At 37.7% G+C, this 144179-nt stretch overlaps 2 protein-coding genes across 2 annotated transcripts; both read left to right on the top strand.

The window, feature by feature from the left end:
* Positions 1–33807: 33807 nt before the first annotated feature.
* LOC121489426 (protein zyg-11 homolog B-like) lies at positions 33808–42318 on the top strand. Its single transcript, XM_041752463.1, has 2 exons — positions 33808–34782; positions 42172–42318. The coding sequence occupies exons 1-2, from the start codon at positions 33808–33810 to the stop codon at positions 42316–42318; spliced, it is 1122 nt and encodes a 373-aa protein (XP_041608397.1).
* A 6367-nt stretch (positions 42319–48685) lies between these two features.
* Positions 48686–100329, top strand: LOC121489427 (fatty acid-binding protein 5-like). The gene is made up of 3 exons (XM_041752464.1): positions 48686–48697; positions 96504–96731; positions 99941–100329. The coding sequence occupies exons 1-3, from the start codon at positions 48686–48688 to the stop codon at positions 100295–100297; spliced, it is 597 nt and encodes a 198-aa protein (XP_041608398.1). The 3' UTR covers positions 100298–100329.
* The last annotated feature ends 43850 nt before the right edge of the window (positions 100330–144179 follow it).

Consider the following 144179-nt stretch of genomic DNA (forward strand, 5'->3'; position numbering starts at 1 on the left):
TTTCAAAAAGCCAATGTTTGATTGTTTTTCCTTTAATCTTCTATTTTTATTTCATTAATTTATGCGCTAATCTTTAATTTTCTTACTAATTAACTTATCAGTTAAATTACTACTAATTTTCTACTTTCTACTAATTAATTTAATTAGTTAAATTACTACTAATCCTACTCCTAATTTTCTGCTAACTTTAGGTTTAATTTATTCTTATTTTTCCAGGTCTTAAGGTATTATGTTAGATTATTCCTTTCATATTTCTTCTCTTTTATAATATGGCTTCTATCTCTTAATCACACTTACTCATTCGAGGTTTAATTATATTCAGAATCTCTATGGGATTTTTCCTTATAATTTGTACCTCCCTCATCTCCTTTTCTATCTAGTCTCCTTTCCTACTCCCTGTTTGTTTTTGTCAAGAATATTTTTTCCTGTGTGGCTTGTTTCCTTGTGTTTTGTCTGCTGTTTGACTGTAAACTGATATTTATTTAATCTTTCCTGTACTATTTTGAAAACCCAGATGCTTTACTTCAGAGAGAATTTTTTTATACAGTGAAAATTCAACCATAATTTATTTAACATAACCATCCTTCCATATAAAATGAAAACTTCTAATATCTTGTAATTATAAGCAATATAACAAAGAATACTAAATGTATATTTGTGCAAAGTGAAAATATTTTAGTATAATAAATACTTTTAGGAATAGAATTACTGAATCAAAGGACATGCCTTTAAAATTTTAATTTTGATAGTGTCAGAATGCCCTCCAGGAAACGGATATCAGCATTTAAACTCCTACCAACTGGGTATACAATTGCCCATTTTATTAAGCCTTATATCAACACACAATATTATTTATTCTTGTTAATTTCAGTCAGTATAATGGGTGATAAATGTACCTCATGATTTATTTTTTTTTTCTGACTAAAAGAAGTTGGCCATATTTTTAAATTTCTTTTGGCTATTTGTGCTCCTGTGAATGTCTCATTTTTCTTTTTCTTAATAAATTTATTTTTTATTGGTGTTCAATTTGTCAACATACAGAATAACACCCAGTGCTCATCCCGTCAAGTGCCCAGCTCAGTGCCTGCCACCCAGTCACCCCCACCCCCAGCCCACCTCCCCTTCCACCACCCCTAGTTCATTTCCCAGAGTTAGGAGTCTTTCATGTTCTGTCTCCCTTTCTGATATTTCCCACTTATTTTTTCTCCTTTCCCCTTTATTCCCTGTCACTATTTTTTATATTCCCCAAATGAATGAGACCATATAATGTTTGTCCTTCTCTGATTATTTCACTCAGCAATTGCACTGCTGGGGATTTACCCCTAAAGATACAGATGCAATGAAACGCCGGGACACCTGCACCCCGATGTTTCAAGCAGCAATGTCCACAATAGCCAAACTGTGGAAGGAGCCTTGGTGCCCATCGAAAGATGAATGGATAAAGAAGTTGTGGTCTATGTATACAATGTCTCATTTTTCTATAACAAAGCTTGAAGATGCTTGTTTTGTTCATTTTATATAGCATTTTGTAGTTCTTGTCAAATTACTTGCTAACATTTAGAAATGGAAATATTTAACATTTTTAAATTTATATTTCTAACTTCTTCTAGTATTTGAAGGCTCTTTAACCTTGGGCCCTGTTAGCTGGCAATAAATAGCTAAAACAGAAGAAAGACTTTTTACTCTAGTGGTGCAGGCGCTGTCCTGGATCCCATGTCCCTCTTCCAGAGATACTTTTTGTTTTAATTGTTATGGCATTTGAGCAAAACAAAGTTGGGAATATTTTAGTGCTGCTCAATAGTTCTAGCCTAATGTGGAAATCTTAGATTCTCATCTGTCACTTTGTGACAGGCTGAATAAATGAATTAAAGCAGGTAAACCATTTATGGAAGCTCTTTGCATACTTAAGGAGTCCGTGAATAGTATTGTCATCATTATCATTATTATCATTAACATTACAGGTCCTCAACCTCTGTGTCAGGCTGTCAGCACCACCAAAAAGGAACAAAGACTCATAGGAGGAACTCTGCTGAGACTTCTTATATTATTTTTTTTTCAGTTCATAATAAATTATCACACACTTAGTGGATAATTACATCTATTTATTAGCTCAGGATTCTATAAATCAGACATCTGGCATAGCATGATTGGGTTATGTGCTCAGGATGAAATCAAGGAGTTGGCCAATTACATGTTTATCTGGAGTGTTCTTTTGGGCACCTCTTCCAAGCTGATGATACCTGGTGTTGACAAAATTCAATTTCTTTTTGTTGTGATAATGAAGTCCTATTTTCTTGTTGACTGTCATCTAGGGACATCTCTTAGCTCGTATATGCTGTTCAAAAGTTCTTGTTCCTTATCCTCCTCCACATCAAAGCCAGAGACAAAGAGCTTCTCTCATTTTCAATCCCTCTCACTTCTGTAATATTTTGACTAATATCTGTAATCATTTATAAATCTCTGTACTTTTAAAGTGCTCATATGATTCACTTAAGCCCATTCTATAATCATCCCAGTTTAAGGGCAACTGATAGTAATCTTAACCATGTCTAAAAACTCCCTTTCCCATGTAAAGTATCATCATGTGAGTTAACATCAGACACCAAGATTATGGGGCCCATCATAGAATTCTACATTTCTCTTAACAGGCCTAAGGAAATGGTACTCCTAGAACAACTTTAAAATCACATCAGTTGGGATACCTGGGTGGCTCAGAGGTTAGGTGTCTGCCTTTGGCTCAGGGTGTGATCCCAGAGTTTCAGGATCGAGTCCCACATCGGGCTCCCTGCACAGAGCCTGCTTCTCCCTCTGCCTTTATCTCTGCCTTCTCTCTGTGTCTCTCATGAATAAATAAATAAAATCTTTAAAAAAATCACATCATTTAATAAAACTATGAAAATAAACCCACATTGTCCTACACAATACCTCATTTCTAGCTTTCTCTGTACATTTTGTAACCAAGCTCCAGTGTAAGCCCACTGATTTCCTGGAATACAGAGGGTCTTAATCTCTTTAAGAGGATGGTCTTAGCAGTGCCTAAGGTCACCTATCCAACAGGATCAGCAATTAAATAGCAACATAAGAGCTATATAAATAGGATTCTAAAGACTTTTGGTAAGGTTGAATTAATTCTAAGTGAGGCTCCTGGGCCAGGTAATTCATTCATAAATAATGGAAAATGGATCCACTGATGTTCTGGTACTTATTTATTTATTCCCTTCACAACAGCTATGAATCTAGAAATGTTTCAAAGCTTTCATACCTGTGTCAAAGCCAAAACTGTGTTTTCTGATGGCTTGAATTCAAATTTGCTTATTTCATCTCTTTTTTTCCCCTACATTGCCAAGGGATTGGTCTGGCACTGAGTCAGCTACGTAGCTATCTCTTAGCACAAAGGCCAGGTGAATTTGAGGTCACCAAACTCCACACCAGTCATGCCACTGCTGTATCCTCTGTCATCTGCACGTTTAGACTGGATGGTTCAGGCACCTGTCATTTCTTCAAAACTTTTAAGCAAAGCTGCAGGGTGTTAATACTCACCTACTACAGGCACTAAAGGCACAACAAGAAGGCTACTGGAAGAATCCCTTTAATTTAACAGTGGGGCATTTATTTCTACCTCTGATCAGGTTGACAATCAAGCTGCACACATCTGGGGGAAGAATCCCATTTGTAAGTGACACTGCCATTTGAAATAAAAAATCCACTGCATGGGCATGAAGTGGTTATCATGAGGTTTGACAACTGGTATTTCACATACACTGGTCAGAGTAATGAGGGATCTTCAGATTTTACTGGGTCTGAGACAGACTTCTTTGTTGCTGAATCATTATGAAGCCCACAGAGTCCTTAAGAGGTAGCTAAAACATTCAGAATGATGGAAGGGCACAGGGACTTGCTGGAATACTTGAGTATTCCAGGAACAATAACTAACAAACTGATGTGGAAGAACCAGCCATGCCAGTGCATACTTACTTTAGAGAGGAGAAACAAGAAAGTTAATTGGGCCTATTCTTTCCATATGTTTTTTGCCTTTTGCTTATTTCACTCCTCACTTCCAAACCTGGATAGACATCTCCTTCTTTGTGTCACCTTGAAGAATGCTATTTTTCACTACAATTACATTTTTCTGTAATATTTATGATTCTTTTCTGTAAGCATTTATGGTATATTAATTAATACTCAGCTATAAGCTGTCCAGAAAAAAAATGCAATCATTGTTGCAGGATTTAGTAACAGTGAAGCCTGCCTCAGGCACAGTAAAATCTGAAGATCTATTTCATTACTTCTGACCAGTGTGTGTAAAATACCAGAAGAGGAAGTGCTGTAGACAAGAGAAAAATGCTGGGAATAGAAACTAGAGGCCACACAAGAAAGCACTGAAATTCATAATGTTACAGAAAGCATTAAGGGTCATTGCAAGCAAATGCTGCTAAATTCTGGCTCCTACTTACTACGGATGTCTCACCTCCTCCTGTACCCAAGGCCCTCCGTGGCCTTATGTAACTTACAGAGGTATCCCTAAGACCCAAAGCCCATTCTCTAACACCCTACTGTTCTTCCTCCAGGCTGATTTCCCTAGTAACAGATTGAAGATCTCAACGCCAGATGAATTCTCCTCTTGCTGGTCATTGTTCTGCTGGGCTGAACAGATGTGGTTTGGGCACATGGGCAAAATGTCATGCAGCAGAACAAGGACCCTTAAAACATGTCATGTATGCGATACTATCGTGTGTGACTTTAAATTCAGAGAACTGTTCTATCTTGATGTTTCATAGAGGAATGTGAAAAGCTTGTAAATGGTAACCACAAAGCAGTTAAACCATGATCCTGGTGCAAACATGAATAATAAGCTTCTCTAGTTCTTATCATATATTCTTTTGATAGCTCAGAATGAGAGTTTTGAATATTTAACGGGCGATATATAGCTTTGAAATTTGGGCAGGTGGTGTGTGTGTGTGTGTGTGTGTGTGTGTGTGTGTGTGTGTGTGTTAAGTCTTACTCCACTCTCAGGTGTCCATTTTCTATAGAATGGTGGTGCATTTCATGAGAATCTAATAGTACTTTGTTGATTTTTTTTCAATTAGTGTGGGTGAGACCTGTACATATTTCAAACAACACAGAATATTTTATATTGCTAAAATTAGCTGTGTATTTAGTTCAGTATTTGAAATATAGCAAAAGAAATAGTGGCTCACTGAATTGTCCTTTGAGTGACTCAGAGGTGTGGTCAGAGAAGAGCTATCTCCACATTCCAATCCTTCCGTGATATGAGCTGCATCTGAGGGATAGATGACATGGTAAAAGGGAGTTAGACCACCTCTTTTCCAGTGTGGGCAGAAATGCCCTGATTCAGTGAAATGTTCCTAACTATAAGTTGGTGTTCTTGTCTGCACAAGCTGCTGTAACATAATACCTTAAACTGGGTGGTTTAAAAAACAGAAATTTATTTTTTCATAGTTCTGGAGGCTGGGAAGTCCAAGATCATAGTGCTGGACAATTTGGTTCCCGGTAAGGACTCTCTTCTTTGCTCGCAGACCAGTCTTTTCACATGGCAAATAGAGAAAACGGGCTCTCTGCTGTCTGTTCTATTAGGGCATTAATCCAATTCAAGGATCCTACCTTTATGACCTCATTTAAATCTAATTATCTCCCAAAGATCCCATCTCCAAATACAATCACATTGTGGTTTAGGGCTTCAACATATAAATTTGAGGGGAATGCAATTCAGTTTGTAGCAGTTAGTGTAGATCCATGATGTGCAATCCCATTATATTATTGTAAAATTCCCATTGTATTTGCTAAAGCTGCCCTATGGCCTGAATATGTGCTCTCCCAGATTCATATGTTGAAATCTTAATCTCTAACAATGATAGTATTAGTAGGCAGAATCTTTGGAGCTGCTTAGGTCATGAAAGTGAAGCCCTCATGAATGGGATTAGTGCTTTATGAAAGAGGCTCTAGAGATATCCTTAGCCTTACTATGTACATTGGGGGTACATAGTAAGAAGGCACTATGAACTAGAGAGGTGGCTTTCAATAGAAAGGTGACCATGCTAGCATCTTGATATTGTATTTTCCAACCTCAAGAACTGTGAGCAATACATTTCTGTTGTTTATAAGGTATCCAGTCTGTGGTGTTTATTAAAGCAATCCAAGCAAAGTAAGATAAACTACCATAAGAAAATACCATAAAATGGATGGTTCAAACCACAAAAATGTATCATCTCACAGTTTTGAAACCTGGAAAGTATTAAGGCATTGGCAAGAATGGCTGCTTCTCAGAGTTATGAGGGAAGAATATATAGGAATCTCACTTGTAAATGGAGCTCATTTTCATTTGAATACCAGTTATGACATAATTATTCAAATATTTATGCCTGAAAAATATAGTCTGAGTACACATCCATAGCACTAAGATTTGATGATATGATCTTATATGCTTCAAAGAAGCCTGATTCAAATAGGTTTGGCAAATTTTGATGAGTGCACACTCCATAATCCCTGTAAGGGAGAGAAGGCAGGGATCTCTGCTAGGTTCACTGATGTGTCTCCTATATGCATAGATTCTATATGGCAGATATCAGAAAACACTTAGTTAAAATGATTGTCCTTAGAAAGTCCTTAGAACTTGAGAAAATGCTAGACTTCACATATGCGTGATGTGCCTGCACACAAACACAAACATAGGCATTCGTATGCGGCACACACTTGTAGAGTTATTAAATTAAAATTCTCTCAAAGTAGCTCTTACCAGGGCACAGAGGCATCTCAGTCAATTAAGTGTCCAATTCTTGATCTCAGCTCAGGTCTTAATATCAGGATCATGGATTCAAGCCCTAAATTGTGGCTTGAAAAAATATAAAGTAATTTTTAATTTTTAAAAATTAAAATAATAATAAAAAATAATAAAGTAGATCCTACTATGTTTTGTCTGGACCAGGTGTTTTCCAAAGTGGTTCTTTTATAGTTCTTTCTAATAAACTCAGGAAACTCTCTGAATTCAGTACATTTATTTATTACCAACTTTTAAGAGTCGCTAATGCATTCATTATTTCCGATAGAGGAGATGAATGTGTGTAGCATCCGAAATGCACCTGTGACAGACACACTCTGTCCTCCTTCCATTTCATGCTAATCCCTCATTTTTGCCCTGATCTCTTCCTGCAGAGGTATCTTTTATACCATTAAGTAAAGGAAAGAAACATTCTGGGAGCTTTAATCTTTCAGAGTTCTGTCTCTGCATACCTGTGTTGGAAGACTACAGTTCCCTGGATGTCCTCAAGCTCAAGTTGGGCCATTTTCTCCCTTGTGGAGGCACCTCCTCAATAGATTTTTTACCTCTGGAAATCAACTCAGGAGGGCTAGAAGAGCCCACAAAATTCAATCAGCAAAAGCCCAGCTCTGCAAGACTTTTTTTTTTTTTCTTTTAATCACCTTATCCCATTTAGGAGATCCCAGCCATCTCCTAAGGCTTCAGGAATGAAATCTAATCTTTTTTAAAGAAATAGTGAAAAGAATTATAAGGGAAAGGAGAGGGGCTGAGTGGGAAACATTAGAGAGAAAGACAAACCATGAAAGACTCCTAACTCTGGGAAATGAACAAAGGGTTGTAGAAGGGGAGGTGGGTGGCAGGATGGGGTGATGGGCACTGAGGAGGGCACTTGATGGGATGAGCACTGGGTGTTATACTATATGTTGGCAAATTGAATTTAAATTTAAAAAATTTTTAAATTTAAAAAATAAAAATAAAAAATTCTATTTTGAAAAGTTAAGATGGTAAATCCCATGAAAATAGAAAAATATAGAATGTTTACATTTCTTGCTGTTAGGTAAGGAAGGACATAATTTTGTTATTTGAGATTCCTACATTTTGCCCAGGGGGAACATTATTATGCTGAGATAAACTGGTGTAAAACAGTGAAAAATAAAATGAGAGTGAATAATAATCCACTGCATCCATGATTCTTCAAAATATGAAAATAGAGAAGTTATTAATATGCCCAAGAGTAGAACATAGCCATTTAATCATATCAGTAACCTTTGAAATCTCACAAAATCTCTCAAACTACTTTAAGTTCATGATGGCAACAATTTTATTCTTGTTTTTCCCCTGGAATGTTAACCGATATTCTCATTTCCCTCATCCTCCACAGCCCCTGATAACTGCCATTCTATTCACTACTTCTATGAGTTCTACTTTTTTTAAAGATATTACCTCTAAGTGACATCATACAACATTTATCTTTCTTTGTCTAGTTTATTTCACTTAAGATAACGCCCTCTAGATCATCCCTGTTGTCGCAAATGGCAAGATTTACTTCTTTCCCTCTGTGAATAATATTCCAGTGTGAGTGTGTGTGTGTGTGTGTGTGTGTGTGTGTGCGTGAAATATACTTATCCATTTATCCATTGATGGACATTTAGGGTATTTCCATATCGGTTATAAATAATGCTACCATAGACATGGGCATGGAGATATCTCTTTAAGATCCTGATTTTATTTCTTTTGAAAACTTGCTCCAAAGTGGGATTACTGGATCATATGGTAGTTTTATTTTTCGGTTTTTCAGGAACTTCCATACTGTTTGCCATAGTGACTACACCAACTTACATTCTCAACAATAGTGCACAAGTATTCTTTTTTTCTGCACGCACTCATCAACACTTATTGTCTCTTGTTTTATTGATGATACCCATTCTTTTTTTTTTTGCCTACCTTCCAATTTTATTTGTTTTATTTTAATTCCAGTGTAGTTAATATACAGTGTTATATTCAGATTCACTTGTACAATATACTGATTCAACAATTCCATATATTACTCAGTGATCATCAAGATATGTGTACTCTTTAACTCCCTTCACCTATTTCACCCATATACCCCATCCACCTCCCCTCTGGTAACCCTCTGTTTGTTCTCTGTAGTTGAGAGTTTGTTTATCTTTTGGCTTGTCTCTCTTTTTATTTTCTTTGTTGATTTGTTTTGTTACTTAAATCCTACACATGAGTGAAATCATAGGGTATTTGTCTTTCTCTGATTGACTTATTCTACCTATCATTATACTGCTGATATTGTCCCATGTTGTTGCCAATAGCAAGATTTCATTCTTTATGGCTGAATAATATTGCACTGTGTGTGTGTGTGTGTGTGTGTGTACACACAGGTATATTATATATTATAGTATATCTTTTTTATCTATCCACTATATGGACACTATAATTTAGCTATTGTAAATAATGCTACAGTAATCATCGAGTTGTATATATCCCTTCAAACTAATGTTTTTGTATTTTGGGGATAAATACCCAGTAGTGCCATTACTGTATCATAGAATAGTTCTATTTTTAACTTTTAAAGAAACCTCCACACTGTCTTCCACAGAGGCTGCATCAGTTTGCATTCTCACCAAAAGTGCATGGGAGTTCCTTTTTCTTGACATTCTCATCAGCCTCTGCTGTTTCTTGAGATTTTTATTTTAGCCATTCTGATAGGTATGAGGTGATATCTCACTGTGGTAGTGATTTGCATTGCCTTGATGATGAGTGATATTGAGCATCCTCTGATATGTCTGTTGGCCATCTGTATATCTTCTTTGGAGAAATGTCTATTCATGTCTTCTGCCCATTTTAAAAACTGGATTTTTTTTTTTTTGGTGTTGAGTTGTATAAGTTCTTTATATACTTCGATATGAACACTTTATCAGGCATGTCTTTGGAAATATCTTCTCCCATTCAGGAGACTGTCCCTTAATTTTGTTGGTTCTTTTGTTGCTGTGCAGAAGCTTTTTATTTTTATGGAGTCCCAATATCCCAATAGTTCATTTTTACTTTAGTTTCCTTTGCCTTGAGAGACATATCTAGAAAGATGTTTGTTATGGCCAATGTCAGACAAATTACTGCTTCTGCTCTTTTCTAGGATTTTTATGGTTTCACGTCTCACATTTAGGTCCTAAATCCATTTTGAGTTTATTTTTGTGTATGATGTAAAAAGTGCATGTAGCTGAACAAGTTTTTCAACACCATTTGTTGAAGAGACTTTTTCTCATTGCATATTATTGCTTCCTTTGTCAAAGATTAATTGACCATATAATAATGGATTTGTTTCTAGTATTTTTATTCTGTTCTGTTGATGTATTCATTTTTGTGCCAGTACCATACTGGTTTTGTTGTTGTTTATTGTATTTTTAAAATTTTATTTTAAATAGGCTCCATGCCCAACATAGGCCTTGAATTTATAACCCCGAGATTAAGTCATGTGCTCTACTGATCACCCAGCCAGGTGCCCCAGTACCACACTGCTTTGATTACTACAGCTCTATAATATCATTTTAAATCTGTAATTGTGACATGTCCAATTTTGTTTTTCTTTCTCAAGATTGCTCTGGCTATTTGGGGACTTTTATGGTTGATACAAATTTCAGGATCGTTTGTTCTAGTTATGTGAAAAATGCTATTGGTATTTTGATAGGAACTACCTTAAATCTGTAGATTTCAGGAGAGAAGTTAAGATGGTAGAGGAGTAGGGTGACCCTAAGTTTGCCTTATCCCTTGAACACAGCTAGATAAATATCAAATCATTCGGGACACCCAATAAATAAGTCTAAGGACTGAGAGAACAGAACTGCAAGTCTACAAGTAGAATCGTGGAAGGTACAAGCTGTGGAGGGTAATTTAGGGGAGATTAGAACTGTTGGGTGTTGTAGAGGGGAGGGATCCCTGCTAACAAACTACCACAAAGTAGCAGAGCACAAAATCTGAACTTTTATTTTTTAAATTTTTTATTGGTGTTCAGTTTGCCAAAATATAGCATAACACACAGTGCTCATCCCATGAAGTGCCCTCCTCAGTACCCGTCACCCTGTCACACCAAGCCCCCGCCCACCTCCCTTTCCACCACCTCTCTGTTCATTTCCAGAGTTAGGTGTCTCTCATGTTCTGTCACCCTCACTGATATTTCCCACTCATTTTCTCTCCTTTCCCCTTTATTCCCTTTCACTAATTTTCATATTTCCCAAAAGAATGAAACCATATACTGTTTGTCCTTCTCCGATTGACTTATTTCACTCAGAATAATACCCTCCAGTTCCATCCAAGTTGAAGCAAATGGTGGGTATTTGTCGTTTTTTAACGGCTGAGTAATATTCTATTGTATACATAGACCACATCTTTATCCGTTCATCTTTTGATGGACACCGAGGCTCCTTCGACAGTTTGGCTATTGTGGACATTGCTGCTTTAAATATTGCAGTGCAGGTGTCCTGCCATTTCACTGCATCTATATCTTTGGGGTAAATTCCCAGCAGTGCAATTGCTGGGTCATAGTAGCTCTATTTTTAACTCTTTGAGGAAGCTCAACACAGTTTTCCAGTGGCTGTACCAGTTCACATTCCCACCAACAGTGCAAGAGGGTTCCCCTTTCTCCACATCCTCTCCAACATTTATGTTTCCAGCCTTATTTATTTTTACCATTCTCACTGGTATGAGGTGATATCTCCTTGTGGTATTGATTTGTATTTCCTTAATGGCATGGGATGCGGAGCATTTTCTCATGTGCTTGTTGGCAATGTCTGTCTTACTCTGTGAAATTTCTATTCATGTCTTTAGCCCATTTAATGATTGGATTGTTTGTTTCTTTGCTGTTGAGTTTAATAAGTTCTTATAGATCTTGGATACTAGCCCTTTATCTGATATGTCATTTGCAAATATCTTCTCCCATTCTGTAGGTTGTCTTTGAGTTTTGTTGACTGTTTCTTTTGCTGTGCAGAAGCTTTTTATCTTGATGAAGCCCCAATAATTCATTTTTGCTTTTGTTTCATTGCCTTCATAGATGTAACTTTCAAGAAGTTGCTGTGGCCAAGTTCAAAAAGGGTGTTGCCTGTGTTCTCCTCTAGGATTTTGATGGAATCTTGTCTCACATTTAGATTTCATCCGTTTTGAGTCTATCTTTGTGTATGGTGTAAGAAAATGGTCCAGTTTCATTCTTCTTCATGTAGATGTCCAACTTTCCCAGTACCATTTATTGAAGAGACTATTTTTTCCAGTGGATATTATTTCCTGCTTTATTGAATATTAGATGACCATACAGCTGAGGGCCCATTTCTGGGTTCTCTATTCTATTCCATTGATCTATGTGTCTATTTTTGTGCCAGTACCACACTGTCTTGAACCACAGCTTTGTAGTACAACCTGAAATCTATCTGTGATATGATGCCCCCTGCCCTGGTTTTCTTTTTTAATATTCCCCTGGCTATTTGGGGTCTTTTCTGATTCCACACAAATCTTAAGATGATTTGTTCCAACTCTCTGAAGAAAGTCCATGGTATTTTGATAGGGATTGCATTAAATATGTCAATTGCCCTGGGTAACATTGACATTTTCATGATATTAATTCTTCTAACCCATGAGCATGGAATGTTTTTCCATCTTTTAGTGTCTTCCTCAATTTCCTTCAGAAGTGTTCTATAGTTCTTAGGGGATAGATCCTTTTTACCTCTTTGGTTAGGTTTATTCCTAGGTATCTTATGCTTTTGGGTGCAATTGTAAATGCATGTACTCCTTAATTTCTCTTTCTTCAGTCTCATTGTTAGTGTATAGAAATGCCACTGATTTTAGTGCATTGATTTTGTATCCTGCCACACTGCCGAATTGCTGTATGAGTTCTAGAAATCTTGGGGTGGAGTCTTCTGGATTTTCTAAGTACAGTATCATGTCATCTGTGAAGAGGGAGAGCTTGACTTCCATGCTGATTAGAATGCCTTTTATTTCTTTTCGTTTCCTGATTGCTGAGGCTAGGACTTCTAGTACTATGTTGAATAGCAGTGGTGAGAGTGGACATCCCTATCATGTCCCTGATCTTAGGGGAAAAAGTCCCAGTGTTTCCCCATTGAGAATGATATCTGCTGTGGGCTTTTCAAAGATAGCTTTTAAGACACTGAGGAATGTTCCCCCTATCCCTACATCTGAAGAGTTTTAATCAGGAATGGATGCTGTAATTTGTAAAATACTTTCTCTGTATCTATTGACAGGATCATATGGTTCTTATTTTTTCTCTTGCTTATATGATCTATCATTGTGATTATGTGATGTGATCTATCATTGATTGCTTTACGAGTGCTGAAACAGCCTTGCATCCCAGGGATAAATCTCACTTGGTCATGGTGAATAATCTTCTTAATGTACTGTTGGATACTATTGGCTAGTATCTTGTTGAGAATTTTTGCAACCATGTTCATCAGGGATATTGGTCTATAATTCTCCTTTTTGGTGGGGTCTTTGTCTGGTTTTGGAATTAAGGTGATGCTGGCCTCATAGAATGAGTTTGGAAGTACTCCATCCCTTTCTGTCTTTCCAAACAGCTTTAGTAGAATAGGTATGGTTTCTTCTTTAAACGTTTGCTAGAATTCCCCTGGGAAGCCATCTGGCCCTGGACTTTTGTGTCTTGGGAGGTTTTTGATGACTGCTTCAATTTCCTCCCTGATTATCGATCGGCCTGTTCAGGTTTTCTATTTCTTCTTGTTCCAGTTTTGCTACTTTGTGGTTTTCCAGAAATGCACCCATTTCTTCTTGATTGCCTATTTTATTGGTGTATAGCTGCTCATAATATGTTTTTAAAATCGTCTATATTTCCTTAGTATTGGTGGTGATCTCTCCTTTTTCATTTGTGATTTTATTAATTAAGAGTTTTCTCTTTTGTTTTTAATAAGGCTGGCTAATGGTTTATATATCTTATTAATTCTTTCAAAGAACCAACTCCTGGTTTTGTTGATCTGTTCTACAGTTCTTCTGGTCTCTATTACATTGAGTTCTGCTTGAAGCTTTATTAACTCTCTTCTTCTGCCTGGTGTATGTTTTATTTGCTGTTCTTTCTCCAGTTCCTTTAGGTGCAAGGTTAGATTGTGTATTTGAGTTTTTTCTAGTTTTTTGAGGGATGCTTGTATTGCGATGTATTTTCCTTTCAGGACTGCTTTTGCTGTATCCCAAAGATTTTGAATGATTGTATCTTCGTTCTCATTAGTTTCCATCAATCTTTTTAATTCTTCTCTAATTTCCTGTTTGACCTTTTCATCTTTTAGTAGGATGCTCTTTAACCTCCATGTGTGTTTAGGTTTCTTCCAAATTTCTTCTTGTTGAGTTCAAGTTTCAAAGCATTATGGTCTGAAAATATGCAGGGGACAATCCCAATCTTTTGATATCAGTTGAGACCTGATTTATGACCCAGTATGTGGTCTATTCTGGAGAAAGTTCCATGTGCACCTGAGAAGAATGTGTATTCAGTTGCGTTTGGTTGTAAATTTCTGTAAATATCTGTGAAATCCATCTGGTCCAGTGTATCATTTAAAGCTCTTGCTTCTCTGGAGATTTTGTGCTTAGAAGATCTGTTATTTGCAGAAAGAGCCGTGTTAAAGTCTCCCAGTATTCTATGTATGTCTTAACTTTGGTTATTAATTGATTGATATACCTGGCAGCTCCCACATTAGCGGCATAAATATTCATGATTGTTAGGTCCTCTTGTTGGATAAATCCTTTAAGTGTTTTATAGTGTCCCTCTTAATCTCTTACTACAGTCTTTGGGATAAACTTTAGTGTATCTGATATGAGGATTGCTACCCATGCTTTCTTTGGAGGACCATTTGAATGGTAAATGGTTCTCCAACCTTTCATTTTCAGGCTGTTGGTGTCCTAAAGTCTAAAATGAGTCTCTTGTAGACAGCATATAGATGGGTCTTGTTTTTTTATCCACTCTTATACCCTGTGTCTTTTCTTGGGATCATTTAGCCTATTTACATTCAGAGTTACTATTGAAAGATATCAATTTAGTTTCATCGTAATACCTATTCAGTCCCTGTTTTGTGTATTATTTCTCTGGCATCCTCTTTCTTTTACAGAGTCCCCCTTAATATTTGTTGCAGAACTGGGTTGGTGGTCACATATCTTTAGTTTCTGCCTATCCTGGAAGCTCTTTATCTCTCTTTCTATTCTGAATGAGAGCCTTGCTGGATAGAGTATTCTTGGCTGCAGGTTCTTCGCAATAGGTCCCTGGATATATCCTGCCAGCCCTTTCTGGCCTGCCAGGTCTCTGTGGAGAGGTCTGCTGTGAATCTAATATTTCTCCCCATGTAAGTTAGGGGTCTCTTGTCTCTTGCTGCTTTAAGGATTTTCTCTTTATCTTTGGAATTTGCAAGTTTCATGATCAGATGTCAGGGTATTGTATGGTTTTTATTGATAATGGGTGGGGCAATCTATCTCCTGGATCTGAATGCCTGTTTCTCTCCCCAAATTAGGGAAGTTCTCAGCTATGATTTGTTCAAATATACTTTCTCCTCCTCTGTCCCTTTTAGCGCCCTCTGGAACCCCAATTAAACTGGGATTTTTCCTTCTGAGGCTGTGATTTATTTCCCTTAACCTTTCCTCACGGTCTTTTAATTGTTTTTCTCCTTTTTTTCTCAGCTTACTTCCTTGGTATCTACTTGTCTTCTGTGTCACTCACTCTTTCTTCTACCTTGTTAACCCTTGTCGTTAGGACCTCCAGTTTGTATTGTATCTCATTTAATTGATTTTTAATTTGGCCTGATTAGATCTAAATTCTGCAGTCATGAAGTCTCTTGAATCCTGTATGCTTTTTTCTAGAGCCACCAGAAGCTTTATAATTGTGTTTCTGAATTGGCTTTCTGACATTGAATTGTAATCCAAATTCTGTAACTCTGTGGGAGAGAGTACTGTTTCTGATTCTTTTGTGGTGAGTTCTTTCTAGTCATTTTGCTCAGTGCAAAGTGGCTAAAAACAAGTTGTACTGTAAAAAGCAAGGAAAGAAAAGAGACAAAACAAACAAACAACAAGGGGTATCCTCTGGTTCTATATACTGTAAATCCCTCGACTTCCCCTGGAACTTTCCAGTGCTGCTTGGTCAATAACTTGTTTTTCCCCTGTCCTTCTAGCTGTTCTACTGGGGGAGGGGACTGCTGTGCTGATTCTCAGGTGTGTTCACCTGGGGGAGCTGCCCCGCCCTCTGCCAGGTGCATGGCTCAGTGTCAGCTGTTTATCCTGTGAGGTCTGTGTTCCTTGGTGGCCCTGCTCTGTCCCAGGCACAGGGTTACATCAGGAGGAACAACCCCACTGGCAGCAGCCATGTCCTCAGCCTTGGAGTCAGCACCTGCAGTAACTACTGCAGCTCCCAGTCTGCAGGGGCCTGGATGCTCTGCGGGCAGGGGGCGCTCATCTGCACAGCTCGGGGCCCCACGCGACAGGAGTGCCCTTGCTGTCCTGGCCCTCCCCGCCTCTACCTGTCCTGATGGGAGCACAGGGCCTGGGATCCCGGGCATGGGCCGCTGGAATCGCACTCCCGGGGCCACGTAGTCCCCTTTGCCGGGGAGTTGGCTTCTCCCGAGGCCGGACGGGCGTGCACTAGGCGGCGTCTGCGGTGCACTCTCCCCGGGGCACACCTCCTCTGTTAGTGACTCCAGGAGCGTGGAGGCTCCACTGCCCCTCCTGGGATCCTGCCCGACTTCCCTGCCAGTGCCTTTCCCTCCAGGAAGAATCTGACGCAGATTTTTAAGAGTTTCTGCTTCTCTGGGACTGGACTTTCCTGTCCTGGAGGTTTTCGCCACCCACCTTAGCCCGGCTCCTCGCGGGGACCTCTCCCCCACTTGATATTTATTTATTTATTTATTTATTTATTTATTTATTTATTTATTTACTTATCTATCTCCCTACATTGTTAGAAGCACAAACTCTTCTGTCTGTAGCATTCCAGCTGTTCTCTCTTTAAATCTCAGGCTGAATTCATAGATTTTCAGGATGATTTGAAAGTTATCTTGGTAAGTTTATGGGGACAGGTTACTGGGGACCCTACTCTTCCACCATCTTGCCCCGCCCCCCAATATCTGAACTTTTAGAAGTCTACCACTGTCGAGGTTATGCCTGGCTTATCAGTGCTCTTATTGGGAAGAAGGGTGGAGTCCAGGAGGGGACAGCGTGATCTGGGGATTCCCTGGGTTGTCCAGAGGAAAGAGTTCCCCTACTTGGAGTGCATTTGGGAGTGGTGGCAAGGCCTCTTAATGGACATAACATTGGGTGCTGTCAACTTGTTGCACTGTTCCCAAGCATAGGAGTGGGAACACCAGCTGAGGGCAGCAAGTCTTGATGCTGGTTTTCTGCTCTACTTTTCCATAAACTCTGAAACACTGCACAGTCATGGGAGTGGCCACCAAACTGCTAAAGCACAGCGAAACCATCCCCCAGAGGATTAACTCTGGGAAACACTGGGTGATTCCCTAAAATCTGGAATTTAGAAACACAACTGTAAGCCTGAGATAAAACACAGGAGTACTCTGCTAGGTGGCAAGCAAACAGACAAACAGCTGTCTGTCTTCACACAGACAGGGTGAAGAAAGCTGGGGACACAAAAGGGGTGATTGTTGGCTCTTCTGTGAGGGCTTTCTAAAGAGTGGCAAGTATGAACTCTCCACTCTGAGGGGAGGATAAAAGGGCCACACCATTTTGTCCCCTGCCCATCAGCACTGACTGACTCAGTGAGCTGCACAGGGCCACCAAGTGAAGGCAAGAACCACTTGCAGCAAGCCCAGCACCCCTATGCCCTGCAGGTACATCTCTATGAGGACAAGTCAGCCTGAGAATCAGCACAAGAGTCCTTTCCCTCAGAAGACAAGCACAAATCCCTCACATGTACCAAATCTACTGATCTTAGAATGCTGCATAGCTTCAGCTCTTATTTTTAGTTTTAATTTCTAAGTTATTTGTATTACATATTTTTTTATTATTTGTATTTAGCTTCTTTTAACAAGCAGACCAAACCACACATAGTATCTACCTTTTTATTCTTTCTTCTTTTCCTAGACTAAATGATAAGATGGAGGAATTCACCCTAAAGGAAAAAACAGCAAGTAGAGGTAATGGCCAGGGATTTTATCAATACAGATATAAGTAAGATGTCTGAAGTAGAATCTAAAACAAAAATTATAAGGATACTAGCTGGGCTTGAAAAAAGCTTTGAGGACACTATAGAATACCATACTATAGACATAAAGGAACTAAAATCTGGTCAGAGTGAAATTAAAAATGCTATGAACAAGATGCAAACCCAAATGGATGACATAATGATGAGGATGTATGAAACAGAGGAACAAATCAATGATATAGAAGATAAAATTATGGAAAATAATGAAGCTGAAAAACAGAGGGAAAGAAAGGTATTAGATCATGCAGGTAGATTTGGGGAACTTAGCAACTTCTTAAAATGTAACAACATTCATACATTAGGAGTCCAACATGAAAAGAGAGAAAAAGAGGTAGAAGGTACATTTGAGCAAATTATAGCTGAAATCTTCCCTAATATGGGGAAGGACACAAACAGACATTGAAATCCACGAAGCATAGAGAATTCCCATTAAATTCATCAAAAGCCAGCCATCACCAGGACAAATTCACAAAATACAAAGACAAAGAAGGAATCCTGAAAGCAGCAAGGGAAAAAAGTCCATAAGATACAAGAGAAGACAGTTCAGGTTCACAGGAGATCTGCCCACTGAAAAGTTGCAGGCCAGAATAAAGTGGCAGTATATATCTAACCTGCTGCATGGGGAAAATATACTGCCAAGAATATTTTATCCTGCAAAGTTGTCATTCAGAATAGGAGATATAAAGAGTGTTATAGACAAACAAAAACTAAAGGAGTTTGTGACCACTAAACCAGCCCTGCAAGGAGTATTAAAGGAAACTCTTTGAGTGGGAGAGTTAAAAAAAACAAAGCAACAGAGTAGAAAGGAGTAGAGCACATCACCAGAAATACCCAACTTTATAGGCTGGCACAACACAATGGCAGTAAATTCATATATTTCAATAATTACTCTGAATGTAAATGGACTAAATAATCAAAGGTATAGAGTATCAGTATGAATAAAAAAAAACAAAAAACAAGAGTCCTCTGCATGCTGCCTGCTAGAGACTTATCTTAGATCCAAAGACCCCTGCAGATTGAAAGTGAGAGGATGGAGAGCCATTTGTCATGCTAATGGATGTCAAAAGAAGGCAGAGGTTGCCATACTTACATCAAACTAGATTTTATTTTATTTTATTAAAGATTTTATTTATTTATTCATGAGAGATACACAGAGAGAGGCAGAGGCAGGCAGAGGGAGAAGCAGCCTCCCCACAGGGAGCCTGATATTGGACTCGATCCCAGGACCCCAGGATTATCCTTTGAGCTGAAAGCAGAGACTTAACCACTGATCCACCCAGACATCCCAGACAAACTAGATTTTAAACCAAAGACTGTAAAAAAAAGATGAAGAAGGAGATTGTATAATAATTAAAAAGTCTATCTAAAAAGATTTAACCAGGGGATCCCTGGGTGGCGCGGCGGTTTAGCACCTGCCTTTGGCCCAGGGCACGATCCTGGAGACCCGAGATCGAATCCCACGTCGGGCTCCCGGTGCATGGAGCCTGCTTCTCCCTCTGCCTGTGTCTCTGCCTCTCTCTCTCTCTCTGTGACTATCATAAATTTAAAAATAAATTTTAAAAAAAGAATAAAAAGATCTAACCATTGTAAATATTTATGCCCCCAATGTAGATGACCCAAATATATAATCAGTTAGTAAGAAAATTTTAAAAAATTATTGATAATAATACAATAATAGTAGAGGACTTTAACACCCCACTTACATCAATAGATCATATAAGCAGAAAATCAGCAAGGAAACAATGGCTTTGAATGGCACACTGAACCAGATGGATTTAACAGATATATTCAGAACACTTCATCCAGTGCAGCAGAATACACTTTCTTTTTGAGTACACGTGGAACACTCTCCAGAAGATATCACATACCAAGTCACAAATCAATTCTCAACAAGGACAAAAATATTGAGATCCTCCCATGCATATTTTCAGATCATGCTATGAATCTTGAAGCCAATCAGAAGAAAAAAATTGAAAGACCACAAATACATGAAGGTTAAAGAACATCCTACTAAAGAATGAATAATTTAACAGGAAATTAAAGATGAAATTAAAAAGTACAGGAAGCAAATGAAAATGAAAATACAACAGTCCAAAATCTTTTGGATGCAACAAAGGCCATCCTAAGAGGGAAGTATATTGTAATACAAGCCTACCTCACAAAGCTAGAAAACTCTTAAAAATACAACCTAACCTTAAACTTAAAGGAGCTAGATGAAGAACAGCAAATGAAGCCTAAAGGCATCAGAAGAAGATAAATAATAAAGATTAGAGCAGAAATAAATGATATAGAGAAAAACAAAAAAAAGAACAAATTAATTAAACAAAGTTCTTTGAAAAAAATCAATAAAATTGATAAACTCCTACCTAGATTTTATCAAAAAAAAAGAGAAAGGACCCAAATAAAATCAAGAATGAAAGAAAATAGATCACAACCAACATTGCAGAAATATAAATAGTCTTAAGAAAATATTATTAAAAATTATATTTCAACAAACTGGGCAATCTGGAAGAAATGGATGAGTTTCTAGAAACATACAAACTACCAAAACTGAAACAGCAAGAAGTAAAAAATTTTAACAGACTCATAACCAGCAAAGAAATAGAATCAGTAACCAAAAATCCCAACAAACTAAAGTCCAGGACTAAAGGACTTCCCAGGGGAATTTTATCAGACATTAAAGTAGAATTAATATCTATTCCTCTCAAATTATTCCAGTAAATAGAAATGGAAGGAAAACTACCAAATTGATCCTAAGAGGTCAGCATTATCTTGATCCCAACACTGGAAAATGACCCTACTAAAAAAATAGAATTATAGTCCAATATCCCTGATAATAAAATACTAGCAAATCAAATCCAACAGTACATTAAAAGAATTATTCACCACAATCAAGTGGAATTTATTCTTTGGCTACAGAAGTGGTTCAATATTTGCAAAGCAATCAACATAATACATCACCTTAATAAGAGGAAGGATATGAACCATATGATCCTCTTAATAGATACAGAAAAAGCATTTGACAAAAGGCACCATCCTTTCTTGTAAAAACTCTAAAAAGTAGGGATAAGGGAACATACCACAACATCATAAAGGCCATATACAAAAGACCCACTGCTGATATCATCTTCAGTGGGGGGAAAGTAAGAGCTTTTACACTAAGGTCAGGAACAAGACAGAGATGTTCATCTCACCATTACAATTTAACATAGTACTTGAAGTCTTAGCCTCAGCAACCAGACAACAAAAAGAATAAAGAGCATCCAAATCAGCAAGGAAGAAGTCAAACTTTCACTATTTGCAGACAACATGATACTTATGCAGAAAACCCTAAAGAATCCACCAGAAAATTGCTAGAACTATTACATAAATTTTTTTTTAATTTTTTTTTATTTATTTATGATAGTCACAGAGAGAGAGAGAGAGAGAGGCAGAGACACAGGCAGAGGGAGAAGCAGGCTCCATGCACCGGGAGCCCGACGTGGGATTCGATCCCGGGTCTCCAGGATCGCGCCCTGGGCCAAAGGCAGGCGCCAAACCGCTGCGCCACCCAGGGATCCCGAACTATTACATAAATTCAGCAGAGTCACAGGATATAAAATCAACGTACAGAAATCTTTTTTTTAACATACAGAAATCTATTGCATTTCTATATACTAGCAGCAGAAAGTATATGCTACTACATATAGCAGAAAAAGAAATCAAGGAATTGGCCCCATTTACAATTGCACCAAAACCATTAAGATACCAAGGAATAAATTTAACCAAAGAGGTAAAAGATTTGTACTCTGGAAACTACAGAACCTATATGAAGGAAATTGAAGAAGACACAAAGAAATGGAAAAGCATCCCATGTTTCTGGGTTGGAAGCATTGTTAAAATACCTATACTATCTAAAGCATTCTGCACATGTAATGCAATCCTTATCAAAATACCACATTTTTTTTTTGCAGAACTAGAACAAACAATCCTAAAATTTACATGGAACCAGAAAAGACCCTGAATAGCCAAAGCAATCCTAAAAAAGAAGAGCAAAGCTGGAAGCATCCCAATTCTGGACTTCAAACTATATTTATAAAACTGTTGTAATTAAGACAGTTTGGTACTGGCATGCAAGAAGACACATAAATCAATGGAACAGAATAGTAAACTCAGAAATGACCCATGAGTATATGGTAAACTAATCTTTATTTTTTAAGATTTATTTACTTATTTCATAGAGAAAGAGCACAAACAGGAGGTGTAGAGGGAGAAGTTGAAGGAATCTCAAGCAGACTTCATGCTGAACATGGAGCCCAACTCAGGGCTTGGTATCAGTTACCCTTAGGTCATGACCTGAGCTGAAACCAAGAATTGGATGCTTAACCAACTGCATTTCCCACATGCCCCATGGTCAACTAATGTTTCTTGAAACAGAAAAGAATATCCAACTGAACACACAGTCTCTTCAACAAATGGTGTTGGGAAAACTGAACAGCAACATGCAAAGGAATGAAACTGGACCACTTTCTTACATCACACACAAAAATGAATTAAAAATGGATGAAAGACCTAAATGTAGGACATGAATCCATCAAAATCCTAGAGGAAAACACAGGCAGAAACCTCCTTAACCTTGGCCAGAGCAACTTCTTACTAGACTTGTCTCCAGAGACAAGGGAAACAAAAGCAAAAATGAACTATTGAGACTTCGTCAAGATCAAAACCTTCTGCATAGTGAAGGGAACAGTCAATAAAACTAAAATGCAGAGTATGGAATGGGATAAAATATTTTCAAAGTACATATTTGATAAAGGGTTAGTATCCAAAACCTTTAAAGAAGTTATCAAACAAGCAAAATCCAAATAATCCAATTAAGAAATGGGCAGAAGACATGAATAGACACTTTTTCAAAGAAGATATCAGATGACTAACAGACACATGAATACATGCTCAACATCATTCATCACCAGGGGAATACAAATCAAAACCATAATGATACCACCTCACACCTGTCAGAATGGCTAAAATTATCAATACCAGAAACAACAGGTGTTGGTGATATTGAAGAGAAAAGGGAAATCTCTTGCACTGTTGGTGTGAATGGAAACTGGGGCAGCCAGTATGGAGTTTCCTCAAAAAATAGTATGGAGTTTCCTCAAAAAAGTACGGAGTTTCCTCAAAAAAAGTTAAAAATAGAATTATCCTGTAATCCAGCAATTGCACTACTAGGTATTTACCCAAAGGATACAAAAATACTGATGTGAATGGGTATGTGCACCTCAATGTTGATAGCAGCATTATCAACAATAGCCAAACTACAGAGAGAGCCCAAATGTCCACTTACTGATTAAAGGATAAAGTAAATATGATATATAAATATACAATCAAATATTTCTCAGCCATTAAAAAGAATGAAATCTTGCCATTTGCAACAATGTGGATAGGGTTTCAGTGATTATGCTAAGTAAAATAAGTGAGTCAGAGAAAGACAAATACCATATGATTTCACTCATATGTGGAATTTAGGAATCAAAGCAGATGAATGTGTGTGAAGGGGGAAAAGGGAAGGAGAGGGTATGCAAACCATAAGAGATTCTTAATAGAGAACAAACTGAGGTTTGATGGAGGGAGTTGGGTGGAGAATGGACAAGATGAGTGATGGGTATTAAAGAAGGTACTGATGTGGGACTCGATCCTGAGTCTCCAGGATCATGCCCTAGGCCAAAGGCAGGCGCCAAACCACTGAGACACCCAGGGATCCTTATCCAGTGCATTTTTTATTTCACTTATTGTTTTCTTCACCTGTGATTGGTTCCTTTTTATCTCTTTTTTAAGGGTCTCATTAATGTCTTCCACTCTTTTCTAAGTCTAGTGAGTACCTTTATGATCATTACTTTAAATTTTCTATCTGGCATATTACTTATCTCCATTTTGCTTAGGTCTCTTTCTATAATTTTGTCCTCTTCTTTCAACTTGAGACATATCCCCGTGTATCTTCATTTTGTCTAACTCTTTTTTGTTGTGTCTTTGTATTAAGAAAGTCAGCTATGTCTCCTCTATTGAAAGTACTGGGTGTTTGTGTGGGGGAAGTAGTGGGTGAGGCATGCACTTTCACAAGATGGCACTGGTCCTTTGCCAGAGGTCACATACTTTGCCACCAAGACTAGGCCAGCCAGGGTGAAAACAGAAAGCACATGTGGGTGGAGCACACATTGTTCACAAGTTTTGTTTTCTGGTCCTCTTCCACTGTGCTATATGAGCACAGCACAGAGTGCCCAAAAGTTACTCACACTGGTTCTCTTCCACAGGATATGTGTGATGCCCTGGGATGCCTAGGTGGCTCAGCAGTTGAGCATATGCCTTTGACTCAGGGCATGATCCTGGAGTCCTGGGATTGGGTCCCACATCGGGTTCCCTGCATGGAGCCTACCTATCCCTCTGCCTATGTTTCTGCCTCTGTCTGTGTCTCTCATGAATAGATAAATAAAGTCTTTTTTAAAAAAGGATATGTGATGCCCTGGTCTTGGCAGTGGGGTGGCAGTGGGCAGGGGGTATAGTACCCAGAAATTTTCCATGGGATATACCACCACTGCCAAAACCAGAGCCCTGCTAAATATGTGGGTTGGGAGACACAGTGTTAACAAGGTTTGTGCTGTGCTGGTCATGGGACCCACAACATGAAGATGAGGCAGGTCAGGCTGCAGGGAGTGAGGAGCAGTTTTAAGCAAGTTATGTATTGAATATTTGCATTGGGCTGATGCCCACAGGTCACCAGCATCTTTATGCTAAGGAACAAGGAAGAGAAATAACACCTGCCAGCTCAGGTGTTTCTAGAGGAGTTTCCCAGTATAGGTCTCTTTGGGACCACTCTATAATTAGTAAATAACTTTCCCTCCCTTATGCCTCAGGTGTTTTTCAAACTGCTGCTGGTATGCTATATCTCCATAGGCTATTTTTCCATATTTTTTTCTTTTCTTTTCTTTTCTTCTTTTCTTCTTTCTTCTCTTCTCTTCCCTTCCCTTTCCTTCCCTTTTTTCTTTCTTCCTTCTTTCCTTTCTTCTTCTTTTTGTTGTTGTTGTTGTTGTTGTTTCTTTAAAGGTGAGGATTCCGTTTTTATTCTGTCAGTCTTCAAGTAATTTTCTGGGTTATTTATGTTGATAAGAGTGTTATCCAGTTGCATCCATGAGATGAGATGAGTTTAAGATCTTCCTATTCTGCCATCTTTCCCAGAAGTCCAATAATATCCATCCTAACAGGCATGACATGACATTTCCTTGTGGTTTTGACTTACATTTCCCTAATAATTAGTGATATTGAGAACCTTCTCATGTGCCTGTTGGCTGTTTGGATGTCTTCTTTTGAGAAACACTGATCTTATTCTTAAGTCTTTCCCCACTCTGCTTGTCCTGCATCTCCATTGCTTCTACTCTTCCTTTTCTTACATTATTCCCTCTGTTTCATGAATATGCCTGTGTACTTCTCCCTGTGTTCTTGTCATAAAGTTCAGGTGTTCTGCAGTCTATTCAAAGTCTATATTGAAAGTGATAGGTACACATGAGATGACTGCCATGCTTACAGGTCATGCAGAAGTTACGGGATAAACTCCTGCACAAGGTCAGCTTGGGGATGTTTATGCAGCTCCAGTGTGTCCATCTTTAGATAAGCTTTGCCCCTAAGCTTTCTTTATGCTCCTAATATTTTCATAAGAATAAAACAGCACTTCCTTGAGCATTTTGAAAACATTAAACATATGTGACATGGACATAAACATCTGTCCTTGGATCTCCACAAAAATGAGAGAAAAGCTATTGTGCATCATAACAGCATGCCTTATCTAGATATTTGCAAGGCTTCCTGAGAATTTTCGTAGTAGGCATCTAAATATAAAAAAATTGAGTAATCTATTCCTAATAACTTTGCTTCAGAAATGAAAAACCTTTGAAAAAGTAATTGATCACACTGGTGACATTGGTATTAATGTTTCTCAAACAGAGGGAATGACACGGTCTAAAGGCTCAAGGTGCAACATGGCTCAATAATGCTGCCACCATGCAGACACCTAGTGCTGCTGATGTAATCCTTGTGTCTTTCACACTGGGAGAACACAAAAATGTGAAATCCACACATCAGATTCTGTTGTTTAGCTGCCTGGAGTATTTAGACTGTAAGGGAAAAGTGGCTATTGTATTACGATCTATATTGCATTCCTCCATTCAGGTGTTTCAGTCCTTAGCAAATCATTCTGATTTACATTGGAAAAGTGCTCATTTTTTATTCTTACAAAGTAGCTTTCATATCATCATATACATATGTTGACAAGGTTAAAAATTGCAAACAGTAACACTTGCAGGAAACAATAATGAGTATATTCAATTCTATCCTAAATCTTGTATAAACTGTAAACCTGGAATGTTACATGGTCATTATTAATCTTTTCTTTCTCCCTTCAGGTAGTTAGCTCTAAGTGCATTCTCTCTGAAATCAATAAACAGTCATCATTCCCTTTACTACAGCATATAACAGTAGTTCAGTATACATTTTCCATTATCATTTTAATAATGCTGTTACTGAGGCCTGAAACTGCCTAAAAAGAATTTGCTTCACTGGAGCCTTTCTCTTTTAGTGGAACTTTAAATTTTTAAGGGCCTTTAAAGAAAAATTGCTAATATTTCTGGTTATCACCATTATCTGCACAGGCAAAAGGTGGAACAATAAGCAAACTAAAAAAATAAATCAGTGTAAACAGCTACAGAACATTCTTTATTTTCATACCTCTCTTAATCTTCCACCATTTGTGTATGTGTGTGTATGTGGTGAGTGTGTGTATGGGTGTATAGGTGTATACATGTAAGTGCATCTGTGATGTATTATGAGTGGTCATATGGCATATGTGTGGTATGTATATGTATGCATGTCATGTGTGATTGTGTGTGTATGTATGTAGGGTAGGGATGAATGTGTGCACATGGTATATAGGTGTGTGTGTGTGTGAATTAAACCTGAAGATGCTGCATCTCCTAATTCCAGACCATTAAACAGAGCTTCCAGACTCCAGAGCTGCGGGGCTTTCTAATGGGATATTACTGGGTACAGTCTGGCAAAGGAGGCAGAAGCAAGTCAGTGGAAATGTGTTTTTCCTTTTCTTGTGAACATTCAGGAAACTAGGCCCAAAACTCCATTCCATTGTCCTCTTCCTCTTGATACCACACTGAATCTCAGTCTCCATCTATATCAGTTTCAGGGAAACAGAATTGTAGGGTATAAATGAATTTATTATAGGAATTGGTTTATGTAACTATAAAGACTACAAAATCTCATGATCCACCATCTGCAAGATGAAGAACCAGGAAAGTTGGTGGTGAAATTCAGTCTGTCTGAAGTTCTAAGAATCAGGGGAGCTCATGATGCAGACCCCAATCTGAGGACAAAAGAAGATTTAAAAAAATACATCCCAGCTCAACAGACAAAAAAAAAAAAGTGGGGGAACAGATTTACCCTTCCTCTGCTTTTTGTTATATTCATACCCTCAACTGATTGAATGATGCCTGCCCATTTTGGGGAGGGCCATCTGCTTTAAGATTCCACCTTTTCTGATATTTCCACTCATATCAAAAAGGGAGACAGAACATGAAAGACTCCTAACTCTGGGAAATGAACTAGGGGTGGTGGAAGGGGAGGAGGGCAGGGATTGGGGGTGACTGGGTGATGGGCACTGAGGTGGGCACTTGACAGGATGAGCACTGGGTGTTATTCTATATGTTGGCAAATTGAACACCAATAAAAAATAAACTTATATTAAAAAAATTAAGATTCCACCTTTTCGGGCAGCCCTGGTGGCTCAGCGATTTAGCGCTGCCTTCAGACCAGGGCCTTATCCTGGAGGCCCGGGATCAAGTCCCACGTTGGACTCCCTGCATGGAGCCTGCTTCTCCCTCTGCCTATGTCTCTCTCTCTCTCTCTCTCTCTCTCTCCCCCCCCCCCTCTCTCTCTCTCTGTCTCTCATGAATAAATAAATAAAATCTTAAAAAAAAAGATTCCACCTTTTCAAATCCTAATCTGACCTGAAAACACCCTCATAGATGCACCCAGAGATAATGTTTAGGCAGTTATCTCTTTAAACATCTATCTATTCCCTTAACCTAATCAAGTCCACACATAACATTAACCATCATAAGTCCATCCCTTGTGAATACAGCACCCATACACATCTACATAAACCATACTTAATCTCTAAATAAAGACAATACAAATCATAATTCCACCTAACATGGTACAGCTAACCTACCCACAACCAAAAACACACTAAATCCTTCCCCATAAGAGGTAGTTCCTACTCTTCTTGATATCCTGGAACTTAAATACTATAATATAAAGTTAATAATACCTAAATACTATGGTATAAAGTCAATACATCTTATGTTACCTAAGGGAATAAAAGAAGGAAGAAGAAAGATATTTGCTACTATATACATATATTTATAACAAAATAAAGACGATTACTCATGACAATTAATGCCCTCTTTTGTGTAACTGGTCATGTGTTTAAAGCTGGTATTTATATGTGTCTTCTACTATGTACTCCATATTGCCTTTGTCTTCATCAACACTTCAGTTGGTCATGATTCTTTGCTTAACAAGATGGCCAGTCCTTCATTCCCAGAGTCTGGGAATGCTAGCAATGCTTGAATTGAGTTATAGTTTTTTATTTACCTTAATCACAGGGCATGGTCATACTAAGAGATACCCTGAGCAATCGCTTGTATTCCAGATATACTCTTCCTTAACTCCACTGTGGAGTGGTATCATGTAATTTCCCCTTTGTATTCAGGATCAATTGCCCCAGCCAACAAAGTGCCTTCCTTTCCTATTGATTCAGAAGCATGAGGGATCCAAAGTGAACAGGTGGAAGTCTTCTCTTCCAGCTCAATGGGATCACTATTGTGTATCATGGTAGAAACATTCCTTCTTTTGTTTTTTTGTTTTGTTTTGTTTTTTTGTTTTTTTTTTATTTATGATAGTCACAGAGAGAGAAAGAGGCAGAGACACAGGCGGAGGGAGAAGCAGGCTCCACGCACTGGGAGCCCGATATGGGACTCGATCCCGAGGCTCCAGGATCGCGCCCCGGGCCAAAGGCAGGCGCCAAACCGCTGCGCCACCCAGGGATCCCCATTCCTTCTTTTGAAACGAAGACTTCTAGTCAGGGGAATAGGAAACATTTTGCTAGTGGGTTGCTAGATAATGAGTGGTGCCACTCTCATTTTTATCCTTTGATTCCTGAAATTGTAAATTCTGGCTATCAGAGAAATAGCACCACTTTCTGGATGCTGATTCAGAGCATATACAAGGTATGTATGTGTCTTAGCCCCACAAAGTTTTGCCATCACTGCTGCTGCTCCTGAGTCTTCAAGAGGCCATTCCACCATTATATGAAGTAAGCTGCTTTAGGATGAAGACTGTAGTAAGACTGGTGAATTCCATGAGCATGGATGCATTGTCAGACATCTTTTGCTGGCACATGCTGGACACTAACCAGTGCACTCTGCCTGAGGCATGACTATGTAGTATCTTCAGGACAAGCAAATGCAGATCACAGCGAGCCCATGGAAGGTGATTTATAGGGAAAATGTCTCTCTTATTCTTGAAATGCAACTAAATGACTCAGCACAATGCTCTATCCTAGTGAATCACGTTGACCAATTATGCTGTTATCTTCATTACTGCTTGGGGCAAAATACCACAGGACCATTTAATAATAGTACTTTTTGACTGGTGACATCTATTTGTCTAGCCAATTCTCACCCTGATTTAAACAGTGAAATGTTTAATTTAATGTAGCCTTGATTACCGGGAACACAATCCTCTTTCCATGAAATTGTATCCCCATGCTTATTCATATGTTCATCAAGTCTTCAGAGGTGTTCCATAGCTGTGTCATGATTTGAGAAAATGTAAGCTTTATTTTATTATCTGGCTGAGAACCAATCAATTCCTTGTGGTTCCTTTGGATTAGAGACTGGGTGGCAATTAAATGTGCCTCTCAGGGGAGTCTCTTAACTGAACAGGACTCCCTTTCTCCATATGCTTCTGACAAAAAATAAGCAAAATCTAAGCTTATTTTCCAAAGTTATTTTTTATGTGAGCTAAATGGATGCAAATTGATGCTTATAGCCTATATTAGAGGTTGCAGTGATTAGAGTCTAGGCTGTCCAGTCTTTTAGAGGATCTCTTGGTTTCTGTGGTATCCAGGCATACAAGTGTAGTTCTCCAAGGAGGATGCTATGAGTATCACATCCCCAGGCACATTTTTTCTCTGACTTCCCTGTCTCTAGCATATTTCTGCCCTCACCCTTCTGGTTCCAGTGTTCCATACCCATTATCTTCATGCTTTCATAGCTCGATTCTAACATCCTCTCTTAAAAATTTTTTCTTCCATCTCTACATTCACAGAGCATACATCCCTCCCCGGTACATATTCATGAGTATGAAGAGCTTGCTGTTGTTTGCCCTCTGTCTCAACAATTTTTAGATAAAATATATGATAGCTATTGAAATATGTTGGTGTAAAAATATGAGAGGATTATTATCTCTCTGTTCTCATGGTGAGACATGGAGTCTCAGAGTCCGTTCCCACATGGTGGTGGTTTGTTCTTTTGCCTCAGTCTTGCATCCTCATCATCTGTAATGAGTCCCTGAAACTTCACAATGAGTATATGCATTCTATGGGCCATGGGCAGCCCGTTTGCTTCATCTGGACGCAGGTGACAATGCATGAGTTTTCCAAAAAGAAGGAAAACACCTTCTCCCCCAAAAAGGGAAAACCCCTTTCAAGTATGTCATCATCCAAAACATGTCACCCTCCACAAAAAGAAACTGGAAAACAAATTACAGGTAGCATAATGAAATTCAACAATCAGAGTGATGCTTTGAACATGTATCTTTGGATAGTCCTTTGCAATTACATGGATGCAAACTATAAATTCCTCAGACTGATATTCATTGTCCAATATTCAGAGTTTTTCTTTCTCGTTTCTTGCTATCAAGTATAATTTTTCATTATAATCAAAGAGTGAAACTTGCATGTTTTCTGAATTTATCTCTTACTGGTTGTTTCTATTTTGGGGGAAGTGAGGGAAAGGTGAAAAGCAAAGAATCATGGCTAACCGAATCATGGAAACCCTAAAAATCTGAGGGTCCATTTATAGAATTAGATTAGTCACTGCTCTTGTAATTGTTCAGTCCATACTTCTGGAGTTGGAGATGTATCCGGGAAGATTTGAGTTTAGTAACAAAGCATTGATCTTTGGATAAATTTAGGTACTATAATAATATAAACAGAAAAAAATTCAAATCTATTACCGCTGTTAATATTTCTGCCCAGCATTTCCTCAAATAGAATATTTTGTGTATTTTTAGTTTCTGGTTTTTTATATCATTTTAGGCAAATAGACAAAAAAAAACAACACAATGCCTCTCTAGAGGCAGACTTTTCTGTGAAAAGTTGTTTGAGGCAACAATTCAAACAATGTCTAAGTTAAAGTAAAAGTCATTCTTTCCTTATGACAATCTCTGCTTGGCACTGAGCCATGGTTAGCTCATCATGTGCTTGTCCCATACATTTATTTGTTCATGCAAACATATACAATAATATAATATGTATAATAATATGTACATAAATATTCACAAGTATGCAATATCTTTTTTTAAAGATAAACTTATACTCAACATATCTTTCTGAATCTTGTGTGTTTTAAGGTGCTATGGGCACACTTCCAATCAGTGCATATTGTACTATGTCCTTCTTTTTAATGGCTGCAGTGTAATCAAGAATATGGATGGAACACAGTTCTTCCACTTTCCAAGTTGCTGAAAATCATCATGGCAATAAACTTTTGTGTGTGCTTATTTTGTTTGAATTTTATTACTATTGTTATTTGTTTTCTGGGACTGAATTTCTATCAAATAAATTCACAAGTTAAAATTTAAGAGCACCAGGCTCTTTCAAAGCCCCAAGGAGGGATGCTAGGAAAATCTGCAAAAACAAGATATTCAAGCCATGCTATGTGATCATGCCTGCCCCTTTCCACATTGCCTCCCAAGCACTTTAGAGTGAGCAATGGGAATAGTGGTGGCCACAGTTAGGATGCAGCAGAAGAGGTTGATTGGAGTCAGAGGTGTCTGCACTTCACATCTGTGCATACATCTTGAGACATGTTCCTGAGTACATGCACCACTCCTGAACTTCTCTCTGGGGTTCCCAGGGGCTGCCTGCACTTCAGAAACTTTTCAGAAACATGAGGTGAAAAGGTTAGAGTAATAGCTGACCAATCCTTTGTTGCTCACGGAAATCTAGGTGTTTACAATATCACTCAGCAAACTTCCCTCTCCTCCCCTCCTCAATCTCAGGGAGTGGGCTCACTTTTGAAATCACCAAATCCACAGGCCCCTTCTCATAACTAGAACTTGAGATTTGTAGCATCCTTTTTATATCATTCACATGCAGCCTGCCATCTGTTAGTGAAAATAGGGCCAGGTTCCACTGATGCACTGATGCCTCCAGTTATTGGAGGTATAAGCATTCTATATTTTCATGTTACTCCAAAGATTTTTTTAAATAACCACTTTAATGAGTTATATTTCATGTGTCAAGGAATTCACCAGTTTAAAGGATACATTTCATCAGTGTTTGGTATGTTCATAGGGGATGTCTGAGTAGCTCAGTGACTGAGTGTCTACCTTCAGCTCAGGGCATGATCCCAGTTCTGAGGATCAAGTCTCACATCAGGCTCACTGTAAGGAGTCTGCTTCTCCCTCTGCCTATGTCTCTGCCTCTATGTGTCTTTCATAAATAAAATAAATAAAATCTTAAAAAGAAAAAAGAATTACACAACAACTATCACTGCCTAACTTAAAATGTTTTCATTGTCCCGAGTGAACCCTGTATCCATTAGGCAGGCACTCCCTATTCTCCTCCCCACCAGCCCAGGCAACCACTAATGTATTTCTGTCTCTCTAGATTCACTCACTGTGGACATTTCATATAAGTAGAATCATACAATATGTGGTTTTGTTTTTACATTAATCAGTTTGTATACATTGTATTGTTTTCATTATTGGGCTATTACGACTATTGCTGTTATGAACATTAGTGTACAGGTTTTGGTGTGAACATATTTTTTCCTTTCTCTTGGGTATATACCAGATACTGGTATGTATGGTTGACATTTTCAGGAATTGCTAAACTGTTTTCCATAGAAGTTGTAGCATTTTACAGTCTTACCAACAGTGTTTGAGAATTCCAACTTTTCCACATCCTTTCAAACACTTGCTCTTTTCTCCTTTTTTTTTAATTTGTCCTCACTCTAGTGAATGTGAAGCACTATCTTGTTTTAGTTTTGATTTTCATTTCCCTAATGACAATGATCTTGAGCATCTTTTCATGTCTTATTGATTATATATATATGTATATATATACACACACACATATATATAAATGTTCCTTAATATTTTATTCAATACTATTGCTCATTTTTTTTTGAAAGATGGTGTTTACACATTCTCTCATTTAATCCTCACGTGGGCCTGATGAGGTAGGTCCTGTTGCTTTGTTTTACAGACGGGAAAGCCAGACCGGGAGAAGCGTTGTGACTGGGTCATGCTGTAGTTACAGCAATCAACCTGGCTGGCTAGGTGCAGGATTCAAAGCCGAGTCTGGAGAATCCACTCTCCGGATGGGGACAGGACTATCTTGATGAGCCCCGAGTGGAAATTCAGGCAGAGGGGAAGGCAGCCACTGAACATATGCAGTGTCCCATAATTATTGCTCCATAAATTCGAGTCTCTACAAAGACCCATGAAGCCCCAGAAGACAGCCTTGGGCCCTTTTGTGTCTGGAGAAGCCAATGAAACTCAAATTGCAGAAGCATTGAAGCGGTACAGTGAACGGGCATTCTTCGTCTGGGAAGCTCTATTTCACCTTTTTAGCCTGACTCATGTGATGGAAAAAACAAAGCCAGAAATTTTAAAGCTTGTGGTTACTGGGATGAGAAACCACCCTATGAATTTGCCAGTACAACTTGCTGCAAGTGCCTGTGTGTTTAACTTAACTAAGCAGGATCTTGCTGCAGGAATGCCTGTCCGACTCCTGGCTGATGTGACCCATTTGCTGCTCAAAGCCATGGAACATTTTCCCAATCACCAGCAGTTGCAGAAGAATTGCCTCCTTTCACTTTGCAGTGACCGGATCCTTCAAGATGTTCCATTCAACAGGTTTGAAGCAGCCAAGCTTGTCATGCAGTGGCTCTGCAACCATGAAGATCAAAACATGCAAAGGATGGCAGTTGCTATCATTTCCATCTTGGCTGCCAAGCTTTCTACAGAACAAACTGCACAGCTTGGTGCTGAGCTCTTCATTGTCAGGCAACTTCTTCAAATAGTGAAGCAAAAAACCAATCAAAATTCAGTGGACACCACTTTGAAGTTTACTTTGAGTGCACTTTGGAACCTCACAGATGAATCTCCAACCACTTGCAGACATTTTATTGAAAACCAAGGGTTAGAACTCTTCATGCGGGTTCTAGAGTCTTTCCCAACTGAGTCATCCATTCAACAGAAAGTCCTAGGACTTTTGAATAATATAGCTGAAGTACAAGAATTGCATTCTGAATTAATGTGGAAAGATTTTATAGACCACATCAGTAGCCTCCTACATAGTGTTGAAGTGGAAGTTAGTTACTTCGCAGCTGGAATTATTGCCCATTTAATATCTAGAGGGGAACAAGCTTGGACATTGAGCCGTAGCCAGAGGAATTCTCTTCTGGATGATCTGGTAGGGTCATTTGGTATTTTCTAGAAGCAAAAGAAAAAAATAAAAAGAGAGATTGGAGATTAGATTTAACTTTTTATTGTTGAGATGTAAAGTTCTCATATATTCTGTATACAAGTCCTTCATCAGATGTATGATTTGCAAATATTTTCTCCCTTTCTGTGTCAACATGCTTTTAAATTTTTATTATTTCTAAAAATCTTATAGGATATTAAAATTGTACAACAAAGCTAATAATTTCAAATATATGAATGGGTAACTCTTTGTGAGTAGCTGCATTTTTGCAAGTAGTGAGTGGGTGAAACACTGGAAGACTTTGGAAGCCACATAAACACACACCCCCAAACACAGAGCACATGGATGCCTGACAGGCTGCACTAAGACAAGGATGATCAGATGTGATCCCATTCTCTTGGTGGGTGGATTGCCAATCTCATGGCCACACTAGGCCCTGCACACCTCAACTGGGCCCATTTTTCTTCCATTTTGTGAGATTAAGGATTGATGACACTTTTCTGAGAATTACAAAGGAAAATAAGGTATAATTAAATTTAATCTGGTGTATTCATCTTTTTTAAAGCTATGAAACTTGGGACACCTGGGTGGCTCTGTGGTTGAGTGTCTGTCTTTGGCTCAGGGGAAGATCCCGGAGTCCTGAGATTGAGTTCTGCATCCGGCTCCCTGCATGGAGCTTGCTTCTCCCTCTGCCTGTGTCTCTGCCTCTCTCTCTGTGTGTCTCTCATGAATAAATAAAATCTTTTAAATTTTTTTTAAATAAAGCTATGAAATCCTTAAAAGTAATACAAAAAATAAGCATAATCCCAAGAGTCTATTAACTTCCCACAGTCTAACTGCTGTCTCCCAATGGAAACACAATTTGAAAATCTTTATCTTTTACCAACTGGGGTCCCTGAAGTGCAAACATCCATCCCATGGACAAATTTCATTTGTTTAAAAAACAAAAACAACAACAAAGCAAAACAAACAAAAAACAGTAAGTTGTCAACATTTATTTTTTTAAAGATTTATTTATTTATTCATGAGAGACACACACAGAAGAGAGAGAGAGAGAGAGAGAGAGAGAGGCAGAGACACAGGCAGAGGGAGAAGCAGGCTCCATGCAGGGAGCCCATCATGGTACTCAATCCCGGATCCTGGGATCATGCCCTGTGCAGAAGGCAGGTGCTCAACTGCTGAGCCACCCAGGCATCCCAGTTGTCAACATTTAGAAACCAGGAGGTTTTATACAAAATTATATACTTCTGCTTTTTTTGAAAGACCAAAATATTTCTTGACTCTAGGCAGATTCAGCAAGTGGGCACTTCTCTGGATAGGTCTGTGTACTGCAGGTCTCTATCACCCCAACCCCCTCAACCCAGTTCACCCCATGGCCTCTCTTATTTATCTTCCCTGCTCCTGAAGGAGCATATTCACCTCTAGATGGAGCTTTCCAACTTTTCAAACTAAGCCCTCCTGTAAAATATAATTTCCATTACAGAATCAAGACATATATGCATATATGTACATACTAAAAATAACACAAAATAATATTTCTGAGGACAATGTATTATGCCCTCTGATATGTTCTTTTCTATTCCACTATATTTCATTTAAAAAATTGGATAGGATCCAATAAATTAATTCAAAAATCCAGGGTTTCAAAAACACTATCCTAGACCACCCCATCCTATTTAAAGAGATAAAGCCTCAGGGGATTGACTTGTCTATTATCTAGAGACCAGGTAAACAATGTGTTTAGACCAATCAATAACCTACAAGCTTCAATTCAAGGGCCCTTATTTAATCATAAATACCCACTGAATGTTGGACAACTTTCAGTTGAAAAATCTCTGAATGAAGAATTTTAAGGAAGAATCTGACATGATTTTTAAACAGTGAACAAAAAATTTTGTGACCTGAGAGTAGACCCTACAATACCCAGTAGACTCTACATACCTAGTAAATCCTACAATATCCAGTAGACTCTATAATATCCAATAGCCCCTACAGTACCCAGTAGACCATACAACATTCAGCAGCCCCTACACCACCCAGCAGTTCCAAAACTATCCAATACAACCCTTACAATATCTATTAACCTCCCTCCTTGCCCTCCTACCCTGATAGTAATAAATTTGTCATTGATGACTGAAGCTGCCCCCAATCTTTGGAGCCTTTTTGCGATATTGCATTGAGAAAATAACATTTTTCCTAACATCAGGAAAATTATTATTATACTTGGCTACATTAACAACCATAAACCATAAATTGATCACAGTTACCAAAGTAGAATATATTTATTCTTGCATAGAAACAAAAATAAATTTAAAAACAGCTTCTTATTGCATCTTTTAAATCAATGATGTCCTCTTTTGTCTCTAAACATTTCTCAAAATAGGTCAAATGCAACAGATAAGGAAGCTACCACTTAACTCTCATCATTCAAAACAAATACCACTTTTCTTTAGACAAAAAGCTGTCTAGAGTGTTATTTTTCTCTAAGGCTATTGCCTCTTGACCCAGTATATCCTAAGATGGAAAACACAAGAAGAGGGAACCAGAAGGCCATATGGGAGAGGATCCTCCAAAATTAAACATGTTGACAGCTGGCATAGCTACTACTTACTGAGCCTCCCTCACCCTCCCTTCTTTAGCCACCTAGGACTGGGAATCCATAGTGGAAAGCCTACTGGACAGCCCAACCTAAAGAGCAAAGAACTTTTCAATGCAGCATTTTGAGTGAGGGATGTAATTTTATTTTATATTTGGCACCACAGTAAGAACTACAATTGACATTAATTCAGTAATGATCATGGCTTGAAACACTGCTAAGCACTTTATATAATCTCTTAGTCAGTTTGGTCTGCTATTAAAAAATTCTGTAAAATGGGCAGCTTAAACAACCAACATGTATTTCTCACTGTTCTGGAGGCTGGAAGTCCAAGAACAAAGTGTTGTCTAATTCAGTGTCTACCGAACGCCTTCTTCCTGGTCTACAGATTTCCCTGCTGTGTTTTTATGTGGCAAAAGGAGAGATCATTGTTCTTGTGTCTCTTCTTATAAGAACACTAATCCCATCGCAAGATCTCTAACTTCATGAGTTTCCCGAGGTTCCACCTCCAGATCCCAACACATTGGAAGTTAGAGCTTCAATATATAAATTTGGTGGGATGGAAGGGACACAAATTTACACTCCATAATAGTAATAATGTGCAGTCCTCAGTGCCACTACACTATTTGGGGCTAGGATTCCCATCTACTTTCTTTATATTTCACAAATTAGGAGCCTAAGACCTGGGAAGTAGCTCACTTAATGGGATGCGTAGTCATGGAGCATCCACATGGCAAAGTCTGAATCCAGGCTGTAGGGTTGCTGGTACTGCTGTTTTTACATACTCATATATTTTAATTTTGATAAATCTTTTTGGCTTCCAATGTCTATTTTATTGTCTCAATATAGGCTTTGGTTTGCAAAATGTGTGAACATTTTCCCAGTCTTGTTTGCTCACTCTTTCTTTCTTTTTTTCCTTCTTTCCTTCTTCTTTTTCTTTTTTCTTTCTTTCTTTCTTTCTTTCTTTCTTTCTTTCTTTCTTTCTTTCTTTAAGGAAAAGAGTGCAATAAAACTCCATGTACTAGTTACCCAACATCAACATTTTGCTCTTTTGTCTTAGGGTGACTCCTCTCATATTTGTTAAAGAATACTTAGGTGCCCCTAAATGTTAATCCAGTGTCATTATCACACAAAGATAATAGTGATTCCTCAATATCATAGAACACTCAATCCATGGACAATTTCTCCAGATTATTTTTTTTACAGTCATTTCAACTCAGTATCAATCAAAGCCTACCAATGACATTAGGTTGATATTTCCCTCAAGTCTCATTAATCAATACAAAACTCCCTCTATTTATTTGGACAGAAACTAGGGCATCTTATCTATCTTGTTTGTCATCCTAGATTTGGCTGATTGTATTTTCATGATGTCATGTATTCCACACATTTTTTTGAAAACTGGTAGTTAGCTGTAGAACCTTAGTGAGCTTTAGATTCAATTCTCTTGACAGGAATCCTGTATAATTTTGGTTACATCATGGCAGAAGGGACATAATGTCTGCTTGTCCTTCTTTGGTGGTATTAAGACAGACTCTCAGATCCATCAGAAACTACAGAGGGGTATATTTTAATTACACCTTTTTTTTCTTGCATTTGTTAGTTGTGGTTTTTCTTATCATTACAATTACACCATTTTTTCTTGCATTTGTTAGGTGTAAAAAAAGAACTTTCCCTAATCAGCATTTATTTAGCTCAAAATCAGTCATTAGAAGGTCACCTAGGAAAAATGCATATTGCCCTTTATTTATCAATTTTCAGTATAATTTGTTGGCTCCCAGCACCTTCTTGTCCTTTCTCTTATTTGGAGTGAGGTCTGGTGTCTTTATCAACTTATAGTCCTTTTTGTTTTCTTTTTCATTTTAAACGTTTTCATTCCAGAAGAGAGGTAGATAAACTATAGCTGGTAGACCTAATATAGCTTTCTGCACATTTGCCAAGCAAAATCCTATTAGACCATAGCCTTACTGATTGATTTGCCAGCCATTTATGGCTGCTTTTGTGCTACAGTTACAAACTGAGTACTTGTGACAAAACCCTATGTTCTTCAAAACTGATCATATTTATTGTCTAGCCCTTGACAGTAAAAGGTTCTTGACTCCTGCTTTAGAGAAGAATCTCTTCATCACTGTTTATGGTCCATTTTTATTGTTGACTATTTATTCATAGACTTTACTATTGGATTGTTGGTCTTATTTTTTCTCATTTTTATATGTAATATTTATTAGTATAATTAGTCCTTTTATTCTGATATATTAACCATATTTTTCTCAATTTGTCATTTGTTGCTTTTTTCTTTCCTTTAAGGGTACTTTTCACTACACTGATTGTTATATCATTTTTTTTACATATAAAATTTTAAAAAATGATATAAAATTTTTTACAATTTTATAAATATGTTTTATTAATGCTTTTAGATTTTGAGTCATTGGTAGAAAAGTTTCTTAAAATCTAAAGTCATAAAGGAATTCATTCTAATTTCTATTCGAGTACATGCATGTTTTTTTTTTCCATAGTTAGATCTATGAACCTTTTGGAATTTATCCTGGTGAATATACAATTCAAATTTATACACAGAGTGTATCCAACTTATGTTTTTCTCATATGGCTTCCACAGATCATAAACTCCTACTTCCTACTATTAATATAAGATGCTGCCTTCATCATATACTAATTCTGAGAGAATCTCACTTATCTTGTTCCCTTGGTCTGTTATGTACCGATGCAAAATTGTGTCTAGTGTAGTCTTTATAATATAGACTCATTGCATTTCTCCTGGTGATTCTCATTTAGTTATTCTTTTAAATAAAACTGGTAAATAATCAACTTGTCTGGAAATGGGAAAAAAAGAAGCTAATGATTTTAATTGAGACCATTTCAAATGTACATATTTAACTTGGGTAAAATCAACACTTTTATGTTGTTGAATCCCCTTATGCAAGAATATGACATGTCTCTCTCATTTATTTGGTTTACTTTTGGCTCAGTAATAACTTATTGGCTGCTTCCTATACAATTTGCACATTTTTGTGGTAACTGGTTATTTTATGAGAGTTTACAAAAAATCATTTGTGTTGGTTTATCCATTGATTCTTCTGTGTCCTGTAGGTGCAAAATCATATTTTTCTTTCTAATTTGTGTGCCTCTTATTATTTTATTTATTTTTCTAGAAATATTTTGGCTAATGTATCCAATGTAATGACAAATAATAGGGAAGATAAAGGATATTTACTTGTTTTAAAAGAAAAAAGAGAAAAAAAATTAAAAAAAAAATAAATAAATAAAAATAATAAATAAAAATAAAAGAAAAAAGAGGGACAGCTGGGTGGCTCAGCAGTTGAACATTTGCCTTCAGCCCAGAGCGTGATCCTGGAGTCCCGGGATTGAGTCCCGCATAGGGCTCCCTGCATGGAGCCTGCTTCGCCCTCTGCTTACGTCTCTGCCTCTCTCTCTGTGTGTGTGTGTCTTTCATGAATAAATAAATAAAATCTTAAAAAAAGGAAAAGAAAAAAAGAAAGTTTCTAGTACTTTACTTTTAGGTTATTGGCTTCTTGTTAATGAAACAACAAAGCCAAAAGTTAACAGAAATACCCTGTAAAGATTAAAATCTTTGTCTTTTTTGTCTTACTTAGCTTTTTCTTAACATTGTTTTCTAGCTTCAAAAATTAGAAAATACCTTGTTTGGGGCCCTGTTTGGTTCAGTCAGTTAAGCATCTGATTCTTGACTTTGGCTCAGGTCATGATCTCAGTGTAGTGGGATGGAGCTCGGTATTGGGCTCCATGCTCAGCACAGAGTCTGCTTGAGATTCTCTCTCTCCCTTCATTCTGCACACTCGATCTCTCTTTCTAAAATAAATAAATAAATCTTTTCTTAAAAATAAAGAAAAAATTTTAACAGGATACAAATAGAGGGCCTGAAGAGAGTCTTTTCCATCACGGAAGCCAGAACTGAGCCTGGAGAGAGGGCATATCCTTTATGGTCATGACTCCTAATGCAAGTAAAATCACTTCAGTAAAATCACTACAACATGAGGCCAGCTGGACAGTTTGATGGAAAAGATTAGGAATTAACTTTGTTGATATGAAAACTTTATTTTCATAACCACAAGATACATTTCTCTTTAAAAAATTCCCACCAAGCTCAGCGGTTTAGTGCCGCCTTCAGCCCAGGGCCTGATCCTGGAGACCCGGGATCGAGTCCCACGTTGGACTCCCTGCATGGAGCCTGCTTCTCCCTCTGCCTGTGTCTCTGCCTCTGTGTGTGTGTGTGTGTCTCTCATGAATAAATAAATAAAATCTTTAAAAAAAATTGCCACCAAGTAATATTAGTTAATATCATATATACACACAAATCACACACATATACACACATGTACACATATGCAGAACTGACATTCAAGTAGAAGGAACCTGGTCAAAATAATATTAGAATAACTAATAAATAAAATTAAGAATAAAACTATAAAATTATTATAATTAAATTTTTGAAATATTTATCTGAACATATTTTAAGGAAAGTTTACTTAAACATCAATACAAAGATAAATATAGAAATGATTAATGAATTTATTAATACAAAATTGGTGAAGTTCAGTATATCAGACATACAACAAAAATACTAAGAGAGAGGAAACAATGGGAGGCCTTCCCTAAGTGTTTCAAAATTACCCCCAAACAAGAGTTTCTATGCCTTGCCCAGGACTTTGGAAGGGCTTCTGCAAGTAAGGGCCCCATAACCCTTAGAACATTGCTTAACACATAATTACAGTTATATATAACAGCAATATGATAACGATGGTGGTGATGATGGTGATGGTGGTGGTGGTGGTGGCAGTATTGGGGAAGTTGATGATCACTGTGATGATGATGATAATCATGACTATGGTTGTGATGATATTGATGATGATGTATACAAAGAGGAGGCATAGAAGAGAATTCAGCAGCTAAGTAAGATAACTAAATTTTCCTCCCACTTAAACTTTTCTCTGAAATCCCAACTACCATTATTTCAAGTTATTGCATGCATCTTCAGAAGACTAAGGTTAATTTAAATGTAAATGTGTTTTACTGAAAATGTTATATATAAAATTACCAACACATCAGTATTGATTTATTTGTGGAAGGGAGGATACAATGGGAGGCCTTCTGCATTAGAAATAAGAATGGAATTTTGTAAAAGGAGAAGTCAGGTAGAAGGGAGTTGAGAGAATGCTCTGGATTTATTCTGCAGCTTCTTCAAAGATGAGCAGTGTAGCACTGGGGAAGTTATTTAACATTACAATGCTCAAATCAGTCCAGAACAGGATTAACATTAAATGGAAAATAAAAGTAGAAGTCCTATTGAGCCTATTGGTGTGCAATAAATAGAAGCCATCATTTGTTGCTGTTATTATTGTTTTTAGAATTATGGCATAGGGAGATCAACTTTGGAGTGGTGGAATATGAATCTCAGTGACCACTTTCCCACAAAAGCAGTGAAAATACTGGCACAGCAACCAAAACCAGCCATTTTAGAGCACCATAAATTAATCAAAACCACAGGAAAAAAATGGAAAATTGTCTATTAAAGAGAAACTTCTGAATCTCAGAAAGACAACAGAGTCTGTACATATCACTATTCCCTTTCTCTCTGCCTCTCTGCCAGATCATTGGCATGGTAGTTGTAAAAGATGTGCAGACTCACAATGAATGGAGAACATAGACCTCTTTGGATACTCTGTTGAGAACTTTATCCCAAGAGTACTGTCAATATTTTGTCAAAACTAACAGTACTTGAAAATTTTCATTCCCTAAGTGCTGTGGCCACTTGATTTGACTCAGAGCTCTGCTCATCTAAAAAAAATAAATTTAAGAAGTAGTATCACCAGGGCATTATAGAAAAAAAATGGAAATATTCTGACAATGTTATATCTGCCTAAGTGTAATATCAGTTAGTACAAACAAAAGACCAAGCCAAAAAAGAAAAAAAAAATAATTAAAGCAAGACCTAGATACAGGGAACTTTGAAAACCTCCAGCAAATTCCTAGGGATCTATGTGCAGGGTTGTGTGCATGCCCAGAAAAGACCTAGGAAAAAATGTCTCAGTCACTCACCTCTTGCTTTGAGAAATTGTGAAAGAAGAAAATTAAAGCTAAGGCTGTCTAAAGTTTGAAGTCATGCCTTCACACACAGATTTCCTTGGCAAAGGTAGAAAGAAAAACAGGCAAGGCATTTAAGGAAACATTCTGGCTGATTATTGGTGGGCCACGAAATTATAACAAACCAAAGGTGAACCCTAGGAGACCATGCTTGAAAACAAAAATAAGAACATAAAATCAACAACAACATAAAGCTAGCAGAGAACTCAGGGACTACATACTGTGGGGAATACAGATTTACTAACTAGTCTGGAAGAGTCACTAATGAAATAAACAATAAGAAGAAAAATAAGAACAAAATCCAAAACCCAGGAACAACCATAACCCCTGGTTATTATTATGTAATATAATATTAATATATTAATATGATATATTGTTATCAGAGAAAGGGTTGTGATATTAGATTTTTTACAATAAATTATCTAAAATGTTTGGCTTCAATGAAAAATTACAAAACCTCCAAATAAACAGGAAATCACTGTGCCTCTCATGAATAAATAAAATAAAATCTTTAAAAAAAGAAACAGGAAATCACATCACATACACAGGAATAAAAACTGTAAATAGAATAATACTTGAAGAATCACAAATGTCAGATATACTAAGCAGACTTTAAGTCAGGTATTCTACATGCATTCAAAGAACTAAAATAAATCATGTCCAAGGAATTAGAGGCAAGGAAAGTCTGACAACTAGGTGTTCTTGAATAGAGAATATCTGTAAAAATAAATTATTAAAAATAAATCAATTCCAATTCTGGAGTTGAGGAGTACAATGACTGAAATAAAAGATTCGCTAGCCAGCTACAAACAACAGATTTGGGGAGTCAGAAGAAAATATCAGCAGACTTGAAGGTAGGCCAGTAAAGATTATTTTAAGAGGAACAAAATGAAGACTGAATGGATAAAAATGTGTAGAAACCCATACACCAGTGATACATCATGAAAATTACCAATATACATTTAATGAAAGTCTCCGAGGATAAAAGCAGAGAAATAAGGCCAAAATTATTTGAAAAAGTAACAACCAAAAGAAGCTCAGCAAACTCCAATGAACTCCAAGAAATCCATACCTATCCACAGCAGAGTCAACTTGACAATTTCTCATCAGAAGACAGGTAACAGTTTCAAAATGTTGAAGGAAAAAAGACTGTCAACCAGTAATTCTATAACTTGCAAAATTCTTCTTCAAAAATGCAGGAGAATCGGAAGATAAGCCATAGAATGGCAGAAAATATCTGTAAAACATATACCTGATAAAAGACTTGACCCAAAATATACAGATGATTCTTAAGACTCAACAATATGAAAACAAATAACCCAGTAAATAAATAAGAAAAAAAAATCTGGATACCTCACCAAGAAAGACATATATAGCCAATAAACCCAGGCAAAGATGTTCAATATCTTCAGTAATTAAGGAAATGCAAATTAAATAGCAATGTACTACTTCACAACCCCTATATGACTATTATAAAGACAGATATTAGCAAATGCTGGAGATGATATGGAGAAATTGGCAACCTCATACATTACTGGTAGTGTTTTAAGGTATAGCCTTGAAAAACAGTCTAACAGTTCCTCAAAAATTTTAAATAGAGAGTAAACTCATGCCTTAACAATGTCACTCCTATTTATATACCCAAGCAAACTGAAAACTTAAGTCAGCACAAAATCTCATACACAAGTGTTCATAAATGTTGAGCAAGTGAGTGGGTAATACCATTATTTGCTTAGGTAGAAAAAAGGAGGAGAAACAAGTTTGGCTTAAGGAAAGTGAAATCTGCTTTGCAACAAGATGTGAATCTTTTCAAAAGCTTTTTTAAGGATCTGGGAGTCATATCTTTCAAATGTAATCAAGAAAGATAATATCCCAATCTCCTACTTTCTGTAGGAAGATAATACCCTAATTCAATGGGGGCCTCCTCCAAGTTGCAAAACTACTTGTCATAAAAATATGTGAAGTCTTTGCTTATTTAAAAAGAAAACACTAATGTTCCATAACAGCATTATTCGTAAGAACATAGAAGTGGCTCAAACAAACTACCTATCAATTGACAAATGGATAAGTAAAATATGGTATATTCATGTAGTGGGATGTTACTTGAAATGAATAAGAACAAAATACCAACAGGGACTACCATACAAGTGAACCTTGAATACAATATACTAAGTGAAGGACATCAGTTCAAAAGATAACATGTGTGATTCCATTTATATGAAATGTCCAGAACAGGCAAATCTATAGACAGAAATTTCTGTCTTGACATATTAATGGATGCCAAGAACTGGATGAGATAGGTGATGTGTTGCAATGTGTCTAAGGAAGGGGAACGGAGAGTGACAGCTAGTGGGTCTGGGGTTTCATTTTGGAATGATGAAAATATTCTAAAATTGGGATAATAGTGGTACCACTCTAAAAATATACTGAAAACTACTGAACTGCATATGTTTTATGTATGCAAATTGCACCTCAACAAAGCTATTTAATAAAACAAGTTAAAAAGAAAGAATTATGGTGTAAAGTACTTTTTCTGATTATGATAGTCTAATAGGAAAATAAAACAGGACAGTGGCTTATGACCAAGTAAAATGTTTGGTTACTTCATAAAAATGTCTGGGGCTGAGTCTTAGTGCCTTAATATCAATATTAATATCTCAGCAATGGTGACAATAAGTTCACAGAACAATACACAATCAGAAAGCATGGGACATATCTGTGTTCTATTTTAGCCTTTGAATGAGGGAGCCAATTTAGCACTGATGGGAAGAAAGGGAAAATACCAAGAAAGCATAATGTCTTTAAGAGTTTTGCAAACTGATCTCTGCAATGTCTAATTAGAAATTTCCAACCATTTTATTTTATTTTTTTAATTCTTTTTTTATTTATGATAGTCACAGAGAGAGAGAGAGAGAGAGAGAGAGAGGCAGAGACACAGGCAGAGGAAGAAGCAGGCTCCATGCACCGGGAGCCTGATGTGGGATTCGATCCCGGGTCTCCAGGATCGCACCCTGGGCCAAAGGCAGGCGCCAAACCGCTGCGCCACCCAGGGATCCCCCATTTTATTAACATGTTTGTAGAAGTATGCACTTTTAATATTCAGGAGGTTAGTGAATACATTTCCTCCTACCAGTTATGCAATCAGTGTCTATATGAATCCATGAAGGTCTAATAATACCAATGCTGTCGTGTGTTGGGTGACAACATGGGATCCAGGCATGCCCCAGAGAGCAGACCTGACCATAGAGCTTGGAGACAGTACAGTACTCCAGAAAGGAAGTGTTGTTCCAGAAGTGGGGATCCAGGAGTTGAGAAGCAATCATTAGGACAATTGGGGAGAGACTGGGGTCCTAGTAACAGCACCTGTCCATGACACCTGTCTCTGGGTAGGTTGCCACACTAGGCTTATGGCAGCAGAAACACACTAGCATCTTGCTTCCTAGAGTAATGAATAAGAATAAGCACTGGTCTCTAATAATGGTCAAAGCTCACTGATCAGAACTAGAGATATCAGAGCAGGACTGAAAGTCAGTAGACTTCTGGAATCCTGGAGTGATTGCCTTATTAAATTTGTCTTTCCTAAGATCTGAATGGACTAAATTCTGGGGAAGGGTGAATGTGTGATAGATGTAGGCTGGGTAGTTAGATTTCAGAGTCTGGGAACTAGTGACACTCTGACCAGCATCTCTACTCTTTGAAAGTTTACCACAGCCTATGGTGACTGAAAGTGGCTCTCCAAGGCTAAAGAAATCAAGACAGTAGCACCCTTATATGCTGTGCCCACACAAATAATGACCAGGCTTATGACTGTGAACATTTTGCTGATGAAGATCTATAGCAGGAACTCTTTGGGTTGAGAGGCCTTTACTAATTAACCTTTGAGTTTTAGTGTTTTTGAGGAAATTTTTGAGAATAAATACAGCCTAAAATTTTAACCTCTGTTCATGATCAGAATTATAATTTTGACTTTTAAAATTTTTTATTTTATTAACTTATTTTATTTTATAATTTTTTGTTCTATAAACCTATATTTTCAAGTGTTTGTTATTTGCTCTGTATTTTCAGATGGCTATCCTAAAGAAGAAATGATTTACAGATGGAGAAAAAATTCAGTTGAGGCAGCTGATCAGAAATCATGGCGGCTTTATCAGTTTGACTTTATGGGCCTCAGAAACACAACAGAAATCATAACAACATCTGCAGGTAGGATTTAATTTAAGGAAGCATGACTTGTAAAAAAATCTGACTTTTTTCCTCTGATGCCTGAGGCATAATCATGCCTTTAATGTAGAATTCCATTACATGTGTGTTTTAACTAATGATATTAGGGCAAGCATATACATCAGTGATGTTTGAGGCAAAACAACGGATTCAATACTGAAGTTTTTTTAATGTTTTAATTGGGATGAAAAAAGGATCATGAGAAATGTCTTATATTTTTAAATAAAGACTGTTTTCATCAAGTCAATAAACTTAAATAGAATTCCCACAAGTGACCATATTTCTATAAACTGCTTTTTACTAATGACTAATGATAAGAGTTCTACAACTTTCCACATACATAATAAGAATAAAATATTGTTAAGACTCTGTGCATAAAAGAAGCTGGTGTGAAATGTCCTTTGAGTTTTAATTTCCAGCTTCTTTCTTTGCTCTAAACTTTATTTTGAGCTCTGTATTTCTTCTCCAATTTATTGAACATAATAATTATCCACCAATTTGATTTTACTAAGTGGTCATTATATACGTAGTATGAAGTATATGATTAGATGAAAGAGATGTTTCATCTATTAGTGTATTTGAATGCTTTGGGGATTTTGTTCTATTTCATAGGGTTTTTTTTCTTTGTTTTTGAGTGTTTAGTTATTCCTATGATCCACTATTTTGCAACTAATTTTCTTTTGCCAGAGTGTGGGGGTAAAGATGGATTTAGAGCTAGCTTTCCTACTGATCAGATTGTTAATATGAAGAGTTTACTGACTCTTAACACTCCATAACAATTTGTTTCACTTACGACTAAGATGTAAACTTTGATAATCAGTGGTAAATATCTTTAAAAGATAGTCTGAATTCTTTATAGAGTTGTAAAATATAGAACATTTACATGTTAAGAAAAGTCTGATTCACAGAGAAAAGCAAAACTTCCCTATAGACGTCATGGCGGTAAAGGTGAGAAATGCCATCCGTGTTTAAATATTAAGCAATAATAAGGTTAAAAGAATAGAAGATCATAATTTATTTAAATAATTTGTGGAGGCAGTAAAAAGGGAAGTGTTTTGGAGAAACTTTTTCCCAATTATGAGTCACCTACATTAAGAATGTGGTTTTGCTCCCTGAAAGGTTAAAATGCACTAGCAGACCTTTAGGTATAGGCATTGTATACATATGCCACATCTTTATCCATTCATCTTTCAATGGACACTGAGGCTCCTTCCACAGCCATTAGAAACAATGAATACCCATAATTTGCTTCAACGTGGATACAACTGGAGGGTATTATGCTGAGCAAAGTAAGTCAGTCAGAGAAGGACAAACATTATATGATCTCATTCAACCTAACCAAAGAGGTAAAGTATCTATCCCCTAAAAACTATAGAACACTTCTGAAAGAAATTGAGGAAGACACAAAGAGATGGAAAAATATTCCATGCTCATGGATTGGCAGAATTAATATTGTGAAAATGTCAATGTTACCCAGGGCAATTTACACGTTTAATGCAATCCCTATCAAAATACCATGGACTTTCTTCAGAGAGTTAGAACAAATTATTTTAAGATTTGTGTGGAATCAGAAAAGACCCCGAATAGCCAGGGAAATTTTTTAAAAGAAAACCATAGCTGGGGGCATCACAATGCCAGATTTCAGGTTGTACTACAAAGTTGTGGTCATCAAAACAGTCTGGTACTGGCACAAAAACAGACACATAGATCAATGGAACAGAATAGAGAACCCAGAAGTGGACCCTCAACTTCAATAAATGGTGCTGGGAAAATTGGGCATCCACATGCAGAAGAATGAACCTAGACCACTCTCTTGCACCATACACAAAGAAAAACTCAAAATGGATGAAAGATCTAAATGTGAGACAAGATTCCATCAAAACCCTAGAGGAGAACACAGACAACACCCTTTTTGAACTCGGCCACAGTAACTTCTTGTAAAATGACTCTTTTGCACACTCCCTCAGCTCCCTTTCCCCTTTTCCTTGCACACAGCCAACCATAATGAAATACAGGTTTCTACCCACTCAACACCACAACCATGCATCATCACAGGGTAAAAATAATAATAAATTAAAGCACACTATTTCCATCACTGCTGTCTTTTGAAGTTGTTGCCATGAATTTCAAGAGAGTCTTCAGGTTATCATGCTGTAGTATGTGCTAGTCCAGTGTTTCTCAATCTTTTATTCATTATCATCTCTCCTACGGAGTCTTAGGTATTTTTTAATCACCTCCCTTAGAAATGCTTGTATATATTTTCATATATTATGGCCTTTTGGAGGGCTACACATAGCAATATCAAAGATTTGTCACTTCTCTTCCAAAAAAGAGTTTTCACTCCCATAGGAATAAATATCACTTCCATTAAAATGCAAACTCTGTTTATTCTTTAACTTTCCTAGGTGGCAGGTTCCTATTTTGTTCTTGGCCCCAATCTCTGACAGCAACACCTTTACTTTCCACTGGTGATCTTGCTCCTCACTGTTCCTAGAATCTTGAGGAAATCTGAAAGCATCCAATCTTTGCCCACCGACTGCAATTACTCCCTCATTGTATTGCAGATGTGCTCCCATTCTTACCCACATGTACACCAGATCCTGTTCCTTCCCCTACACAAGAGATTGCTCCAACACATCTCTTTCTCACACTTATGCCATTTTTTTTTACTCTACTGGATCATTACTACCATCTACTTAAAAATAGGCTTTTATTTCACTATTTTTTTAAAATTGTTTCAGTTAGGTCTTCAGTATGCAGCAAGTGACATACACAAACTGGCTAATTAGAAGTTAATGAAGGGAAGAAACTATTTACAATCTTTCTGGCAGGGTTTATGACATATTGCAATAAGGCATTGTGATAGGCAGAATAATGGCTCCCAAAGATGTCCATTTTTTTAAATCCCTAGAATCTCTGTGTACATCATGTTACATGATAAAGGACGATTAAGGTAGCAGATGGAATTAAGGTTGGTAGTCAGCTGACTTTCAGATGTAGAGGTTATCTTGAATTATCTAGGTGGGTTCAGTGTGGAAGAGGGAGGCAGAAGAAAAGAGAAAGAAATGTGACTGTGGAAGAAACTCACAGAGAGGTGCAACTTTGTTGGAATTGAAGATGGAGGAAAGGGCCACCAGCCAAGACAAGTGGGTGGTTGCAGAAGCAGGAAAGAGCAAAGAAATGAATTCTAGAACCTCTAGAAGATAATATGGCCCTCTTGACATCTTAATTTTAGCCAAGCAAGATATGTGTCAGACTTCTAACCTAAAGAACTAAACATAACAAATTTTTGTTGTTTCAAGCCACTAAGTGTGTGATCCTTTGTTAAAACAGCAATAGGAAATTAATATAGACATGTTGCAGTAATCTCAAGCTAGTGGTATTGGGAAGCTTTTGCCACTTAGCTAAAGAGGCAAGAAGTGGGAGTGGTTACTGGAATCTGGAGAATTAGTTGCAGTGAGAGGGCTGCATGACAGCTGGAATCACTTTCAGCAGAGAATCCAGCCAACCTGCAGCACAGGGGCAGGAAAGGAGCTTTAGGATATTTGCCTTAACCTCTTTCACCTCACAATATCTGTTCTTTCTCCCCAGGGGCCTGAAGCCGAGGCTCAGGGAACTTGTATGGTGTGGTCCAGGCAGAAGCTTCCTGGGCATAAAGTAGGTAGAAAAGGGTAGAAAGTAGGTATGGAGGGGCAACAGAAGGTGCCCAACACAATGTTATTCCAATCCTCCTTCTGTTCTTCCCCAAGCTACTGCCCCATTTGTGCTCTTTGCAGAAAACTCTCCTAAACAGTCATCCAGTCTCACTGACCCAGTACCTTCATGCCATTCTCTTGATCCCATCCCAGCCAGGCTTTCCTTTTTACTCCTCCACCAGTGCTGCCCTCAGTAAGGTCACCAAGGACCTCTACAGTGCTAAACCTTCTCCTTTTACCATGGCTTCTCTTCCCTTGGCTTCTAGGCTTCTCTTGGTTGTCCTCCTCCTGATGTCTCTTCTTCTGTGTTTTTGTGTTGGACCTCCATCTTCTCCACCTTCTTTTCATCTGGGAGTGCCCCAGGACTCTGTTTTCTATCTATGCTCACTTGTCTGTGAATCTCATCCAGGCTTCTACAGTATTAACTCCAAAATTTACATCTCCAGCTCCAAATCAAACATCTTATAAACCCCAGCCTCCTGGACCCAAGTGCTTGTTCAAGACCTCCTCTGTGTCCCAAACTAATGCTCATGGGCAATTCCACCTGGAGTCTTTCCCTTCCAGATGATGGCCCTTCCATCTCTTCATTTTCTCAGGCCCAAACTTCAGGAACATCAACTACTCCCTTTTTTTATTTTATTTTTTTATTTTTTATTTTTTTGTTTTTTTTTCTCCACCCTTTTTTTACACATCAAATCCAAAATAACACCAAATGCTTTTGACTATATCTTCAAAATATTCTCAATAAGATGGCTTCTACCAATTTCATTGCTACTATCCTAAGTCACCATTATCCCTTTCCTCAGTTATAGCATTAGCCCCTTATTTACTCGTTTGATTCTAGACTTGCTTACCTATTGTCCACCACAAAGAGATGTTTCATTAGGGTTTCTGCATGACTGACGTCCTGTGTTCTGTAAATCTGTGCTCAAAAATCACCTTCTCATTGAATCCCATCCTCTGGGCAATCTCTGCCTTCACTAATTGATAAAATCTGTCATACAATTCATGTATTTATTATGTTTATCTTCTTTTGTTGTGTTACATAAAGGGGTTATTGTCTATATTGCTAACTATCGTGTGAGACATGGTAGACTGTGCTTGGTTCCTAGTGATGCCCTACTAAATAAATTAGAAAGGACAATATTTGAGTTAAGAGATCAGTCAGGAGGAATATGTGAGTCTAGACAAGAAATCATGAGCATTGACTCAGAAAGGGGCAATAAGAAGGAAAAAGGAGTATTATATTTAAACGACTTTCTGTCAGTCAAATGAGCAAGTCTAGTAAGTGATGTATATATGGAATAAGACAAATACATTAAAAACAAAGGGAAATGAAGTAATGCACATTGGAGCAATATGTGATCACATTGCTAAAACAAGATTGTGCAGGTGTTGGGGGGAATTTTGAGATTGGCTTAGATATTCTGAAGGAAAATTCTCATTAAGTTTCTTCAATGGCAGATGTGACTCCAGATTTAGTATGCTTATCTACTAGATAATGAGAGCTGAACAAGTTGATGTCCATGTTTTGTAGTAGAGTCATGCTGGAAGAGTGCCTATAACTAGTCACAACCAGAGGGTGATACCCATAAGAACAGATCTAGCTTTTGGAATAATGCCTGTTTGAGATTGGATCTCTCCCTGATTGTCCCAGCCTGTGAAGTTAGTTGCCTGAAAGTAATACACTGTTGGAGTTTATGTGCACTTTCAGGGAGATTCCTGGCATCTTACCTTGTGCAATTTCAATTCTGGCATCTAGCTGTAAGGCTGTAAGTGAAACATTTTTCCTAAAGATCTGTAACGCAGTTTAGTGATTGGGCAGTTTCAAATATAGCACAATGAGCTGGATGACCTTAACTATAATAATTGGCAGCTAGTTTATAATATGCCAATTATTATTTTAAATGTTTTACATAAACTAATCATTTGGACTTCATAATGCCCACACATTATTATTGTTAAGGAACTCAAAGCTCATCAAAATAAAGTAATGTGCCTACAGCAAGTTATTCGTGGAACTGGAGTGCTTCAAAGCCCATTCAAACTACCCTTGCCATAGAACCCAAGACAAGACTTATGGGCATGGGATGATTATGTTGCTAAGGGGTGTTAAATATAGGCAAAATAATTTTTCTGTTAAAATATCATGACAGAAAACTCTAAAATATTTGGGAAGTGCTGGAAATGCTCATAATCAGTTGATTTCTTTTTGAATATCTTTTATACAAACTTTCCTATGCCCTTAAAAGTATTTTCAACTACTATTCTTAGATTTAATTATCTATTAACTTGTTTAGTTGCAAAAGGGTTCCTGGAAAAGCTAAATGTGCTGGACACTTCTTGATCTTAAGGGGTCTTCAGGCTAGCCAGAAATACAAGGATTTAGAATTTAGTGAGAGAGGTGTCAATATAAATGAGTCCCACCAACTGCTGCAGGAGCACAGAAGTGAAGGAGAGCTTATTGATGGCGCTTCACATGTGGCTAAGTGTCTCAGCATGTCCTCACCATTTTCTATGGGTCATCAGTATACTACAAGCTACCAACATCAGTGTTAGCAAAAGTGTTTCCTAACCACAGCAATAAATTAGGAAACACTGCATACTGCATTATTTTCCTGAAGATTCCAATATGTTTAAATACAAGGAAGAACTGTGTTAAATAAACCAGTCTATATTTAATACTGCACTTTTCAGATTCATTATACCAGAAAATACTTTTTTTTCATGGAATATCAACAATTTCCTGGGCAGCATTATCACTTTGAGCATTTCATTTGCATATAATAATGTTGGTTTTTGTATTTAGAAGACTAGTTGAGTACTAAATGTCATCATTGAGGGGAAAATGAAAAAAAAAAGCCCCACAAAATCAGCATACTAGTCAATAATTGAGTTTTTTCCTTAGACAAATATGGAATATTTACACGTGCTATTCATAAGTACTCTGAAAAAAGAAAAGAAGAAATGCATTCTGCCATGGAGAATTTTGCAGATTTATTTCTCATTTAAATTTTTATCATGGAGAATACTAATTTTCCTTCAAGTGACATTATTTTTACCAATACTATGGTCGATAAGAAAATTAGACTAAACCTGAATTCACATTTTTAAATTTTTATAAACATAATCAGTCTTTTGTATAATTACACCTATAACAAAAACATTCTTTAAATGTAAAATATACTCCAATTCATATGTTTACTAATTGATAATCTTTACTTGCACTGTTAGCCAATGATGGGCATTAACCACAGCATCAATACAAGTCTCACAGATTGTTGTTGATTATTGGCCGAATCCAGATTATGTGAACCAGGAAATCAATTCATTAGTAAAATGAATGTAAACAAAATAAAGTAAAAAATACAAATTGTTCTTTTAGATATTTATTTGGCAATCACATTCCTGTGTTGTAATGTCTCCAAGTATGAAAACAAAGGCAAAAACAAACAAACAAATCAGTTCCTATAGGAGTTTACCAAATGATCAAAAATATTAGGTTTTTATATGCTTAAGAGTATGTTGATAATTCAAGTGGGTTCATGTTATGCAGTGTCCACTCACACCATTCTTCACTTCACATCATCTTTCTAGGATTCCCAAAATGGTCTTACAAATATCATTGCTGTTTTGGGAGATCTAACCTGAGACCCTACTTCCTACTGAGGGAATTCCCAGGTAGCATATTCCTCTTTGTGTAGAGACTCAGGATTAATGGGTTTCTTATCCAACGTAATGGATATGAAAAAGAAGTACTATGAGCTCCTTAAAGTCCTAAAGCATGACAAATGTCCAGGTGTGCCTTGTTGGTCAGCTTCTTCATAATCTTTTTTGTATATATCTTACAAACACTCATTCTTCATTTCTCTAAAGCTCAATTTGCAAAAAGAAAACTTAAACCTCTGGTTGCAGTTGAGGTTTCTAAGAAAGTGTAACAGGGATAAATGGGAAGGAGCATTTCTCATATATAACTGCAGAATCTCTGTGGATTCAAGATAACATGAGATGAGAGTGTGAAACTGGAGCCCCAAAGATGAGAAAGCATGCAGTACCTGCACACAACAGTGTGCTGTTCTGTATGTGTCTTTCTGGCCATATCCAGCATAAACTTAGATGTCAACAATTAAGAAAATATAATGAATATTCAGGAAACACAGTTATGTGGCTGTGTCTGGCATTTGACAACATGAAGAGTCATCCACAGTGCTGTGATGGCATTTTAGAGGATCTCTGTTAGATAAATGTCTTTTTATAGACAAATGTCATTTCTTGTTTACAATTTCTTAACTCAAAATGATGATGACAATAATATAAAATTACATGTATTTTTTTCCAAGAAGATTAAAGCACTGGAGCATTATCTAACTGGTTCCCAGAATCACATTGAAGTTTGAAGAAGATAGATAATATCATTCCATGTTTTTAAACATGTATAAATAATTCTATGGAACTTATCTATGAAATGGAAACACATCGCAAAACCTCACAGTCATAAGGCCAGGTGTCCAGTCGCTGTGTGTTGCCAACACCCCAAGTACTTTGAGGTGGACAGTCTTCATTATTGACTCACATCAAGGAACATATAAAAGTACAATCTTCACTAACCCCAACATCCTTTGGGTGTGACCTCGGAGAGACACTTTTATCTGACTGGTCCTAAGATACCAAGAATATAAAAATTATTATTTATATTATTCTGAGAATTTGATTTAAAATAATAAATATGTTTTTTTTTCTAAATTTTGCAAACACCATTTAGAAGCGTGAGTGACTGTATTTCTTTCCTGAGGCTGTTGTAAGAGTAGCATGGAATGGTTGTTTCACAGCTCTGGAGGTGGTAAGTCCAAATTCAAGATGTCACCAGGGTTGGTTCCTTCTGAGGACCATATAGGAGAATCTGTTCTAGGCCCCCCTGTCTTGGCTGGTAGATGATATTGTCTCTGTGTCTTCATGTCATCTTCTCTCTGTGCATGTCTGCCTGTATGTTAAAATTTCCTCTTTTGTATAAGAATACCAGTCATATTGGATTAGGGGTCCACCTTACTCTAGTCTGATCTCATCCTAATTATATCTAAAATGGCTCTATTTCCAAATAAGGTCACATTCTGAGGTACTGTGTGTTAGGACTACGATAGCTTTTGAGGAACACAATTCAACCCATAACAGTAACCTAGAAAGTATCACCTATCATGGGAATAAGGGTTTCAATCAAATTTGGAAATGGGACTTTCTCTTTGTCCCAGACACATTCTTTTTTTTTTTATTGGATTTCAATTTGCCAACATATAGCATAACACCCAGTGCTCATCCCATCAAGTGCCCCCCTCAGTGCCCATCACCCAGTCACCCCCACCCCCTACCCACCTCCCTTTCCACCACCCCTTGTTCATTTCCCAGAGTTAGGAGTCTCTAATGTTCTGTCTCCCTCTCTGATATTTCCCACTTATTTTCTCTCTTTTCCTCTTTATTCCCTTTCACTATTTTTTATATTCCCCAAAAGAATGAGACCATATAATGTTTGTCCTTCTCCGATTGACTTATTTCACTCAGCATAATTCCCTACAGTTCCATCCATGTCGAAGCAAATGGGGGGTATTTGTCGTTTCTAATAGCCAGACACATTCTTTATACTTAGATCAGTGTCCCCTTCTAAGTGGACTATTTGCATTGACTGTGAAGAAAGGCCATGGGCCAACAATGCTAGCATGTACTTGTGTGACCTGCTAATGGGCAGCCTTTGCATCACCTTGTAGATGATAAGAAATTGAGATTCCTAGGTCTCACATCACCCCTTTTAGATAAGAATTTTTGGGGGAGGATGCAAGAACTCTCCATTTCATACTCCTCCAAACACTCTCATGATATTGAAGGTTGGCATGCACTGGGTAGACCAGACAAGATTAGAGCTGGTGGATAAAAATTACAGTGACATCAAAGCCAGTGAGGAATAATTTCCTACTATGATTTCTGACTGACTCAAGCGTGTGCTGTATTTCTTATGTTACTAATGTTTTTGAACATTCTTTATATGAACATTCTTTTTATGCCTTCTTTAATTATTCCCCCATGGTTAGTTGCAGCAAATCTTCTCCTTTGTATTAGCCAAATGCCACATTGCAAAACGAAAATCAGAAACTTTATAAACTTTATATATATGTCTAAATACATAGGAACTATATTAAATTATAATAGGAACTATATCTACAGACATACTTATTAGGTATTGCTGATTTGGTTCCCGAGCACCACAATAAAGCAAGTATCATAACAAGGGATTCAAATAATTTTTTTTGGTTTCTCAGTGCATATAAAAGTTATGTCTATACTATTTTAGAGTCTATTAAGTGTGCAGTAGCATTGTGTCTAAAAAATAATGTGCATGTCTTAATTTTAAAAATACATTATTGCCAAAAATACTGTCATCTGAGTTTTCAGCAAAGCATAATCTTTTGCTGGTGGAAGGTCCTACCTTGATGTTGATAGCTGCTGACTGATCAGGGTGGTAGTTGCTGAAGGTTGGGGCAGCTGTGGCAACTTCTTAAAACAAGAAAACAATGAAGTTTGCCACATAATTGACTCTTCCTTTCACAAACAATTTCTCTGCAGCATGCAATGCTATTTGATAGCATTTTACCCACAGTAGAATTTCTCTGACAATTGAAATCAATCCTCTGAAAACCTTGCCACTATTTTATCAACTAAGTGTATATAATATCCTATATCTTTTTTTTTTTTTTTGTCATTTCAACAATCTTCACACCATCTTTACCAGGAGTAGATTCTATCTTAAGAAAACCACTTTTTGGTTGGGGCACCTTGGTGGCACAGTCAGTTAAAATATCTGCCTTCAGTTCAGGTCATGATCCCGGGGTCCTGGGATCAAGCCTTACATTGGACTCCCTGCTCAGCAGGAAGCCTGCTTCTACCTTTGCCATTTTCCCCACTTGTGGTCTCTGGTGCTCTCTATTTCTCTGTCAAATATATAAATAAAATATAAAAAAAGAAAGAAGAAAGAAAGAAAGAAAGAAGAAAGAAAGAAAGAAAGAAAGAAAGAAAGAAAGAAAGAAAGAAAGAAAGAAAGAAAAACTACTTCTCCCTGGCTCATCCACAAAAAGAAGCTCCTTATCCATTAAAGTTTTATCAGGAGATTGAAGCAATTCATTCACATCTTTGGCCCCACTTCTAATTCTAGTTCTCTGCCATTTTCACCACATCTGCAGTTACTTCCTCCACTGAAGTCCTGAACCTCCAACGTCATCCAGGAGGGTTGGAATCAACTTCTTCCAAACCCCTGTTCATTTTGATTTTTTTACCTCTTTCTATGAATCACTCGTGGTTTTTCTTTTATTACTTATTTATTTATTTATTTATTTATTTATTTATTTATTTATTTATTCATGAGAGACAGAGAGAGGCAGAGACTCAGGCAGAGGGAGAAGCAGGCTCCATGCAGGGATCCTGATGTGGGTCTCGATGCTGGGACTCCCAGATCATGCCCTGAGCCAAAGACAGATACTCAACTGCTGAGCCATCCAGGCATCCCAAGATTTATTTATTCATGAGAGAGACACAGAAAGAGGCAGAGACATAGGCAGAGGGTAAAAGCAGGCTTCTTGGGGATCCCTGGGTGGCGCAGCGGTTTAGCGCCTGTTTTTGGCCCAGGGCATGATCCTGGAGACCCGGGATCGAATCCCACGTCGGGCTCCCGGTGCATGGAGCCTGCTTCTCCCTCTGCCTGTGTCTCTGCCTCTCTCTCTCTCTCTCTCTCTCTCTCTCTCTCTGTGTGTGTGTGACTATCATAAATAAATAAAAATTCAAAAAAATATATTTAAAAAAAAAAAAAAAGCAGGCTTCTTGCAAGAAGCCCAATGTGGGACTTGATTCCAGATCCCGGGATCACATCCTGAGCCAAAGGCTCAATCACTCAATCACTGAGCCACCCAGGTGTCCCGAATCACTCATATTCTTCTTAATGGCATCTAGAATGGTGATTCCTTTTCAGAAGGTTTTCAATTGACTTTGCCCAGAACCATTAGAGAAATAATTATCTATGGTACTTATAGCCTTAGGAAATTTATTTCTTAAGTAATAAGACTTGAGAGTTGAAATGACTCCTTGAGTCATGGGCTGCACAGCAGATGTAATGTTAGTAAGCATAAAAACAATATTAATTTCATACATCTCTATCAGAGCTCTTGAATGACCAGGTACATTGTAATGAGCAGTATTTCTTGAAAAAAAATCTTTCATGAGCAGTAAATCTCAACAGTGGGCTTAAAATATTCATTAATCATGTTGTAAATAGATGTGCTATCACCCAGGCTTTGCTATTCCATTTATAAGAGCACAGGTAGAGTAAATTTAGCACAATTATTTTTCTGTAAAGTATTTATTTGTTTATTTATTTATTTATTTATTTATTTATTTATTTATTTATGTAAGACAGTAGGGCAAGGGGGAGAGGGAGAGAGAGAATCTCAAGCAGACTCCCTGCTAAGTGTGGAGCCCAACACAGGGTTTGATCTCATGACCCCAAGATCATGACCTGAGCTGAAATCAAGAGTCTCATGCTTAAGAAACTGAGCCACCCAGGCACCTTGATTTAATATAATTCTTAAGTGCCCTAGGATTTTTAAAATAGTAAATGAATGTTGGTTTCAACTTAAAGTCACCAGCTGCATTAGGCTCTAGCAAGAGTGTCAGCCTGTCCTTTGAAGCTTTGAAGCCAGGCATTTACTTCTCCTCTCTAGCTGTGAAAGTCATAGAGTGTATCATAGTTTAACCACCTTCATTATCTTAGCTAGATCTTCTGGATAACTTGCTGCAACTTCTGCATCAGCACTTGCTGTTTCATTTTACACTTTTACATTATGGAGGTGGCTTCTTTCTCTTAAACCTCATGAACCAAAGGCTGCTAGCTTCAGACTTTTCTTCTGCAGTTTCTTTGCCTCTCTCAGCCCTCATAACATTGAAGAGTTTTTCTCTGCAATAAGTTTTGGCTTAAGGGAATGTTGTAGCTATTTTGATCTTCTATGCAGACCACTAAAACTTTCTTCATATAAGCAATAAAGCTGTTTCACTTTCTTATCACTTGTCTGTTCACTAGAGTAGCAACTTTTAATTTCCTTAAAAACTTTTCCTTTGCATTCATAACTTGAATAACTGGCACAAGAGGCTTAGCATTTGACCTATCTCAGCTTTGACATGCCTTCCTTGCTAAGCTTAATCATTTCTAGCTTTTGATTTCAAGTGAGAGATTTATGATTCTTCTTTTCACATTAAATGTTAGAGGTCATTGTAGGGTTATTAACTGGCCTAATTTCAATATTGTTGTGTCTCAGGGAATAGGGAGACTTGAGGATAGGTAAAGAGATGGGGAAACAGTTGGTGATGCACTCAGAACACACATGATATTTTTCAATTAAATTTGTTGTCTTATAAGGGTGCTGTTCATGGCACCTCAAAACAATTACAATAGACATATCAAAGATCACTTGATCACAGATCACATTAATAAAAATAACAATTAAAAATTTGAAATACTGGGAGAATTACCAAACGGTGACACAGAGACACAAAATGAGAAAATTCTGTGGGAAAAATGGTGCCACTATACTTGCTGGATGCCACAAACCTTTAATTTCTAAGAAATGCAATATCTACGAATGCAATAAAGCAAAGCTCAATAAAAGAAGGTATGCCACTGCTATTCAACATAGTACTAGAAGTCCTAGCCTCAGCAATCAGACAACAAAAAGAAATAAAAGGCATTCAAATTGGCAAAGAAGAAGTCAAACTCTCCCTCTTTGCAGATGACATGATACTCTACATAGAAAACCCAAAAGACTCCACCCCAAGATTGCTAGAACTCATACAGCAATTTGGTAGCATGGCAGGATACAAAATCAATGCCCAGAAGTCAGTGGCATTTCTATACACTAACAAAGAGACTGAAGAAAGCAAAATTAAGGAGTCAATCCCATTTACGATTGCACCCAAAAGCATAAGATACCTAGGAATAAACCTAACCAAAGAGGTAAAGGATCTATACCCTAAAAACTATAGAACACTTCTGAAAGAAATTGAGGAAGACACAAGGAGATGGAAATATATTCCCTGCTCATGGATTGGCAGAATTAATATTGTGAAAATGTCAATGTTACCCAGGGCAATTTACACGTTTAATGCAATCCCTATCAAAATACCATGGACTTTCTTCAGAGAGAACAAATTATTTTAAGATTTGTGTGGAATCAGAAAAGACCCGGAATAGCCAGGGGGATTTTAAAAAAGAAAACCATAGCTGAGGACATCACAATGCCAGATTTCAGGTTGTACTACAAAGCTGTGGTCATCAAGACAGTGTGGTACTGGCACAAAAACAGACACATAGATCAATGGAACAGAATAGAGAATCCAGAAGTGGACCCTCAACTTTATGGTGAACTAATATTCGATAAAGGAGGAAAGACTATCCACTGGAAGAAAGACAGACTCTTCAATAAATGGTGCTGGGAAAATTGGACATCCACATGCAGAAGAATGAAACTAGACCCCTCTCTTACACCATACACAAAGGAAAACTCAAAATGGATGAAAGATCTAAATGTGAAACAAGATTCCATCAAAATCCTAGAGGAGAACACAGGCAACACCCTTTTTGAACTTGGCCACAGTAACTTCTTGCAAGATGCATCCACGAAGGCAAGAGAAACAAAAGCAAAAATGAACTATTGGGACTTCATCAAGATAAGAAACTTTTACACAGCAAAGGATACAGTCAACAAAACTGAAAGACAACCTACAGAATGGGAGAAGATATTTGCAAATGACGTATCAGATAAAGGGCTAGTTTCAAAGAAGTATAAAGAACTTGTTTAACTCAACAGCAAAGAAACAAACAATCCAATCATGAAATGGGCAAAAGACATGAACGGATATTTCACAGAGGAAGACATAGACATGGCCAACAAGCACATGAGAAAATGCTCCGCATCACTTGCCATCAGGGAAATACAAATCAAAACCACAATGAAAAAAAAAAACACAATGAGATACCACCTCACACCAGTGATAATGGGGAAAATTAACAAGGCAGGAAACAACAAATGTTGGAGAGGATGCAGAGAAAAGGGAACCCTCTTGCACTGTTGGGAATGTGAAATGATGCAGCCACTCTGGAAAACTGTGTGGAGGTTCCTCAAAGAGTTAAAAATAGATCTTCCCTATGACCCAGCAATTGCACTGTTGGGGATTTACCCAAAAGATACAGATGCCGTGAAACGCTGGGACACCTGCACCCCGATGTTTCTAGCAGCAATGTCCACCATAGCCAAACTGTGGAAGGAGCCTCGGTGTCCATCGAAAGATGAATGGATCAAGAAGATGTGGTCTATGTATACAATGGAAAATTACTCAGCCATTAGAAACTGCAAATACCCACCATTTGCTTCGACATGGATGGTATTGGAGGGTATTATGCTGAGTGAAATAAGTCAATCGGAGAAGGACAAACATATGGTCTCATTCATTTGGGGAATATAAAAAATAGTGAAAGGGAATAAAGAGGAAAGGAGAGAAAATGAGAAATATCAGAGAGGGAGATAGAACATGAGAGACTCCTAACTCTGGGAAAAGAAATAGGGGTGGTAGAAAGGGAGGTGGGCGGGGGTGGGGGTGACTGGGTGACGGCCACTGAGGGGGGCACTTATGGGATGAGCACTGGGTGTTATTCTATATGTTGACAAATTGAACACCAATAAAAAATAAATATATTAAAAAAGATAAAGGAGGTTAACAGTACACTTACGTTGATGAGCTCTGAGAAACGTATAGAGTTGTTGAATCATTATAGTGTACACTTGAGACTAATATAACATTATATATTGATTATATAATTATACTTCAGTTAAATGTAAATAAAAAGAAACAGAATTTGATATCCAACAAAATCCAAGACAATAAAAATACAAGTGAAATGGTGATGTTTTCAGGCTAAGGGGACAGAGAGAGAAAGAGAGAGAGAGAGATTTTATAACTTTTATAAACTTCTCTCTTTGGGTTAAACCTTTAAGATATTTGCATACTAATCTATTTCTTTGCTGTATAAGGGCTACTCATAATATCCATTTGGACCTGAGTCCAATTATCTAAAATTACTTGGACAAGACACACAGCATCGGGTCGCCTGGGTGGCTCAGTGGTTGAGTGTCTGCCTTTGGCTCAGGGCATGACCCCGGGTCTGAGGATCGAGTCCCACATCAGGCTCCCTGCGAGGAGCCTGCGTCTCTCTCTTCCTGTGTCTCTGCGTCTCTCTCTCTCTCTAATGAATAAATAAATAAATCTTAAAAAAAAAAGACACACAGCATCTTTTATGCAGAATGTCAAAGCATCTAAGCAAGCTTTGTGAAATGGAACCAGAAATGAGAAACACATTCTGCAGTGGGTATATTATGACAAACTTAGAGCATGCTCAGAGCAGGCTTAGAAGTGGCTTTTTAGCAGAGGCAGTCCTAACAAAGGCATCAAAGGAGAGATCAAGCCTGGGGCCCAATTTAACTGCTCTAATAGCTTTTCCCCTGGTGCCTGTTTTATTACAAAGCCCCAAATAGGGCCCCTAGGAGAATAAAGTTGTTATAGTCAAAGTAACCACCAGAAAGAATTGCTCTTCCCTGACTATGGCACACACCACACCGTTTGATGTAAATGACTGAAATTTTTGAAGTTTATTCAAGCTTTAAGTTAGCAGCTTCTGTAAGTAATTCTCCAAACTCCCCCCAAATTATTCTGTACATGAAATTTTATATATTCAATAGATAGGTCATGCTCCAGTTGAATTTTTTAAAAATAGTTTCTTCAGGAGAGTCAATGGTAAAGAGAAAGCACAGAGGGTAGGAGCCATGGAGTCAGAGTGCCCAGGTTTGAATACAGCAGCACCACTTAACCTGCTTTCTGACCTGTCATCCATCCAAACACAAATGAGATTGCCTTCTCTTTTATACAGCTGTTGTGAATTTAAGCAAGCTACCGTATGGAAAGTGCATAATTGCCATCCTTACATGTAAATATTATCTGTTATTGTTGCCTTAACGCACTTCCTGTGAGGGAGAATTGTGAGATTTCTGCATTGCTTCATTTAATAAATAGTCCATTAAATCAACTGTTAGCATTTTATTCAATGAGACATGTTTTAACATGGCACTAGATAGATTTATATCTTGAATGCAAATGGGAATATATTTTTAAAATAGTGTCAGTGAAAGAAATTCTAAAAGTGGTTTCTTCTTGGCTTCTTGTCATATTTGTCTGAGTGCAATCTGAGTAATAAATCCGTCTGGGTTTTAGAGTCAGAATTTTAAAAATAGCCACAGTGTCTTTGTTCACAAGATTGAGTGAAAAATTTTTCAAACCCACTGTGAGTCATCTTCCTCTAATTCAAAAGAGAAATGTGGAAAAACCACTGCTTTATTGAATGAACTGTTCATCCATTAAGAAAATTGAAATTCTATGTTACAAGTCACATTTAACTATGTTCTTTTAAAATCAGATTTGATTAATTATTCCTTAAAAGCAAAATTATCTTTCCATAGGACCTGGAAATTATAATACTTAGAATATGGTCACAGTAATATTTATACATATATCATTTTACAGTTTTCATTTGCTTCTCATCTTGTACTTTGAGGAAGGTAGAACATGTGCCAATATCATTATTAATAGGTAAGGGACTGAATCTCAGGAATATAATATTGTGGGCATGGCCCACAGCAACACACCCAAAATGCACTGCTGTTGATGTTTGAGCCTCTTACTCTGAGGCCAGTGGCTTTTCCCTGACATCACTGCAACAGAGAGTAACATTACTTCTTGCAGCTAACTCTGAATTTTCAAAATATGTTATTTTCTCTAGTCTTATGTTGGGTTAAACTTCATTGGTATACTTCCTGCCATGGCTGGTTTGAATATCCTTTTTTTTTTTTTTTCCATTATGGAGTCACATTCCTGTTTCCAATCATTTAATTATAAGAAAAATCTTAAATCTTACATTCACATAAAGGAGGATGATAATTTAAAATTATCTGTAAAAAGAATTACATTATTGTTGAAATTTAGAACTCTGGCAAGGAATGCTCTAGTATATTCCCATGCTTAAAATGCTAGCTAACAGATGGCAAACCTGAGTCTTAAAAGTACACTTGTTTATGTAAGCCAGTGTCAAGCCTCAAGACAGCTATTGAATACATCATTCGAGAAAGTGCTAGGGGAATACTGTTGAGCATAAAAGTCAAACAAGTCTCCCAACCCTGTGCTAAAGCCACCTGGAATATTTGTCCCTGTCTACATCCTAGCAAGTATGTCACACCACAGTTCTCTGCATTCCTCTCCATACTACCTTGGTTAACTCTAATCACCCCTACATTTGAATACATTGATATTGGTCAGCCAGGAAGCCATTTTTAAGAAATGTCTCAAACACTAGGTTACGTAGGACAGCCATCTGATTCCACAGTGCCCTCCCTGAACTTGCCCCAGGGTAGCATTTATCATATTGCAGTATATTGTGACTGTAATCAAAGAGGAAATATAAGACATTGTAGAGAACAAGAAATCTGGAACCATCCTGTCTGGGTTTAAATTCCAGGCTTATACTAATAAGTTGTATCATCTTGGACAGTTATCTTACCTCTCTGAGACACAGTTTTCTCATCTGTAAATATCAGTGCCTGCCTCATAGAAAAGGAGGTTGTGAGGACTAAATGAGTTTGTAAATTGTCAATAATCATTGTCTAGCATTAATTTTATGAGTGTTTCCCAATATATTGACCCATTTATATCTCAGGGATCTAGCAAAGTACATAATGCTCTCAAAAAGATAGTACCTGGTAGATATATGAATGTATGAAAGAAAAAAGAACCATTTGTTTACTAGACACGTAAAAAAGATAAATATTTCACTTTGCCAACATTTAGTTGTTATCTTTGAAATAGTAATATGATACCATTAAGGTGATATAGTAATAAAGAAAATGTGTTTGAATTTTAGCAGTATTTTGTTTATATTTCATGATTTAAAATTTAATTAATAAAGGACACTTATCTACTTTGTACTTTACAGATGACACTTATTTTGATGTGTGAATACAAGTGTCTGAAGTGAAATTTGTGAAAGGAACAGAGCAGATTAATTTATTAAGTTCTTTGATATGCATGATTAAAGACCACACAAGGACATGGTTTACCACGATTTAATTTTCTATGAAAACCCTAAATACTTTTGGCAAGAATCAGTTTTAAGAAGTTATACTGCTTGTAGCCTGGAACCTGTTTGGAGACTGGCTGTTACTTAAGTAGGAATCCCTTAGCAAGTCAGGAGCTTAAGTTGTTAATGTTCATCCAGAAGATAATTCATCTAATTCATCTGAAGATTTTGGTCTAACTTCCAGTTTCTTTTTAATCAACACACAATCTGGGGAAACTAAAACCTATTTCCCAGGATAACTAAATGGTTGCTTGCCGGAGACAACCTTCCTTCACCATGGTGACATGTCATTGGCACAGCTTTCAGGTTGTTAGTTACATAAGCAGGAGAACATTTTCTTTGTCCAATAACACTTATCCCATTGATTCTGTTTCTTTATGGTTGTCACTGAATGGATATTTCAGTATAAGAAGTAATCCTTTCAGGGATGCCTGGGTGGCTGAGCAGTTGAGTGTCTGCCTTTGGCTCAAGGCATGATCCTGGAGTCCTGGGATGGAGTCCTACATCGGACTCCCTGCATGGAGCCTGCTTCTCCCTCTGCCTATGTGTCTGCCTGTCTCTGTGTGTGTGTGTGTGTGTGTGTGTGTGTGTCTCTCATGAATAAATAAATAAAAATAAAAAGAAGTAATCCTTCCAGATCCCAATGTTTCCTGGAGAATAACCCTGTTCTTTGTACCTTGCTCCCTTTTTCACTTTGTTCTCCACACTCACTGAGACAAGAGAATCAGAATACTTTCGGAGATACCACTTCCAGCTCTGCCCCTATAACTCCTCCCTGCCAATTCTTCATATTGCCCTTGCCTCAATCCTCATCTGTATCTGTGGCCAAGGAGTAAGTCTGAGGTCAGAGTCAGGTGCTTTGGATTATGTAGTCTACCTTCTCTTTTTGATTGGTTCTAAGAAAAAGGAGACTTAATCAATTTATCAGAATACCATATAGTTACCAGGATTGCAGTAGTTTTCCAATTGCCTGATGCTTGGCAGTGCCTTTCTCACATTCTCTTTGCTGTGCTCTGCTGACAAGAAGACTGTGCTGGTTTAGATGGATAATCCACATGAGGCCAGCCCCACTTTGCTCTGGACGACACATCAGCTACTCATGGCAGCCCCTGTCACCAATTCATGATCATCAGTGACTTGGGGTCACTCTTCTTAGAATACATACAAACTATTAGTCAACCTACTTACTTCTCCTAAGGAAGTAAAGAACATAATTGAGGAAGCCACATCTAAGAAAAAGCTTACACTGATATAATAATGATAAGGACATTTAGAAGTTACTCTGTTACTCCCTGTATTCTTATTTCAAATGCATAGGCAACATTGGCAATTTGCATACCTCTAAATTTTCTTCTCCATTACCTCATATACCAATTCTACCATTATTTCTTTCTTTATATTTTTTAGAAATATCCCATATGATGTGTAATTTATCAAAGCCTTGCTATTACCATGTTAAGGTAATTCCTTGATTTTTTACACCAAAAGGCTTTTTTTTTTTATCGGTATATAAAGCTCTTAGAGGTTTGGACTTTACCCAGAATTGCATAGTGTCATGACTTGCCCAATTGTCAGGACTAATTATGCTGAATTTAGGACAAAGTCTCTTTAAAAATTAAAAAAAAAAAGTTGTTAGCAAGCCCACAGCTTTCATAAAGACTTAAAGTGCAGACTTGGCTAAGAATTTATTATAGCTATCTAAATATGTGTTAAGTAAAAGGATGCATTCCAAGAGCTTTTTCTTTCTTCTGTAATAAAGTTATAGATAAAGGAGTAAAAAAAAAAAACATATGCTTTGATCTTGGTTTAAGTTTCACATCAAAAAGATCTATGGAATGGTGTGATGTTAATACTACTGACTCCTAGAATATCATAAAGTGTTTACACCTATGACCCAAGGTGAATCTCTGCATTTGGGCTAGTTAGTGTGTGACATATCTGGAGTAGATAGATCTCTTGTACTCAGATGTTTCATCTCAAGCCCTTCTCTCCCAGGGTTTCTTTTCTTTATGTCATTTTTATTATACTGAAGGCCGGAATGCCTTCTAAGAATGAATCTTCAAAGTACAACTTGGATTGTATGGGATGACACTGTTTTTCAAAGAAATTTGCTTTGCAGAAGTAGAACAGCTATTTGTTTAAGACAGACTTTTATATTGCTCTTTGTATTGATGAAAGAACCACTGGTAAAAATATATCTGTGCATTTACTTTTTTGCATTTACTTTTGCATTATAAGGACTGACCTTTAGCATCACACTACTATTTGACATTTCTATCATCAATGAAGTTTTGTCAATTCACAAACTGTTCAATGGCCCCAAAGGAAAGGATTATTTATCGAATAAGAAGACCATGAAAGAATTAGTTCTTTTGAACAAGAAAAAATGCTTATTATAAAATATTAGGGAAAAATAATTGTATAAAATTCTCTATGACCCATTATGTGTTTATTAGGTTGTGGGAGTATGCTGAAATTAAATAAAACAAAACCATAATGGCAGTTTCCCAGTCATCTCTGGAAATATTTTCCTTTCTTCTTATATGTGCATATTCCACAAGTTTTATAATATTGTTATTCTTTTTTTAAGATTTTATTTATCTTAGAGATATATAGAGCCTGTGGGTGGGGTGGGATGGGATGGGGTGGGCAGAAGAAAAGAATCCCAAGCAGATTTCACATTGAGGTTGGAGCCCAGTGTTCTGTTCCTTGCTCAATCTTATAACCCTGAGATCATGACCTGAGCCAAAACCAAGAGTTAGGTGCTTAACCACTGAGGAACCCAGGTGCCCCTACAATATTGTTATTCTTTAAAAAGTTAAAAATCACAGGAAAATATGTAAGGAAGAATAAATTTCCATACTCCACTAATCATTAATATCTTGGTAAATATATTTCCAGAAGTTTGGGTTTTTTTTTTTAACATTAGGCATACTGCATTGCATACAATAGATTTGTTGTCATATTAAAAAAAGAAACCTCAAAAATGAAGAAAACTACAAAGGTGAGAGGTTTTCTTTTCTTTTTTTAAGTATCTCCTACTAAAGACCACAGCTAATATTAGGTAGATGTCTTCCGTAACAGTGCATAATGAGCTCACACGAATTAGTAGACTGATATGCAAACATGGGAATGTAGATATGTTTTTGGGCAACTTAGAAGACATGGATGAATCCCTGGGAACATATGCTCTTCCAAAATAAAGCAGGAAGAAAAGAAAATTTGAACAGACCAATTATCAGGATGAAATCGAATCAGTAATCAAAAAAAACCTCCAAACACACAAAAGTCCAGGCCAAGGCAGCTCCATAGGTAAATTTTAACAAACATTTAAAAAAGAGTACCTATTTTTCTCAAACTATTACAGAAAAAGAATAGGGAGGAAATCCACCAAATTCATTCTATGAGGCCAGTACAACCCTAATACCAAAACTACCAGAAAAGAGAACTGCAAGTCAATATCTCTGATAAACATAGATGCAACATTCCTCAACAAAATATTAGTGACCCTAATCCAACAATACACTAAAACTTTGTTCACCAAGATCAAGGGGGATTCATTTCCAGGATTCAGTGGTGGTTGAATGTTTGGAAAGCAATCATTGTGATACACCACATTAACAACAAAAAAAAGGATTAAAGTCATATATCATTTCAATAGATGCAGAGAAAGCATTTGATAAAGTACGACATCCATTCATGATAAAAGAAAACCCTCTGCAAAGTAAGTCTAGAGATAACATACCTCAGAATAATAAAGGGCTTATATGAAAAACCCACAGCTAACATCGTACCCAGTAGGTAAAAACTTTCCCCCAAGGCCAGGAACAAGACAAGGATGTCCAATCTCACCACTTTGATTCAACATAGTACTAGAAGTCCTAGCCACAGCAATTAGACCACAAAAAGAAATAAAAGCCTATTAAAGAAGTGAAACTCATTATTTCCAGATGACATGATGCTCGATATAAAAAATCTGAACAACTTCACCAAAAAACTACTAGAACTGATCAATGAATTAAGTAAAGTCACAGCATACAAAATCAACATGCAGGAAACTATTGCATTTCTATACACTAATAATGAAGAAGCAAAAACAGAAATTAAGAAAAAAAATCCCATTTACAGTTGCACCAAAAACAATAAAATACCTAGGAATAAACTTTACCAAGAAGATGAAAGACTTGTACTCTAAAAATTATAAAACACTAATGAAAGAAATTCAAGACTATGCAAAGAAATGGAAAGACATTCCATGTTCATGAATTGACAGAACAAATATTGTTAAAATGTCTCTACTACACATTTAATGCAATCCCTATCAAAATATCAACAGCATTTTTCACAGAACTAGATAAACCAATCCTAAAATTTGTGTGGAGCCAGAAAGAACTTGAGTAGCCAAGGAATCTTGAAAAAGAAAAACAAAACTGGAGGTATTGCAATTCCAGATTTCAAGTTCTATTACAAAGCAGTAATAGTAATAAAAACAGTATGGTATTGGTATAAAAATAGACACATAGATCAATAGAATAGAACAGAAAACCCAGAAATAAACCCACAATTATATAGTAAATTAGTCTGTAATAAAGGAAGAATGACCATATAATAGGATAAAGTCTCTTCAATGGATGGTGTTGGGAAAACTGGTCAGCTACATGCAAAAGAATCAAACTGGATCACTTTCTTTCACTATACACAAAAATAAAGTCAAAATGAATTAAAGACCTAAATCTGAGATCTGAAATCATAAAAATCCTTGAAGAGAGCAAAGGTAGTAAATTTTTGACATGAGCTATAGCAACTTTTTTCTAGAAATGTCTCCTAAGACAAGGGAAATAAAAGAAAAAATAAACTATTAGGAATTTTGATATATAAAATTAAAAAAAAAAACTGTACGACAAAGGAAACAATCAACAAGCCAAAAGACAACCTACAGAATGGAAGAAGATCTTTCCAAATGATGTATCTAACTAAAGGTTAGTATCCAAAATATATCAAGAACTTATACTATTCAACACCCCAAACCAGACAATCCAATTTAAAAATGTGCAGAAGACATTTCTCCAAAGAAGACAAACTGATGGCCAGCAGACACATGAAAGATGCTCAACATCACTCATCATCAGGGAAATGCAAATCAAAACTGTAGGATATCACCTCACACTTGTGGAAATAGTTAAAATCAAACCCAAGGAAAACAGGTGTTGGCAAGGATGTGGAGAAAAAGAAACCCTCTCTCAATGTTGGTGGGAATGCAAACTTATGGAGCCACTCTGGAAAACAATAAGAAGTTTCCCCTGAAAGTTACACCCTACTATCCAATAATCACACTACTGGGTAATTACCAAAAAACACAAAACACTAATTTTAGTGAATACATGCACTACTGTGTTTATTGCAGCATTATGTACAATATCCAAAGTATGGAAAGAGCCTGAGTGCCCACTGATAGATGAGTGGATAGAAATGAGGTAATACACACACACACACACACACACACACACACACACACACACAAAACAGAACATTATTCAACCATAAAAAGGAATGAAATCTTGCCATTTGCAATAATATGGATGGACCTAGATATAATGCTAAGTAAAATAAGTCACAGAAAGACAAATGCCATATGATCTCACTCATATGTGGAATTTAAAAAACAAAACAAGCAAAGGAAAGAAGAGAGAAAGACAAACCAAGAAATAAACTTTCAACTATAGGGGACAAAGTGATGTTTACCAGAGGGGAGGTTGATGGGAGATGGGTAAAGTAAACGATGGGGATTAAAGAATACACTTATTATGTTGGGAAAAAAACCAGCAGCAACAGCAATTGTTTAGAATTTAGACAAATGAAAACATTTTTCAAGGACATCATTGGGAACTGCATGTGCATGATGTTAAAAAACAGTAATAAAAGAAATAAAAGAAACATAGATTGTTTCATAACAATTTTATATTTGATGCTATTTTCTAAATTAAAGAATACATATAATTTCCCTTGATTCTAATAAATAGAAAATTAAAGAGTAAAGAAATTAAAACTTTAAATAATTTTTTTCATTAACATTAGATAGACTCAATAGTCTCAGCACCAAGACATTGAGATCGTGTCAATACACTTCAGCCAGAGATCATCAGAAACACACATATAGTTGAATTAGCTAGAGTTATTACTCATTGAGTGAGGGAGAAAACACTCTGTGGGAACCATGGGGCATCTCAGTAAGTGGGACATACAGGAATTATTATAGCATTCATGTGTCTGGGGGAAGATTTGAGGGTGTAGGCATGGCTCTGATTTTGGATGCTACCACCTGCCAATCTATGTTAGGTCAACTCCATGGGAGCCCTAGCCAGTAGTATCAAGCCAGCTCCCAGATGCCAGATTCTTTTCTCTTTCTCAGAGACACTATCTTTCTAACTTCTCTTCTCATTAATATCCCACATGGCTACCCTGGGATTTTTCACTGGTAGATGCCATAAATTTCAAATTATTTTTTATAATGATATTTTCCAAAGTTTTAAAAATTCTTTGTATATTAAAGTGAACTCAGTGATTACCAAATTTCCTGATACAATATCCCTCTGTCCCTAAGTTCTTTTTTTAACAGGAGAAAATAAAATTTAATTACATATGTACAGGGAACCCCCATAAACATGAGATTTTGAAGGCAGTCAGACAAAATGAGCTATATATGCTATCTTGCACTAAGGAAAGAGGATAGGGTCTGGGAAGTCAAAGGGAAGGAAGGCAATTCACAGAAAAATAAAGAATAAATGTTTGGTAAACAAATATTTCCTGGGTTATGCAGAAACAATGAAATAGAGAGAGGAATTTTAACAAACAGATTTTGCTAAGTTCCTTTCTCTCAGCCACCCATACTTCATAGTGTACTGTAGGTGTCTGTGGTGATAGCTCCCTTCCTGGAACAGCTCATCTATTTAAATTCTTTTAGGCAAGGGGAAGGTCAAGGTCGAAATTTACTTCTTTAATAGCAAAACCTTCATTTTTCCCTGTATTTAAAATAAAAGATTTATTTATTTATTTGAGAGAGCAAGCAAGCACACAGAGGGAGAGGGAGAGAGAGAAGCAGACTTCCCACTAAGCAGGGAGCCTGATGATCCCAGGACCTTGAGATCATGACCTGAGCCAAAGGTAGATGCTTAATCATCTGAGCCACCCAATCACCCCCTCATTATATTTTTATTTTGAAAAATGGCAAAAATAATTCAATGAACATCTGTATGCTCTTCACCTAGATTCTCAGTTGTTAACATTTTGCTGCATTTGCTTATCTTTTCCTGAAGGATGGACAAACTAACACTGTTTACAGGATGTGTATGAAGCTTGTATGTGCAAGGTGGTTTGTCCACACTTATTGTGCTATGAGATGGAGCTGGATATGGAAGAGTAGAAGGAAGCTGAAGGCTTGAGGCCAGCAACCATGTTACTTACCATGTTCCAGGATGGAATTCCAATGATCCAGTAATTTCATATTATGACTTACACTATTAGGTCATAATAAAGTATATTTATCAAGTTAGGAGGATAAAATATATTTTATTACTTTACTAAATCTGTTTATACCTTTTAAACTTACAGATGTATACAGTAAAGGTCTCTATTTGTAATTTTGTCCTGGGCTGTACAAACATTAGAGGAGCACCTAATGCTTATTTGGAAGGGGAAGGGAAATACTGCTTTCCCACAGATTTCACTTATATGTAGTATAAGGGTTCAGAAGGAGTGCCCCCCAGATATGCTGCTTTGGCATGCCTATTACTTCAAGCTGAAAACATTCAAAGTCCAAAAGACTGAGGAAGAAACAGACCTTTTCCTTGAATTGGAGCCAATACTTAATGGGTAGGTTTTATTTTTAAGTTATTTTTTTTTCATGAAGACCCATAAACACTGTATCTCTGACTTCTATGTTTAAGAGTGTTTGCCCTTGATTTTATTCTTTAACTGTGTCTTAGCTGAGTCAGTTCATTTCCCTGAGAACTTAGCATTGTTCTATTCTCTTCTGACCATGATTGTTGTTTTGGAGAAATCTGAGTCCAATGCAATGCTTTCCCCTTAGAAGCATATACCATATCAAGAAGATGGCAGCTTTACAGTGTTCTTGGTAATCACTGTGAATTTCCACTACTTCATCCACATGGCTTGTCTACTGACTCATATGAGAAGTATCACTTTTTGGAGTTATAGCTGGGCTTCTTCTAGTCTTTGATTATAATTTAGGAAGAAAGATATTTGCCCATTAGGAATTTCTTATCAAACAAACCTGGTAAGTTATAGTCGTACTAAGCACCATGCTTTCATCATCCTAATGATGATTTATATTTGCACATTAGGACAATTCTTAGAATTTTTAGGATTTAATTTGATACAAAGATGTAAGACTAATTCTAAAAATATCAGAAACACATATTTGAGAAAGGTGGTATTCTAAGCACTAATTGATTTCAGATAAAACATTCCCAAGAAGTCTCAGGAGGTCAGAGTCCACAGGGGATATTGATTTTCTAATACCCATTTTTCCATTCAAATCTTCCATTATTGAAACAATTGCACTAAATCTAGAGACATTTTACTGGCTATAAACAACCCAGTCATTGGTGAAAGGCACAAGTCAGTTTTAAAAAATATTCAATTCCAATCTGAGTATTAGTTGTACATTTGTTTTCAAAAACTAGCTCCTTTTTGATATAAAGCTTTGTTTTAATGGAAATGTTTATTTCCAGGTTAGAAACAATAAGTCTTCTGAGAATATTTGATGAGCAGTAAGCATTAGCAGCAATTAAGCTTGTAATCCTTATTGAAGTAATTAGATAAAAATTATGAATTTTACTTGGTCCTCATTCTGAAAAACACCAAAGGCGACATATAGTGCCTACAACATCAGCCTAGTTTAAAAACACAGTGACTTGTGCTGACAGCTTCCTTCTGCTAGGCCCTGTTCTGAGGGTTTTACATTTATTAACTTATTTAATCTGCCCCCAAACCATAGGAGATATAGGTACCATTATTATTACTAGTTCACAGGGGAAGAAAATAGGGACACAAACAGATGAGCCACCTAGTCAAAATCCAGGTAATACCATTGCTATGGCTGTGCTCTTAAATGTGATACTCTGCTTCTTTACAAAATAAGAGTTCTGATGATGGATGAGTAAATGTACCAGCAATTCTTACAAGCACAGAGAACAAAACTATTGCATCTGAGTCTACAAAGAATATCAGAACATTGGCAGGTGCTGAGATTACCAAAAGAGTAAGGAAAGCAGGGGAGGACCAGAGTCCACAGCTGTTCCTATGAGGGCAATATCTTGCTTAACCTACTCATCCATTTTGCAGCAGTCTAAAGTGGCAATTGGATTTTCATTCATTTATTGGCTGACATTATTGGTAATCATTTCCTCTGAGAATGCCTCTTGTTAGGCATTAGTAATGCAATTATGCCTGAAGGAAGCAAAGGCCCAACTTTTTTAAAAAATGTTTTCTCTAAAGATTTTATCCATTTATTTGAGGGATGCAGAGGGATAAGCAGACTCCTCACTGAGTGCAGAACTTGATGTGGAGCTCCAGCTCAGGACCCCAAGATCAGGACCTGAGATAAAGTCAGACACTTAATTGACTGAGCCACCCAGGTGTCCTGCAATGGCCCAGATCTTAATGGAGTTTATAGTCAGTAAGAAAGATGGACAGTAGTGTCACCAAAAAGTATGAAATCACAATTATATAAGTTAAGGAGAATCCATGGGCAAAATTCTCTGTAAGGCACTAACTGGGGAGCCTGATTACACCCCAGTGATCAAGAAAATGACCTTAAAACTGAGAGCTGGGGCAGCCCCAGTGGCCCAGAGGTTTAGCACCGCCTTTTTCCCCGGGGTGTGATCCTGGAGACTCGAAATCGAGTCCCAGGTCGGGGTCCCTGCATGGAGCCTGCTTCTCCCTCTGCCTCTCTCTCTCTCTCTCATGAATAAATAAATAAAATCTTAAAAAAACTGAGACCTGAAGGAGCAAGCAGGTACTCACTAAGCAAAGGGCTGCATTTAGCATTGTGGAAAAGGCAGTCAGGCTGTTAGAAGGAACACAATGCCACTAAAAAGAGGACCTGGTGTCTTGGAAGAAGCACAAAAGACAGATGAACTTGGAAAAGAAAGCCTATGTCTCTCTGTATGGGAAGTATACCTTACATATCAGCTGACTTGAGCCGATCAGAGAGTGACTAGAAAAACAGCTGAGGGAGTTCAATGCAGGGAATTGGTTAGACAAGTGAATGAAAGACAGAGAAGGCAACCAGGGGATATGAGACAACCCTATTCCCCTATGTTAGTGGTACAAAACAGGGGGTGTTCAGAATAGCCTCATGGAAGCCCAGTTGAGACCAGCCTCATAGAATCTGGTGGGCTCCGTGTCCTCGAGACATAGCCCAAAGACAGCCAGGGAGAGGGAAAAATAACCTAGTTTCTCCCATTTTCCATTCTGCCAGCTACCTTTCCCACTGGTAAATTTAGCCACTTACCTAGGAACTAGGGAAATAGCCATAGTTGCCAGTATCTATGAGGTACAGAAGGGGGCAGAGAGACAAGTGACACATCTATAGAAAGAGACCCAAGGCCAGTACAAACATGACATAAACCTGTCTTGTTAAGTAAAGGAGTTCCTTAAATTCCCCCTCCCTAAAATTTGCCTTTTCTGAAGGCATCTTTTATGTTGGGTTCCATCTGTCAATTTGAAATCCAGAAAATCCACACAGCCTACTCTCTGATCTCATTTATTTTTATTTTAGGATACATTTGCTTATTATATAAAGTTAAAGTAGCATAGTACAAAATCTACAGGGTTCAGTGCCACAGACTGAATATCTATGATAATATATATATATACTGCCTATTATTTTTGGTAATTTGCAGGCATCATCTGTATTTGCTATAGTAACTCTGAACATGAATGGCTTAATGACCCCATCAAAAGGTGCAGGGTTTCAGACTGGATAAAAAAGCAAGACCCATCTATTTGCTGTCTACAAGAGACTAATTTTAGACATAAGGACACCTACAGCCTGAAAATAAAAGGTTGGAGAACCATTTACCATTCAAATGGTCCTCAAAAGAAAGCAGGGGTGGCAATCCTCATAACAGATAAATTAAAGTTTATCCCGAAGACTGTAGTAAGTGATGAAGAGGGACACTATATCATACATAAAAGATCTATCCAACAAGAGGACCTAACAATCATCAATATTTATGCCCTGACTCTGGGAGCTGCCAAGTATAGCAATCAATTAATAATCAAAGTTAAGACATACTTAGATAATAATACACTTATACTTGGTGACCTGAGGATAGTGCTTTCTACAATCGACAGATCTTCTAATCACAACATCTCCAAAGAAACAAGAGCTTTAAATGATACACTGGACTAGATGGATTTCACAGATACTTACAGAAATTTACATCCAAACGTAACTGAATACACATTCTTCTCAAGGTCACATGGAACTTTCTCCAGAATAGACCACATAACTGGATCACAAATCAGGTCTTAACCGATACCAAAAGATTGGGATCGTCTCCTGCATATTTTCAGACCATAATGCTTTGAAATTAGAACTAAAACATAAGAGGAAGTTTGGAAGGATTTCAAACATGTGGCGGTTAAAAGATGAAAGGGACAGCCAAGAAATTAGAGAAGAATTAAAAAGATTCATGAAAACTAATGAGAAGGAAGATACAACCATTGAAAATCTGTGGGATGCAGCAAAAGAAGTCCTGAGGGGGAAATACATTGCAATACAAGCATCCATCCAAAAACTGGAAAGAACTCAAATACACAAGCTAACCTCCCACCAAAAGGAGCTGGAGAAAAAACAGCAAATAGATCCTACACCCAGCAGAAGAAGACAGTTAATAAAGATTCGAGCAGACTCAATGAAATAGACCAGAAGAACTGTAGAACAGATCAACAAAACCAGGAGTTGGTTCTTTGAAAGAATTAATAAGATAGATAAACCATTAGGCAGCCTTATTAAAAAGAAGAGAGAGAAGACTCAAAATAATAAAATCATGAATGAGAAAGGAGAGATCACTACCAACACCAAAGAAATACAAACGATTTTAAAACCATATTATGAACAGCTATACACCAGTAAATTAGGCAATCTAGAAGAAATGGACGCATTTCTGGAAAGCCACAAACTACCAAAACTGGAACAGGAAGCAATAGAAAACCTGAACAGGCCAATAACCAGGGAGGAAATTGAAGCAGTCATCAAAAACCTCCCAAGACACAAAAGTCCTGGGCCAGATGGCTTCCCAGGGGAATTCTATCAAACGTTTAAAGAAGAAACCATACCTATTCTACTAAAGCTGTTTGGAAAGATAGAAAGAGATGGAGTACTCCCAAATTCGTTCGATGAGGCCAGCATCACCTTAATTCCAAAATCAGAGAAAGACCCCACCAAAAAGGAGAATTATAGACCAATATCCATGATGAACATGGATGCAAAAATTCTCAAAAAGATACTAGCCAATAGGATCCAACAGTACATTAAGAAGATTATTCACCATGACCAAGTAGGATTTATTCCCAGGACACACGGCTGGTTCAACACTCATAAAACAATCAATGTGATTCATCATATCAGCAAGAGAAAAACCAAGAACCATATGATCCCCTCATTAGATGCAGAGAAAGCATTTGACAAACTACAGCATCCATTCCTGATCAAACTCTTCGGAGTGTAAGGATAGAGGGAATATTCCTCAGCATCTTAAAAGCCATCTACGAAAAGCCCACAGCAAATATCATTCTCAATGGGGAAGCACTGGGAGCCTTTCCCCTAAGACCAGGAAGAAGACAGGGATGTCCACTCTCACCACTGCTATTCATCATAGTACTGGAAGTCCTAGCCTCAGCTATCAGACAACAAAAACACATTAAAGGCATTCAAATTGGCAAAGAAGAAGTCAAACTCTGCCTCTTCGCCGATGACATCATACTCTACCTAGAAAACCCAAAACACTCCACCCCAAGATTGCTAGAACTCATACAGCAATTTGGCAACGTGACAGGATACAAAATCAATGCACTAAAATCAGTAGCATTTCTGTACACTAACAATGAGACTGAAAAAAGAGAAATTAAGGAGTCAATCCCATTTACAATTGCACCCAAAAGCATAAGATACCTAGGAATAAACCTAACCAAAGAGGTAAAGGATCTATACCCTAAAAACTATAGAACGCTTCTGAAAGAAATTGAGGAAGACACAAAGAGATGGAAATATATTCCCTGCTCATGGATTGGCAGAATTAATATTGTGAAAATGTCAATGTTACCCAGGGCAATTTACACGTTTAATGCAATCCCTATCAAAATACCATGGACTTTCTTCAGAGAGTTGGAACAAATAATCTTAAGATTTGTGTGGAATCAGAAAAGACCCGAATAGCCAGGGGAATTTTAAAAAAGAAAACCATATCTGGGGGCACCACAATGCCAGATTTCAGGTTGTACTACAAAGCTGTGGTCATCAAGACAGTGTGGTACTGGCACAAAAACAGACACATAGATCAATGGAACAGAATAGAGAATCCAGAAGTGGACCCTCAATTTTATGGTCAACTAATATTCTATAAAGGAAGAAAGACTATCGACTGGAAAAAAGTCTCTTCAATAAATGGTGCTGGGAAAATTGGACATCCACATGCAGAAGAATGAAACTTGACCACTGTCTTGCACCATACACAAAGATAAACTCAAAATAGATGAAAGATCTAAATGTGAGATAAGATTCTATCGAAATCCTTAGAGGAGAACACTAGGCAACACCCTTTTTGAACTCGGCCACAGTAACTTCTTACAAGATACATCCATGAAGGCAAAAGAAACAAAAGCAAAAATGAACTATTGGGACTTCATCAAGATAAGAAGCTTTTGCACAGCAAAGGATACACTCAACAAAACTGAAAGATAACCTACAGAATGGGAGAAGATATTTGCAAATGACGTATCAGATAAAGGGCTAGTTTCAAAGAAGTATAAAGAACTTATTAAACTAAACACCAAAGAAACAAACAATCCAATCGTGAAATGGGCAAAAGACATGAACAGAAATCTCACAGAGGAAGACATAGACATGGCCTTAAGCACATGAGAAAATGCTCTGCATCACTTGCCATCAGGGAAATACAAATCAAAACCACAATGAGATACCACCTCACACCAGTGAGAATGGGGAAAATTAACAAAGCAGGAAACCACAAATGTTGGAGAGGATGCGGAGAAAAGGGAACCCTCTTACACTGTTGGTGGGAATGTGAACTGGTACATCCACTCTGGAAAACTGTGTGGAGGTTCCTCAAAGAGTAAAAAATAGACCTGCCCTACGGCCCAACAATTGCACTGCTGGGGATTTACCCCAAAGATACAGATGCAATGAAACACCGGGACACCCGCACCCCAATATTTCTAGCAGCAATGTCTACAATAGCCAAACTGTGGAAGGAGCCTCGGTGTCCATCGAAAGATGAATGCATAAAGAGGATGTGTTTTATGTATATAATGGAATATTACTCAGCCATTAGAAATGACAAATACCCACCATTGGCTCAACGTGGATGGAACTGGAGGGTATTATGCTGAGTGAAATGAGTCAATCGGAGAAGGACAAACATTATATGGTCTCATTCTTTTGGGGAATATAAAAAATAGTGAAAGGGAATAAAGGAGAAAGGAGAAAAAATGAGTGGGAAATATCAGAGAGGGAGACAGAACATGAGAAACTCCTAACTCTGGGAAACAAACTAGGGATGGTAGAAGGGGAGGAAGGCGGGGGGTGGGGGTGAATGGGTGATGGGCACTGAGGGGGTCACTTGACGGGATGAGCACTGGGTGTTATTCTGTATGTTGGCAAAATGAACACCAATAAAAATTTATTATTAAAAAAATAAAAAATAAAAATAAAATGGACAACCACAAAAACAAAAAACTGGAAAGAACTCAAATACAAAAGCTAACATTGCACCTAAAGAGCTGGAGAAAAAACAGCAAATAGATCCTACACCCAGAAGAAGACAATTAATAAAGATTCAAGCAGAACCCAATGAAATAAGGACCAGAAGAACTGTGGAACAAATCAACCAAACCAGGAGTTCGTTCATTGAAAGAATTAATAAGATAGATAAACCATTAGCTAGCCTTATTAAAAAGAAGAGAGAAAAGACTCAAATTAATGAAATCATGAATGAGAAAGAAGAGATCACCACTAATACCAAGGAAATATAAATGATCTTAAAAACTTATTTTGAGCACTTTACACGAATAAATTAGGCAATCTAGAAGAAATGGATGCATTTCTGGAAAGCCACCAACTACCAAAACTGGAACTGGAAGAAATAGAAAACCTGAACAGGCCAATAACCAGGGAGGAAACTGAAGCAGTCATCAAAAACCTCTCAAGACACAAAAGTCCAGGGCCAGATGGCTTCCCAGGGGAATTCTATCAAACGTTTAAAGAAGAAACCATACCTATTCTACTAAAGCTATTTGGAAAGATAGAAAGAGATGGAATACTTCCAAATTCGTTCTATGAAGCCAGCATCACCTTAATTCCAAAACCCCACCAAAAAGGAGAATTATAGACCAATATCCCTGATGAGCATGGATGCAAAAATTCTCAACAACTTACTAGTCAATAGGATACAACAGGACACTAAGAAGATTATTCACCATGACCAAGTGGGATTTATCCCCAGGATGCAAGGCTGGTTCAACACTCGTAAAGCAATCAATGTTATTGATCACATCAGCAAGAGAAAAAACAAGAACTATATGATCCTCTCAATAGATGCAGAGAAAGCATTTGACAAAATACAGCTGTATTTGCTATAAAAAAATTATCTCAAAACCTTATAATAAAGGAGAATGAAAAGATAAAAGATGACCAGACATTTTGCCTTGAGTAACTGTCCCATCAGAATAAGAACAGACACCTGTTTCTAAATGTTGACCAGGGTAATAGAAGCAGACTAGCATTTTTGTTCCTAAAGAAAACAGACATCAGCTACAAAGATGTGTCAGGAATAAAGATTCTCCTTTCCAAAGCAAGCCTCACAAATCTTCCCAAAATATTCCCTGTAGACAGTTACAGACTGATCAACAGCCCAGTCTCTGAAGCATCTTTTTAGAGTCTCAAAATCAGTCACCTCAAAACCAGTTTAAACCCTCATCACAAACATAATGAGTTCTCTCCTAAGAGAGGCTCATGATTCTAACAATCTATTTAAATCTGGCTTCCTGACAGTTCATCCATCCTTGACATGGAATTTGAAGGAATTCTATCAACTGAAAAATCCCAAGCTTTAAAACAAAGAATTGAACAGATTTTATACAAAGTAAAACATATTTATGAAATATCCCAGGTGAACTTTCTTCATCTGACTTCTTCAGGCACTGAGCCTTGTACCCATTCTGTCTTGATTGGTAAGTGTCAAAGCATTTTTGAACACCTGGAGATGAGAAACTAGGGATTTTAATTTTAGTTATATCTCTAGTTTTCTAAAATGGAGTTGCCTACAAGTAAGAAAATGAATTGTCATAGTGTGTTAAGAAAATGCCAACTCTAGTAGATGACACTTGTTTTATTACCCATGAGTCTTGCATTCTCACAATGAAACATTCTCAGGAGTTGACTTGAGAGGACCTGATGGCAGGAGCCCAGAAGTAACAAGCGCCTAATGCAAATCTTGTGATACAGTCACCAACAACAAAGTACTTTAAAATAAGGGCCAAGCTCCGGGTAAGGAGAGCATATGACTAATATTTAATAAAAATCAGATAGCTTATTTAAATGAAACTAATCAAATTTGGCAAAATTTGAATCAGAATTATTGATGATTTTTACTAAGTTCATTTTCATTCTGTTTACAAATTCAATATAATTTCCATTCAGTTAAAAATACTTTCACATTTTGATTTATTATTTGATTGATATGGGGTTTTTTATATTTTATATTTATATTTTATTAAAGATATTATTTATTTATTCATGAGAGACACAGAGAGAGAGGCAGAGACACGAGCAGAGGGAGAAGCAGGCTCTCTGCAGGGAGCCTGATGTGGGACTTGATCCCAGAGCTCTGGGATCATGCCCTGAGCCGAAGGCAGATGCTCAACCACTGAGCTACCCAGGCTTCATGATAGGGTGTCTTTTAATTGCATTTTAAAATTTTTAGAACATTATTGATTAAAATATAATTGTAAGAAATAATACAGAGATCCCATGTACTCTCTACCAAGTTATACCAATAGTACTGTTTTGAGGGGGAAGTGTATCACAGATTGGTATATAGTCAAGATATGAAACATCCATCTGAAGGATCTTTCATGTCCCCATTTTATGGTCATGCCTATTTCCCTTCCTCCTTCACTCCCTTCTTAATCCCTGGCAACCATTAATATGATCTCCATTTTCATCTTGCCACTTCAGGAATGCTAGCTATATAAATGGGATAATACAAAATGGTACTTCTGGCCTTGGCTTTTGATTTATGTGGTAACCATTTACAGAGATGTTTATTCATTTGTGTAGATCCGTGTTTCCACTTGTCATTTATTTCCGGTATGGATGATTTCCTTTAACATTTCTTGTAGTCTCATTGTTAGTGCATAGAAATGACACTGACTTCTGGGCATTGATTTTGTATCCTGTCACACTGCCAAATTGCTGTATGAGTTCTAGCAATCCTGGGGTGGAGTCTTTTGGGTTTTCTATGTAGAATATCATGTCATCTGCAAGAGGGAGAGTTTGACTTCTTCTTTGTCAATTTGAATGCCTTTTATTTCTTTTTGTTGTCTGATTGTTGAGGCTGGGACTTCTAGTACTATGTTGAATAGCAGTGGTGAGAGTGGACATCCCTGTCTTCTTCCTGATCTTAGCGGAAAGGCTCCCAGTGCTTCCCCATTGAGAATGATATTTGCTGTGGGCTTTTCGTAGATGGCTTTTAAGATGTTGAGGAATGTTTCCTCTATCCCTACACTCTGAAGAGTTTTGATCAGGAATGGATGCTGTATTTTGTCAAATGCTTTCTCTGCATCTATTGAGAGGATCATATGGTTCTTGTTTTTTCTCTTGCTGATATAATCAATAACATTGATTGCTTTATGAGTGTTGAACCAGCCTTGCATCCTGGGAATAAATCCTACTTGGTCATGGTGAATAATCTTCTTAATGTATTGTTGTATCCTATTGGCTAGTAAATTGTTGAAAATTTTTGCATCTATGTTCATCATGGATATTGGTCTATAATTCTCCTTTTTGGTGGGGTCTTTCTCTGATTTTGGAATTAAGATGATGCTGGCCTCATAGAACGAATTTGGAAGTACTCCATCCTTTTCTATCTTTCTGAACAGCTTTAGTAGAATAGGTATGGTTTCTTCTTTAAACGTTTGATAGAATTCCCCTGGGAAGCCATCTGGCCCTGGACTTTTGTGTCTTGGGAGGTTTTTGATGACTGCTTCAATTTCCTCCCTGGTTATTGGCCTGTTCAGGTTTTCTATTGCTTCCTGTTCCAGTAATTTGGGGTTTTCCAGAAATGCGTCCATTTCTTCTAGATTGCCTATATTGGCATATAGCTGCTCATAATAAGTTTTTAAAATCGTTTGTATTTCCTTGGTGTTGGTAGTGATCTCTCCTTTCTCATTCATGATTTTATTAATTTGAGTCTTTTCTCTCTTCTTTTTAATAAGGCTAGCTAATGGTTTATCTATCTTATTAATTCTTTCAAAGAACCAACTCCTGGTTTTGTTGATCTGTTCCACAGTTCTTCTGGTCTGTATTTCATTGAGTTCAGCTCAATTCGTTATTAACTCTCTTCTTCTGCTGGGTGTAGGATCTATTTGCTATTTTTCTCTAGCTCCCTTAGGTGTAAGTTTAGCTTTTGTATTTGAGATATTAAGGAGTCAATCCCATTTACAATTGCACCCAAAAGCATAAGATACCTAGGAATAAACCTGACCAAAGAGATAAAGGATCTATACCCTAAAAACTATAGAACACTTCTGAAAGAAACTGAGGAAGACACAAAGAGATGGAAAAATATTCCATGCTCATGGATTGGAAGAATTAATATTGTTAAAATGCCATGTTACCCAGGGCAATTTACACATTTAATGCAATCTCTATCAAAATACCATGGACTTTCTTCAGAGAGTTGGAACAAATTATTTTAAGATTTGTGTGGAATCAGAAAAGACCCTGAATAGCCAGGGAAATATTAAAAAAGAAAAACATATCTGGGGGCATCACAAAGCCAGACTTCAGGATGTACTACAAAGCTGCAGTCATCAGGAGAGTGTGGTACTGGCACAAAAACAGACACATAGATCAATGGAACAGAATAGAGAATCCAGAAGTGGACCCTCAACTTTATTTTTTTAATAAATTAATTTTTTATTGGTGTTCAATTTACCAACATACAGAATTACATCCAGTGCTCATCCTGTCAAGTGTCCCCCTTAGTGCCCGTCACCCACTCACCCCCACCCCGCCCTCCTCCCCTTCCACCACCCCTAGTTCATTTCCCAGAGTTAGGAGTCTTTATGTTCTGTCTCCCTTCCTGATATTTCCCACACATTTCTTCTCCCTTCCCTTATATTCCCTTTCACTATTATTTATATTCCCCAAATGAATGAGAACATACACTGTTTCTCCTTCTCCGATTGACTTACTTCACTCAGCATAATACCCTCCAATTCCATCCACGTTGAAGCAAATGGTGGGTATTTGTGGTTTCTAATGGCCGAGTAATATTCCATTCTATACATAAACCACATCTTCTTTATCCATTCATCTTTCGATGGACACCGAGGCTCCTTCCACAGTTTGGCTATTGTGGACATTGCTGCTAGAAACATCGGGGTGCAGGTGTCCCGGCGTTTCATTGCATCTGAATCTTTGGGGTAAATCTCCAACAGTGCAACTGCAAATTAATAAAATCGTGAATGAGAAAGGAGAGATCACTACCAACACCAAGGAAATACAAACGATTTTAAAAACATATTATGAACAGCTATACGCCAAAAATAGACCCTCAACTTTATAGTGAACTATTATTCGACAAAGGAGGAAAGACTATCCACTGGAAGAAAGACAGACTCTTCAATAAATGGTGCTGGGAAAATTGGACATCCACATGCAGAATGAAACTAGACCACTGTCTTGCACCATACACAAAGATAAACTCTAAATGGATGAAAGATCTAAATGTGAGACAACATTCCATCAAAATCCTAGAGGAGAACACAGGCCACACCCTTTTTGAACTCAGCCACAGTAACTCCTTGCAAGATACATCCACGAAGGCAAAAGAAACAAAAGCAAAAATGAACTATTGGGACTTCATCAAGATAAGAAGCTTTTGCACAGTAAAAGATACAGTCAATAAAACTAAAAGACAACCTACAGAATGGGAGAAGATATTTGCAAATGACGTATCAGATAAAGGGCTAGTTTCCAAGATCTATAAAGAACTTGTTTAACTCAAAAGCAAAGAAACAAACGATCCAATCATGAAATGGGCAAAAGACATGAACAAAAATTTCACAGAGGAAGACATAGACATGGCCTTAAGCACATGAGAAAATGCTCTGCATCACTTGCCATCAGGGAAATACAAATCAAAACCACAATGAGATACCACCTCTCACCAGTGAGAATGGGGAAAATTAACAAGGCAGGAAACCACAAATGTTGGAGAGGATGTGGAGAAAGGGAACCCTCTTCCACTGTTGGTGGGAATGTGAACTGGTGCAGCCACCCTGGAAAACTCTGTGGAGGTTCCTCAAAGAGTTAAAAATATCTGATCTCCTAATCATAGATCTGCTCTATGACCCAGCAATTGCACTGCTGGAGATTTATCCCAAAGATACAGATACAATGAAACGCCGGGACCCCGGCACCCCGATGTATCTAGCAGCAATGTCCACAATAGCCAAACTGTGGAAGGAGCCTCGGTGTCCATCGAAAGATGAATGGATAAAGAGGATGTGGTTTATGTATACAATGGAATATTACTCAGCCATTAGTAATGACAAATACCCACCATTTGCTTTGACGTGGATAGAACTGGAGAGTATTGTCCTGAGTGAATTAAGTCAATCAGAGAAGGAAAAACATTATATGGTCTCCTTCATTTGGGGAATATAAAAAATAATGGCAGGGTATAAAGGGGAAAGGAGAAAAAATGAGTGGGAAAAATCAGAAAGGGAAAAAAATAACATTTCTTGTAGTGTGGATCTGCTGGTTATGAATTCTTCGACTTTTATATGTCTGGAGCAGTGTTTATTTTTCTTTATTCTTGGAAGATATTTTGCTGGTATAGTCTTATAAACTGACAGGACTGATTTTTATTTCTCTTTTGAAAGAATTTTAGATTTACAAAAGAATTAGTAAAACATAATACAAAGACTTCTCGTTTACCTTTTGCTCACTTTCCCTTACTGACTTTCCCTTACTGTTAACATCTTACATAGCAATGGCAAAGTTGGTAAAACTCAGAAGTTTACATAGGCACAAAACTGTTAACTCGGCTACAGCCTTTATTGACATTTTATCAATTTTTCCATTAATGTCTTTTTCCTATTCAATCAAAGATACCATGTTGCATTTAGTTTTTATGTCTCCATACTCTCTTCTAATCTGTGACAATTTGTTTTATGAAAAGCAAACTAACCTGGGCACTTTTGAATACTAATGGTGAAATACTTTGTGGAATATCCTCAGCTTAAGCATTTCTAATATTTTCTCATAGTAGAGACTTTTTATCATATAACATCAGAGATTACATGATATCAACATTACTTATTACAGGTGATATTAGTCTTCATCACTTTGTTAAGAAACTGCCTGCCACATTTCTCCACTGTAAATTATAATTTTATCCCTTTCTATTTTCTACTTATTAGAAGTGAGTCACTAAGTCTAGCTTATATTCAATGGGAGGGAGTGATGTTTAGCTGTAATGTTTTTGTTTGTTTTGTTGATACTCTATAAATTAATGAAGTTCCCCTCTATTTTTAGTTGTCTGGGATTTTTTCTCATAAATGAATATTCTCTTTCATCACTTTATTTTTCTACATTTCCTAAATGACCAAATAATATTTCCCATTTAGTCTTAATATGTTGAATTACACTGACTGATTTTTTTAATGTGAACCAGGCTTTCATTCCTGGTATTAATCTTTATATGTCACTATATATATATATATATTTTTTTTTAGATTCAATTATTTTCTTATTTTGTTGATGGTTTTTGTGTCTACATGAATAAGGGATATTTGCCTTTTTAGTTCTATTAACCTTTCTTGTAATATCTATGTCGATTTTTGTTATTGGTAAGGCAGCCCTCATAGAATGAGTTCAGAAATGCTCTTTTTGTTTTATATTCTGGAAAAGTTTGTATACTTGGTACTATAGATGCTTATAAAATTTGATAGAGGGTAGCCCGGGTGGCTCATCAGTTTAGTGCTGTCTTCAGCCCAGGGCATGCTCCTGGAGACCTGGGATCGCGTCCTACATTGGGCTCCCTGCATGGAGCCTGCTTCTCCCTATGCCTGTGTCTCTGCCTGTCTCTCTCTCTCTCTCTCTCTCTCTCTCTGTGTGTCTCTCATGAATCAATGAATAAAATATTTTAAAAATTTTTTGATAAACTATCTGTGATTAGAATTGTGCATTTAGAAAGTCTTTAATTAAAATTTAACTTCTTTGATAGATATAGGTTTATAAAGATTATCTATTTTTTTAAGATTATCTATTTTTAATAAGTTCTGGTAGTTTTTGTCTTTCAAGGAATATGTTAATTTAACCTATGTTGTAGAATTATTGATATAGTTTTTTCAATTAATTTTTTAACCATAAAATAATGTTTCTCCCTCTTTTTTATGATATTGATTATTTGTGCTTTATCTTTTTTTCTTGGCAAAACTGTACAGGGTTTTTTGAGTTGTATATGGAGAATTATAGGGATCCCTGGGTGGCGCAGTGGTTTGGCGCTTGCCTTTGGCCCAGGGCGCGATCCTGGAGACCCGGGATCGAATCCCACATCAGGCTCCCGGTGCATGGAGCCTGCTTCTCCCTCTGCCTATGTCTCTTCCTCTCTCTCTCTCTCTCTGTGACTATCATAAATAAATAAAAATTAAAAAAAAAAAAAGAGAATTATAAGATGGCTTCCAGGGGATCCCTGGGTGGCGCAGCGGTTTGGCGCCTGCCTTTGGCCCAGGGCGCGATCCTGGAGACCCGGGATCGAATCCCACGTCGGGCTCCCGGTGCATGGAGCCTGCTTCTCCCTCTGCCTGTGTCTCTGATCTCTCTCTCCCTCTCTCTATCATGAATGAATAAATAAAAATCTTTAAAAAAATTTAAAAAAAAATAAGATGGCTTCCAAGGTTTTCTACCCTCTATATGTTGTTCCATACCATGAATTTTATGTATTTTACTCCCATGATTAGTTATGTTATTTATATGGTACAGTTGAATTTAAGATATGGAAACTATCTGGTTGGGCCTTGCTTAATCACAGGAGCCTTTTAAAAACCAAGAGTTTTCTCTAGCTAGTTCAAAAGGGGAATTTAGAGTAAAGCACTAGAATGATTACATGTATTTTTGTTGGCTTGAATATGGAGTTAGCAATATAGTAAATAGTTGGGAGTGTGTTATTGTCCCATAGCTCTTTGTTTCTTTGTTCTGATTTTTTTAACTCATTTTTTTCTTTGTGTTTCAGATTGGATTATTTCTGTTCAACTGTTGTCAAATTCACTGGTTCTTTCCTTTGGCTGTGATAAGTCTATTGGTATCAGCATCAAGGCATGTTTCATCTCCCCTATGCTGCTGCTGCTTCTGCTGCTGTTGTTGTTTTCCTGCGTTTCTATTAGATTTCTTCTTAACAGTTTGCATTGATCCATTGAAATCAGTATTGGTCTTGCATGTTGTCTACCTTCTCCATTAAAGCCTTTAACATATTAAATGATTATTTTAAACACCTCTGTTACGTCTGGCTCTTTGTAATGACTGCTTTGTCTGTTCAGACTGCTATTCTTGGTTTATTGTTGGGTGTGTCCTATGGAAGAGTAGACACTGAGGTAAATGTTTTGTATGCTTGGAGATGAGCATCCTTTTATCCTTAGGCCTCTAGTGTGAGGGTTTGCTTATCTGGTGGGAAGTTGATACAGGCTTCAAATTTTCTTCCTACTTGAATCTGAGCCTGTTGACTTGGATTTGGGTCTTCCCTTTCATCTGCCTAGAGATAATCTTTCTTTCACAGTTTCTCCACGTGGATCATACTATTGTTTTTATTCAATGCTTGTTAGCATGTTAGTGGTTGCAACAGGGGACGGTGTTGTTTTCTGATATTTTGACTAAAATCTAGTCATAGGCAGAATTTGTGAATCTAGTTCTTCAGATGTGAACTGAATGTAATGCTGAGCCTAGCAAGTATTCCTGCAAAGTAGGAGCATTATTTCCCAGTTCCCCTGAAAAAGAACATTATTTCTCAGTTCCCCTCCCACTGCCACAGTAGGTTTCCAATCATTCTCTAATGCAACAGTCCTTGCTGCTCTCTTCCTGTGTAATAAGGTTTTTATTTCACAGAGAGCACAGCAATGTGTGCCTGGGTAGAGACGTTGCAGTGGAGATGGTTGCACCACTGGATGGTTGCTCAGCATTCTCCCGAGTTTTCCCTTTGAATGCCCATGAAGTTCCTGGATAAGAAACCTGAAAGAAAAAAAAAGAAGAAAAAAAGAAAAGAAACCTGCAAGAGCATGAGAGACCTGTACCTCTGTGGCTCTCAGAGGCTTCACATTTTCATGCTCCCCACATTTAACATTTAGTAATTTGGTAAACACTTTTGGCTCAATAGACTTAATGGATTATATAGTGTTTGGTGATATTTATCTCAAGTAAGCAATGCTTAAATAAACAAATGCCAACTAGTGTCTCTCTTTCTAAAGATTTTAGACTAGTCATTTGCCCTGAAATCTTACATAGTTGATAGGTTCAATAAAAGTTATTAGTTTGCAAAAATATTATTGGTTTGCAATCACTACAAGCAAATGAATAAATTGCTGCAATTGGCCAAAAGTAGATAACATGATTATTTTTTTTTTAACATGATTATTTTTAAGGAGGGCCATAGACAATGGCTGACAGCCTTACCAGAACTAGTGAAATGGGCGATGGCAGTTTTCCATAGGAAATAATGAGGGGTAGAAAAACTATATACCTTCACATCCGAAATGCTTTACTCATACCTAGATAGATCATAAAAATGTTTGTCTCAATCCAATTAGCATACACTTGATTGCTTATCTCTAATTTATAATCTTAATAACTTAAACTTTTTATTTTAAAATAATGTTAAATTTACATAACTTTGCAAAGACAATATAGAGAGTTCCTGTACCCTCCATACCCAGGTCCCTCTGTTAGCATCTCTTTCAATTTCTATAGTATATAAGTTCAAAACAAATAACCAGTATAGATATATTATTATTAAATAAATATAAATTAATCAGATTTCAATATTGTTTCTCATAATATTCCATAATATTATAACTTTCTATTCAAGGATCCCAACAAGGATACCACATTACATTTAGTCATTCATATTTCCTGAGGCTTTCTGGGCTGTGAAATTTTCTCAGCTGTTCTTTGTTTTTAATAAAATTGATAGTTTTGAGAGTACCAGCCAGGTATTTGGTAAAATGTCCCTCAATTTAGGATTCTCAGGTGTTTTTGTCATGATTAGATTAGGGTTAAAGGTTTGGGAAGAAAGACCTCAGAGTTAAGGCACCATTCTCAACACATCACATTAGGGTAAGTGCTTGAACATTACTTATCACTGATGATAACATAGTGTGTCCTCACTGTAAAGTTACTTTCTCTCCCCCCTTTTTTACTATACCTTTTTTTAAAGATTTTATTTATTCATTCATGAGAGACAGAGTAAGGAGAGAGAGAGAGGCAGAGACACAGGCAAAGGGAAAGCAGGCTCCATGCAGGGAGCCTGACTTGGGACTTCATCCCAGGTCTCCAGGATCACGCCCTGGGCCGAAGGCAGGTGCTAAACCGCTGAGCCACCCAGGGATCCCCTTTACTATACCTTTTGAAAGCAAGTTACTAATCACATCTATTTATCAGGCAGGAAGGTGTGCTTTACTTCCTGGAGGTGAAAGTCTACATAAATTATTTGGTAATATTTTTCATAGGAAATTTGTCTCTCCTCCAGTGTTTATTTACTTATCCTTTTATTTATATCAGTATGGATTAATGAATATTTATTTTATACCTTGAATTATAATTTAAAAAACACAGTTCTATTTATTTTTCTTCTCAAACTGTTCTAGTCTTAAGCATTAAGGAGTCCTTTGACACACCCCCTGTCATTTAATTTTCTATACCACATCTTTACTTTGAGTTCTACACAGATACTCTAAGTTCATCTTTCTTATTCTCTGCCCTCACCAAAAAATCAGAGATTTCTCCAAGGAGCCCTAGTCCTCTTTATTGGGGAATAGTATTATTAATCAAGATCTAGGTCCTGGATTAGCTCATTGCTGGTGGAATATCATTACTTCTAAGCTCTCTCCACAGATAGTGCAAGGAAATATATGTATGTATATTAACCTGTGAACAAGACAGAGGTGATACAGAAGGCATCATAGAGACAGGCTCTATTCCATGGAAAAGACAATTGATATATCAGTAAAAGAGAGACAGACAGACAGAACACACTCCATCATACTGCTACTATTCATGGAAAAGGAAATAGTAAATCACTACACCTAACCCCATGTCTTACAAAGACACTTTAAAATTCCCCATTGATATCCTGTTCAATGAAAAGTCAGAGGATGCACAATGCTGAAAATATTAATTGGTTATTCAACAAATATTCATGGAGGGCCTACATGAGTTAAGAAAGCAAAGAAAAGGAACAAACTGCTCTAATGAAACATTCAAGGGAGAAGGGAGAATAGATGATAAACTGATAAACTTACAGATATCTTATATGTGATGATGGTAAGTGATATATAGAGAAATAAAACAAGGAAGGATAAAACAGATTTCCACTGCTTCTGGTAAACCATTCTTATTTTATACAGGTATCCAAGGATATAATGGGATCTTGTTTGGGGAAGTGCAGGCAGTGAATAAGTAAGAAATGCAGAGATCTGTTGGGAGGGTGGTTTGGGAACTAGAAATGTGAGAGCAAAGGAGGAAAAATTGGGATGTTTGAGGGATATCATGAGGGCCAATATGGCAGGAATTGGGGTCAGTAATGGAGAGGAAGCTCAAACCATGGAGGACTTTGTAGTCCAACTTAAGATTTTGAGGATTTATCTGATGAGATAGGAAGTTCTTGGATGGAGCTTGCCAAGGCTTGATCTGCACTCTACTTTAAAAGAATTGTGTTGGCTGCTGGATGGAGAATAGTCTGCAGATAAGCAAGTTAGGCAACTCCTATAATAACCAGGTGGGACATCAGTGTACACTGGAGGTGGTAATATGTGGTTGGAATCTGAGTATACTTTTATGTATTTTTTAATGCATTGAATATATATTATGACAGGAAAAGAAGAAACAAAAATGGCTTTGAACTTTCAGATCTGAACAATTAGAAGAGCAGAGCTGATAGAGCAGACAGAGCTGCTTATTCCAGAATAGGGAGAAAGAGAGGCAGGAGTCTTCTCCTGCACATTGAGTTTGAAATCCCTTTTAGACATTTGTGTGGACATATTGAAATGTTGTTAGGATATATGTGACCATACTTCCAGAGAGTATCCATATTGTGTGGAACATGTATGGTATTTTAATTCCTGAAATTAGATGACATCCCCTAGAAAATAAAAGAATGGAAGGAAGATCTCAGGGCTGACCCATGGACATGCTCATATACGGAGGTTGCAAAGAGGAAAAGACACTATAAATTATACTAAGGAGATATTGCTCAAAGACAAATCCCGGGGGTGGGGGGTGAGTAGACAGTTGAGGGCTTTAGAAATATCTTTAGACAATCACTTATGCTAAATTGACCTCAGTTGGCATTATTTTTCTAGTAGGCTGAACCTCAAAGATGTATCTCCAATTAACACTGAGTTAGAAGTATAATAGGATTTATGCGAAGGTACCAGAGAATTAATAAAAACATGGACCACTACAAATTCAAAAGGCAGATAGATATTATAAGAATCCAAACAAATACTAAACATTTCCCTAAGATCTTAGAGTAATTGGAGAGAAAAAAAGTTTGAGCTCAATGCTGAAATAGCCAAAAGGAAATAAAAGAAAGAAAGTTGTAAAAAGTTAAGACAAGATGAAGTATAAAGGGTGGGAGAGATCAAAATAAATAGAAGAAATAAGATCATAGAAGATGAAAGCCACATTAAAAGTAGAAATAATAAAATCTAATCTGACAAAAACAGTTTCAGGAACATGAACAACAGGTTTAGAAATACTGAGTACACCCAAGAGGGAATAATTAGAAGAAAACAATAGGTATGTAAATCAAACAGAGTGTTTACAAATACATAGTGTTTCTGAGAAAAATAAAAGAACAAACCAAACAAAGTAAAATATTTAAAGATATTATCAGAGAAAAAAGTCCTGAAATGAAGGAAGACATGGATCTGGAGATCCCAAGAAAACAGGATGTGAGAAGTCTTAATAAAATTATAAAGAGCACTTGACGGGATGAGCACTGGGTGTTATTCTGTATGTTGGCAAATTGAACACCAATAAAAAATAAATTTATTATTAAAAAAATAAAATAAAATAAATGAAAATAAAAAAGTTATAAAGAAACAGGAGAGGCTGAGAATACTGCAAAGTAAGAGGCTCCTAAGCTCACATTATCCCATGGATACAACTAGATAACATAACATCAGCATAAATAATCCAGAAAATGAACTGAAGACTGGCAGAACAAACTCCACAACTAAAGGTAGAAAAGAGGCCATATCAAAGAGGGTAGGAAGGGCGGAGACACTGTGGGGAGCTAAATGAACCATAGCTGTCCACTGGGAAGAGGATCCTGAGGCATGGAGAGGGGAGAGAAACAGACTCACACTAGAAGCTAGCACAGACAAGATGAATCCTTGTAACAATTGGCTTTGGAAGCAAGAGAGGCCAAATTTCATGAGTTCTTACAAAGCAGGGTTTAAAGACTAGAATTTTAAAAATCAGCAGCTTTGGTTCTGGGACATCCTGGGACAGTTGGTTTTAGGAAGCTGAATCTCTACCCTTAAAATGATAGCAAGACAAACAGCTTGTGGTGATGCAGTGTAGAAAAAGTAATTTGACAAACACCTGGGACATATAGGAGGAAGAGTTATTTACAAATCTCAGAGCATGTCTCTGAGGGGCAGGGTTCACTGAGGGACTTCTCTAGAAAAAAAAGGAGATGGCAGGTGTCATCCGCTCCTCAACCCCCCATCATAACATAACCCGTGGGAACCAGCAGGGTGCCAATATTCACTAGGTAACTTCCTTACCCTAAGCCCTGCCCATCACACCTCCAGAGCTTGAGCAGATCTGCCCTTACCAGTCACATTTGTACCAGTCCTGTCACTTCAGATCTCCTCTCCCAGAAGATTAGCACATACCATGCCAACATCTCTTCTTCCACTGCATGTTTCACAGAGCCTCAGCCACAACAGTGCTGACAGAAGCCCAAAACCACCTTGTTAAAATTGCATGTCTTGTCCACGTGCATTTTGTGGATCTACTAAGGCTGGCCCTATCCTGGCAGCAGCAGCAGAAGAAGGTCTCATTACCCAAGCAGACCAGCACTCACACTTAAACTACATGTTTTACCCTGGTTTGGGACAAAACACTGCTGCAACAGGCAAAGAAGCCTCTAAAAATGGCACACTGAAGGAAAAAGTGGCCAGGAGGCAACAGCAGGGCACACACAGCATACAGAAGACACCCCCTGGAGCACTAGGTTCTGGTGAAAGCGCACGTTGCATTGCAGGGCACTGCAGGAATTCTTTCTCATAAAGCCATTACTTTGAAGAATAGGCGATACAGCTGACTTTCCCAACACAGAGAAACAGAGAGAATTAGACAAAATGAGGACACAGAAGAATGTGTTCCAAATGAAAGAACAAGACAAAATCATAGCAAGAGACATAAGCAAAATGGAAATAAGAAATATGTTGGGGGGATTCCTGGGTGGCGCAGCGGTTTGGCGCCTGCCTTTGGCCCAGGGCGCAATCCTAGAGACTCGGGATCGAATCCCACGTCGGGATCCCGGTGCATGGAGCCTGCTTCTTCCTCTGCCTATGTCTCTCTCTCTCTCTCTCTCTCTCTCTCTCTCTCTCTCTCTGTGACTATCATAAAAAAATTTTTTTAAAAAGAAATATGTTGGATAGAGAATTTAAAGTAATGATCATAAAGATACTCAACTTGAGAAATGAATGGAGGACATCAGTGAGATCCTTAACAAAAAGACAAAAAAGAACAAATCAGAGGTGAAGAAAACAATAAATGAAATTAAAAATCCACTAGATGGAATAAATAGCAGGCTATAGAAGGCAGAGGAACAAATTAGCAACTTGGAAGACAGAATAATAGGAATGAAACTGGGCAGATGAGAGAAAAAAATTATACAAAATGAGACAATCTTAGGGAACTCAGTGACTCCATCAAGTGTATGAACTTTTGCATTATAGTGATCCTAGAAGAGAGAGAAAATGGAACAGAAAATTTATTCGAAGAAATAATAGCTGAGAACTTTCCTGATTTGGGGAAGGAAACAGATATCTAGATCCAGGAGGCACAGAGATCCCACAACCAATCAGCCAAAAGGAGGTCCATGCTAAAACACATAGTAATCAAAATGGCAACACATAGGGACACCTGAGAGGCTCAGCAGTTGAGCATCTGCCTTTGGCTCAGGATGTGATCCTGGAGTCCAGGGATCAAGTCCCACATTGGGCTCCCTACATGGAGCCTGCTTCTCTCTCTGTCTATGTCTCTGCCTCTCTCTCTCTCTCATAAATAAATAAATAAATAAATAAATAAATAAATAAATAAATAAATAAAATCTTTTTAAAAATGGCAACACATAGTGAAAATGAGAGAATTTTTAAAGCAGCAAGTGAAAAGAAGACATTTACATGTAAGAGAAACCCCATAAGGCTATCAGCAGATTTTTCCACAGAAACTTTATTGCCCAGAAGAGAGTTGCATGATAGTGCTAAATGGGAAAAATCTTCACTCAAAAATACTCTATCCAGCAAGACTATCATTCAGAATACGAGAAATAAAGTTTCTCAGACAAATGAAAGCTAAAGGAGTTCATGACCACTAAACCAGCCCTACAGGAAATTTTTAAAGGGACTCTAAGTGGAAAGGAAAGACCTTAAGTAAGAATAAGAAAAGTAGGAAACACAAAAGCAGTAAAAATAAGTATATCTGTAAAAATTAGTCAAGGCACACACAAGATAAAAGTATGTAAACTATGAAACCATATATCTAAAACCTGAGGGAAGTGGAGTAAAGAATGGCTTCAAACTTAAGAGACCACCAACTTAATATAGACTGCTATATGCAAAAGATGTTATATAGAAACCTAATTGTAACCACAAATCAAAAACCAATAATAGACATGCAACAAATAAAGAGGAAGAAACTGAAATATATTGCTAAAGAAAGACAACAAAAGGTGAAAGAGAGCAAGAAAGGATTAGAGAAGAACCACAAAAACAACTACAAAATGACTAACAAAAGGCAATAAATACATACATATTAATAAGTACTTTAAATGTAAAGAACCAAATGCTCCAATCAAAAGACAAGGGTGACAGAATGAATAAAAACCCAAGACCCATCTATATGCTACCTACAAGAAACACACTTCAGATCTAAAGACAATTGCAGGATGAAAGTAAAGAAACATTTCTTATGCAAATGGATATCAAAGAAAGGCAGCATAGCAATACCTAAATTGAACAAATAGGTTTTTTTTTTAAAAAAAAGTCACTAACAAGATGAAGACGGACATTATATAATAATAAAGGGAACAATCCAACAAGAAGATATGACAATTGTAAATATTTATGCACTTGACATGGGAGTACCCAAATACATAAAACATTCAGTAGAAAACATAAGGGAACCAAACGATAGTAAACAATAATAGTGGGGGACTTTAACTTACATCAATGGACAGATCATCCAAACAAACAAACAAAAAACAAAGGCTTTGAATCAGACATTGAACCATATAAATTTAATGGATATATTCAGAACATTCCATCCTAAAAACAGCAGAATGCACATTCCTTTCAAGTACTCATTTAAAAGGGAGGGGAAGGGGCTTTAATAACCTACCTAAACTGAAGGAGAAAGAAATAGAAAATTTGAACACACCAATTACCAGCAATGAAACTGAATCAGTAAAAACAAACAACAACAACAACAACAACAAAAACACAAAACAAAACAAAAAACCCACCTCCCAACAAACAAAAGTCCAGGCTTAGATGGGCTTCACAGATGAATTCTAAAAAATATTTAAAGAAGAGCTAATACCTGTTCTTCTCACACTGTTTCAAAAAAAATAGAAGAGGGAAAACCTCCCAAATTCATTCTAAGAACAGCATTTATCCTAATGCCAAAACTAGATAAAAAACACTACAAAAGAGAGAGAGAGAAAGAGAGAGAGCAAAAGAGAGACAACTGTAGGCCAGTATGTCTGATGAACACAGATGCAAAGAAATCTCAACAAAATATCAGCAATCCAAATCCAAACCCAAAAATACATGCAGCCACATCATACTCAATGGGGAAAAATTGAGAGCTTTTCCTCAAGGGTCAGGAAAAATATAAGAATGTCATTCTCAGCATTTTGAATCAACATAGTACTGCAACTCCTAGCAACAGCAATTATACAAGAGTAAGGACTAAGAGACATTCAAATTGGCAAGGAAAAAGTAAAACTTTCCCTATTTGCAGATGGCATGATTCTATGTAGAGAAAATTCTAAAGACTCCAACCAAAAACTACTAGAACTCATAAAAGAATTCGTAGTTACAGGATACAAAATCAATGACAGAAATCCATTGCATTTCTATACACCAATAATGAAGTAGCAGAAAGAGAAATTAAGAAAACAATCTCATTTACAGACACCAAAAGTCTGTAAATGAGACTTGAGCAAGGGCTTTGACGAATACATGAAGGAAGTAGGAGTGGGAATGGCTCTACGAAAAGTGGGTGCAATGGCCAAACCAGATTGTATCATCTCTTCTGACGGCAAAAACCTCACCATAAAAACTGAGAGCACTTTGAAAACAACACAGTTTTCGTGTAATCTGGGAGAGAAGTTTGAAGAAACTACAGCTGATGGCAGAAAAACTCAGACTGTCTGCAACTTCACAGACGGCACATTGGTTCAACATCAGGAATGGGATGGGAAGGAAAGCACAATAACAAGAAAGTTGGAAGATGGGAAATTGGTGGTGGAATGCGTCATGAACAATGTCACCTGTACGCGGATCTATGAAAAAGTAGAGTAAAAATTCCATCATCATTTTGGACAGAAATTAGCTGTGAGGATGAACAAGCTCAGTTCAATGAGCAAAATACAATAAACTTAACCAAAGAAGTGAAGACTTATGCTCTAAAAACCATAAAGCATTGATGAAAGAAATTGAGGACAACAGAAAAAATGGAAAGACATTCCATGTTCATGAATTGGAAGAAGAAATATTTTTAAAACGCCTACACTACCCAAAGCTATCTACAGATTTAATGGAATTCTATCAAAATACCAACAACATTTTTCACAGAACTGGAATGAAGAATCTTGAATTTGTATAGAACCACAAAAGACCCCAAATAGCCAAAGCAATCTTGGAGGGAAAAAAAATGGCAAAGCTGGAGGCATTACAATTCCAGACTTCAAGTAATATTTCAATGCTGTAGTAATCAACAGTATGGTGCTGGCACAAAAATAGACACATGGATCAAAGCAACAGACTAGAAAGTTCAGAAACAAACCACCCTTATATGGTCAATTAATCCTTAACAAAGGAAATGATAATCTGCAATCAAAGAAAGTCTCTTCAACAAATGCTGTTGAGAAAACTGGAGAGCTACATGCAAAAGAGTAAAACTGGACCACTTTCTTACACTATACACAAAAAATAAACTCAAAATTGATTGGGGACCTACATGTGAGACCTGAAACCAGAAAAATCTTTGAAGAAAGCGCAGTCATTTTTCTAACATTGAATGGAGCAACTTTTTTCTAAATGTGCCTCCTGAGGCAAAGGAAACAAAAGCAAAAATAAACTATTGGGACCACATCAACGTAAAAAGCTTCTGCACAGCAAAGGAAACAACCCAGAAAACTAAAAAGCAGCATACTTAATGAGAGAATATATTTGCAAATGACATATCTGATAAAGGATTAGTATCCAAAATATATCAAAAATTCATACAACTCAACACAAAAAACCTAAATAATCCAATTTAATGAGCAGATTACCTGAACAAACATTTCTCCAAAAAGACATCCAGAGGGCTAACAGACACATGAAATGATGCTCAACATCACTCATGGTCAGGGAAATGCACATCAAAACCACAATGAGATATCATCTCACACCTGTGGGAATGGCTAAAATCAAAACTCAAGGAACAAGTGCTAAGGAGGATGGGATGTGGAGAAAAAGAAAAGCTCTTGTACTATTGGTGGGAATGTAAACTACACCTGAAACTAACATAACACCATATATTAACTACATGAAATTAAAATAAAAAATTTTTAAATGTTATAATGAAAGAAAAAGAAAAAATTAAAACAAAAATGTATGCTCAAGATGACACCTGTTCTATCAATATATTACTAGAGGTACTTGAAAGTATAAAGTTAAGATGTTATACATAGAAAACCCAAAAGACAGAACTCCATGGGTATTATTATTAAAATCAATAAGATTTTAAAGGTAGTTAGATATAAGATCCATATTAAATTTCATTTCTCTATGCCAGAATATAAGGTTTTAAAATGTAATTTAAGTAGAAACATAATTTATATTTAAATGTCAGGGACACCTGGGTGGCTTAGTCGATTAAGCTTCTGCCCTCAGCTCAGATCATGGTCTCAGAGTCCTGGGATCAAGCCTTCCACTGGGATCCCTGCTCCACAGGGAGTCTGATTCTCCCTCCTCTTCTGTGCATCCCCCACCACCACCACTAGTGCTCTCTCTCTGTCACTAATAAAGTCTTTTTAAAAATGTCATTGTCCAAAAAAACAGAATATATATCCATCAAAAATTAAATTTAACACAAGACAAGCCAAAACTGTATGGAAGAAATTCAATATCTCATTGAAGGATATTCAAATGGAAATAAGTAATACTTTATGAGGGTTACAGCTTTGCTTTGCCAAGAGCTCTACTTCCAGGTAGCCACATTGAACTATGAATAAATGAAGATACATTGGCTTATTGATTTATTACAATAAAAACACCAAACATATTTATTAAGGAACTTTACAAACTGACTGTACAATTTATATAGAAACACAAAGACCCAAGGCTAGCCTTGGTATGCTTAGAGAAGAATACTAAGGTTGAGGATCTTTCTACTAGTAATCAATGCTATTGTATTATTTTTCTGTCTCTTTTTTTCCAGTTTTATTCAAATATTATTAACATACAGCGTTGTATGTTTAAGGTGTACAACATTTTGATTTGATACATGTATATATATTGCAAAATGATGGCCACAACACGATGTGTTAACATTTCTGTCATCTTGCATATTTACCTTTTTTGTGGTAATAACATTAAAGATTTACTTTATTAGCACCTTTCAAGTACAGTAGGGTAACTATAGTGACTATGTTGTATATTAGATCCCTACAATATACAATAGTCCTATAACTGGAAGACTGGAAGTTTTTTTTTTTAAAGATTCTATTTATTTATTCATTCATGAGAAACAGAGAGACAGACAGAGAGAGAGAGAAAGAGAGAGAGGCAGAGACACAGGCAGAGGGAGAAGCAGGCTCCATGCAGGGAGCCTGACATGGGACTCCATCCTAGGTCTCCAGGATCACGCCCTGGGCTGAAGGCGGCGCTAAACTGCTGAGCCACGAGGGCTGCCCTAACTGGAAGTTTTTAGCTTTTGATTAACATCTCCCCATTTCCCCCATCTTCCCCACCCCTGCCCCTGGCAACCACAATTCTACTCTGTTTCTATGAGTTTAACATTTTTATATTCCACCTATAAATGAGATCATAAAGTATTTTTCTTCTTTGTCTGATTTATTTCATTTTGATAATGCACTCAAATTCCATCTATGCTGTTTATTGGAGATGGCGGAATCTCCTTCTTTCTCATGCCTGGAAAGGATTCAGTTTTACACATGCAAATATCACTTCTTCTTTTATCCATTCATCTATAGATGAACACTTAGGTTGTTCCCATACCGTGGCTGTCATAAATAATGGTGCAATGAACATGGGACGCAGATATTTCTTTAGATATATATCCAGAAGTGAGATTGCTAGATTATATGGTATTTTTATTTTTAATTTTTTGAGGATCCTCCATACTGTTTTCCATAGTGGCTTCACCAATTTATATTTCTACCAAAAGTGCATAAGGGTTCTTTCTTCCACATCCTCTTCAGTACTTGTTATTTTTTTGTCATGTTAATATCAGCTGTTCTAAGAAGTATAGGGTGATATCTTATTATTTGCATTTCCCTGATATTAGAGATGCTGAACACTTTTTCATGTATCTGTAGGCCATTTGTATGTCTTCTTGGAAAAATGTCTATTTTGGTTTTCAGCCCATTTTCAGTCAGATTTATTTTCTGTTGAGTTGTATGTGTTCCTTATATATTTTGTATATTAACTTGTTATCAAACATGGGTTTGCAACTATTTTCTTCTATTCCATTGGTTGTCATTACATTTTGTTATTTCTTTTGCTATGGAGAAGTTTTTTAGTTTGATACAGTCCCACTTGTTTAATTTTGCTTTTGTTGCTTGTGTTTTTGGTATCATAGCCAAAAAAACAGTTGCCAAGGCCAATGTTAAGGAATTTTTCTCCTATGTTTTCTTCTAGGACTTTTACATTCTAAAGGACTGACATGAAATTTTTGAGCCATTTTGAGTTAAATTTTGCAAATGGTATAAGATAGGGGATCAATTTTCTTATTTTGCATGTGATTATCCAGTTTTCCAATTTATTGAAGGGATTATTTCACCTATTGAATATTTTTTACTTCTTTGTCAAATATTAGTTGACCATATATGTGGAGGTTTATTTCTGGGCTCTCATTCTGTTCCATTTGTATATGTGTCTATTTTAATGCCAGTACTATACCGTTTTGATTACTATAGCTTTGTAGTATAGTTTGAAATCAGGAAGTATGATGCCTCCACCTTTGTTCTTCCTCAGAATTGCTTTGGCTATTTAGGGCCTTTTGTGGCTTTATCTATATGTTAGGATTTTCTTTTCTGTTTCTGTGAAAAATGCCATTGGAATTTTGGTAGGGATGGTATTGAACTATAGATAGCTTTGGATAGCATGAATATTTTAACAATATTAATTTTTTAAAATCCATGACACTGAAAATATTTACATATATTTGTCTCTTCATTTTCCTCCATCAATATCTCATTGTTTTTAGTGTACAGATCTTTTATCTTCTTGGTTAAATTTATTTATAAGTATTTTATTGTTTTTGATGCTATTATAAGTGGGATTATTTTCTTTATTTCTTCTTAAGATATTTTATTGTTAGTATATGTAAATGCAGCTGATTTCCGAGTGTTGATTTTGTATCCTGCAACTTAACTGAATTCATTTTTCAGCTCTAATAATTTCTTGGTAGAACCTTTAGGATTTCTTACATATAAGATTATATTACCTTGCAAACAGACAATTTTAATTCTTTCTTTACAATTTATGTGCTTGTTATTTCTTTTTCTTACCTAACTGCCCTGGCTAGGATTTCCTACTATGTCGAATAGGAATGGTGAGAGTGAACACCCTTGTTTTGCTCCTACTCTTAAAGGAAAGTTTTCAACCTTTTACTATTGGGTATAATGTTAGCTTTTCCCCTATGATATATGGCCTTTTTTATGTTGAGATGCATTCTTTCTATAACCAATTTTTTGAGAATTTTTATTATTAAAGGATGTTGCATTTTGGCAAATGCTTTTTCTGCATCTATTGAGATGATTGTGATTTTTACCTTTTATTCTGTTAACAGTGTGTATCACATTTACTGATAGCATATGTTGAAGATTTTATTTGAAAGAAAGATAACTAGAGAAAGCATGACCAGGGGATGAAGAGAGGGAGACGTAGGCTGCCCACTGAGCAGGGAGCCTGACTTGGGGCTTGATCCCAGAATCTTGAGATCATGACCTGAGCTGAAACTGATTTGCATATGTTGAACCATCCTTGCATCTCAGGCATAAATCCCACTTGATCATGATGTATTACTATTTTAATTTGTGTTAAATTTGTTCTCTTATTTTGTTGAGAATATTTGCACTTCTACACATTAGGAATATAAGCCCATAGTTTTCTTGCTGTCCCCTTATCCAGCTTTAGAATCATAGGAATGCTGGTCTTCTTTCAGCATTTCTTTTAAGGCAAATCTACTGGTGATGAACTCCAGCAGGTTTTGTTTGTTTGAGAAGCCTTGGGCAACCCCGGTGGCGCGGCGGTTTAGCGCCACCTGCAGCCCAGGGCATGATCCTGGAGACCTGGGTTCGAGTCCCACATCAGGCTCCTGCATGGAGCCTGCTTCTCCCTCTGCCTGTGTCTCTGCCTCTCTCTCTCTCTCTGCCTCTCTCTCTCTCTGTCTCTCATGAATAAATAAATAAAAATCTTTTTTAAAAAGTCTTTACCTTTCTGTAGGACAACTTGCAAGGTAAAGTATTCTTGATTAGAAGATTTTTTTTTTCTGCTTCATTACTTTGGACACATCATTCCACTTTCTCTGGGCCTGCAAGGTTTCTGCTGAGAATTTTGCTGATAGCTTCATTGGGGTTCCCTTGTATGAGAAAATTTTTCTTTTCTTTTTCTGCTGTTAATGTTCTCTTTTATTTTAGTCAGTTTTATTACACATGTATTTTGGTGAAATTATTTTAGATTGAAATGTTGGGATTACCTATCAGCTTTCTGATCTTGGGTGTCCAAATCTTTCTCCATATTTAGGAAGTTTCAGTCAGCCAGTATCTATTTAATACTTTTCATCCCCAGGAAAACTTTATTTCCTTCTAGGACTCCAATACTTGGCAAATTGTTTCTATTAATAATATTCTAGAGGGGGAGGGGCAAGATGGCGGAGGAGTAGGGTCTCCAGGTCACCTGTCCTCAGCAAATTACCTAGAAAACCATCCAATCATCCTGAAAACCTACGAATTCGGCCTGAGATTTAAAGAGAGACCAGCTGGAACGCTACAGTGAGAGGAGTTCGCGCTTCTATCAAGGTAGGAAGACGGGGAAAAAGAAATAAAGACACAAAAGGCCTCCAAGGGGGAGGGGCCCCGCGAGGAGCCGGGCTGAGGCCGGGGCGAGTGTCCCCAGGACAGGAGAGCCCCGTCCCGGAGGAGCAGGAGCTGCACCAACCTTCGCCGCGGAAAGGGGCTCCCGGGAATTGGAGCAGGATCCCCAGAAAGGCGGGGACGCCCTCGGGCTCCCTGGGACAGTAACAGAGGAACTGAGCCCCGGAGAGTGCGCCGAGCTCCCTAAGGGCTGCAGCGCTCGGCGGGACCCGGAGCAGCTCGGAGGGGCTCGGGCGGCGGCTCCGCGGAGGGGGCTGCGGGGCTCCGGGAACAGCTCAGCGGCGGCGGCTCGGGCGGAGGAAGAAGCTCCGCGCGGAGGGGGCTGCGCGGCTCCGGGAACAGCTCGGAGGGGCTCGGGCGGCGGCTCCGCGGAGGGGGCTGCGCGGCTCCGGGAACAGCTCAGCGGCGGCGGCTCGCGCAGAGGAAGAAGCTCCGCGCGGAGGGGGCTGCGCGGCTCCGGGAACAGCTCGGAGGGGCTCGGGCGGCGGCTCCGCGGAGGGGGCTGCGCGGCTCCGGGAACAGCTCAGCGGCGGCGGCTCGGGCGGAGGAAGAAGCTCCGCGCGGAGGGGGCTGCGCGGCTCCGGGAACAGCTCGGAGAGGCTCGGGCGGCGGCTCCGCGGAGGGGGCTGCACCGCCGGGAGCGCGAATCCAACAGCGCAGGCCCCGGAGCACAGGGCGCCGGGACACAGCCCAGGATCCGGCCTCCCCCGGGACAGGCAGAGGCCGGGAGGGCCCAGGACAGCAAGGACGCTCCTGCCTGGAACTGAGCAGATCAGCGGCCCCGCCCCGGAGCCCCCAGGCCCTGCAGAAGGAGAGCCCCGGAGCTACTGCGGGGGCTGGATCCAGGGTCCCAGAGCTGCCCCCGCCACTGTGGCTTCCTCCCGGGGCCTCACGGGGTCAACAACCCCCACCGAGCCCTGCACCAGGCAGGGGCAGAGCAGCTCCCCCAAGTGCCAACACCTGAGAATCAGCACAGCAGGCCCCTCCCCCAGAAGACCAGCGAGACGGACCAGTTCCAAGGGAAGTCAAGGGACTTAAACTACACAGAATCGGAAGATACTCCCCCGTGGGTTTTTTTTGTTTTTTGTTTTTTTGTTTTTGTTTTTGTTTTTTTTTTGTTTTTTTTTTTTTTTGTTTTGTTTTGTTTTGTGCTTTTTTTTCTCTCTTTCTTCTTGATTTCTGATTGCTTCCCCCACCCCCCCTTTTTTCTTTTTTCTCCTTTCTTTCTTTTTCTTTCTTTTTCTTCTCTTTTTCCCCTATTTTTTTCTTCTTTCTCTTTTTTCTTTTTCTCTTTTCTTTCCTTCTCTCTCTTTTTCTCCTTTTCCCAATACAACTTGTTTTTGGCCACTCTGCACTGAGCAAAATGACTAGAAGGAAAACCCCTCAAAAAAAAGAATCAGAAACAGCCCACTCTCCCACAGAGTTACAAAATATGGATTACAATTCAATGTCAGAAAGCCAATTCAGAAGCACTATTTTACAGCTACTGGTGGCTCTAGAAAAAACCATAAAGGACTCAAGAGACTTCATGACTGCAGAATTTAGATCTAATCAGGCAGAAATTAAAAATCAATTAAATGAGATGCAATCCAAGCTAGAAGTCCTAACGACGAGGCTTGACGAGGTGGAAGAACGAGTGAGTGACATAGAAGACAAGTTGATGGCAAAGAGGGAAACTGAGGAAAAAAGAGACAGGCAATTAAAAGACCATGAGGATAGATTAAGGGAAATAAATGATAGCCTGAGGAAGAAAAACCTACGTTTAATTGGGGTTCCCGAGGGCGCGGAAAGGGACAGAGGGCCAGAATATGTATTTGAACAAATCCTAGCTGAAAACTTTCCGAATCTGGGAAGGGAAACAGGCATTCAGATCCAGGAAATAGAGAGATCCCCCCCTAAAATCAACAAAAACCGTTCAACACCTCGACATTTAATAGTGAAGCTTGCAAATTCCAAAGATAAGGAGAAGATCCTTAAAGCAGCAAGAGAAAAAAAGTCCCTGACTTTTATGGGGAGGAATATTAGGGTAACAGCAGACCTCTCCACAGAGACCTGGCAGGCCAGAAAGGGCTGGCAGGATATATTCAGGGTCCTAAATGAAAAGAACATGCAACCAAGAATACTTTACCCCGCAAGGCTTTCATTCAAAATGGAAGGAGAGATAAAGAGCTTCCAAGACAGGCAGGAACTGAAAGAATATGTAACCTCCAAACCAGCTCTGCAAGAAATTTTAAGGGGGACTCTTAAAATTCCCCTTTAAGAAGAAGTTCAGTGGAACAATCCACAAAAACAAGGACTGAATAGATATGATGACACTAAACTCATATCTATCAATAGTAACTCTGAATGTGAACGGGCTTAATGACCCCATCAAAAGGCGCAGGGTTTCAGACTGGATAAAAAAGCAGGACCCATCTATTTGCTGTCTACAAGAGACTCATTTTAGACAGAAGGACACCTACAACCTGAAAATAAAAGGTTGGAGAACCATTTACCATTCAAATGGTCCTCAAAAGAAAGCAGGGGTTGCCATCCTTATATCAGATAAATTAAAATTTACCCCGAAGACTATAGTGAGAGATGAAGAGGGACACTATCTCATACTCAAAGGATCTATCCAACAAGAGGACTTAACACTCCTCAATATATATGCCCGGAATGTGGGAGCTGCCAAATATTTAAACCAATTAATAACCAAACTCAAGAAATACCTTGATAATAATACACTTATACTTGGTGACTTCAATCTAGCTCTTTCTACCCTGGATAGGTCTTCTAAGCACAATATCTCCAAAGAAACGAGAGCTTTAAATGATACACTGGACCAGATGGATTTCACAGATATCTACAGAACTTTACATCCAAACTCAACTGAATACACATTCTTCTCAAGTGCACATGGAACTTTCTCCAGAATAGACCACATACTGGGTCACAAATCGGGTCTGAACCGATACCAAAAGATCGGGATAGTCCCCTGTATATTCTCAGACCATAATGCCTTGAAATTAGAACTTAATCACAACAAGAAATATGGAAGGACCACAAACACGTGGAGGTTAAGGACCATCCTGCTAAAAGATGAAAAGGTCAACCAGGAAATTAAGGAAGAATTAAAAAGATTCATGGAAACTAATGAAAATGAAGATACAACCGTTCAAAATCTTTGGGATGCAGCAAAAGCAGTCCTGAGGGGGAAATACATCGCAATACAAGCATACATTCAAAAACTGGAAAGATCTCAAATTCAAAAGCTCACCTTACACATAAAGGAACTAGAGAAAAAGCAACAAATAGACCCCACCCCCAGCAGAAGAAGAGAGTTAATTAAAATTCGAGCAGAACTCAATGATATCGAGACCAAAAGAACTGTGGAACAGATCAACAGAACCAGGAGTTGGTTCTTTGAAAGAATTAATAAGATAGATAAACCATTAGCCAACCTTATTAAAAAGAAGAGAGAGAAGACTCAAATTAATAAAATCATGAATGAGAAAGGGGACATCACTACCAACACCAAGGAAATACAAACGATTTTAAAAACATATTATGAACAGCTGTATGCCAATAAATTAGGAAATCTAGAAGAAATGGACGCATTCCTGGAAAGCCACAAACTACCAAAACTGGAGCAGGAAGAAATAGAAAACCTGAACAGGCCAATAACCAGGGAGGAAATTGAAGCAGTCATCAAAAACCTCCCAAGACACAAGAGTCCAGGGCCAGATGGCTTCCCAGGGGAATTCTATCAAACGTTTAAAGAAGAAATCATACCTATTCTACTAAAGCTGTTTGGAAAGATAGAAAGAGATGGAGTACTTCCAAATTCGTTCTATGAGGCCAGCATCACCTTAATTCCGAAACCAGACAAAGACCCCACCAAAAAGGAGAATTACAGACCAATATCCCTGATGAACATGGATGCAAAAATTCTCAACAAGATACTAGCCAATAGGATCCAACAACACATTAAGAAAATTATTCACCATGACCAAGTAGGATTTATCCCTGGGACACAAGGCTGGTTCAACACTCGTAAAACCATCAATGTGATTCATCATATCAGCAAGAGAAAAACCAAGAACCATATGATACTCTCATTAGATGCAGAGAAAGCATTTGACAAAATACAGCATCCATTCCTGATCAAAACCCTTCAGAGTGTTGGGATAGAGGGAACTTTCCTCGACATCTTAAAAGCCATCTACGAAAAGCCCACAGCAAATATCATTCTCAATGGGGAAGCACTGGGAGCCTTTCCCCTAAGATCAGGAACAAGACAGGGATGTCCACTCTCACCACTGCTGTTCAACATAGTTCTGGAAGTCCTCGCCTCAGCAATCAGACAACAAAAAGACATTAAAGGCATTCAAATTGGCAAAGAAGAAGTCAAACTCTCCCTCTTCGCCGATGACATGATACTCTACATAGAAAACCCAAAAGCCTCCACCCCCAGATTGCTAGAACTCATACAGCAATTTGGTAGCGTGGCAGGATACAAAATCAATGCCCAGAAATCAATGGCATTTCTATACACTAACAATGAGACTGAAGAAAGAGAAATTAAGGAGTCAATCCCATTTACAATTGCACCCAAAAGCATAAGATACCTAGGAATAAACCTAACCAAAGAGGTAAAAGATCTATACCCTAAAAACTATAGAACACTTCTGAAAGAAATTGAGGAAGACACAAAGAGATGGAAAAATATTCCATGCTCATGGATTGGCAGAATTAATATTGTAAAAATGTCAATGTTACCCAGGGCAATTTATACGTTTAATGCAATCCCTATCAAAATACCATGGACTTTCTTCAGAGAGTTAGAACAAATTATTTTAAGATTTGTGTGGAATCAGAAAAGACCCCGAATAGCCAGGGGAATTTTAAAAAAGAAAACCTTAGCTGGGGGCATCACAATGCCAGATTTCAGGTTGTATTACAAAGCTGTGGTCATCAAGACAGTGTGGTACTGGCACAAAAACAGACACATAGATCAATGGAACAGAATAGAGAACCCAGAAGTGGACCCTGAAATGTATGGTCATCTAATATTCGATAAAGGAAGAAAGACTATCCATTGGAAGAAAGACAGTCTCTTCAATAAATGGTGCTGGGAAAATTGGACATCCACATGCAGAAGAATGAAACTGGACCACTCTCTTTCACCATACACAAAGATAAACTCAAAATGGATGAGAGATCTAAATGTGAGACAAGATTCCATCAAAATCCTAGAGGAGAACACAGGCAACACCCTTTTTGAACTTGGCCACAGTAACTTCTTGCAAGATACATCCACGAAGGCAAAAGAAACAAAAGCAAAAATGAACTATTGGGACTTCATCAAGATAAGAAGCTTTTGCACAGCAAAGGATACAGTCAACAAAACTAAAAGACAACCTACAGAATGGGAGAAGATATTTGCAAATGACATATCAGATAAAGGGCTAGTTTCCAAAATCTATAAAGAACTTATTAAACTCAACACCAAAGAAACAAACAATCCAATCATGAAATGGGCAAAAGACATGAAGAGAAATCTCACAGAGGAAGACATGGACATGGCCAACATGCACATGAGAAAATGCTCTGCATCACTTGCCATCAGGGAAATACAAATCAAAACCACAATGAGATACCACCTCACACCAGTGAGAATGGGGAAAATTAACAAGGCAGGAAGCCACAAATGTTGGAGAGGATGCGGAGAAAAGGGAACCCTCTTACACTGTTGGTGGGAATGTGAACTGGTGCAGCCACTCTGGAAAACTGTGTGGAGGTTCCTCAAAGAGTTAAAAATAGACCTTCCCTACGACCCAGCAATTGCACTGTTGGGGATTTACCCCAAAGATTCAGATGCAATGAAACGTCGGGACACCTGCACCCCGATGTTTCTATCAGCAATGGCCACAATAGCCAAACTGTGGAAGGAGCCTCGGTGTCCATCGAAAGATGAATGGATAAAGAAGATGTGGTTTATGTATACAATGGAATATTACTCAGCAATTAGAAACGACAAATACCCACCATTTGCTTCAATGTGGATGGAACTGGAGGGTATTATGCTGAGTGAAATAAGTCAATCGGAGAAGGACAAACAGTGTATGTTCTCATTCATTTGGGGAATATGAATAATAGTGAAAGGGAATATAAAGGAAGGGAAAAGAAATGTTGGGAAATGTCAGGAAGGGAGACGGAACATGGAGACTCCTAACTCTGGGAAGCGGGCTGGGGGTGGTGGAAGGGGAGGAGGGCGGGTGTTGGAGGGGAATGGGTGACGGGCACTGAGGTGGACACTTGACGGGATGAGCACTGGGTATTTTTCTGTATGTTGGTAAATTAAACACCAATAAAAAAAAAAATAATAATATTCTATAGATCACATAGCTTTTCTTCACTATGTTTTATTCTTTTTCCCTTTTTTACCGAATAATTTCAAAGATCCTGTTCTTCTACTTCATAGATTCTCTCTTCTGATTTTTCAGATGCTTTTTTCTGATTTTTTTAGATGCTTTCTATTGCATTTTTTCCACCTCATTAATTGTATCCTTCAGCTCCAGAATTTCTATTTGCTTCTTTTTCTGTGATTTCTATCTCTTTGTTAAACTTCTCATTTTTTGTGTGTCTTGTTCTCCTTATTTTATTAAATTACCTTTCTGTTTTTTCATAGTTCAGTGAGCTTCCTTAAAATAGTTATTTTGAATTCTTTATTGGGTAAATCACAGATCTCTGTATTTGGACTTGGTTATTAGAAAATTATCATGATCCTTGTTGGGGACATGTTTCCTTAATATTTTATATTCCTTAAAGTCTTGCATTGCTGTCTTTGCATTTGAAGTAGCAGTCACTTCCTCCAGTCTTTGCATCCTGACTTTGGGAAATAAATACCTTTCATCAGCTTCCTATGTATTCTGAGTCTTTCTCATATTTTTTTCCATGAGTATGCCTGCTCCCTGTTGTGGCATAATATTTTGCCATAGTGGCAAAATATGGAAAAGCCATAGTGGGTGCTAACAGCCTCTCTTTTGTTGTCCCTAGTGCTTTGCTGAGTACTCTAGCTTGTAGTTTCTCCCAGGCCTACAGATTTGGGCCAGCTTTCCACCTGTGCTCACTAGCCATCTACTAAAGCTTGTTCTTACTACCACTGAGAATGCACATAGGGAGCTAGCCACTGTTAGGGGAAGGAATGACACACAGAGCAGTAGAAGCACCTGTGGGCCAGTTAGGGAGGTCCATAGGTGAGGTTTCCCCAGCAACCTGCAGCAGACTTCCTGATGGTGTCCATGAGACTGTTAATAAGGTCTGTGTCCCTTTATTATGTTCCATTCCAAGCCCTGGTTGCTATTCTCTCAGTGCTCACCACACTCTAGGCATGCAGCTCGGGACTCAGCACTCTGTGTGAGAGGAGAGAGAAATGGGCCTCATAAGCAACATCCCACACAGCTGGGGAAGCCAGACACTCACTTTCTCACTTTCTTCTGTAGGAGAAATCACAGACCAAGAAGAGCTCTCTTGGCACTGAGCTGTGCTGCCTTGGGGAATGGGTATGGCTAAAGACAAACTGTTCCTCTTCAATGTGTCCAGTCTCCAATTTTTTTGCTCTGGTGGGGAGCTTTAATATCTCCACTGACTCCTGGACTTCCACAAAGGCTCTCTCATCTGTGGGTGAATGTCTAAATCCATGTTCTTCAGAGATTCCCTGGTAGTGACCAAGAAGGCTGGATCTGGTTCATGAGCCATTTCATGGTTCATAGCTGGGATTGAGTTCTGTATGCCTATTACCCAACAAACAGTAGGTGTGACTTTTCACGAGTCCCTTGGCATATGGTGCTATCAACATAACCAATGACGAGTAGGGCTATAGATGAGTCCTCAGGCAAACAGAGCTGTTTTTAGTTTTGATGAGTCAGTTACTTCAGTAAAAGTCTGCTTTCTCAAAATGGCTGTCTTCATTCTTGAATAGCCCCAGGATTTCATATCCTCCTACCTGGATCCCACAGCTCCCACAAAGGCACAAAGATGGATGGATGCCAGTTTAGTGTTATTGTCGGGGGCGGGGGGGGGGGAATATGTTCAAGAGACATCTTATTTGGCCATTTTGTTGATGTCATTTTCCCTTAATTTTTCATTTCTGTGTAACAGATTACCACAAATTTAGTGACTTAAAACAAAACACCTATATAATTCAATAGTTTCTGTGAGTAAAAAGCATGGATTTGGCTTATCTGGGTCCTCTGTTTAGGCTGTCTTAAGGCTGCAATTGGGGCATTAGCTGAGCTTCATTCTAATATGGAGGCTTGACTAAGGAAGAATCTACTTCTAAATTCATTACATTGTTCACAGAATTTTATTATTTGTAGCTGTAGAGCTAATGTTGGCTTAATTCTTTAAGACCAGAAGGAGAATCTCTTTTCATGGAAGTCTAAGTCCTTTAAGGGGTTTTCACCTGAGTCAGATCCACCCATAATGATCTCTCTTTAGCTTGAAAACAACAGATCTCAAAATCCATTCACCTTTCCTCTGTAAAATAATCTGATCAAGGAAGTGACAAGTTACATTCTATTTGTTAAAACAAAATCACAGGTTCTTCTTACACTCTAGGTGAGACAATTGTACAAGTGTGTGATTAATTTGGGGTCCTTTTCAGATGTGTCTCCCAGTTTTAATAATTAATATAATATGGTAGTTGTGCAGGAATCAATCTGTAGAAATAGATCCATACATATATGAATATGTGACTAAAACAGATCCATACTTACATGGACATGTGAGGTGGCATTGTGGATGATTGAGGGTGCAATGAATGATGCTATGACAACTGGTCATGGAATTTAAGAAGTTTAATTTGAAGAAGAATCAAAACCTATAAAAATAAAACAAAACTCATAGACAAAACAATACAATATTTTTATGACCTTAGGTTAGGAAACAGATTCTCAGCAGCATTAACAATAACATAAAAGGTTCATAGACTTAATTCCTTAAACTGGAGAATTTAATTTCATGAGTGGATGTCATAAAAGAAAAAGACAATTTATCCCATGGCAAACTTTTTTGTACTGAACATTGCTTGCTAATTACCAGGCCTTGGCTGGTTTTTGAAGGGTATTAACTTAGGATATTTTGAAGGGAGACCAAGGGAAGATACTTCTGTGAAGGTGTGAGAAGACATGGTCATCAGAAGGGGAGCAAGTCTGGAGACTTAATGATCTTTAAAAGAGAGTCAAAGGAAGGTTTGGGTGCCTAAGCTGTAATAAATAAACAAGGTTATCTATGACATGGAATATATGATGATTTATAATAGTTCTGTCTGGAAACAATGCTGGGGTTAATTAATTAATTGATGAGTCAGTTACTTCAGTAAAAGTCTGCTTTCTCAAAATGGCTGTCTTCATTCTTGAATAGCTCTAGGATTTCACATTCTCCTACCTGGATCCCACAGCTCCCACAAAGGCACAAAGATGGATTAAGAATTAAGAAGATGTGGCTGGCTAGTCTTTAGCCTTTAGGGAACTTTCTGTATTTTATTAATCTTTGTACTTCTAACTTCATGAAACACCATATTAGCTTAATAAATTTTTATTTCATAAATATGTGCCATCATGCTAAAAAGTAGTAATACAAATGCTCTTCCAAAAACTCTTCAGTACTTTCACATATTTTTTCTTACATTGGCTCAGGAAACACACATACACAGACACACACACACACACACACACACAAATAAGCTATTGGCAAAGAGCAACTTGTTCTTATAATTCCACATGACTTTTTTTTTTTTAACCTTGATAGATCAAAGAGAAACTTCTCAGTCCTTTCCCAACTGTTTCTGTTGCATATTTCCCCCGGGAAATGGCCATCAGGCACATTCTAGGGTGGACTCTGGAGACCTCTATGAGTTCTAGATCCCTATTATGTGGCTTAAGAGTCAATCAAAAACCCAGATACCTTTGGTTTGAGCAGAAATGATCACAGAAAATCAAAATCATTCTGGTCCAGGTCTTGAATTACATTAGGAAAGCTGCACATTAATATGGGTGAATAGCTAAAACATCATAGAGAGGGGGGAAAAAAGCTTCTAGGGAACATGAAGCAGGAGCTGAGACTTCACACCCAAGTTGGAGCAGACTGGGCCCATGGGGGTGTGTGAGTGTCTGTGTGTGTGAATGCAGATGTGTGGGTTTATGTACACTTGCAGAAGGGGAACAGATAGAAGGAACTACATTTTTCTTCAGTCAAGAGCCCTAAAACTAATGGCAAATATAATTTAGACATATGGTTGGCCTGTCTGAAGAACTTTTCAGCCACATGTTTTCATATGTAGGGAAGGACTTTTGCCTCCTCTGAGAAGGGCTTTTATCTCCTCTCCTCTTTTACCCCAGGCCTACACAAATTAAGTGTATACAGAAACATGTGATACATCTGGACATTAGGACCCCCTGGCCTCTTCCTTCCAATTTAAGATGAGTGGCACATTCGCTATGTTGTTGGTCTTCTTGTGTGGGGCAATGGGATAGAACCCACAATTCACCCTGCCACTACTTCCTCAGGTATTTGTACCCTATAAAAGCTGGAAAACTAGAACCACAAGGCTCTCTGGAACTGCTTCTTAGGATGTGTCCCAAAACTTCACATAGAACAAACCGAGATATAGAATCAGGCCCCAGAATGTGGCTCTGACAGTTCATTTGATTTTCATACCTGATAATGGGATGTTCAGGAGATCTCTGAGTTAGGTAAATGTATATGTTGAGCATAGATATAGAGAGTGCATTTACTTCAAGTTGAGGGAAAGCAGATTTGCTAAAATGAATTGTGGGTCTGCTCTGAAATTGTCCCTCTCTATCTTTCTTAGAAACCTACAATCGTAGTTGAGAAAATTATTCAACTCTGGATATTACATCGATGTTGTGCTAATAACTGATCTGTTATGTTTTGTTTTTCTGTCTACTGTTTGTTTTCTGCTTAGCTTTTAACTGAAATTTTATGTTAAAATTAATAGGCATTTAAATATTGCACATAATTCAATAATATTTCCCCAGGAAATGATGTAATGGCATTCATATTAGAAAAATATCTTTCTGTCCTTTGATTGCTTCAGGTTAATCATTCTGATTTCTTTGTACTGAAATGCTAATTTGCTTAAAATTTTAAGCATTTCTTAGAAAATGATCTCAATATTGATGTTTCCATCAATTGTCCTGAATATTGCTACAAAAGAACACCACAAAAAATCTAATTATTGAAAAGCAGTTTTCATATGGGCTTAATATAGTCACCCTGCCAATCTTTTTAAGTAAAAAATTGGATTTAATTATCATCTTTTCATTAAACAAACACTAATTCATTGCTTATAATTATTGCTAAAGAAGAGATATATTATCTATAACTCAACCAGTTTATTAGTCTTAAAAATATATTAACGATTATAGAAATGAATTAATAATAATTCTTGGGAGGGGCTCAATGAGGACTTCTTGGTGAACTAAGTGATTTTTAAGCTGAGATTCAAAGGTGAGTGGAACTATTGGAATGCAGGAGAAAGAAGAAGAGCACCCTAGGTAGATGAAAAGATTTATTGGTCCATGGGGAAGGATCTGGGTATGTCTGAGGACCTAGGGAGATTCTGATGTCCAGAGTCCAAAGACTACAGGGAAGGCACATTGCATGCAGAATGGTATAAGCCATAATAAATTCATGACAATTATAAGAGGGTAGCAAGATGCTGGTAAAGGATTATAAGGGGAGAGATATATTGATATTTGTGTTTTAGAATGATCCTTTTGATAGTAGGACATAGAATGGTCAGGAGTGGTGGAAAAGGACTAGTTGTCAGGAGATAGGTGGGGAGCTTGATAGAATCTGGCACTTGTGGGGAAAGGAATTGAGAGCAATGCAGGAATTGAAGAAGGGAAAAAGGAGTCACAGGTGGCTTCTGGATTTCTGCCTTGAAGAGAGAGAAAGTCTCTGGTGAGAGAAGAGCAGGCATTGGTGTGGAGGGAGATGATCATTCAAATCAGAATCTAGTGAATTTCTGATGCCAAAAAGGCTGAAACCAGCATATTGAAGAGAGAAGGTCAAATGGGAAGAGGCAGACAAATATGCTCTCAGCAGAAAGTTGCCTAGAAAGGACTCAAATAAAGATGATTCTGGAATAAAATAATGTATTAAGCATGCACCCTCTCTTAATACCTCAGAGAATATTATGGCATTTCTAGTAACAACTATTTTGCTCCCAACTCTTTTATGGTATGGCTTTGCTGTAGTAGAAGGAAGCAGAATGTCATAAAATTATTTCTTCTGTTTGTTTTCCGGGTTGGCACAGCCTAACTTCTGGAGTCATGAAAGGATAAGATCAACATAAGAAATATCAAATAAAACAAAATACAACGTTGATAAGCTAAAATCATGCTATAAAAATAGAAATATAAAATTGTTACACAAATTTTGGTATGAAAGTTTATGTATAGCTCTGTTACTAGTGAAAAAACAAAATGACTATGGATCTGCTTGAGGGTGGATTATGTTATATTACCCTTGATTTTAAACATTCAACATTCAGATGAACTCAAGCAATGATAGCACATTGAGTAATGGTCTGTCCCAGATGAAATGTGCATGTCTGTCTCCTCTATCAATTAATATGTTTGTGTGTTTTCCAGTGACTAGTAAAATGTCTTGCACAGCCGTGGATAAAATAAAGTTTATAAAAATTAAGTTTAAAAACACCATCATTGGGCAGCCCCGGTGGCTTAGCAGTTTAGCTCCTCCTTCCGCCCAGGGCGTGATCCAGAAGACCTGGATCGAGTCCCACGTCAGGCTCCCTGCATGAAGCCTGCTTCTCCCTCTGCTTGTTTCTCTCTCTCTCTCTCTCTCTCTCTCTCTCTAATAAATAAATAAATAATCTTTAAAAAAAACAGCATTTTGACTTTTTTCACAATTTGATGTATTGTAGTTGTATATTTTTATCCAAGTCATACAATTAACAAAATTATTTCCCTGAATTATTTTTAATAATAAAATAAATAATCAAACTTAAACAAAGAAAGTTGTTTACTTTTGATAATATTTTATTACAGGTGATTATGTTGTCATGACTATATATTTTGAATTGAGTAGAAGAATGGGATACTTCACTATTCAAACATATATTCCCTGTATACTGACCGTGGTTTTATCCTGGGTATCATTTTGGATCAAAAAAGATGCTACGCCTGCAAGAACAGCATTAGGTGAGTTTCAAAAAAAATGAAAAAAATCTCTTACCATTTTATTTACTATTAATACAGAACTATTCACAAAAATACTTCCAGTGAGAGAGACAGTTCATATGTAATTGATCTAATTTGAGGGCTTCTTAAACTGTGCTTAAATTATTTCAAGTAGTCAAGTCAAACTCTTCTTTCTGACAATGGAATTCCAAGTATGCCACTTAAAAGAAGTTGGGGTTAAGGATGCAGAACACATCAATTACATCTTCTGATACTATGCTCTAAGGATGATGTCATCATAAAAAATGTAGTCACACCCTGAGAATCTGTCACACTGAAAAGCCTCATTAGTGTAAAGAGACACAACTTTTCACACATTTTTGAGAACTGAAGACAATATCAGTAAAATAGTCTCTCAACAAAAGTTCTGATTGTTTAACAATCTTATAAAGTTATAATCTACATAATAAAGCTCAGTATCTTTTTTTTAAGCTCAGGATCTTTTCATTAATTTTTCTCTGACCCTCAAAGTCCTCTTAATAAAAGATTAGATTTCAGTGGTTTTAGAATTGTGTATGTAACATCTTTATATCAGTTTTTCTTTATGATAAGAATGTTACCTAATTTCCAATATTTTGATTTGTGAACAAAGGTAATATACAAGACTGAATATAGAGGTTGTTTGCCCAGACAAATGTCTTTCAGGAAAGAGGGAGCTCCCCCAATTTCAAAATCCTTGCAAAGTTTCTCATATTACCTTGTGTTTTCTCTGTATTTATTACTTTATTCTTTTTTTAAGATTTTATTTATTTATTCGTGAGAGACACTGAGAGAGAGACAGAGACAGAGACACAGGCAGAAAGGAAAGCAGGCTCCACGAAGGGAGCCTGATATGGGATTCAATCCAGGATCACGCCCTGGGCCAAAGGCAGGCGCTAAACTGCTGAGCCACCCAGGGATCCCTATTCTTTATTTAAAAACAAAGTACTTTTTGAGCAAGATAAACTAGCCTGCACTATCCTCCCAGTGTTTGTTTTGCATGCTTATAAAAAATACATAATAGAATTGGTAAATAATCCAGCAAAGTTACAACACAAATTTAGTAACTGTTCTTGGGGTTATGACCTTACAATTACAAATGCTAGGTGTCATAGTGAGCATGACTTGAAAAATCAGCTTCTAAACAATATAATATGTAGTAATGGTTGCATAACTTGAAGCTATGAAGGTCCTGTCAAAGAGTCACCATGGTGGCATTAAGGAGATAGAGATACTGGAAATATATAAACCTGGAAAATAAAAGATTTACAGTCGAGAAGAAGAGAGAAATGTCATGAACACCAGAATATTTAGCTGAGACACCAGAAAGCCTGTGCCTAGGACTGAAGGGGTACTCCAGACCACCTCTAAATAAAACTTAAACCAAGCTATAATAGGAAATTAACTATCTGTCATAAGAAAGCATTTAACATGTTTTTAAAAAGGATAACATAATTAATAATATTTGTAATGTATCATCCATAATATTAAGTATGCAATAAAAAATTACTAGACATTCTTAGAAGTAGGAAAATATGACCCATGATATAGAAAAAAAGTCAATATAAAAAGACAAATCTGGTGTTGAATCAGTAGACACGAGCTTTAAAGCAGATATTATAACAATGTTAAAGAACTTACAGGAAAATATAATGTTAATGAATGAACAGATGGATAATCTGAGCAGGTAAAGTATATTAAAAAGTAAACTCTAGAATGAAATGTATAATAGTTGAATTGAAAAATTCACTAACTGGGCTTAAGAGTAGACTGAAGATAGCAGAATAAAAGGTCATGCATAATTGAAGACCAACATATAAAATTTACCTAATCTAAAGAAGAGAGGTATAAAAAGATTTTTAAAAATGAACAAAGCCTCAATGATCTGTAGGACAATATGAAGATGTATTATTATAACTGGGATTTCAGAATGGGAAATGAAAATTAATGAGATAAAAATTTTTGGAGAAATGAGGTTTTAACCTCATTGGGTTTTTAATTTAATTTTTAGGGCAGCCCTGGTGGCGCAGCGGTTTAGCACCGCCTGCAGCCGGGTGTGATCCTGGAGACCCGGGATTGAGTCCCACGTCAGGCTTCCAGTATGGAGGCTGCTTCTCCCTCTGCCTGTGTCTCTGCCCCTCTCTCCCTCTGTCTCTATGAATAAATAAAATGTTTTAAAAAAATTAAATTTTTAAATCCCTAAATTTTGTGGGAAAAAAATTCTGTAGACATGATATGATCACATTTTTAATCTTATTTTATTTAAATTGAATCAATTAACATATACTATATCATTACTTTCAGATATAGAGTTCAGTTATTCACCAATTGCATATAACACCCAGTGCTCATTACATCATGTGCCCTCCTTAATGCCCATAACCCAATGTCACCTCATTTTTTAAAAGTTAAATTAGATGTTTATTGAAAATCTTTATTTTTATAAAAAGACACTTGCCATCAGTGTAGACTTTTCAAATTTACACAGCATTTTTACATAAAGCATCACAACTTTCCCACCTACAATAAAGAGAGCCTGGCATTCTGTTTTTACTGTACTGATCAAAGAAACAGATTCAAACTTCTGAGTCCTTTTATGCATGGCTGAGCTGTCCACTCTGTGCTATTATGCTCATTCTCCAACTGGCTCTGCCTAACTTCTCTGAGGAGGAACAAAGAAGCATTAAACAGGAGCTGTGATCCTCAGAAAGGAGGGAACTATTGTGCATTTATCTATCATGCTTACCCAATCACAGAGTGATACTGCCAGGTGGATATTTTATAGTATTCTTATCCAAGAACAGAGGTAGTAAATGTTAATGTGCATATTCCTATGATTCCAGGATCCATGTCACTAGCCTGCCTGTCCAGCACCTCTAGCACATTCTGATTTTGCAGGAGCTCATCTAGGGGAGAGTTAACCTTAACTCATTTCACATAATAATCATCCAGTTAGTTCATCCTTCTTCATGTTGAGTAGCCTCCATTCCTTTTTTAAATTTTTTTCCTTTTAAACCATCCATCACATATGCATCTGTTTTCTACAGTATTTGATTAAATCAAAGTCAAAACAACACTAAGTATTATTATTTAACTAATTAATCAATGAATCAATGCATTCTATGTGAAGCATTCACAGAAATGCCTAAAATGTGCTAGGCACAATGCTTGACAACAGGTAAGCAAAGATGAGCAAGACACAGTTTTTCTTGTAATGATCACACAATTTATTCAGAGAGACAGACGTGCAAGGACTATAAAAATATATGCAATTCTCTGTGCTAATGCAGAAAGGAAGCACATAGAAGATAAGGGTAGTGTAGAGACACATGTTATCAACTCTCCCTACGGAGCCATAAGCAATGGCACCTCATTAAGAATGGTACTTCAGCTGAGTCTCAAAGAAAGGTGGCAGTTTATAAGTTGCAGAAAGAAAAAAAAGGGAATAGTTATATGGGCTGAAGAACAATGTGAAGTATGGAACAGAGAGAATGTATGGGGGACTGCAAACTTTCTTTTTAAAGATTTTATTTATTTATTCATGAGAGACACAGAGACAGTGGCAGAGACATAGGCAGAGGGAGAAGCAGGCTTCCTGCGGGGAGCCTAATGGGGGACTCAATCCCAGGATCCCAGATCAAACCCTGAGCCAAAGGCAGAGGCTCAACCACTGAGCCATTCAAGCTTCTCTGCAAACTATCTTTATTTTAAAAATATTTAAAAGACAAAATGTGAAATAGTTTGGGAATTTCTGAATAAATTGAAAGGTGTTGACTTAATTCAGGTATTTTAATGTTATTACAAGAACTATGGTAAAAATTATATGGAAATGTTGTTTGCAAAATTGTATAGACATTAAAATTAAAAATACTATTACTTTTATACAATGTTGAGAAGAATTTACCTAAAAATAAATCACTGTTGGAGTGGAGGAATTTTATATGGCTCCTTTTACATCTTGATAACTATCCTCTGTACAGGCATCACCACAGTGCTGACCATGACCACACTCAGTACCATTGCTAGGAATTCCTTGCCTCGTGTGTCCTATGTGACTGCCATGGACCTCTTTGTGACTGTTTGCTTCTTATTTGTCTTTGCTGCTCTGATGGAGTATGCCACCCTCAACTACTATTCAAGTTGTAGAAAACCAACTACCACTAAGAAGAAAACTTCGGTGAGTTCCAGTAGCGAAGATTTTCTGGAAGAGTAGTGAAAGGATAGTTTGCAATAAATGATCCTTATTCCTAAAGATCTTATACAATATTATGTAAATAGCTAATTCAACAAGATGTCAAAACAAGAAGATAGAGAACTTGAATATATGAATATGACCCCATAGCACCTCTTCACCTCACCTACCAGTGACGTAGATTGATATAATCATAGATGAAAAGTTGCTCTTAACTAAGGTGTTTTATGATACAGATTTCCACAGAAGTTTTCTAATTATTTTTTTCTCTTTTCCTTGTAGTTGTTACATCCAGATTCCTCAAGATGGATTCATGAGCGAATAAGCCTACAAGCCCCCTCTGTATGTATAGCATTGAAGATGCAAATATTTCTGAGCACCCTTACAAAACTAAGTTTGAATAATAAGTTATTGTTTATGTATGCATGTATTGAAGAACAATGAGTAATGAACATAGTCTCTTCAAAAATGTGTATACTTTTTAAACATCAATTTATAAAATAAAGGGAAAAAATTAATCATAATCCTTCTACCCAAGGATTAGCATATACATACATATTTATATTTTTAACTCAAAAATATGAATAAGTTTTTGTGTTACAAATATTATAGGATTGTTTTAATGATTGCACTATATGTCATGACTGCTACACAGACAGTCTTGGCTGGATACCGGCTAATCCACACCTTTTCACTTTCATACATATTCTTATCACTGCAGTTTTGCATAAACATATGACTATTAACTTAATATAAATTCACAGAAGCAAAATGACTGGGCCAATAGGGTTGCTTGGCTCCATTAGTGTGGAACACACACCTCCCAGAACTCGCCCTGTATTAGGCTTGATAATCAAACAGAAAAAAATGCCTTCTGCAAACTGTTCCCTTAGCATTTCTTTGATTATTGATAAAATCCAATATTTTACACTTGTTTTTTATTTGTATTTCTGTTTTCATGAATTGTTTTTATTCCTTTTAACTTTTATGAAAGTTTTTTATATAACCTTTATAACTTTTTTATGTCCTTTAACTTTTTAAAGTATCAATCCTCCAGTTATTTATATTATTTATTATATATATTATATTTTATATAACTTAAAACTTGTATAGTCACATACAGAATAATTAAGAATATTAATATATTTTTTGTTGTGTAGTTTTTTTTTCAGTTTTATGGCAATGTTGTCACTATATTTCTTGTACTTTTTTCTACATGCATGGTTTTAAATCTCCTGTTGCTAAATCTATCAGCCTTCCTTTTTGTGATTTCTGCCCCTTGTGTCCCCCCTACCCTCAAAATCATATAACTCTCTCTTACCTTCTTTTGAGCACAAACTCTGTTGGACACTATGTTCTAAGTGTTTTCATGTATCAATTCATTTTATCTTCACAACAATCCATTCTACTGATGAGAAAACTGAAATATAGGGAAATTAAGCTCTGTAAATATTGGTTAAGGTTAAACAATTTACAATATTGTTATATTTCATTATTAATGCATCTGAGTTTTTAGTTTGTGGCTTGAGGTAAGAATCTATCAAAAATTGAGAAATGTTTTTAAATCACTACCTTTTTTATCATTTAACAAAATTTATATATAGCTACTTGTTTCCCTTTATACCTATCAATTCACTAATTACACTGAATGCTTTATGCCTACCCATATGGGGTTTTCTAACTACTGATCGGTAATTTATGTTTAGTGCATTTCAACACATTTTTTTTTCAAGGAAACTGTTTTGTTATCTATACTCTGCAAGTGTATCATTTTAGTTCTGACATAAGGTGAGTGGTGAAGCCACTTTTATAGCTGTGGGAAGCCACAGAGAACATACAGATTTGCCAGCAAATGCTTCCAACTAGTAACAGACTGAAAAGTAATGGGAAAGGTTGGGAGTGGGGATGCTGTAACAGAGACAAGTCAAAACAAAGAGCCTGAGGCCCACAAAGCACATTATCACACAGCCAGTGGGTTGGGAGTGGAAGAAGAATTATTGACACCTTGGTATAAAAAAACTACTGCCAAAGGAAAGAATCTTTTTAATATAGAGGAAAAAGAAATTTTCACAAAACTCTAAGGATTGTTTGCTTGTTTTTAAAAGGGAAAGTATAATGACTTTGAAGAAAGTACATAGAAAAATAATTTAGAGAGAAAGGGTTCTAGGCCAGATGAGAAAACACAGAGAGATCTTCAACCAAAGTTCATAAAATAGCCAAAGAAAAAGAGTTTTCCAAGGTTGGATAATAATTGTCAATGTCTTGGATTCTATTCTGAAATATCCACAGGTTAAGCTAATTAAAGGGCTGCTATTACCAACATCTGCAGAGATGGGCAGCCTCTAAGCAATGATGGACACAACCCAGGCCTCACAAACAAATATGTGTGCACTTTGGGGAAAGTTTTTCAAATATCTCTGTGCCTCAGTTTCCTAATCTGTAAAATTCAAAGCTAACCACTTCTTATGTACAATAGTACCTGTCACCCAGGAAACACAGCATTTCCAGGGAAGTCATAGGAGTATATTTTACATGCAGGCAAAGCAGAAGTGAGTCAGGGACCTTGCTTGGCTGCAGATGACCTTGGGGACTCATTAATTAAAATCTCCATTTTGAGCACAATTTGAAATGTTTATGACAAATGAGAGTTACACATTTAAGAAAGTATTTACACAATTTAATATATGACTGTTTAAGGCTCTTAGCATCCTAAATTTTATCGCAATATTATAAAATGCAATTAGTTTTATTTCAAAACAGTGAGCTGTAGAGATATACATAGGGCTCTCTTAATTATTAGATCAGGTTTATGTATGTTTCAATGATCATGAGTTTGATAAATGAAGAAGTGAAATAGGGGTTTCTCTTGCTCCCAGAAACCTTGTTGCTTATTTGCCTACAGCTCCTCTTGTCACCCTTTAGATCTCTTGTGAGCTGTCCTCACAAGAGATGTGAGATGTCCTCACAAGGTCCTTCAGAACCTTCTTTTTTAAAAAAAGATTTTATTTATTTATTCATGAGAGACAGAGAGAGAGAGAAAGAGGCAAAGACACAGGCAAAGGGAAAAGCAGGGAGCCTGACGTGGGACATGATCCTGGGGTCTCCAGGACCATGCCCCAGGCTGAAGGCGGCGCTAAACTGCTGAGCCACCCTGGCTGCCCCTTTCAGAACCTTCTGATGCCCTTTCTGCATCATCTTCCTTTAGGCATGCCATGCCAGTAATGGCTGGCTTCTCATCTGTGTGTCATCACTACAGAGGCACAAAAGGTCGAAGAAATAAAAGGATAAATATCTAACTGAACACTGTCAAAACACACCTGCAATTATTATTTATTAAAGGCAGATTTTTCCAACCAAGGCTTGCCAAAAAGTTGCAGATTCCTCAAATGTACTAGACTACAGACAGGAATCAGCTTTTTAAATTTTTTTCAGCAAACCTCCCTGGTGATTTTTATATCCACTCAGGGTTAAGAATCATTAACCTAGAGATGTGTCCACAGTGGAGCCTATAGAGCAAAAAGCTTTTGTTTTGGTCCATTGCCCAGAGTTCTGGAGGAAGGTAGAAGGCTGCACGATCATGCTCCTGACTGGCCATTGGTAGGTATGGAGTAGGCAATACTTCATGAACATGTGGTCCAGGACATCTCACTATAGGTTGAACGTCACTCACAGACGCTTCTCAATTAAAAGGATGCCCCCAAAAGGCTACCAGTTGTGATGCTGAGTGTTCTACATTTTTACTTGATTCATTTTTGGTAAAAATACAGTTGACCCTTAAAAGAAATACAGCTGACCCAATAACTCAGGGGTTATGGGTGCTAACCCTCCCAACACATGCAGTTGAATATCCGCATATAACTTTTTTTTGTCCTTGTATAACTTTTAACTCCCCAAATACTTAACTCATAGTCTACTGTTGAGTGGAAGCATTACCAATAACATAATAACAGTAACCAATAGTTGATTAACATATATTTTGTATGTTATATGTATTATGTACTGTATTATTACGTTGACATAATATAGAGAAAATGTTTTTAAGAAAATCATAACGAAAAGTAAGTACATTTATAGTACTGGACTTGTTATTTTTTGAAAAAAATCTGCATACAAGTGGACCTGCATTGTTGAAATCTATGTTGCAGGGCCAACTGCATAACAGGTACTCAAGATGCTTTCTAATGAATTCCAAAAGGTATCTCTCCAAGCAAAGTACAAAGGATCTAGTCAGTTAGCTGAGACTGGGTTTGTGTGTCCAATTCTCTCTTGATGTCAACATCTTACCACTTTTACTGACACACTTTGGTCACTCAGTTCAGCCAGCACAAATGAAACTAAACCAGAAAGGGAACTGTGATTTTTAGTTCTCTCACATTACTTAGTCAAATTTAGAAATATATCCTCTTGACAAACTTCAAGTTAATACATAATTCATAATTATTGGAAGAACTAACAAGCACCTGAGGAATTGACAAGTCTATTTGAAGCCACTTCTCAAGTTTAAAAGTGATACCTTTCATTTATGAGTGAACATAAGCCATCCCCTCTCCTTTACCTGCCCTACACTGACTTTTCCACATCAGGAGGAGAGCTAGGGAAGTAGAAAATAAAACATTCCACTGTACACACTTTTGACTATGTCTCTTAATATGACAAGTGGTGTCTGGCCATCACACACTGAAAGCTATTTTTTTACATAAATTACATGGAACAGGAAGATTCTTTCATCATTTTTATATACCATAATTTTTACTATTTACTAATTAGGGAAAAAATAAATTTATCTCTCTACATTTTAAATTTACTGCTTAACATTTAAGGGATTATATACAATATGTACATATTTACTCCAAATCAACAAAAAAGTAAGCAAAACAGAGACTTGAAATGGTTAATACACATCTGAAAATGTATTCAGCCCCTGCTGAGATATGCCAGTTTTGAAAACTCCACTGTACTCCTTTTGCATTAGATGTATAGATATTGAATTGGCAGATTGAACTCTCAAAGATCAAACTGTCCAGTGCAGGGATGGAGATTGTGTGGGAAGGGGCATGGCATTGTCCTCTTTATCTAATGGACAGACATAACATGCCTATTTCTTAATTCACCTTGGGCTGTTCTTATTGCATTTCATGATGATTTTTATGTTGTTCTTATTGCCTACAGAACTATTCTCTCCTTGACATGAGACCACCACCACCTGCAATGATCACTTTAAACAATTCTGTGTACTGGCAGGAATTGGAAGATACCTGTGTCTATGAGTGTCTGGATGGCAAAGACTGTCAGAGCTTCTTCTGCTGCTATGAAGAATGCAAATCGGGATCTTGGAGAAAAGGGCGTATTCACATAGATATCTTAGAACTGGACTCATATTCCCGGGTCTTTTTCCCTACATCATTCCTGCTCTTCAACTTGGTCTATTGGGTTGGATACTTGTATCTCTAAATGTTGCTGTGGTAGAGTAAAGAGCACTAGGTTTCTCTCTTTACCTTTCACCTTCCCGAGACCAGTAGTGACCAACTGGAGTAGGAAGGAAGGACACTGCTCAGTTTATCTGAAGTTATACATTACCTATGAGCAGTAGAAGAGGACATGGCAAATATTTCTATTATGTATTTCACACTCACACACATGCGTGCACACACATACATTGAGTTCCAAAGTGATATTCTTGCTAATCCCTTATTGACTCTGTAGCTTGGTGATGTTTATGAATAAGGTTTTTGGATCTTGGAAGCAGTTGCCAATTATCATTGCCAAAAAATATGTAAAACATGTAAGAAAATATCCAAGAAGCTCTCTCGGGCCAAGACCCCTTCTGGGTCTTTCCCCTGCAGCCCTTAGGGGTACCAGTGCCCATGTTTGTGGTGTCACTGCTTGCTAGGTAGGACACACTCATGCTGACCTCAGCCCCATGTTCCCAGGCAGTCTGAGTTCAAGTGTGAACTGCAGTGAGTTTTGACCCAGTTTCCTCTCCCTGTGGCCTCTTTTATTCCAGTACCATCATTGTTATCTAGCATTCCTTTATCAAATAATCTCATCCTCGGCTTGGGAAGGCTGTATATGCATCATCCACAAGTTTCCAGTTGAGAAAAAAAAATATGATTTTCAAAATTTTTGTGTTTCTGAAGTCAATGATATTATCTCTGAACATCAGAAGGCTATTACTTTATTCCAAACTACTGAAAGTCAGCAGTATTTTTAAATTTGTTTTCTTGGATTAGTTCAGCTAAAGTTCAACATTTACTTTAGGAGTTATGTTTTACTAGAGCAAAATACAACCCCAGAGTATGTATCTTGCTTATGTTATGCTATTACAGATTCAGTGATTATCTTCATCTTGCAAAGAAAGGCATACAGCGTTCACAAGCCTTTGTCTTGAAAATGTTTTCCAGGGTGTGAAAGAAATGTAGATAGAATTTTAAAATTTCTTAGTGAATATTAACTTTTAAGTCAAATCAACCTTAGATGCAAAAACAAGGGCAATGGCTATCATCAATGATATATTTTGATGAACAAAAATTATTTTATACTTTGAAATATGAATATGTAGCAAAATCCCAAAGAAAAAACCCTGAGATTATTACTCTTTTGATATTTTTATAACACAAAACTAACTTGCTTCTTGATGTTAGTTCTTTGTTATAACTGGACACCAGTATGTACTTCACAAGACTCTTCAGAAGCTTCCCACCATTGATAGGATAAAAGTCCTACCAGTTCACTAATACTGCTTTGGCATTATTAAAATTTTGGTACTAAAATTTTGGTACCAGTATCTCTGTGATTCTCATTTTTCTCACCCAGAAAACGGAATTAATTTTATTGGAAATCATATAATTTTATTTTAATTATCTACTGTAAATAGGATTACTACTCAGAAAAAAAGTAAAATAATATACAGGGAGAATATATCAAAGTACTGATTTCATACAATTTACTGGATGCAGACCAACACAAGGGGATGGGAGTGGAAGAGGCTAAACAAAGTAAAATTAGATGAACCTTTATTTTTATGGACATGATTCAGATCAAGTGAATGCAAATATTGGAATACGATATTCGGAGTTTATATATTGTGAGACATCCAAGCCCATTATTTTCTTTCCTGTCAACTCCCTGCCTTTTGACTTGATCGTTGCTACATGGGCCACAAACCAATTGGATTCTATTTAGCAAATTCAGTTTAAGACATAAAATAATGATAAATATTTGTAGAGAAATAGGTTGAACCTATTGACTTACATGAAATTTATACTCTATCAGAGAATTTCACCTTCTAGCATCCTTGTTCTGTCTCTTATGCATAAACACTCTCCCAAACCTGGCAGTGGTAGTCTGGAGGCTCCCTGACCAAAGGAATCCCACCATGTCCCACCAAACACTGAGTACACATGGAAGGTGGCCCGAGGTTGGTCTTCTTCAAACATAATTTTCGACTTCATGAATTTATAATCTCTAAATATGAAGAATTTCAACCTGTTATGTCTTTTTAAAAATTCTGGAGGGAAATGAATTTTCTAGTGAAATTCTTCTTGGAAGGAAAATAACCTAAGAACACTTTTATAACTTAAGTTTGGTCCAATTTTACCTGAAAAAAATTTATTGATGCTTCTTGTTTCAAAGCCACTCAATATTTGGGTGTCATTGGCAATTCTTATGAAATTATATGTATAGGATGTACATACCAATAACCTGCTTCCTGAATCCAACCATTCTCTTCTCCCTGAACTCAGTCATCCTACTGATCTAAGCATACTAGTTCATCATTCTTTTTCCATGAAGGAAAACTTATGTCTCAAGAGAGTGTAATAGATGTTTGCTCACAACATGCAAAATACATTCTGCACATACAGCAATCTACCCAATATGGGTTCTGACTAAAAAGAACTCAAACATACCCTCAAAACACACCGTCAGTTTCTCTGCAGGCTTGCCTGTTCAAATTCTCTTAATCAATCTCAACTCCTGAGATGAGCCTTCAGTCCACAAAATAGAAGAGTAGCATGTACCTTATTCATATATAGAGATCAGGGGCTTGCTTGAGAAAGTGTGTATAAGTTTACATTTTGGAGGAAGGAAGAAGAGAGGCACAGGGAGAATATGAGGGAAGCTCATCACCCTTAAGTTGAAGGACTCCTTCACCAGTATGCTTGGTTAGTAGAATAATTGTGAGGTACATGGATATAAGACTGTTCTGCACAGACCCAGCATCCTTCAGCTCTGCCCAGCTTGCTGTGCACTTAGACTTGAGAAATATTTTTGTGGTTTTGCAGCAGCTGGTGGAGACATTGTGTGAGTGACTGGTATTCTCAAGGTGCTACTGCGTTCCTCACTTTCAGAAATACTGTAAATTGGAGAAGTGAGAGTTCCATATTTTGAAAAGGATTTCTAATTTCTTACCACTGTGGATCATACTTACAACTGTGACTGTCTCTCCTTTAAGCTGCTTCCAGACTAAGAGGCAAAGAGAAGGCATTTCACATTACAGGGATTAGAGAAAAATGCTTCTTTAGAGCCTAGAAAGTTCAGTTTGTACAAAGTCTCAACACCATTGACCAGACAAGAGAGATTCTCAGGTACTGGACAGTGAAGGACAATGTCACTATAACTTACTCTGGACCCAGCCGATACTGCCCCCAATTTACCCAACATATGCCTTACAATAACACATAAAGCTTATACCATACACATCTTATAGATTTTCTATTTCCTGTAATCACATATGTTTCATGTGAGGTTTTTTATTGTTTATGAATGGATGCAGACAGAATTTTCTTTTTTTTTATGTGCCAAGCAGTTTTATCCTTAATCGTATATCAAATCAGTTAAGAACACAGTTTTTATGGATTCAAGTGAAAAAACACTTGTCCTTCATGGCAAATGATTTTAGGCAACATAAGGGAAATTGAGGCCAATCTAAAAGTCAGTGACATAGTGCTTATGATGAGATGTGAGTGTCCACATAGAACCTTCACACCAAGTCTTTTTACCTGGCCATAGCTTGCTGCAGTAGAGGTGTCTAAACATATTTTTTGCTGCTCTGCAAAATACCACACTCTGCAAACAAAGGTGGGTAATAGACAACCCTATTCTGCATTAAATAATACTTGCTACAACTAGGAAGCAACGGGGCACTCTTTATCTAAAGGGCTAGAAAATAAGACAAACAAAACCTCTTCTTCCTTGACCATTTTTATTCAGCTGCCAATAATTGAGAACTTTCTGTGATTTACTTTGCAAACTTGAAGAACTATAACTGGTTTCCAACCATTATACTTATCACTATATTAGATCAGTATTCTCAAGACACAAAGCACTTTGAAATCTCCACAATCTTACAGCTGTCTGCTTTTTCTAAGTTTATAAACTATATACATATGAAGTTTCATCCTCAATTTCTGTAAAAATCAAAAGTTAGTGAATGATTTGGAGAAAAAAATAGTCAAATATAAATACACATTAAAATGTTTATGATCAGTATTGGCCTTCAGAACACTATTATTTTTAAAATAATCAGAAAAGGGTCTGGAAATAAGATGGGGAAATATTGTAAATACACTGTAAATGTGAAATTCACAACTTTCTGTTGAGTCCCCTTCAAATTGCCCCAAATTGAGGAAGTGTGCAATCTGTACATGTTTCTTTCTCTCAAAATTGCCTGTAGGAAACATTCAGGTTCACACGGTTTAGAAGTACCTCCACATTGTATAGTCATATTCAAAGAACCAGAAAAAAGAACAGTTCAGGCTAAATGACAAATCTCTTCTTTTATTCCTTACTGACTTACCTTTTACTTTAAAAATAAATTTTTATCATTATAAGGGGAAAGCATTATATGTTGAGAAAACAGGATGACAACTCAGCCATTCAAATCTCCAGGGGAATAAAATCTTTGCTTTTTCTAGTGTCTGATAGTTTTGAAGATACAGCATTTCCATTCCTACTTTTAAAATTTCTTCTGATTACAAGTTAGCAATTCCAGGCTATAAGCCTGGTCTAGTTCTAATAAAGTCAAAAGAGAGAATGTTCCCTACAATTTGTTTTTCAAAATGTCCTTTAGCTAAATGATGATTTTGTTTCTAATGTTGTCAATAAAATATCATAAGCCTCTGATTACTCTGCTCACATAAAAACTAAATTTTAGACTAGTTTAAATCAATGCTAAAAAATTAGTTGAACAGTCACTAACAAGTTTTCAATGTTTTGAGCTAATCAGATTGTATAATATAGAAACATGAGCTAGAAAATTAGGAAGACAAAACATGCAAATGTGCGTAGACACACACATGCACTTGTGTGCACACACACATACACACTTCTGTACACACATATGCACTCACACAAAACAAACACTGCTTGAATACAACATTCAAGTAATTGAAGGAAATGTAAATTGTTGTACTTGAATTATTCAGATAATGGCCTATTTTCACCACTTCATTTTTTTGTTTTTGTTTGTTTGTTTTTGTTATTTATTTACTTATTTATTTATTTATTTTTATTTTAAAAAAATTTTTAATAATAAATTTATTTTTTATTGGTGTTCAATTTGCCAACATACAGAATCACCACTTCATTTTTTGAACTTGTAACCACAACACAGTTTTCCCAGCCCAATGGACCAGCTTCACAAAGTGAGGATGATAATGGGTCCTGCAGGGAAGAAAGTTCCTTTATGTCTGTTGAACAGGTTAAACTCAACAGACTGTAAAGAATAATGAAGATCAATTGTCAATAATGAAATACTCCAGATTGAGAAGGTAGCTGCTATCTTTCCCTCTTTTCTAGTTATTTGGACTTTTCTTCTTTGTTTTTCCCACGAATCAGTTATTCATAAAAGAAAGTTCCATTAAAAAGTAGAAGTCCTAACTCACAGTCAGACTGATTTTGAGGAACAAATGGTAAGTGCTTTAATTTGGTTAGAATTTATTACAATAGTTTTTTATCATGCACTGTCATATATAAAAGGAGGATTTTGGGGAGGGGTGAGTTTGTCAACTGAGTGAAAGCCCCCCAATACACGTAGTAACAGTTTAGTCACTTTGATGGGGAGATCAGAACACCCCATCTTCTACGTCCCAATCAACCCACCCACCATTTAGTTAACATGCCCCATTTATTTAGTCCATGCACTGGTTAGTGAGGGTTAGCCCTGCAATCTATAGAAAATTTTTTTTAAAAAAAGAAAAAAAAACTGCACTCTGAAGTAACTTTCAGTGCAATTACAAGATAAGTAATGATAGAAAATTCACATAATATGCTGACTAAATTTTCAAATTGTGAACCAGATAGGGTAAGATTTTAGAAGAAATAAACTGTGCTGCATCACTATAATTATCATCACCATTATCACCATCATCAATTTCACCATTATCATCTATATCCTTTTTCTTGCTCCATACTAGTCCTCAGCTATTGATCCAAAACAAAGGTTTAATGTTTTTTCCCAAATCATAATTAAATTAGAATTTAAATTAAGAAGAAAATTGAAAAGTTTAAATATGTAGTTTATATATTAAATATGCAAATCATTGTTTAAAATGTTGCTTTCCTAAAACATTTCCATAACTTCTCTGTGTCCCTCCAATTCTATCTACCTTGATTCAAACAAAATTTGAAATAATTCCTTTTTATTGGTTATTGTTTATTGGTTTATTCTGGGTTTTATGTTTGTTTGCTTTTTTTAAAATCTCATTTGGCTTTTTTATTCTTATTCTTTTTCATGAGGATAACACATGTAATGGATAAGACCTCTTTTCCCTAAAATGGATGTACCTGTGGACACCACAGATTTTCTTATCCCAAAAGGACAATCAATATGCTTCTTATTATACAGTTTGGGTCTGAACTTTGATTACTCCTAATTTATCTTGAGATTTTTACTTTGAGATAGAAATAGACATAGGCAAAATATATTGATTATATACAGAGTTTACTATTATATTATCTGTTTAGAATAATTCTACGAAAACATTGTAAATGATACTTTCAATCATCTTGACTTTCAAAATGACTAATTTTGTGCTAGTAAACAACGTTTACAGGCACATAGTTGTATAACTACATAACATATTTTTCCTTACAAGCAGCTCCTGGACTGAGTGAAAGGGTCATTCCTCATGAGTGCATTTTCTATGGAAGATTTTAGAAGAGTAATAATTTTCAGGGATTGGGCCTGGGTTGTCTTGTAAGAAGCAAAGGGCCATCTTGTGTTCACATGCAGTGATGTGTATGTATGTATTTGTATATGTATGTACAGTGGTAAAACTGGAACAACTTATTAACATGTGTATTACTCTACCCATCACCCCAAATGTAGTTGAAATAAGTAGGAAGGAGCAGAGTTTCCTAGTGATAGTATATTCGCTTCCTAAGCATTTAGTTAAGGAAAAGGGAGTGAGGGAGAGAGAGAGAGGGAGAAAGAGAGAAAGAGAGAGAGAGAAACCTGACAATTTCTATATTTTCTGAAAATTTGGGACCACAGTCTTTCTTAAAAAAACAAACAAACAAACAAATTTAAATACCTGATCTGAAATTGGTTCTGAGTTCAAACAAACCTGCCTCCTATTGAGAACACCTGATCATATTTTTACTTGGGTGCACATCTGAGTGATTCCTTGATCATTTGTGCAAGTGGTCAATACCATGTTAGGCTAGAAGCAGTTTTCAAGATGTAGATGGAAAATAGCCATCCTCTCACTTCTGTAGGACATAGCTTTCCAGTGTAATGTGAGAAAGCATCAATCAAGTCCAGTGTGAACCACACGACATAGGAATTAGCCATAGCGCATGGACTGTCCTCTCTTTTTGAAGCTTGTGTGGGAAGTAAAACCACCTTGAGCCCTAGAAGATGCCCCAGGCATAAAGGAAGGGCAAAAGCCTAGATCTGCTCTCTGCCTCAATGTAATCCTTCCTGCTTGTGAAGCTATCTCATTCAGGTGGAAGGAAAGTAGAAGGATTCCAGAGTCTGAGAGCATCTTGGAATCCGCTCTGAGGACATAATGTAGAGGAGCTTGGCCTCAAGAAGGGGTCCACCCTGCCAAAGTGTGTGTGCCCACCCCTCTCTAGACAAGTGGACCAAGGACCAGGCCAGAGTCCCCGCCCTCACCAAGTGGCCTCCAACAGCTCCTGCTTCCCTGTCGTCCCATGAGGGCCTGGAAGCCCTGACTCCCAGTCTTTGGGCCATCTTGGGCCCTTCTATCCCCAGATGGTTCTGAGGTCTCACTGTCCTCCTCCCCTCTGTCAAGGACGTAACTCCCGCTAGCCGTGCAGCTCAGCTCGTGGTGTCCTAGTGAAACGAGGGCGCCCTAGCGCCCAACGTGCCTTGGCGACACGGGCGGCACGCGCCCCGCTTCGCCTGTCCAGTCCTGCCGCACCCTCTAGGCCTGGGCCTGTCCTGGGCCAGCTGAGCCTGGTGGCTGGGCTGCCCTCTGTATTTGTATTTGGATTCCTACGTTTGTACTTCTAATACAAATAAATGCACATGTTGTCAAAAATACTTAAGCCTGGAATGAGCATCTTTCTGGTTTGGGGTAGCTGACAAAGAGGCTGTGGAAAGGCAGGTGGGGGCCCAGATCAAGGGTGCAGGTCTATCTGTGGGTCCTGCCCACCAGGGGGTAATGGTAACAACTGCTGGGCTTGGGGGCTCAGCTCTCTGCTCAGCCCCACACAGAGGCAGATTCTGCAAATGTTGAATGGGAGGAGGTTAAATGTCTTCTCTGACAGAAAGGTTGCAGGTGGACCGTGTCCAAAGGAAATGCCTTCCTCTTCCACTCCTGCCAAAGCCCATGAACAAAAACTTTGAACCCATCCCTGGAGAGCAGGAGGCCCCACTCCAGCCAAGCCAAAGCAGCCGGTGCCAACCTCTAGGGCCTCACTGGCAACTCAGGAGTGATTAAATAGTGTGGGCAGAGATCCTACATCTTCTATGCATCTGGAAGGAGGGCTGGCCACCCCCAACGTCCAAACACTGGCTCTGTGGGAAGGTGCTGCAGCCTCACACTAAGTAAAGACAAACCTTCACAAATTCCACAAACCAATGGCAACTGCCAGCATTGCTGGCAGACAGAAAATTTATACTCTAGTCCATTTGAGTCAAATATGTATTACTAAAAATGAACAACCTCAGGTCCTCAGCTCACGTGTTATGACTTCAGCAAGACACTTCCACCTCTTTTCAGATGGGAACTGTGCTGGGGAAAGGTAGAGAGGGGGCTGTGAGACATATTCTACCACCTGTACATATTTTCTACCTCTGTTCTCAGTCTTAACAGGACTCAAAATGTGACATTGGGTTTTCAGAAGTTGATTAGACCTCTCCAAGGTATTTAGTACAGTGTTTTCATCAATTACTTCTAGGATTACTTCAATCTGTGCTTAAACACTGGTGAATATTTCATGTCCATTAATTGTTTCCTCTTATTAGATTTATCACATTCTCCTTCGTCTCCAAAGTTTCAGGCCCCTTCAGAGATATATTATAAAAACAGCTATCATGTATGGAGGACTATGTACTAACAACTTTGCACCCATTGAATCATTCAGGCCTTCTAGCACCCTGTGTTGGAGGAACTGTCTTTGTCACTATTTTACTGATAAGACAACTAAGAGATGTGTTAAAATAACTTGCCCTATACTGTATACCTAGAAAAATGCAAAAAGATTATTTAAATGATAGAAATATGACTTCAAGCATATCAAAGCTCCTGCGCTTAGCAGCTACACACTGCCAGTCAGTGTCTTGATATTATGGAGTGAACTTCTCAGACAGTTCCTCTCTGTGGTAAAAAAAATTCACTTTTTAATTAATTTAAACACACAACTGTTTGGAAAAGAACATCTCTTTCAAAGGGGCATACAAATAATGTGTTAAAATGGCACACCGAGGTCAGCTGTATTTAGTAGGCATCCACAGAAATCAACAAAAAACTACTCTTAACTAAAAAGTAATACCTAGAATGTTCAGTCACTTGATTGCTTGACTTGTAAATTGTGAGTTCATGCTCAGGCCCTGAAGGTACTGGTTGCAGAACTAGAACTCTAGGTAAAAGGAAAAAAAAAAAGTCCAATATTTGGGACCATGAAACTTGGAGTGGCATGTTTAAACTTCTTACCTCATACCAATCAGATCTTCTTTCCTGAAAACCTTTCAATGACTTTCTCTGGGCCATTAGACTCATTGGTCCAGGCCCAGAGCAAAATCTCATCCAAGAATAGCTTAGAAGAAGTATCTCAGGTCTGTTCCTAGGGGAGATGACAGATACACATGAGATACTTCAGCATCTTAAATATTTGTATTGAAAGGATACTAGGAAGCCTGTTTAGAACTAGGAAGGACTGACTGTAAGGCTGGACTGTCTGCACTTGTATATGAATGGATTAAACAGCACCAGCAATTTTTTAGGTTACTGATGAACTATTCAAGTAAAATGACTATTTAAACCTAGATTTACATTACAGTTTAGCTGAAAAAAAATTGAGATGCCAGCACTTCTTCGATATATCAAAAAGAAAAAGCCTAAGTCTTTGGGAGATGGGAATTCTGGAATGGGTACATCATGTACAACTAATCCGTTCACCACCTAACCACAAACAGGAACACTCAGGGATAACCCCCTCACCTACAGACTGAGAAAGGCATAAGTGAGAAGACATCTATGGAAGCTCAGGAGAGGCTGTAGATGATGGAGCGGACTACCATGAACCTGGGATCCCTGGTTTCAGCGGGAATTATTAAATCTTGGAGTAATAGAGCCAGGTGGTATGACCTAACCTTCAGAGGTAGTGGACTTAATGAGCATAATAAGCCCAAGGAATGGAGGAGAAATCAGAGCATGTCTATCCCAAACATCTGGGGTGTTTGCCAACTGATGCCAAAGTCTATAGTAAAGATATGGATGCAAAGCCTACAAAGGGATTGCTTGATGTATACAGTCAGGGAAGTACTAGGCAAGCAGCCAGAAACTCATGCTGACATAATGAAAATTCATAGACCCTTAATGCAGCCTCTGGTTTAAGCTGATTTACAGAGTCAGAGTCCTCTTGTGGAGCATGAGCCTGGTCCCTTTGAAAGGAAAAGAATCCCAAGATTCTTCCTCCAAGCCTTTCCCAGAGAAAAGGAGCTGTTCACCATGGTGACTGTGTCAAGAGGGAAGGGAAATAATCAGAATTCCTAGAGTTATTTGATATGGTTATGAATTTTAAAAATTCCCTGGGAATACAAAATGACACCAGGATCCAAGGTCAGAGCAGGGCTATGGAACTCAGTCATGGCATAAGTGGTCTTTCTGCTTTTCTTTGTCTATGCCAATCCTCCAGGATCCCAGAGGGCTAAGGTTCTTAGTGTGTAATAGAAGTATATATACTGTAAATCTGATGGAATCTTCACACATTTGTTCCTAGAAGACTGAGAGACAGAGACTTTAAGAAAAAATATTCTAGGGGCACCTGGGTGGCTCAGTTGGTTAAGTGTCCAATTCAAGGTTTTAGCTCAGGTCATGGTCTTAGGGTCATGGGATCCAGCCCTGTGTCGGCTCCACACTCAGTGTGGAGTCTGCTCGAGATTCTCTCTCCTTCTCCCACTCTCTCCCTCTCTCTGTCTCCCCACCCCCAACCTCTCCCTCTAAAATAAATAAATAAGAAAGAGCTATCTATGTTCAAAAGTATTTACCAGTGAAGTCACAGCCAAGCCATGCCAAATGAAACACACAATGGTATTTAAAGGAAATAAAGCCAGATTACTAAAGTAACCAAGCTGTTCATGTGACAAAACTAGTCATTTTCCTAATATTTTAAAGACTTGTTTATTTGTTTTAGAGAGAGAGAGACCACAAAAGGGAGGGGCAGAGGGAGAGGGAGAGAAAATATCAAGTAGACTCTGTGCCGAGCACAGAGCCCAACATGGGACTCAATCCCAGGACCCTGAGATCACGACCTGAGCTGAAACCAAGAGTTCAATGCTTAACTGACTGTGCCACCCAGGCACACCAAAAGCAGTAATTTTCTATCATGGTTAACACAATATTACCAAAGGTATCATATATCTTTAAACATCAGGAATATGAAAGTCAGGAATAAAGATGTTCTTATTAAATCAGTAACAGAGGTTACTCATGGTTTTATTTCTCTGGGGCACTTGAGGAAGAAGACAAAGTGCTTTTTTCTTTCTGACTGTGGTGTATACAACATTACCCATGAAGGAGAACAGGTAGTAAGTGCTTCCACATTTCCTGGCCCATGGGGGTGAAGACTACTATAGTATGAGGGTCAAGAGGAATCTGGCCTAACTGTCCCAGTCTGCCAAAAATAGTAAGCCCTAAATATTGTCATTTCCCTGGGGGAATTTCACTCTCCTTACACCTAAGATGTAAAAGATTCTACTAACCCTCTATAACTTGCACATGTGTCTGACACAAAAACCAGGCAGACCTTAGAGAATGATTTTTGTAATAAATGACTCTGGGGATTATTATAAAATGAATCAAGTTATGATGCCATTCACAGAGACTATTCCAGGAGCAATATATTGCCTGGAGCAAATGAACCAAGTCCCTGGCAGTTAGTGTGAAGCTACTGACACAGCAAATGCTTTGATCTTAGTCTCAGTTAATAGACACAATAAAAAATGGCTTTCACCTGCAATGGCTAATAATATAATTTGACTCTTAATACCAGAACAGGGGGGAGGGGCAAGATGGCGGCGGGGGGGAGGGGCAAGATGGCGGCGGAGTAGGGTCTCCAGATCACCTGGTCCTCAGCAAATTACCTAGAAAACCATCCAATCATCCTGAAAACCTACGAATTCGGCCTGAGATTTAAAGAGAGACCAGCTGGAACGCTCCAGTGAGAAGAGTTCGCGCTTCTATCAAGGTAGGAAGACGGGGAAAAAGAAATAAAGACACAAAAGGCCTCCAAGGGGGAGGGGCCCCGCGAGGAGCCGGGCTGAGGCCGGGGCGAGTGTCCCCAGGACAGGAGAGCCCCGTCCCGGAGGAGCAGGAGCTGCACCGACCTTCCCCGCGGAAAGGGGCTCCCCGGGAATTGGAGCAGGATCCCCAGAAAGGCGGGGACGCCCTCGGGCTCCCTGGGACAGTAACAGAGGAACTGCGCCCCGGGAGATGCGCCGAGCTCCCTAAGGGCTGCAGCGCTCGGCGGGACCCGGAGCAGCTCGGAGGGGCTCGGGCGGCGGCTCCGCGGAGGGGGCTGCGCGGCTCCGGGAACAGCTCAGCGGCGGCGGCTCGGGCGGAAGAAGAAGCTCCGCGCGGGGGGGGCTGCGCGGCTCCGGGAACAGCTCGGAGGGGCTCGGGCGGCGGCTCCGCGGAGGGGGCTGCGCGGCTCCGGGAACAGCTCAGCGGCGGCGGCTCGCGCAGAGGAAGAAGCTCCGCGCGGAGGGGGGCTCGGAGAGGCTCGGGCGGCGGCTCCGCGGAGGGGGCTGCACCGCCGGGAGCACGAATCCAACAGCGCAGGCTCCGGAGCACAGGGCGCCGGGACACAGCCCAGGATCCGGCCTCCCCCGGGACAGGCAGAGGCCGGGAGGGCCCAGGACAGCAAGGACGCTCCTGCCTGGAACTGAGCAGATCAGCGGCCCCGCCCCGGAGCCCCCAGGCCCTGCAGACGGAGAGCCCCGGAGCTACTGCGGGGGCTGGATCCAGGGTCCCAGAGCTGCCCCCGCCACTGTGGCTTCCTCCCGGGGCCTCACGGGGTGAACAACCCCCACCGAGCCCTGCACCAGGCAGGGGCAGAGCAGCTCCCCCAAGTGCCAACACCTGAGAATCAGCACAGCAGGCCCCTCCCCCAGAAGACCAGCGAGACGGACCAGTTCCAAGGGAAGTCAAGGGACTTAAACTACACAGAATCGGAAGATACTCGCCGGGGTTTTTTTTTGTTTTTTGTTTTTTTGTTTTTGTTTTTGTTTTTTTTGTTTTGTTTTGTTTTGCGCTTTTTTTTTTCTCTCTTTCTTCTTGATTTCTGATTGCTTCCCCCACCCCCCCTTTTTTCTTTTTTCTCCTTTCTTTCTTTTTCTTTCTTTTTCTTCTTTTTCCCCTATTTTTTTCTTCTTTCTCTTTTTTCTTTTTCTCTTTTCTTTCCTTCTCTCTTTTTTTCTCCTTTTCCCAATACAACTTGTTTTTGGCCACTCTGCACTGAGCAAAATGACTAGAAGGAAAACCCCTCAAAAAAAAGAATCAGAAACAGCCCACTCTCCCACAGAGTTACAAAATATGGATTACAATTCAATGTCAGAAAGCCAATTCAGAAGCACTATTTTACAGCTACTGGTGGCTCTAGAAAAAACCATAAAGGACTCAAGAGACTTCATGACTGCAGAATTTAGATCTAATCAGGCAGAAATTAAAAATCAATTAAATGAGATGCAATCCAAGCTAGAAGTCCTAACGACGAGGCTTGATGAGGTGGAAGAACGAGTGAGTGACATAGAAGACAAGTTGATGGCAAAGAGGGAAACTGAGGAAAAAAGAGACAGGCAATTAAAAGACCATGAGGATAGATTAAGGGAAATAAATGATAGCCTGAGGAAGAAAAACCTACGTTTAATTGGGGTTCCCGAGGGCGCGGAAAGGGACAGAGGGCCAGAATATGTATTTGAACAAATCCTAGCTGAAAACTTTCCGAATCTGGGAAGGGAAACAGGCATTCAGATCCAGGAAATAGAGAGATCCCCCCCTAAAATCAACAAAAACCGTTCAACACCTCGACATTTAATAGTGAAGCTTGCAAATTCCAAAGATAAGGAGAAGATCCTTAAAGCAGCAAGAGAAAAAAAGTCCCTGACTTTTATGGGGAGGAATATTAGGGTAACAGCAGACCTCTCCACAGAGACCTGGCAGGCCAGAAAGGGCTGGCAGGATATATTCAGGGTCCTAAGTGAAAAGAACATGCAACCAAGAATACTTTACCCCGCAAGGCTTTCATTCAAAATGGAAGGAGAGATAAAGAGCTTCCAAGACAGGCAGGAACTGAAAGAATATGTAACCTCCAAACCAGCTCTGCAAGAAATTTTAAGGGGGACTCTTAAAATTCCCATTTAAGAAGAAGTTCAGTGGAACAATCCACAAAAACAAGGACTGAATAGATATGATGACACTAAACTCATATCTATCAATAGTAACTCTGAATGTGAACGGGCTTAATGACCCCATCAAAAGGCGCAGGGTTTCAGACTGGATAAAAAAGCAGGACCCATCTATTTGCTGTCTACAAGAGACTCATTTTAGACAGAAGGACACCTACAACCTGAAAATAAAAGGTTGGAGAACCATTTACCATTCAAATGGTCCTCAAAAGAAAGCAGGGGTTGCCATCCTTATATCAGATAAATTAAAATTTACCCCGAAGACTATAGTGAGAGATGAAGAGGGACACTATCTCATACTCAAAGGATCTATCCA

The sequence above is a fragment of the Vulpes lagopus genome, chromosome 4 (genome assembly GCF_018345385.1).
Source record: "Vulpes lagopus strain Blue_001 chromosome 4, ASM1834538v1, whole genome shotgun sequence".
In the NCBI taxonomy this organism is placed as follows: Eukaryota; Metazoa; Chordata; class Mammalia; order Carnivora; family Canidae; genus Vulpes; species Vulpes lagopus.

Excerpts from the sequence above, each read along its gene's own strand:
- LOC121489426 (XM_041752463.1), top strand. The coding sequence starts at position 33,808 with ATGAAGCCCCAGAAGACAGCCTTGGGCCCTTTTGTGTCTGGAGAAGCC. Across the intron at positions 34,783-42,171 it reads ATTCTCTTCTGGATGATCTG|CAATATGATAACGATGGTGG; the intron begins GTAGGGTCATTT and ends TATATATAACAG.
- LOC121489427 (XM_041752464.1), top strand. Across the intron at positions 96,732-99,940 it reads CACTAGGTTCTGGTGAAAGC|GGCTTTGACGAATACATGAA; the intron begins GCACGTTGCATT and ends GACTTGAGCAAG.